The 144,179-nt window shown below is 42.6% G+C and overlaps 2 protein-coding genes across 10 annotated transcripts; both read left to right on the forward strand.

The window, feature by feature from the left end:
* Positions 1-9,298: 9,298 nt before the first annotated feature.
* madd (MAP-kinase activating death domain) lies at positions 9,299-98,091 on the forward strand. 9 transcript variants are annotated; one of them, XM_079497865.1, is made up of 36 exons: positions 9,299-9,649; positions 15,682-15,884; positions 20,367-21,032; positions 28,229-28,535; positions 30,986-31,117; positions 33,148-33,261; positions 34,462-34,542; positions 38,734-38,915; positions 41,189-41,424; positions 42,829-42,985; positions 44,909-45,012; positions 46,213-46,427; positions 47,245-47,504; positions 47,908-48,047; positions 51,058-51,159; positions 57,685-57,796; positions 58,018-58,077; positions 68,250-68,315; positions 68,600-68,786; positions 69,436-69,586; positions 70,853-71,071; positions 76,023-76,132; positions 76,224-76,307; positions 77,863-78,021; positions 78,341-78,461; positions 79,170-79,232; positions 80,067-80,187; positions 80,756-80,861; positions 81,327-81,437; positions 81,977-82,084; positions 83,151-83,315; positions 84,815-84,887; positions 85,565-85,671; positions 89,434-89,503; positions 94,567-94,613; positions 95,935-98,091. In XM_079497865.1, exons 2-36 carry the CDS (start codon positions 15,826-15,828, stop codon positions 96,049-96,051), a joined length of 5,112 nt encoding a protein of 1,703 aa, XP_079353991.1. In that variant the 5' UTR covers positions 9,299-9,649; positions 15,682-15,825; the 3' UTR covers positions 96,052-98,091. The 9 variants fall into 9 exon arrangements, with proteins under 9 accessions (XP_079353991.1, XP_079353992.1, XP_079353993.1 ...); XM_079497866.1 differs by having other exon boundaries at positions 76,224-76,304; XM_079497867.1 differs by lacking the exon at positions 79,170-79,232.
* Positions 98,092-109,270: 11,179 nt separating this feature from the next.
* LOC306919770 (vomeronasal type-2 receptor 26-like) lies at positions 109,271-118,411 on the forward strand (the record flags this gene model as incomplete). The annotated part of the gene is made up of 2 exons (XM_079496321.1): positions 109,271-109,380; positions 117,523-118,411. 2 exons carry the CDS (start codon positions 109,271-109,273, stop codon positions 118,409-118,411), a joined length of 999 nt encoding a protein of 332 aa, XP_079352447.1.
* Positions 118,412-144,179: the final 25,768 nt, after the last annotated feature.

Here is a 144,179-nt window from a genome sequence, read left to right on the forward strand (position 1 = left end):
TCTACCGAACTAGAAGTGTGAATGCGATCAAAGAATAACTAGAAAAGTGTGGATACACCAACAGTTTCAAGAGTCTTGCATAAGTACAGTATGATGATTTATTGACCCACATGATGTCGCAGGGACCCTAAAAAGTTTATACAGAATAAATATACAAAGTTTATACGGAATAAATATACAACGTTTATTCTTTATACAGGCTAAATAGTCTATATATGCCTCACAGGAATGAGTCGCAGCATTTATGAAGACTGCCATCATAGCGGTCCCCTTGTTGTTTTGAATTTGCCCTGCAGGTGTCCTTCAGCCAGTCCCCAAAGAGCAAATTTTTCTGGTCCTACTACTAGGACTACGGGTACTAGCTGGTTTCTATTCGCTGTTCTAGGACTCCGAAACCGGGATCAGCATCGCAACCCAAAGATCTGGCATCGGATGGGTTCTACATAAATCATGTCGAAATAGAATCAAATGGCACAATAGATTAAGAATTCAGATTAAGAATCGGCACGTTGTCCCTTAATTGTCACCAGAGCACTGAGTTCTAGGCAACGATGACAGCCATTGCTGTGACACGGCACTTAACGGTACTGTAAGTTGTATTTTTTCTGATGGAAACAGTTTTGTTAAGTTAATTCTGATGGGTGTCGTTGCTATAGTATTTATTCAGTAACGGGTGTCTCACCATCTCTCTAGCTCTTTAAGTAGTAAGCCTTGCCGAGCCATGAGGTCCATAGGGCAGGAGCCTATCTCCTGTTTCTTTTCTTTTTTGTGGCTTTCGCCTTTATTTTATATTTTTTATGGAGGGACAGACAGTAGGCTGACAGGAAATGGGGGGAGAGAGATGGGGGATGACATGCAGTAAAGGCCGTCGGGATCGGGAGTCGAACCCGCGGCACACTGTCATACTGGATTACCAGCCAAGGTGCCTGGACCGCTGAGCTATCTCCTGTTTTTATAGCGTGAGGCAGCTTGATGTACAAGTATACCCCCCGGACATGATGTACAATTATACCCCGGACGCTAGTACGTCGCAGGGACTTACCCCCAAACCAACCCTTGATGCTGAGTGAAATGCAGGGAGGCATTGGGTCCCGTTTTTCTTTGGTATATGACCCAGCCGGGGATCGAACCCCGACCTCCCATTCCTCAGGGTGGACACTCTTAACCACAAGGCCACTGAACTGGTGGCCTTGTGGTTTGAGTGTCCGCCATGAGGCCTCGTCGGTCTAACTCTTTAGTAAACAGAAAATACATTTTCAGGTGGCTTACACATTCATCCAATCAACAGAAGGAACCCCACAATGATCATTGATCAGCTTCTGTTTCAGTTACAGTTTTGTTCTCTCCTTTGTTTGATCACTGACAATTTCACTTGTTTATCCTGTATGGGCAATTCTCTGTCCTGATTGGATGGAATTTGTATCCCAACCTGGAAAGGTTAAATAAAGAGCTGGAGAGGGAAGGAGAGCCATTTTGCTGAACAAATAAATACTCTATCGCAATGATTACTATCAGAATATAGAGCACCTATTTTAATAATAAATAAATATAAATCACTTACAGCACCTTTAACTATGTCTAAGCAGACTTGGCGAGTTTTCTCTGTAAAGCAATGTCATATAGTGCACAGTGTAATGCCTAAATTATGCTCTGTCCATGCAATGGTGTCGCGGACCAAACATAGCCAATCTATAAGCTCACGTGTTGTGAGTTCATAGGTGAGCTATGTTCAGTCTGCCACACCATTGTATCAAGAAATATAAATCAGGCATTAACACTCGGTGGTTATTTTACTCATCTGATTAGAAGGTAGTGAAGTTATTTTCATATTGGACTTTCAGATTGTGTGTGTGTGTTGGGGGATATATAAAGGTTCTTTTTTGTACACAATGGAGGATTGTGAGAAGTCCTCAACCATTTCATCTCAGTTTAGATTTTTTTTGGATGATACTGTTGTGTGTGTATTAGGCCTATAGCCTCAATGCAATTGTAAAAGAAATCAAAAGGCTTAATTGCCAGTGTAAAACTAACTTTGTTATGGTCTCATCATGCAATCTGTCTGGACTGAGTATATTATAAGCATATACAAGGTGAAACCTTTTCGTAGAAGTTTTTGTTGGAAGAGATGTATAGTTTTCCACAGTTTCACCTGTGCAGTGTAAACATGAAACATAATGGCTGATAAAACTACATCATTGGGGATTTCTCTGGCATTCGCTGTAGTTGTGTTAACTACTTGAACCCTAGTGTACCTATTCTGGTCGTGTCATAACAGGCAAACATTCTGTGAAAATGGCCCAAACTCAGCTATTTTCCTCAAAGATATTTTTGAAAGGGCCCAAGCCTATAGGGCTTACTATTTTGAAAAACATTTAAAAAGTCAATGTAGATCGGCTATTTTCACTATTTTAAAATGTTTTCTCAAAATGGTAAAAATAATGCCTAAAAGGTTTAGGCATAAGGGGTAAGGCAGTGCACAAGATTGGGCCCTTTGTTGTATAGAGGTGACAGGAGGGGGCCAAGAATAGAGCCCTGGGGTTCTCCTGTACATGTTTATAAGTGGTTAATCTAATTAACAGAAACACTGAACAGACTACAGTATGGAAATGCTGATGTGTTGGCTCATTAGCTGTCTGAAGGCATTCCCACAGCAAGATTTGCATTCCTAATTATATAACTAATTATTCCAGGCATGGCTTCTCACCTGTGTCCCTTCAGTGTGAAGTTAGGTCAGATCAAATAATTTACATCATGTAAGTTATTGTGGTTAGTTTTATTTGTCCACTTAATTACCAGATGGTGAATGAATAATTCAGACATGTTAGCATAATTACATGCAAGATGGCATCACCTGATCAAATGATTTGAAAAAGCAGAGGGATCTAATTTTGATTTCATTTAAATTATGTAAAGTATGTAATCTTCCAAAAAAGCACTTGTTTTTTTATTCTCTGTGATCAAATGATTACAATAATATACATCAGTTTGAGATTGTCTAGGATGCCTCCATTTTGTGTATCAGTAGCTGTAGCAATACAACGCACCAGACTCATTTTTGAACTGTACTATTGTTGTGGTGACAAACTGGTGGCCACATAATGATGCCTGTGTAGGTGTCCAGTCCCATATGAAAATTATTCACTACCATTTATTAACCTCAGTATCTGAACACTTGCCAGGCGATCTTCATAATCTAAATTTGTCAAGTGAAACATTTGTAGTTATAACAAAGACTGTGACACACAAAGAGAAGGTTAAAAAAAGAACAAAAAAAACGTGTTCGTGCATGAAGCTAGCACACATGAACGTGCACTCCTCTGGTCCCGCCTGCATGAAGTTGAATTTTTCCCAAACAGGCCCATAATTCCGAGGCAACAGTGATGGGAAACGGTGTTACCAGATTTTGCGATTAAAAATAAGCAACCAGGTCTATGAAAACAAGCCCAAAAGAAGCGACTAGGCTACATGAACCATTTAAACTTTTCATACATCGGTTATTTAAAAATAACCAAAGCATAGCTATTTTCAAAACAAAAAAGTCAAGAAATGTAGTCAAAAAGGTTTTAACTATCAATACTTTACAAGCAACTACAGAAAAACAAGCCCAAAGCTAGACATAGCAACACTGATGTGGACATTCTCCTGCCCACAACATGGCAATGTAAATGGCAGTAAAATAGTTTGTTGACACTACAGGTTACAATTCTTTGGGGGCGCTTAACTCCCTTAAATTTGCTGAAATTTGCGATCTACAATCCTAATTGAATAACTATTCAAAGTAGATACTCACTGGCAGTTTGTTTTTCCCCTGGTGGGCAGCTATTAGATTACTCATTAGAGAAAGCAGGCCCAAGTTTAATTTAGTCTGTTCGATTGGCACATAGGTGAATAGGGGACTTGACATGAGTTTTATTGAGCATGTGACTGGCTTCAGGTTGTCTGCACAACATGGCTTTCCAAAGTCAATGTTGAGGTAGGAGAAGGCAAAAGTAGAGCATGGACATTATAATGAACATTTTTGCACCAGGGTTTTATGTGTTTCTTTACATAATAGTCAGTGTCCAGTGATGTCATATACTGTACACATTACCTTTAACCTCCCTAGTAGGGCTGGTTATTATACCCATATGAGTCTGGATATTGTAATATAAATATTCCAAGTGTTGTCTTTTCCGTGGGTTTTAATCACTTGAGTATGAAATACCATTACAAAAAATATTTTGATATGTTTGAAAAATGAAAGCATTTATAACAACAATATTGTCACACTATTGATTGTCACACACATTGTGATATTTTATTTTGTAGAAATGAATACCAGCACTCACGTTGTATCCTAAAGGATTCTTGTTTTAATATTTTATTTTGCCCATATCGCAGAGCCTTATACCCCCTAGTTTTGAAATCGGCCCTAACTTTTCAAAATCAGTCTCTGCCAGGTGGAAACCACCTATATCCAAAGCTGTTCAAATGACAAATGCAAAAACAATTCCAACAATTTTCAAAAGTATTTCAAAAAAATCAAATACATTTCCGTAAAAACAAAAAGTAGTGAAAAAGCAGATACAAGCTCACAACAAAGGTCTAATTTCTCTTTTGGGTCTTTCGCTAAAAGGTTTGGGTTACCACTAGCTGCTAACTCTTGAACCTTTTCATAGCAAACATCCCATGCTGAAATTAATTTCTGGTATAAGGTCCTGCTACAATCGACGGTAATGAAAAGTTATGTTAAGTTAAGTTATGTTGCCCCTCAATGTCTCATTGCTAATCTATTCATTTGCCTGCAAGTAATAAACTTGATACTAGCCACTAAATATTTGACATCACACAATATTTTCTGATGCAATATTTGGCTATAAAGCAGGTAGCTCATTTCTGTCTGTTTTATTGGAACATGCTTTGTTACAGTTTTTAATTAACATTTGTTTTTTCAGGTTCTAATCCTAAAGTGGAAGTGGAGGCTAAAGTAACTAAATTAATGATTTTATAGTTGGTGGATGTGCAAATATTGACTAGAATCTTAATAAGGGAGTGAAACGTTGAAACTTTACGAGGGGGAGGTTAAAGTTATGTGAAAGTTTTGTTTCTTTCTTTTTTAAACCTCTGTTCCAAAGTCTCCAGTTACATCAAAAGAAACCTGCGTTAAGGGTCATTCCTACAGTAACTTTTAATGGACTGGTGAACAATTGGGTTTTGTGCTTGTGGGGTTGAGGTCTCACATCACTACTTAAACACTGTTAGGGCCAATGTGTCTTTTTTCCGCCATACATTTCTAAAGACTGTCTGCCATGCATTTCTCTGGTAAAGACATGCTCCTGTTGCCAGTGCTGCACATTTCAGCGCTCTCACCATCCGTTGTTTTGTGGGTGGAGCGCCTTGGGCACCTCCAGTAGAAAATAGTTCACATTTTGGAGAGAGGAGTTGCTCCAAATCCATCAATGTCACTTTGTGAATGCAGATGGGTGGACAAGCGTTTAACTCTGGACGTCATATCCAAAGCTTAAGATATGGTTTATGTGGACACTGGACACGTCCCCCAAAATGCTCTGCCATAAGACAATGCCTTGTGCCGAAAACAACAGCTCTACAAGCACACAACGCATTGCATCTGTAAGGCGTTGTATCCTTGTAGATCAGATATTTTTAGCACTCGACACTGTCGTGTGTAAAGAAATCATGCTTATTGAGGCTTATATTTGGGTGAACACAACATAACCACAAAATGGCTCACTAGAGGCTGCTTATAACATCAGTCACACTTTCACTGAACACAAGAATTTGCCTCCCTCCCTTTGAGTAGCCTAACTTGTCGAAGGAATGTTTGGATTAATATATTATCACATGAATGACATTAAAGGTGGTTGCACACTGGACGCGTTTTTCGGGAAACCGATTGAAAAACGCAGCTAAAAATCCGAAAAACGCGCTCTGTGTGCAGGGACCTTTAGTGTCAGAACGAATCATCAGTAACTTCACAGCAAATAATAGTTAGATCTTAAGTCTATTTGTGTTTTTGTTTTTTTTGTAATACATACCGTATACAATGTTAACACTATAGACATCACAGTTGATTGTACCTGTATATAAAGTGACATCTTGGATTCCATTTAATTCCTGTCTGTCTTCAGGGTGATGCTGTAAACAATGTTGATATAGAAATGCAAACCTATTTTAATACTTGTAATGCCTTATGACCTGCTTTGTATGTATAAATTAAAACGGACACTGTTAGTCCAATGATTCATTTGAGATCAGAATCACTCATTTTCCCATCAACTTTTATTCAAGTGGTACGTTTGTTGAACGCCAAAGCATCGATAAAGTTAACTTGCTGTTATAGATTAATATTCCAGATGCAGGGACGTCTTAAAAGGCCCTATCCTGCTTTTGTTTATAGGTTATATAATATTGACATAACATTATTTAATCCCCCAGAGGTCAATATAGCCCTACTAGTTCTCCTCAGAGCTATTTCTTTGACCCTAGGGTTCATGTGGTTAAGAGCTTGAATTGTAGATATGGCATAATATGGCATTTGGAGTGCTCTGGTCACAGTGCCTGCCCACCACTGCAGAGTTTGGGTTTAAATCCACCGTGGTGCATCTGACTTTGTGGAGAGTCTATCCTCTAACTGTTTATATTAACATATATAGCCGGGGAGCCACAGGCCCAAAATTGGACAGGACCTGTGATGTCATGCCGTACTTTTTATTTGTGTTTTTTCTATTCATTTGGTCATTAAGGTCCACAGAATGAGAGGCCTGCTCTGCCGGAAACATCGCAAAAAAAAAAGTTACGGCCATTTTTGTATACCACACCATACTGTAGACAACCAATATAAGGCAACATTTCCCAAAGTGACAATTGTGACATGTCAAACTAGGGGGTTTTCATGATTCTGAATCCATTCCAAGCATTAGTTTTTGCATACCCTTAATGTGTTGACCTCATCACTTTTGTGCTGACCTCATCACATTTGTGATGGCGGCTATGGCCGTTTTTAGGCCACGGAGTGTTTTTCGTGCAAAACAAATGCTTGCAATGGATTCAGAATGTAGGATGTAATGTAGGATGGAAGGAGTGGGACGAAGGCTGTACGTCCTCCTGGTGGGGGCTCCTCACTGGCAGGTGAGTCAGTAGGATACAACAACAGTGACACTGACAGCACATAATCGTGTATGGGGAGGAATCTTTTGGCATAATAAAAACTACATTGTGGAGAAAGAAAATAAAATGTCTAATTTAGAAGTTTCCTACCCCATCGTAAATCAAAATATAGTTCTGTTTCATTCTATTGTTTAAAATATTACTAACGTAAACAAAGTATATCATTTGCCTATCCTGTTGTCCTATAAATACATAGATACAAAGCATCTTTAGATTTCTGTCCCTATGCAAGGCTGGGTTATTGTGCATGGGTAAAACGGGCTCTATTACCCTCCCCCTCCTTTTTTTGGTGCATTTTTTTGCCTCCCTCTCTCTCCCTGTTTCTCCCTCTCTCCATCTCTCTGTCTCCCTCCCTCTCTTTCTCTTCCTCTCTTTATCTCTCTTCCTGTCTCTATCTCTCTCTCTCCATCTTGCTCCCTGTCTTTATCTTTCTCTCCATCTCACTCCCCATTTCGCCCTTTGTCTCTCTATCTCCCTCCCTCTCTCCATCTCCCTTGTCCCCCCCTCTCTCTGATATATTTGTTGAGGCTCACAATTTGAGACACTTTCTCATGTCTATAGCATGGACATAATTGAAGCAGCAATCTGGAGCTTATTTTAATGAATAAAAATGTTGATGTCTGTATGGTATTATGTTACAAATTAATATTATTCCAATACCAGTAGGCCTATTGGAAAAGCTGCAGACACTGGCCAACATCCAAGTTGTATTGGTATCGGTAATTCGGTATCGGCGAGTATGCCAGTCTATGCCGCTCCGATACCACATAATTCATCACATGACAATTTAATTGACAGTAATATTTCAATGTTTCAGTTGATGTGCCACGACTGTTTTGTACGTTCCATTTGGCTCCAGCTACAGTCAGAGTTCCAGACCAGTAAGGCTCCATTTGTAACGCCCTCAAGGAAACATGATGATCCATGGACTATTATTTTTTGAGGGGCACTAGCCCTTCCTATGTCCAGCTTTGAGGGTTTGTGTAAACACAAACATTGTCCTAACACAAACATTGAATGCCATTCATAATGCATGGCCAGCTTTGAGTGTTCGCGTAAACACAAACATTGAAGACGAAGGTGAGGACGCAAATTCTGATCGGCCAGAATGAGATGATGTTGATGTATGATGATGTACGATCATAAGAGCGCCCCTCACTTCACACGGGTGTGATTTTTTTTAAAGTATACTCTGGTATAGGATCAGTACTCTGTATCGACAAATACGCAAGTTTTGCGTATTGGAATCAGTATCAGGAAGGAAAAAATGGTATCCCTACTTCTACTTGTAGCCTATAGGCCTACATCTACAGTGGTTGAGGTGGTCTCCCTACTCTGTCTTCCTTAGACCCGGGGGTCGCCAATCGCCATCTGTGTCCTGGAGCTACAGGGGGGAGGGTCAGCTCACAGATGGGGCTAGTGTCGGGTAGGACGCCTGCTGGTCAACATTCTGCCTGAAGCTCAATTGCCCTGGACAAATACTAGGCCTACATCTCTTATTGGTCCAGACCTGCAGGTTCATATCCCAGCTGGGATGGATTGCAATGGATTCATCGCCTAATATTTAGCTCTTATTATTAATGCTTTAATTATATACAAATAATATAGCAAGAAGGCCTTCAATACAATATTTGGTTTCTGATTAGGACATTTGCTAGAATGGATAGGATATTTAGTTGAGACTCAGAGATAGGATATTATTATTTAGTAAAGAGAAGGTTGTTAATAAGCCTAGTCCTAGATACATTTTTAGGCTTTTTTCTTCTTTTTTACTAAATACCATGCACTAAATACCATACACTAAATACCATGTAAACATTTTAGTCAAAACAAAACAACCACTTTACCATACCATTTAGTGTTAAAATCAATCCAGATTTTGTCACACTACATTCCCAAAATAGACTTTTTGTATTAACTGCAGCACTGCACTGTGCATGTGTTTCTCCAATCTATCACACAATAGGCCTACATGAATAATCAATAATAAAAAATAAAAAAAATACAAGTGAGAAATATATATATATATATATATTTCTAAGTGAGAAATATATATATATATATATATATATATATATATATATATATATATTTCTCACTTGTAGTGGTTCTTGACTGGTCATTCACGATGCGGAACTCCTTCTGAAACGCACGAGCACACACACACACGCACACACCCATCTGAGGAGGATGTTACTAGTGAGGAAGGGAGTGGGAGAGACACCCGTTCAATGACACACACGCACTCACAACCAGGACCAACATGAGCCCATGCTTGTGCTATATATATATATCTGTATGAATTATTACCATATTAATTAATTGATGTATCATCAGAGGATGTCATTTCCACACCACCACAGCAGTCAGCGGTAGAGAGAGACATAATCAGCCAGCAAGGGCAGCCATAGGCAGGCAGTCCGCCCGTCATCATCATCTGAGTCTTCTGTGAGCCGCCAGGCAGCAGCTAAACCACTGACAGGTTGGTACATTATAAATATAAACATCATCTGTTCTTCACTATGTGTTCTTTACAGTTCAACACGCCGCTGCACAGCAGCAGCGATATGTTGTGTGTTGAATGCACGCGGACAACTAGCAACGACAGGCGGATAAATGGTCGTTTTTTAACGTGGAATTGAAAGAAGGAACTGACTGTAATTGTCCTTCTATTAGCAGCTAGCTTACCATGCTAGCTAATCCACCCACCGTGACGTACCAGTAGTACTGTTGTAGGCAGGGATGCGTTTCATCTGCCCCGGCTTACATGACCTGTTTTCGGTCGGAACAACCGTGTCGACGACGGTGCTCATGTCGACACACTGTCCAGTTTAAGAAGAAGAATGTTTTTTGTTCGGAAATGCGTAGGCCTTTTTTGTACAGTCCTAAAAATGTTATTGTTTTTTTGCGGGGGACATAAATACGTTTACGTTATTTTTGTCGCTTGTTAAAGGGTCGTACGTGCTGACAGCTATATGTTTAGGTAGGTAGGGTAACCTCGATCGCGTCACCAGACTTGGGTTTAGGGTATCGGTTGTGAAGTCACTGGTTTGGTTATGATCACACATCATAAAATAAGATGATCATCATAAACCAGACCAGACTGCACACAGCCATCATCAGCTCCTCCTAGCAGCAGCAGAAATACATTGTACATTGTTTTGTTGCATGCTCATGCTGTTTACACTGTCACTTTATATCAATGGAACCCCATAGTTATACCCTATAGCAGCCAATGTAATGTAGCTAGCATCACATCTCTCCATAATATGGAGAGAGAACTGCTTATATTATAAGCAGTTATTGGTACAAACGAAACGATGCTTGTATAAATGAGCAGGATTCGTACTCTGTAATGCCCAGTAATGCTAATTTGATTGCATTTCATGGTGTCTCAACTTGGGTTACAGACCTATAGGTGTCATCATCCATTAGGCATTGCATCATGGTGTCACCTTGTAGTAGTAGGCCTAGAATGACTAGCCTTGTATCATGAAGACTGACACATAGGCTACACAAGGATAACACAGATAACACAGAGTCTGACATATATGCAAATAGGGGGAACAGATGCGCAGCGGAGAGCGCTTGTTTCACCTGGCAGTTAATGATACCATGCAGTCTTATGCAAAGGTTAAAATGTATGTTATTTAGACGGATGCTAGGTTAATTTGTTGACCTGGCATCCTATAGTTTCTATAGTTTCAATATACAGAATATTATTGTATTGATATATTGTTTAGACTGATGCTGCTAGTTTACCTATGGTCCTAGATTTTAATATTACTGAGGCGGCGCTACACTGTCTCCATGTGTTTACTGTTTACCTTGCTTACTGTATGTCACTCTGGATAAAGAGTGTCTGCTGAATACCTACCTACATTGTAGATTATTTCAGTAGATATTTGTCTGTAGTCTGTTGTTCTCTGCACATTGTGACTGGGAAGAAGGTGTTATGCAGTACTGTAGGGTAGGACTAGGAGACCTCAGTATGAATCATATCTCTCCCATCTGTGCTTGCATAACCAGCCTGTAGACCACCCTGACCACATTCAGCTGTTGTGTTAACCTGTCACTATTTAAACAGCCCTCCCCTTAACCCCTATTATAACATTGGGTTAATCTCAGCTAATCTCATTCACCCACAAACCATTTTGTGTATTCATTATTTATTTTCCTTCCTATTATTTTTTTACAGTAACAGAGTAGACCTTTATTTTTGATGGACTGGCCTGTGTTTGCCCTCTAGTTCTGTGTGGATTTGATTTGCCGCTTCAGAAAATGGCCTAATTGCTGCTTCCAGGAAGCTTTGATGTTGTCAGAGTTGTCTCTGAATTTCTGGTCGGTGGATCTCATGGTTTTGCACGTTAAGTGGTCTCCAGACCAGAGCTGTGTATATAACAGGCTTAAGATAAAGGAAGGCATAATTCTGTGTAGCTCTCCAAAACAAGGTTAAACACAACAGTGCAACACTGCCAAATTTATTTCGCCCCCTTTTCTCCCCTTGCCAGGCTTTTTTAGTTTATGTTACCCATTCACCGCTTTTTTCTTTTAGCGTTTTTTTATCGTTCCTCGGTCAATCGCCGATGTGGAGACGTGTGCTGTGTTCATGGAAAAAATATCCATTTGGACATGCCGTTCCCGAGTTGTTGTTTGACGCCTTGCTAAAAAATACAGCGGGGAGAAACACCTGAGATAAAGCTATTTCCGTGAAAACAATAGACAGGGAAAAAAAGCATCTAAAGTCGTCCTTGGCAGGGATGAGTTAAGCCCTATATTTATATACCTAAAGCAAAGCAAAGTTCTTTGTTTACCCAGGGAAGTGGACTAAGCTCGAGATGCTTGTTTACAGCCACACCCTGCTCATAGAACATTTCATGGTAGGGGTTCAATGCCTTGCTCAAGGGCACTTCAGCGGTGGTAATTTTAACATGCCGGTCCGGGGATTCGAACTGGCGACCTTCCGGTATCAAGACCGCTCCGCAAACCGTTCGGCCACCGCTGCCCCGTGTGCCCCTGCCCCTTACCTTGTCATGCAGTAAATAATGTACTGTGAGCTTGTAGATGGCAGCTAATTTAGGTAAAAAAAAAACAATACGTGAAATGTAACCAAAATGGGTTAATGTTGTTAAAACACTACAAGCTTTTCAACCTGGCTGTATAGGAACCATATATGTTGCTCTCAATGTTGAGTCACATTATCACAATCAGTGGTTTTGGGGTAAGAAGAACGTTAAATTACTCGAGCCTCTGGATGACCAGGGCCAATGTGGTCTTTGTCATTCTTTGTAATTTAGAAAACTAAGTGACGTTTGTCCTGTAGACTTGCATACCGTAGTTTCTTTAACCCATCCTGGGCGGGAACCCCTTTTGGTGTTTTAAACATTATGTTATAATTTAGCTATTGAAAAATAGCAGATCTACACGCTCATAGCGCGTCACCAAGTGGCGCGCTACGAGCTTGTAGGTCTGCTATTTTTGAAAAATCGTGAAAATATTTATTTCAGAAAACTGGATTTAGAAGATTTCTTTTTAATTTTGAGGTCAAGCCTAAATGGGTTAATTGTCATATGACTAGACTAGTGATGGGATATTAATCGACACATCGGTATCGGCCAATTCTAGTTGTTTTTAGATTAATCAGCATCAGTTCGATTAATCAATCAGACCAATGAATTAATCGGTCCGATTAATCGGTCTGTCTTTACTGATAAACAAGCCCAAAGTAACAGCTTGAACAGATCTACTGTACAAGCTCACAATATTAAATATAAAGGTATTCAAGTTAAATCTGACTTGCCTAAGCCTGCAGTGCAGATACGCTGTTACATGTATTTTTCAGAATGGACAAAATTATTATATTTTTTTAATACAGAATGAGATCATATCAACATCGGTAATATTGGTTATGGGCCATAACAGCAATTAATTATATCGGATATCGATATCGGCCAAAATGTCTCATCGGCACATCCCTAGACTAGACCTGTCCTGTTGGCTGAACCAGTGGTTATCAAGCTTTTCAGGCTACGCATTTGGAATTGTAGGAGTTTAGTTTGTTATGTTTAATTAGTTCGACTCCGTTCCACAGAAATATTGTGAAGATAGCTGTTCTACAAGCTTTTGTATCATCTTTTTTTTAATTTGGTCTTATTATTTATTTTATTTTAGGAGGTATTAAAAAAGTCTTTAAATTGTCACTTTAAAAATGTGCAGTGCAGATATTATAATGAGTGAGAAAACAGTGTTGCACATTAAGGTAATCATCTGGGGACCCAGATGGGGGTCCCGGCCCACAGGTTGAGAACCACTGGGCTAAACCATCAATGCAAATTAATGTCTTACACCATTCAGAAAACAAGCAACACACACACAGTGTATTTGTGAAGTTATTGATTCCAGCCACATGCTCCACTAAGTGAGACAATACACGCACAAAAAGGATGCCTTGATTGGTCCCATAGGGGATATTCAGGTCACTATTCAGGGGTTAGTCTAGGGACATGTACACACATACTGGGCGTGCTGGCGGGAAAAAGCTGTGGCCACGCTCTACCCATGCAGCTACGGCCGCCCACATTTTCTACAATACTTAATTGTTTGCCTATTGATTTTTAAAATTATTTTTTATCAGAGAGCCTCTATGTAAAAGTCTTTACTCCTATACAGAATAATTATGGGCTTTTGAGAAGCTATCCTGAAACGGAGTAGAAAACAAGAAATAATTTTGAATCAAATAGCCTCCTACTACAGTAATTAATTATGTGAAGGTGGGTGTATGACATAAGATGTACTTACATTGTTGTTATGGCCTGGTATTTATTAAATAATCAGTGGTATTTATTAAATAATCAGTAAACCTGTTTTGCCGCCGGCATTAATTAATCTATCTATCGCGCATTGCCACGGTTTTATCGCACGCAACCCTTATTTTGAAGAGCCAAATATCTGTAACCGGATGTTACAATGACAAAATTCTGTGTGTGATGTCTTGACCGGTTGTTGTTCTCTCTGTCGGTGGTGGGAAACCTGACCACGAGTATCGCAGCGCTTGCTGTCGGCCGTTGAAAAACCTTGGTTTCACCAGAAACGACATTCATTGCGCCGATTTGGAGATACAGGCCTTTGAAAGCAGCACATAGAGTGCAAGTGGATGCGCGCACATCTTCAACACTGTCCTTTGACTGTTATGCTAACGAGCGGCAGCTAACGATTCGATCGGATCCGTAGGCTACGGTTCTGGCAGGCTAGACGATTAATTTAATCCTACGGTTACTACGGTTCTGGCGGGCTGCGTGTTAAACAAATCACGGATAAACAGAGTCGTAGAAATCAGTGGTCATTAATAGTGTAAATAATGCGTGTATGCATGAGTGGATTGTGTAGTGTGGGTGAGTGTTGAATGAGGTGCAAAGGTCAAAATGAACTGCGAGAGGACTATGGGGACAGGCTTTTATAGCGGCATGAGCGACCTTGCCCAGGTGCTCACTAATCTCACTGATGGCCATCATCACACTGACTGCTCCCCGAGTCCTAGGAAGTTAGGAACCAATGAGAAAGGAGACATGAGAAAGGCAAAGCAAATGCACAACTCATAACCAAATAGCCTATAGGCATACTGTATTATACAGGGAACCGCCACAATCATGCTTAGAAAAGAAGAGTGTGTGGGGTGATCTAGTAGCCAGGTGGTTTCTGGTTAGGGTGCATAGCATATCACATGGGCTCAAATTCCTCACAGTCAGTCCCTGTTTAGATTTCTGGCCGGCCAGACCATTTTCTGTATGTCACTTTTGCTCTCTCTGCGTTTCCTGTCTCTCTCGCTTAAGTCTAAAAAAATAATGTGTTTTGATGCCAGTTTTGATTAGGGTTGTGCAATATATATATTAACATTAACATCGATATGGTCATGTCTCATGTGTTGTCATACGAGACTACTATTGTCAGAGATATTGTTGGACAAGTGTTGCCTTTCCTGATTTTTTTTTCAAGCCTAAAAAAATCACACCCGTGTGAACTGACTGAGTGGTGCAACTCCCCTCTCCCCCTGCTTCTCTCTCTCTCTCTCTCTCTCTCTCGGTTTCTGGCACAATAGCGCCACCTTTGCCCCTACTGGTACTCTAAACATTGGGACATAGTCCCATAGGGACATAGTCCCATAGTCCCATAGGGACATTGCTGTTCCTTGGAGTGGTTGCACCACTCAAAAAATGTCAAAAATGCTTGTAGATCTTATTTTTCTGTTCTAAATCCTAAGAGTTAACAAAATGTTTTTTATGTTGCTATATATATATATATAGCTCAAATCTGAAATTCCCTGTTTTAATGGGTTAACTGTGTGTGTGTGTGTGTGTGTGTGTGTGTGTGTGTGTGTGTGTGTGTGTGTGTGTGTGTGTGTGTGTGTGTGTGTGTGTGTGTGTGTGTGTGTGTGTGTGTGTGTGTGTGTGTGTGTGTGTGTGTGTGTGTGTGTGTGTGTGTGTGTGTGTGTGTGTGTGTGTGTGTGTGTGTTTTCAGGTACCTGCCAAGATGATTGACACAGGCCGGCATTTGTCGTGCACACCTACCCTTACCCTGTTGTCGTGATTGACAGTGAGGGACGCATGTACTGTATGTCCTAGATGCCCGCCGTGACATCAACACATACAGCATCGATCCAAGATGGAGAAAAAGAAACCGTGCCCTCGTCTTCTGGACTACCTTGTGGTAGTAGGAGCCAGGTAAGAGCTTCGGTTGGCCCTGGCCCATGGTGGGCTGACATTTAGCTTATTCTGAATCAGTGTTGATTTCATTGACTTAAAGGACCACTTCACCACTTTTCAACATCTCTTCATATAATTGGTCCTAACTAATGTTCATGATAAAACACCACAATTTTTTCCTACTCAGTCTGTGTCTCATAGGAGGGCTTTGGGCAGTTCGGACACCCGTCCACCAGTGACATCATCATTAGGCAGATTTTTTTTAAAACAAGATTTGTTTTAAAATATATTTAGATTTTTATTATCGTGAGAACGATGGCTTCAACTTTTGCATTGCAACTTTTCAGGAAAAGAAAGCCTGCCGTTTCCATTAGCTTGGATTCACCATCGATGATGTCACTGGTGGACGGGTTTCTGAACTGCCCACAGCCTTCCTATGAGACACAGACTGAGTAGGAAAAAATGGTGGTATTTTATCATGAACATTAGTTAGGACCAATTATAGGAAGAGAAGTTGAAAAGTGGTGAAGTGGTCCTTTAAGGTCGCATTCTCACCTCTACTTCGGTAGACTCGATGCGATTGTGTGTGTCTGTGTATACGCGTTAGGGCTGGGGCGGTATGGGATTTTTATTACCGCGGTTATTGTCGGCCCCCATACCGCCGGTATGGCGATAATTACCACCATTCAAAAACGTCCCCTCATCATGGAACCTAAAATCTTAAACATATTAAACAAATTCCAAGTTAACTGATAGATTTAATATATGATGAATTGAAAGGTTCAACTTCCAGCCGCTCCACACTAGCCTGGTTAATAAACCAGACCGAATCAGCCGTTGGCAAAAAAAAGTTGCCTACCAGCGGATTTCGGTCTGGCGAGGCTCAGTAGCACGCCTCTTTCCTACAATCGAGAACAGGTCGGACCAATCGGGACACGGTATGCAATATGGGCGGGCTTTGGTACAGTGACGTTCAATGCTTGAGACTTTTGACTGACAGTAGCTCTGACCAATTGCGTCAAAGAGAAAATGTTCCCCGGGAAATGAAATCCAAGTGGAGCCAGCCCAGACTGATATACCGCGACAGTGTTGTGTGATATTAGTCTGGCTTATTAGCCAGGCTAGCTCCACACCACGCAGCAACTGCGCGCCTCCCCAGTCCCCAAGCCATGAGTTAACATTATTGCTTGATTGATTGATTTAAGTTTGTATTAACAGTTTACAGTACATTTGCACAACTCAATACAAAAACTGTTAACTGTTACTCTGTGAGTGGACGACACCATAAAGCATTACACTTGTTTACAAGAGGGTCCACCTTGTTCAATTCATCATAACATTTTGTACACTATACACTTCTATAAAGCCAAAAACAGGAAATCATCATAAAGGAGGTAAAAAGGGGGAAAAACATATACAGTGAGGGGGAAAAGGGGTGGGTGGGGGTGGGTGGAGTCAAGGGATTTACATGTCTTAATGACAGTTGGTAGGGCGTTCCACATTTTTGTGGCATAGGAGTGAAATTAATTTAGGTGGACCCTCTTGTAAACAAGTGTAATGCTTTATTGGGTCGTCCACTCGCAGTTAACAGTCTTTGTATTGAGTTGTGCTTGAAATGTAGGCTACTGTAATTCTGCAAACTGTTAATAAATAGTCCAATCAATCAATCAATCAATCAATACTTGTTTGTGCCGAATCTGGGTTGCACATGGTTTGTTGTACTCCCTCTGGTGTTGCTGGCATATGATTAGACTGACTGAGCCTCACTGTTTATTATGATACACTTTATTTCATATCAACCATATGCACTTAGGCCTAGAACCTAGGGTTAGAACTAGGGTTAGGGTTAGGGTTAGAACCTAGGGCGCCAGAACAGCACGGACAAAAAAAAACCGCGGTAACGGGTTCGTTACCGCGGTATGCGTTGTATACCGGCGGTATGGCGATATTGCGGTTATTGCACCCAGCCCTAATACGCGTGTGTTTGTGCGTGCATGCGCGCGTGTAATGACACATGGTGTAGGGCAGGCACAGCGGAGTCAGCAGCTTTAAAAATATCGTTTAAAAATAGACGTTTAAAATATGTATAAAACGAGATGAAGAAAGTCCTCACTCCCCACACACAGTGACAGCGCTCCATGTTTATGCACAGACAGACAGAATATTCTGTTTTTATGTGTTTCCTTCTCATTCGACCACTTCTAACCACGGTAACGGGACATGTTCGCGCTGCGTAAAATATGCCTTTTCCGCCTCCAACTGTGTTTACTCCTCGTTCATCCGCCACATTGACATTGTTTGCTTCATTTATTTTATTTGATGCGGATTGCATTCACACTTCTAGTGAATCAAAGTCAGGAGCGCTTGGAAGCGAAGCGAAACCCCTGTTTTTTGGCAAACTAGAATGCGATTGTTTGATCCTCACCAGGATTCGAATGAGCCTTCACACCTGCCAAACGAAGCGCACCTTCTGACAATACGCAGCAGGATTCGTTTTAATCGCAGTTAAGCATTCTGGTGTGAAGGCGACCTAAAACTATGACAAAAAATGTTCGTGTGACTGATTTGTATCGGTAAAGGAAGTGTTCTTCAGGTACCTTTTAATCAGCACGGGTAAATCACCATCATGTTTCGGTCGAAGCCTCCCTCATCGTGATGATAATCATTATGATTATTATCTGAAGGATTATGCACCTGAAGGACACTTCCGTGAGAGCTGAAATTCTAGCCGTGACATGCACCCGGTAAATGAAATAGTTGATTACTTGTTGTGACTCACATTCATTCTATTTTGATGTGTAACCTGCCCAGACCACATACTTGTGGCCATTAAGTAAACCCACATGTGCTGCTGGGGATTATGTGCGTTGCCCAAGGGTAGTAATGTAATGGTAGTTGTTGTAGAGATTATGTCTTGTTAGCAAACATGTATTGACGTATGCAGAGAAATGTGTGGCCGGCCACTCCTACCGGCTTTCCCTGGTCGTTAAAAAGTCCGGGCCTTATTACGGCTTAAAAGGTATATATTTTTAGTTTTAGTTTTTGGGGGAAAGCATTTATTGATTACGCTAACAAAACACCAACATGATGGAACCAATAACCACTAGTAAGCTCAACCTAAATAGCCCAAATGTATTTACTTTGCGAAAAGATCCTGGACTGAGATTTTCCTTCATATCCTTCGTTCTTTTAGTATTGCCAGGATGGACGTGAAATAAGTCTTGTTTAAACAGGCTTAATTTTTCTTACTGCCTTTGTCCGTCCATCCATTTTCAACCACTCTTATTGGCGGATAGCCTTTGTGGTTACAGTAAATGCAGACTTATGTTTGACTTGCTGTGATTATATAAACTGCTTCTTGAAGCGGTTGTAGTGATCATACGCTGTTTATTGAAGCGGTTGTATGTACCCATCTAGGGCTGTCACGATTTCACATAAGTTGACCATTAATTGTCACACAAATAATTGTGTGTGTTTGCATTGACCATTGGTACGTTATGGCCAGACTGCGTAGATATTAGTCTGGAACTTCAGTGTGGAAGATTTCTTTCCAAGGGGCGGTTACAAACAGATTCCAACATCACAGCAAAAAAGTCTCACTTTGAATAGTGGGATCTGATTGGCCACCCACAACTCTAATTCAAACTGAGGAGTTCCAGACCAATATCTTCCCAGGGCAATTTCTTTCCTGTGGCAGATTCGTCTGGTTTCCAGGCAAAACATTTTATTTCTGTTTGCCTGTTAGGCTTCGTAATCACAAATTGCACAGGGCAGATATGACAAATAACTTAAATATCCAAAGAAATCACTGACACATTTTATCACTTTTTTAATAGTTTTTTCTTTCCAAAATATGTACAAAATAGTAGTTGATCTACAAGGTTGTAAGTTTGTAGATCTGCTATTTAATGCTATTTAAAAAAAAAAGAAAATAAAAACATGGAAACGATTATCAAAACAATTGTAACCGTGACAGGCCTATATCTAGTATCTACCTATGTCCCCATTGTAGCCGTGACAGGCCTATATCTACGGTACCTATGTCCCCATTGTAACCGTGACAGGCCTATATCTACGTACCTATGTCCCCATTGTAACCGTGACAGGCCTATATCTACGTACCTATGTCCCCATTGTAACCGTGACAGGCCTATATCTACGTACCTATGTCCCCATTGTAACCGTGACAGGCCTATATCTACCTATGTCACCATTGTAACCGTGACAGGCCTATATCTAGTACGTACCTATGTCCCCATTGTAACCGTGACAGGCCTATATCTACGTACCTATGTCCCCATTGTAACCGTGACAGGCCTATATCTACCTATGTCACCATTGTTACCGTGACAGGCCTACTGTATATCTACCTATGTCCCCATTGTAACCGTGACAGGCCTATATCTACCTATGTCCCCATTGTAACCGTGACAGGCCTATATCTACATACCTATGTCCCCATTGTAACCGTGACATGCCTATATCTACCTATGTTCCCAGGCAACCCAGCAGTGACACCGGGACCCAGACTCCCCAGCTGCTGCGCCGCTACCCTCTGGAGGACCACCCGGACTTCCCCCTCCCCCCGGACGTGGTGTTCTTCTGCCAGCCAGAGGGCTGCCTCAGCGTCCGCCAGCGGAAGGTCAGCCTCCGCGACGACGCTTCCTTCGTGTTCACACTGACCGACAAGGACTCGGGCATCACCCGCTATGGCATCTGCGTCAACTTCTACCGCTCCTTCCAGCGCGGCGGCAGCGGGCACCACCGCAGTCGGGATAAGAGCACCTCCGGTGACACGGCCGCCGCGCAGGCCGCGGAAACGGCCAGCGAGGGGTCGTCGGACGGCGGTTTGCCCGCTTCGGCGTTGCCCCCGCCCGCGGGTGGCGCCGACCCTGCGGCAGCACAACCGCCCGCCTCGGGAACAGAGACCGGAGGAGGAGGGCCGCAGAGTGGAGAGATGGGCGCTGGCAGGTCTCCGCGGCACAAACGGAACGCCGCCAAGCTGGCGAATAGGAACCGCAACAGCACGTTGACGTCGCTGTGCTTCCTCAGCCACTACCCGTTCTTCTCCACCTTCAGGGAGTGTCTGTACATCCTCAAACGGCTGGTGGACGCCTGCAGTCAGAGGCTGGTCCAGCGGGCGGGGCTCCCCCGTGCCGCCCAGAGGTAAGGACCCGTATTTCATCTTCAGTATATGATCTGTTCCAGTGGTTGTGAAAAGGGTGTGCCTGCCGAGGCACACTGACTGGTCTGTTGTGAGACAGGTCCAGCTGTGCTCTGTGCTGTGAGACAGGTCGAGCTGTGCTCTGTGCTGTGAGACAGGTCCAGCTGTGCTCTATGCTGTGAGACAGGTCCAGCTGTGCTCTATGCTGTGAGACAGGTCCAGCTGTGCTCTGTGCTGTGAGACAGGTGCACCGATATGCTCCGATATGAATTAATTCACGTATCAGAGATTGGCTATCATGTCACCGATCCACGTTCTGATCCAGGACAGAAAAAGTCTTTAGTGTTTACATCGTCAGGGCGCGAAATATTCTGTGGGTCTTGAGAGATTCGTTTTTAACTCAAAGATTTGAGTTAAAAACTTTCGCTCCGAAAAAATATATATTCAAAGATTTGCGCCACATTTTCATGATTTTTTTTATTCATTTAGTTATTTTTTCAATACCTAAAGTATAACATAATGCTTAAAACACCAAAAGGGGTTCCCGTCCTAAATGGGCTAATACACAATCTTTGTAATATAGTGTCCTGCCTCCTGGACTCATCGCTTTTAGGAATGATGTATAAGACGCAGGACGTGCTGCTAACAACATCAATGGAAATGGCTGAATGGTCACTGAGTAGCCTTTGTAAGGCAGCAGTCAATATACCAGCTACATTTCAATAATGGAAGATTGCTTTTATGTTGACATTGCGTTCCACAAATATTGAGCAGGTGGATAATAGGAAATGTTGCTACAGCTGGTTGGAATCTGTGAAATGCTTGAATGCCAAGAAAGTGGAGTCTAGTCCAATAATAACGATATAAAATGTGATTAATCATATATTATTATATTAACTAAATTAATCATAGACATATCATTGCTTTCGGGGGCAAACCTTGTATGTCCAAAACCGTTACTTTTCAGGAAATGGGGAAAATAACCTGTTAGTTATTTAGCCACACGCTTTTCATTTCTTGAATATTTTATTATATTTTGTCCAAAACAGTTACTTTTCAGGATTCAAATTCAAAAATAGCAAAAGAAGCAGATCTACAAGCTTAGCGCCGCATTTCTAGCTTGCAGATATGCTACTTTTGATACTTTTGTGTGACACTGTAGTACGATCAAGTATTGCGTTAATTTATGAAAAAACACCAAAAGTTTGAATATGAATAATATGAATTTGAATAATATATGTCGTTGCTGCCCCGATAGCAACGACTTATAAACCCCACAGACACACTTAACCACTTTCAACCTGGCGTGATTTGGCATCCCTGTTTTTTAGGCATGCCATTCCAGCCAAAAATAGATGATCTACAAGCTCAGCCTTGTGAGCTTGTCAGCTATTTTGGCAAAAAAAATGAAAAAACTATCACTGCTAAGCGTCTTGCCGCCTGCTGCTGTCATTATTGACTCTTTGAACCAGAGTCGACTCCCTGCAGAGCCTGCTGTTTGGTGTTCACAAAACCACTTTAATATCCTGCCCAGTGCTGATAATGATCTCGGACTGAACGTGTGCTTGACATTATACCGCCAACCTTTTCTCCCAAAAGCAGTTCTTAGCTTGCTTATGATTCTTGATGACTATTTTCTATGTATTTGATGTATTACCTTCATTGTATTGTTCTTGCTTACTGTAAATCACTCTGGATTAAATGCCTAAATTGTAACATTCCATATCACTTGGAGTGTGGCTAAAATGAACATTAATTTTATTTCGCCAGGCCAGCCTATGGCCTGTGAGCAGTCATCTATGACATATATGACTCCAAATTTGGGCAAGGTTTCAGCGATCAAGCCCCATTGAGTTACATTCTAAAAATAAAGTTAAATATTTCCAAAAGCATAAAACACACTGTACTGTATGTGAAAAATATCGTCTCTGTTGGGTGGAAACCTAACCTTGTATGTCCAAAACTGTTACTTCTCAGGATTCAAATTCGAAAAGGCAAAAGTTGCAGATCTACAAGCTCTACGAGCTTGTGGATCTGATGCTTTTGTGTGACGCTGTAGTATGATTAAGTATAGGGCATTCATTTACACTGGGAAAATGATGCCGTAAAACTAATTGTGAGGAATGACGATGACACAGACGGAGTGAAATCCTCGACAAACACGCTGGACACAGCAGAGCTGTCTGTGAATAAATAATAAAAGCTGATGTGCGACATTCATTCTAGTAGTGTAGTACAGTGTATTCTAGTAGTGCAAGGAGGACAGTCACTGCAGCATGTGATCGCTGTGTCATCCACACTGATGAGGCTGACAGAATCGTTCTACTTCTAATGCAACCGCTGCGTTTCAAAGTGAAGGGTGATGGTGTCCTGTGGCTCATCCACTATATTATAAACTGACTGCTGTGCCCCTGACATTTGTCCCACATTTGCGTGTGTGTGTGTTCATGGGGTTTGTGCCCCCCCCATGGGGTTTGTGTAAAAACAGAAATATATATAATAATAATTAAAAAAAATATATATATTCAGTATATATATATATATTTCCCCCCCAACCATTTCTAAAATAGCAGTTGCACAAGCGCAGCACAAAGTGATGCGCTCTGAGCTTGTAGATGTCTGTCTGTCTGTCTGTCTGTCTGTCTGTCTGTCTGTCTGTCTGTCTGTCTGTCTGTCTGTCTGTCACTACTAATACATAATAATAGAAAACCCGCTAGAGGGGTTTCTCCAAACCTTACCTAGTTCTCCTGTCCTTCCCCATAATTACACAAATTAAAAGCTTAAAGGGACACTAATAGACTTAACAGATCTAGGTTACATACAGTACAACACTAGTAACAGCTGCTACCCTGGGTAAATAATAAAGGGAAAAAAAGGGGAGTAAGCTGACTGGTTGATGGGTGGTGGAATGAGAGATGGAGACTGATACATAATACAACCCAAGTACCACATGTTAAATTAGCTATTGTTTCAAAAATGTAAAAAAATATAAATAAAGAAGTTGGGAAATGCAGTATTATAGTACTAGGGGATTAAGATAATTGCGTGCATAATATCTGCAGAAACGTTTAACCAGTATAGCCTAGTGCTGTGTAATAAAATGTCATCATTCTGACTCTGACTGTTTCTCCATTGAGAGAGAAAAAAAATCATTTTCAAGTAACGATGTGCTAATTATTCAACGTTGTATTGGTAAGTCTGGGCAGTCAGCCATTCATACTATGACCTTTTTTTCCTTTTTTTCATGTAAAGTGCACTTGCTTTCTCAACAGGCATCTATTTATAGCTTTGAGTGTGTGTGCTGCTTTGCACACTCTACAGATGATTGAAGGGAAGGATAATGCAGCCTTAACTCCCTATTGGCACAATATCATATACTGTTATTACTATATATATTCTCCATCTGTCTGTTCTAATATTATCCTACAATTTATTTTTGTTTGCCTGCCTTTTTGTTGAGTGGTGCAACCACTCCTATATAGACAGCTATGTGTGTCCCTGGGTTCCTGGGTCTGTCCCTGGCTGGGTGGCTGGGTCTGTCAGAGCACGAGCATAGCGTTATAGTGTTTGTTCACCACCAAGTGTCACTGTTACACACACACACACACACACACACACACACACACACACACACACACACACACACACACACACACACATAGGCCAGGGTTGAGGGCTTGTACAGTAAGTACAGCACAAGTACAGTACAGCACTTTCTAATTATGTGTTCGGCCCAAAATATTGTATACATGTTACGGGGGCACGCATCTCACACAGTGCTAAATCTCCAAATTACAGATTTAGTGCCTCTGATGCAAGATGGGGCCCACAGTGATGCCTGCCAGCATCGCTGCCTTTCACTCGAGACATCCTTGGGGGCGTATTTAGGTGCAAGGGGCACGCCTCTAGCCCCTTTTGCGGTGGGAAATGAAAGCAGGTGTCACTGGCTGCTCAGAGGCTGCTACAGTAATGGCGTAGATCAGTGTTCTTCAACAAGGGGTCCACGCTACCAGGGGGACCCCAGCGTTGCTACAAGGGGAGCCACCAAATCGTTGTGTGTTAGGATTCTTTACATTAACAGCCACTTGAACCCTAGCATCCCTATTCTGAGGAGAACTTTAGACAAAAATAGCAGATCTAAAAGCTGCGAGGCGTTGTGAGCTTGTGGCAGAAGGTCAAGTTTACTTAGTATTGACAATTTTAAGTGGTTAAATGACTCAAAATCCCCGTTAACACGAATCCAACATATCGTTGCTGTCAGGAGGAAACCAAAGGAGGTTTTTGATTATGTCTTGCATAAATCAGTGCTATTGAACAAGGGTGTTTCGTCTGTGTGTTGGTTTTAAAAAATATTGAACAAATGGAAAGTATTAAAATGTGCTTTGGACAAAACCTCTTAACTCCATTGGACCCTCAAACTGTCTGCTAAAACGGCTAACTCCACCACCTATCCCCCTCTCATGCAAGTAATTGGCAATATATAAAGTCACAACACCAACTTTGATGAGGCAGTATTGCTTTGTTTTCAAAATATAAAGTTTTCTTCATTTCCTGATTTTATTTTTATAAAAAAATATTTATTTTTTAAAATTAACATTTTGGAGTTGGTGGTTTCTTCCCGACAGCAGATATATAGTGCTTTCAAACTCTGAATCTATTCAATTTATGAAAATGATTTAATCTGCAACACAATTGTAGTGGGGGTCCCTGCTTCATCTCTCTCTCAGCTAAGGGGTCCTTGGGCTGAAACACATTGAAGGCTTAGCCTTAGAGGCCTGCCTGACGCAATTATTACATAACTCACAGCGTGATCACAATTATTCGAGGTAGGCCTAATCACAATTATCTTTGCACTATCACGAGACATGTTTATTTTCTTCATCATTCGTCCGTATAATACATTAATTTGTTGAGAAATGTTCATACATTTAAAAAACATAACATATAGACTTTGACCACTGCAGCATACACACACACACACACACAGACACAGACACAGACAGACACAGACACAGACACAGACACACACACACAGACACACACACACACACACACACACACACACACACACACACACACACACACACACACACACACACACACACACACAGACACACACACACACACACACACACACACAGCCTGCACCGTTCACTTCACACAGGTGTGATTTTGTCAAATAGAAATGACATTTTTAAATATTATGTTCCAAACTTCCAATGTTTAATGCTGAAAACACAATGAAATCAACAATGAGTTAATCATCATCAGTTAATCACTTCATGATGGTGACAGCTCTAGTAGTAATATAATGTTTAAAACCGTCATGATGGTGACAGTTCTAGTAGTAATATAATGTTTAAAACCGTCATGATGGTGACAGCTCTAGTAGTAATATAATGTTTAAAACCGTCATGATGGTGACAGCTCTAGTAGTAATATAATGTTTAAAACCGTCATGATGGTGACAGTAATATAATGTCTGCAGTGGGTTCATGCTGTGGTCGCTGACAGAATGAGGTCTGTGGCCAGTGTTGCCATGTCTGCTTATTATAAGCGACTTTGGACTTTTCTGTAAAGTTGCTTGTAAATATTGGTAGTTGCCCGTTGCATTTTGTCTCTAGTGTAATTGCTTATTTGGGTTTGCTTCCTGATGTTGTTAAAACCACCTTGACATTTCCATGTCAAGTACCCCCCCCCCCCCCCCACACACACACATTAATATGAATAGGCTATGTCCGTCCCGTCCCCCCATACAAGATTTGTGTTCTTAAACATTTGGACGACACAAATCTTGCATGTATCTTGTAATATTCCAAATATTACATATTTCTTTCAAACAGTTTTTGAAAATGGCAGATCTACCAGCTCACAATACATCACTATGCGACACATTCTGAGCTTGTATGTAGATCGTCTACTTTCAAATAGTCAACGTATAGTGGTAAAACTGGTCGCTTCTTTTGTGCTTGTTATTGTAGAGCTCACCGCTTGTTTCTCTCGCAGTCATGTGGCAACCCTGGTGTGTGGCTGGCTGCCCGTAGGCAGCATCTGCAGTCTGTACTGGGAGCCTAATGATTCATCAACTCCTCCTCTGCTACCAGACACCCAGCAGGGGGTGGGGGGTGGTGCTGTGTTCAGCTGTGTTCAGACCTGAATATATATATATTCGCCTCGGTTCGTCCCGTTTATACCACGCCAGGTCGTGCCGCGCCCGTTGGCGCAATTCTCGTCTTTGCATTGACTTTGTATGTAATCGCGCCACTCTAACCATCCAAGTCTGAACGCACCTTTAGAGTGGAGGGGTGCTTGTTGATGTACGGGCAATAACTCAAGATCCTTGTCCCATGTTTCTGCGGAAACAATCTGATCACAATCTGATCACATTAATGACCTTTTTTTCATACTGTGTAACTTCCATTTTACTGGTCTTTTCTGAGAAAAAGGTCAATTGATTAGAATAATCTTTGATTGGGTCAAGGTCAAAAATATAAAGTATAAGCAGATTTATTATTGATTTTATTTTTATTTTTTTATCCTGAAAACGTTTTTAGACATAAGGTTTCCACCCGACACAGACGACAGGGTACATGTTTCTGACACTAATAACACACGGCTAAATTACATGTTACGCGAGTGTGGTTGCCCATCTCTATAGGACAAGTAAGACGTGTAAACGTGGGAAGCGAACAAAGCTGTTGTGGCAGTCTGACACACACACACACACACACACACACACACACACACACACACACACACACAGAGACGTCCCAATTTCAGTTCGTATTGGTTTGCTCCCAATCTTTTGCCCTCTGGTGGCGGGCGGGTGGTGTTACAGCGTGACACACAGACAGTTTTGGCCAGCTTCTATAGTTAGTGCTCACTTCGTTCGCAAATATTGTTCAATTAAAAGAGTTGAGTTGGTTATGTCACTGTATACTGTCCAATCAGATGAGGGCAAAGTGCACAGATGCCCTGGGAAGAGTTCCAAATCGCTGGCCAATCGGAGGCGAGAATAGTTATTGCACGATTTCAATGTTTTCAACGATTTAAGCGCAATAGTCTGCTGCCTATAGCATCAACACTAATAATGGAGATGGGAGGTCTCTGCCCGGCTGATGGCGTACCCTCTGGACACGATGTGGAGGGTGTTCACCGGAGCTCTGTCTAAACCCTGTGTTTTTCTTGCTCTCATCAGGGACACTATGTGGCGGGTGTTCACCGGAGCTCTGTCGGTGGGGGAGGAGAAGGGCAGCCAGCTGCTGGCGGACCTGCGTGAGATCGAGTCGTGGGTGTACCGGCTGCTGCGCTCGCCCACGCCGGTGGCGGCGCAGCGGCGCGTCGACGTGGAGGTGCTTCCCCGCGAGCTGAAGCGACCCATGACCTTCGCCCTGCCCGACAACTCGCGCTTCTCCATGGTGGACTTCCCCTTGCACCTGCCCCTGGAGCTGCTGGGAGTGGACGCCTGTCTGCAGGTGCTGAGCTGTGTCCTCCTGGAGCACAAGGTATGCTGTGACGATGATGATGATGATAATACTTAGAAAACACAGTTCCTGAAGAAACGGTGTGGGGGCATGAGTAGCTCGCCAAGTACAGTATGATGATGATGATTGACCATAGACCCACATGATCTCACATAGGGGCCAAAAACCGGTGTGAAAAAAACGTAAAGTTAAAATTATGGAGATGAGAGGTTTCTAAAAACAAATACTTAAATACTTGAAGGTAAATAGCAGATCTACTGTGCAAGCTCACAACAATAGGGTCCAATTTGCACTCTAGGCACTCTGCTAGGGGGTTCACGTTTGTGGTTAATAACCCTTAGCAGCACTCATTGTAGCTGAGCATGCACAGCGAAGGAGGTAGCCAGAGGAAGCTCACCTGCGCCACATCCAAACAGAAGCATGTGTACATCATACTAACATGACACTGCTCTTTTCTGCCATCTTATCTGTATGTCTTCTATTAACAGAATGCAGAGTGAAGGAGCATTGTAGCAGCTCTTCTGTCAGTTAGACAGACACCAATTGAAGGGTTTAAACCAGTGGTTTTCAACCAGTGGTCCTTGAAGGGGTTCCAGGTGGTCCCCAGTTAAATGATGGAGAGTTGGTAACCAAATGGACCCTTATAGATCTTTAACTCTTGAGAGTGTCAAATTATCGACGTTTGCCTATTATCCCTCCTATGGTACCACATCAATACAGCATGGAATTGTGGACAAAATGTCCAAAGATGAACAACATATTCTAAGTCTTGTGTCTGAGAGGCTAAATCTCATCAAATGGTGGTCCGTGGCTTAAATGCAGAATATATAACTGTCCTTGATATGAAAAAGGTTGAATACCACTGGTTTTACACATCATGGGTAGAAGGAAACAAAGCAAGGCTGAGGACGGGGCATATATTCTGCTGTCATTGCTGACTCATGCCATATAGGCTACCCCAGATTTAATCTCACACACCGTACACCTAGTAACTAACAGTGTTGTTTACCAACGCTCGTCTTCCAAATTGAGATTTCTTTTAAAAACCACATCCCACTCTGCAAACACTGGCTCAAGCCGCAGCACGCCCCATGCAGAGTGTTAACTTACTGCTGAAAGTCGGCGTCACTTAAAGCAAATCAGTCATTCAGTCGGTCGGTCCCAAATAGCTACATGGAGTTAAGGCAAGGCAAGTCAAAGTTAATTTGTTTAGCACATATCAACCACAAGTGGCTTTACAAAAACAAGCGTTAACAGCAAAATAAACACGATGAACATCAATAAAACGTAATGCTGAAAGTTGGCATCACTTAAAGCAAATCAGTCAGTCATTCAGTCAGTAAGTCGGTCGGTCCCAAATAGCTGCATGGAGTTCAGGCAAGTCAAAGTTAATTTGTTTAGCGTACATCAACTACGAGTGGCTTAACAAACACAACAAGCATTAACAGCAAAATAAACACGATGAACATCAATAATAAAATCACACCCGTCAATGTCATTCAATCTGTCTGTGTTAACACAATGTTTGTGTTACACAAACCCTCAAAGCTGGACATAGGAGGGGCTTGCACCCCTAAACACACACCCACATACGCACGCATGCATGCACGCATGCATGCATGTGCACACTCGGCTATTGTATACAGTATACTTGAATGAAATCCTCAGAGAAAGCCTTCTTTTGAATTGTGCTGGTGTGGTGTGAAAGCAGCGCCATCTTGTGTCCATTCTTTGGTTGATTATGTAATCTGTGTAATATTTAAGGAGTCAGAAGATGAAGATCACATGATGTTTTCTGGAAGAAAGGGAAAGAGTCTCCGAGGCAGCCCAGGGGGTCTGGTGTAGACAAAGCTAACCACTTTAAAATTAGTTGACTGGGGTCTGCTCTGTACTTGGCCCTCTATTCCCCCCTCTACATCAAAACTATTCCCTGAAAATAGACGATCTGCAAGCTTGTGCGTTGTGAGCTTGTAGATAGGCTATTTTCACCAAATGTTCCTACCAGAGAGGGAAAAAGCCTTTATTTAACCAGTGTTGACACTTACAGTATGTGTTATAGCAGTCATGCTGCAGGGAATTCCACCCACTTTTCTTTTTAAACACATGTAATGCTGTAAACCTGTGATGATAAAGTTGAATCTGAATGTGATCTTTAAATAACTTGTGTTACAGCAGATCTCTGTGTCCCTTTTGACTATGGATTTGTTTTTCATCTACTGTATTTGCAGCAGCTGTTTTTCCAGCATCCACCAAATCTTTTCGTGCCAAAATGTTGATGAGATTATTATTGATTATTCAATGAACAAGATTAACAAAACAAGATTGTGTTATTGGTTCTATTTATCGATTATGGATATATTATTTTCGGTTATATGCCCAGCTCTACTTTGTTTTCTCGTTTAGCTAGCTTTTCTTTTTGCCGGTGCCAGCATGCTTATGATCGCATTTGTTTTGTTATGTGTGTTTTCCAGGTGGTGCTGCAGTCGAGGGATTACAACGCCCTCTCTATGAGTGTCATGGCGTTCGTAGCCATGATCTACCCCCTGGAGTACATGTTCCCCGTAATCCCCTTACTGCCCACCTGCATGGCCTCCGCTGAACAGGTGACCCTAATACACACTCAATCATAAGAAAAGCCTCACTGGTCGCGGTTACAAAATGCATGCCTCGGGTGGTCCACGATCCTCCTGCGGTTAAGACCCGGGGTAACTTTTACCCCTTCACTGAAAGGACCTTTGGCAGGGAAGGGACTACAGACAGAAACAATTCTGGCAGTAAACAAGTTAATTCGTGTTCATTCCCCATATTGCAAGATTTGTATTGATAATATATCATAATAAAATATATATATATATAATGTGAAAAAGGTGAAAGTGGGTTTTTAAAGAAAAAATACCACAGTGTTTAATGTTGTGGTATTTCTTCTTTAAAACATTGACAAAAATGTTGGCAACACTTAGTTTTTATTGTGATACCGACCGATAAATATGAACTTAAAGTATACTCACTGTGTTAGTTAGTTCCATTGATCCAAGCCGGAAGGCCATCGATTGATTGATCATTAAAATAAACAAGTTCTGAAAAAGAAATGCAGCTCACCCATCTGACCTGGGTCCGAGTTTCAATAGCATCGTTGCAAAACTTGCATATGAAACTGCCCGGTGATTTTACTCATGTGGATATGATGCGTCAACTGACGGTGAAAGCATCATATGACGCGATGTTAAGAAGGTATTTTCAATAGAACTACTTCCGTGACCCGGGGAATAACAGAGTTACTCTATTGATAATCAATGTTAAGATGGTATTTTCAATAGAACTACTTCCGTGACCCGGGGAATAACAGAGTTACTCTATTGATAATCAATGTTAAGAAGGTATTTTCAATAGAACTACTTCCGTGACCCGGGGGATAACAGAGTTACTCTATTGATAATCAATGTTAAGATGGTATTTTCAATAGAACTACTTCCGTGACCCGGGGAATAACAGAGTTACTCTATTGATAATCAATGTTAAGATGGTATTTTCAATAGAACTACTTCCGTGACCCGGGGGATAACAGAGTTACTCTATTGTTAATCAATGTTAAGATGGTATTTTCAATAGAACTACTTCCATGACCCAGGGGATAACAGAGTTACTCTATTGTTAATCAATGTTAAGATGGTATTTTCAATAGAACTACTTCCGTGACCCGGGGGATAACAGAGTTACTCTATTGTTAATCAATGTTAAGAAGGTATTTTCAATAGAACTACTTCCGTGACCCGGGGAATAACAGAGTTACTCTATTGATAATCAATGTTAAGAAGGTATTTTCAATAGAACTACTTCCGTGACCCGGGGAATAACAGAGTTACTCTATTGATAATCAATGTTAAGATGGTATTTTCAATAGAACTACTTCCATGACCCAGGGGAATAACAGAGTTACTCTATTGATAATCAATGTTAAGATGGTATTTTCAATAGAACTACTTCCGTGACCCGGGGAATAACAGAGTTACTCTATTGATAATCAATGTTAAGATGGTATTTTCAATAGAACTACTTCCGTGACCCGGGGGATAACAGAGTTACTCTATTGTTAATCAATGTTAAGATGGTATTTTCAATAGAACTACTTCCGTGACCCGGGGAATAACAGAGTTACTCTATTGATAATCAATGTTAAGATGGTATTTTCAATAGAACTACTTCCGTGACCCGGGGGAAAACAGAGTTACTCTATTGTTAATCAATGTTAAGATGGTATTTTCAATAGAACTACTTCCGTGACCCGGGGGATAACAGAGTTACTCTATTGTTAATCAATGTTAAGATGGTATTTTCAATAGAACTACTTCCGTGACCCGGGGAATAACAGAGTTACTCTATTGATAATCAATGTTAATATGGTATTTTCAATAGAACTACTTCCGTGACCCGGGGGATAACAGAGTTACTCTATTGTTAATCAATGTTAAGATGGTATTTTCAATAGAACTACTTCCATGACCCAGGGGATAACAGAGTTACTCTATTGTTAATCAATGTTAAGATGGTATTTTCAATAGAACTACTTCCGTGACCCGGGGGATAACAGAGTTACTCTATTGCTCATCCTCTCTCCTGTTGTTCCCTCCTCTAGCTGCTCCTGGCGCCCACACCTTACATCATAGGTGTGCCAGCTAGTTTCTTCCTCTACAAGCATGATTTCAAAATTCCAGATGACGTATGGCTTGTGGATCTGGACTGCAACAAGGTCAGTTATGTGCTGGTCATACATACAGGGCCTCTCGTCCAGAAAGAAGATTCTTTCCATTTCAGAATAGTAATAATAGCTTGAATTTATACAGCGCCTTTCCTAAACTTAAAGACGCTTTACATTAAAAGAAATAAACCAAAAACAGACCAAATAAAACACATTGGATTCCGTACAAATCGGCATGTCTTCTATGGATGGATTGGACGCTTGCCACACACTGAAAATAGGCTATCTACAACCTATTTTCCGATATTAGTTATTTTAAGATGAAAGCGTATTTGGAGTGGTCACACTAGCGACTGCAACCTCTCCCTCCACTACATAGCCCTGAGATGAGGTTCCGCTTCGTAGGGTGCCGGCAGAATGTGACACCGGCAAACAGTGGCCAACAGTACTGATCTTTACCTTTTTCCGCACATCGTATCCAAAAAGTAAAGGTTGTCCTCAACTCTGAGCTATCGTGGAGGCTGACGTTCCAAACGGGGCAAAGAAAACCCCTAAGAAAAAAAAGATGTAGGATATTTCATAGAGGAGGAATACCACCGTGCCTCAGCCACTACAAGGCAGGTCCGGAGCGTCACAGGAACGGGACTATGTCATGAAAGCAAAGGTTTAAGCCTCAATCTGCAATTTCCTCAACCGGTTGTAGTTGTTTGGCTACCACAACATCATAATTCAACATTATTGTCCACAATCCTATACAAAACCTTGTTATGTAGGATGATCGAATCTGACTGAACAGTCTGAACAGCATAACACATCATGGAAACTGATTGTTGTAGTGTTTTTTTTGGCACTGTATTAATGAATACACAAAGTTTGATCACGCAAATAACATTGACAGTCGGTCGGTCGGTCTGTCGGTCGGTCGTAAAGATCAGATCTGAGAAACATTCAGATTGTCCTGCTGTCTGAACCAGGCCTACCTGGTCATAAACGTCACCAGATGGCGGGTTAGATGACAGAGTGCAGGGCAGTAAGAAATGAGAACACAACGAACACACCACAATGGAAGGCCGTTAGAATACGTATTTTTCCCTACGTCTTTAATACTGTATATGTAATGTATGTAGTAGAGTAGAGGTGCTTGCTTCATCTATCTCTCCGCTAAGGGGTCCTTGGACTGAAAAACATTGAAGAGTCCTGGTGTATGCTCTACATTAAAATCCATGTACTGTGCACTTATTTCCTCTGCAGGTCACAGCGCCCACCAATGCGGAGATCGTACCACCTCTACCAGAGCCCGAGTCTTCCGAACTCAAGAAACACCTGAAGCAGGTTAGATGATCAATTATTTATTTATATTTGATGTTTGGCAATATGTTTTATTCTGTATTTCTTCTGCACCATGTCTGTCAGTTGTTTGTTTGAATGGAGTCCAAGTGATATGTTTTTGTTATAGTTATAATATATATGTATATATTTTCTTAAACTGTGTATTCCGTTAGTAATCATTGCTAAAGAGTGTGCGTTGAGTAATTGGGGTCTCCCTGTCTCTCCAAGTCCCAGAAATGATATGTTCAAGTGGGTTACAAATATTATTTGTGAAGTTAATACATAAATATAATTTATCAGCTTCAGTTTTATTGGTTTTTTGGTTTTTTTCATACTGTATTTTTCCAGTTTCACTTGTATATCCTGTACCCTGTATGAGTTCTCTCTCCTGATTGGAATGGATAAAAGTGGTATCCCGACCTTGTTTACTGTAGAGCTTGTAGATGTAGAGACAGGGAGACCCCTGTTACTGAACAAACACGCTATAGCAATAATTTAGCAGTGATCAGATTATAGAGCTATTTCACACACACCCCAAAATATCACTTACAACCATCTGAAGAATTAGGATACTGCTCATTTACCACTCACAATGACAATTCCTCTTTCAGCTATGTGAATGGCAGTAGGGCATGGGCACCGCTGTGTCCCTGCTCCAACAGAGTTGTATGTACTTTCCATAGAGTGTGGGAGCATCTTGATTTAGCTTTTTCATTATACTAATAGAATGTTTATTCCTTGTTTTCTTCTTTTCTTTGCATGCTCTAGCTGTTGGAGGTAAATTCTAATATCAAGTCCCTTACAACGTAGCAAAGGCTGTAGTAGGAATAGAAACTAATGGCAAATTTATGCTCTGCCCTACGATTTTGCTCACAACGTGTTGCATCCGCGACGCAGCGTACGCTTGTAAATAAGCTATTTTTGGCACGGAATACTGTTGTATGAGGAAGTATAAAACGGGCTTAACTGCCCTCTAAAATCAGATCGTAAAATAGCTTCAGAATTTGTCCCGCTTCTGGTTTACCTTCTCGTTGGGGGTCTAAGCAACAAAGCTGCTGGAAGCCCATTGTTTGTATCTGTTAGGATGCCTCTTCTCAGCTAAATGTATCTGGGTCTCTCGGTCCATAACTGCTACAGTTCCCAAACTAAGCAGGAATCTCACCCGCGAAAATATTTATACAGAGTGGCCAGATGTTGGTGACCAGGTGATGGTGCTATAAAAATAATGATATAGTAGGGTACTACTGTATGCTTAATGGTTCTACCGAGTGAAGACCCGCCCTGGCTGTCCTTCTAGATTCCGGGACCGGACGTTCCAAGATGGTGGATTTGAATTCGCGAAATTCACCAATCGGGCATATACAGTCTAGGGTTTTTTCCCTCTAACATTTGAACCATAAACCTCGCAAACGTATAGTAAACGTCATGAATTCTGCACAATCTGGACCAATCTATAAAAAATTGTGTTACGTATTTGTACAAAAACGCCATATATGATGACGCAACTTCCCTTTCCCTGGTAGCATTAGCCAGCTCTAACTGGGAGGGATCCCGAGGCATTCCCAATAGGCCAGTGTGGAGTTATAATCCCCCCCCACCTGGTCCTCGGTCTGCCCCGTGGACACCTCTCAGCTGGGCGTGCTTGGAAAACCTCCCTGTGGAGTCCACCTGCAGGCATCCATACTTTAGATGCCCAAACCACCTCTATTGGCTCCTTTCCACGTAAAGGAGCAGCGCCTCTTCACAGAGTCTTCACCCTATCCCCGAGGGAGATGCCAGGCAGCCACCCTCCTGAGAAAACCATTTCGGCCGCTTGTATCTGTGATCTTGTTCTTTTGGTCATGACCCACATTTAATGACCACGGCGGATTTGACCCAGAACTAGTGTCGGGTTGCATCACTCTGCAATCTCTCCAAATTGTCTAGTTAACCTATTTCGTTTTCTCAAGAGAGCTGCTTGTTTGTGTTTTATCATCCCCACTCCATCCTAACCACTGGTTTGTCCCGGTTGGTCATCATGGATGTCCTTTTAGTCCCTCCTTTTCTTTAGTTCTTTATGTTGTCGTCTGTGTGTGTGTTTTCTTGAATCACTGTTTTATGCATCAAACATCTCCGTTCTGTGTCCTCGTTCATCTTGTCTTTTCTACCTGATCTGCTGTCTTGCTAAATTGTCCCATCTTCAGTTTTCAAAACGAACGCACAATGATAAAAACAAAAAAACCTAATCTTATCTTTTTTGAATCTCCTTTCTTCAGCATGTCCTTGGGGTGAGACAGCAAGATGTTTCTTTCTGCCTACTTCTTCAAATCTAATTACTAATCCAATTACATGACTAAAGCATATGCTTTTGCATTGTTTTAGGAGGAAATTTGGTTAATTTCGCTGATTAGTTGACTTAAATGAAAAAATATATTGTTGCTGTCGGGCAGAAACCTTGTATGACAAACTGTTACTTTTCAGGAAAAAATAAATGACATGACATTGTCATTATGACAAATTATAAAATAGAACATTCATTTATGAAAAATACTGAGAGATAATATAAAGTTTCTGCCTGACAGCGACAAGGCTTTTCTGATGTGCTTTAATCTGTCTAGATTGTGATGGGGAAAGGAGAATAAGAAAAGAAGTGAGAGAGATCATGATGTTCTGTGTTGTTTCAGTCATGAAGTGATCATCCCAGCCCTTCCATCTGTTTTATCTCCGTTCCTAGTGTCTGTTTAGATTGACCGTGATCACCCAAAAGCAGATGTTCTCCTCTGACAACAAGGTTCTTCATTTCTCTTCCTGCCGAATGTGGAATGCCGCCTGCACGGATATATTTACCAGTTGTTGCTTGTCGATACTATTAATAATTCTCTTTTCTCAAACTCCATGCATAACCTGGGCAATACTGTACAATCAACCGGTTACTGTATAGATATATACGGCTTAGCTCTGGCTTGAGCATGACTGAATGTGCGTTGCATCTACCTTTTATGGCGTCGGTGAAGTTTTCTGGTGATCAGAGCAAAGATATGATGAAGCTAACAACTTTGTCAAAGTTACACCCCCCCCCCTCCCCCCCCCGTTCTGAAGACTAATAATGTTCCATCATGCTGAGCTAAACATTAACTGAACATCCGCAGCAGTCTGTTTCAGTGTAACTGCCCGTATGTCTGTTCCCCCCTTGTTGTCCTGCAAAATGTCAGTCCCACTTCAATGAAACGCCCAACTCGGGCATCAACATGGCATGCAATTTATAGTATAACGTCAGAGATTAACCACTTAAACTCCCAGCATCTGTACAGAAAACAGAAAAGATACCATTAGGGGGCACGGTGGCGCAGTTGCTAGCGCTGTTTGCCTAGGTGGGGTTGATGAAAGGGCCTTTCTGTGTGGAGTTTGCATGTTCTCCCCGTGTCCCACAAAAAACATGCAGTAATCCTGGTCTCTATACTGCCTCCCCCTGGTCAGCTGGGGCACCTGATGGAGGGGAAAGGAACAGGTTGGAATAACGTGTTCCTTCCACGCGTTACGACCTACCGGGGAAACTCCCCCCTGTCAGGTGATAAGAAGCGGCCTGCTCACTCCTCATGCATTGAAGGAAGCATGAGCTCAGTATGGGGCTCTCTTCAGCTTGGCAGAGGGAGAGTAGCGCCCATGATTACAGTTTAGGTATTGGCACCGGGTGAAAAAAAAGGGTTACAAAAATGATGGGATAAAAGGTAGGTAAAACAATAAAATAAAATAAAAGATACCAGTATCGAGCCCTGAGGTACACCGGGTTTAAGTGATTAAAGGGGAATTTAGCTTTTAGTTTATTTAACTGGTATCTTAACATTTTTAGATCATTTGGACCACAAGCGAAGGGTGGGTGTAATAATTATTGTTCTGTTCATTTCGCATCCGAAGGGAGGGGCAAGCTGGTACAGTACTTCAAATTATGACATTTTTTTACATCAACCCTGCGTTTGTGGTGCAAATGACTTAAATAGGATCTAAGTAAAAAACTAAACTAAAAAAACAAAAACAAAGAAAGAAATTCCCTCACATTTTAATTCATAGTGTAAAGGGGTGTTCGTGCGACAGAAACCCTGACTACAACAACCCCAGTTGCACAGCTGTTGATGCCAGCAGTTCGGAATGGTTGATGAAGTGTTGTTAAACTACTAAGCGTTGTGTTGATATGATATGTTGTACTGTTACCTGTAGGCCTTGGCCAGCATGAGCCTGAACACGCAGCCCATCCTGAACCTGGAGAAGCTCCAACAGGAGGGACACCCAGAGATTCCACTGCTTCCTCCTGGACGGGACAACAAAGGTTCTCCGTCCTCCACCGAGTTCAACCCTCTCATCTATGGAAACGACGTGGACTCTGTGGACGTGGCCACCAGGCAAGTACCTCACTTCCACTCACCAGTTTTAGCCATAGTCTTTTGAATAAGCGCCTGGACTACATTTGCACCCACCACTACTGACGACCGTAAAGATTACTTTAGTGGCGACTTTTTGTGAAGATCTAGTCATGATTGGCTGCATAGTAGGGCATTAACATAAAAATCGATTAGTCGATTAGTCTACTAGCAAAACGGTAGTCGACACTGTAAATCAAAAATCGAGTAATCGTTAATATTATTTTTAATATTTTTTATGATTTTTTATTTTTATTTTTTTACAGCAGACATGCAGCTGTGAGCTCTGTTGTTTTGTTGGTAGTTCTCCAACTTAAAGGGGCATTCCACTCATTTTCAACATTTTACTATGTCATTAATATACCTTAGAGCTGTTGTGTGGAAATAATAAAAAAGTCCCCCCATTCTGTGTTTCCTAGAACTGGAGGTCTGAAAAAAATCATTAACATGGTGAAACACATCTTGATGATGTCATCAAGATGTGTTTCACCATGTTAATGATTTTTTTCATAATTGCAAAATATTGAAAATGGGTGGTTTTCCCCTTTAAGTACTAATCCCTTCCTGGCTGATTGTTTTCATATCATATACAAGCCGACGTGGGTTTTGCCGTCACCGTCACTCGTGTAGGTGCGGTGTGCGGCGGTGGCTGGCTGCACTGGCAACATTTAAGACAGATTTTCAAAAAGCATATGCCTCATAGGCTCATACGCTCAATGGGGACAACTACAGTGTGTAAATACTTTTACTATTGGTGAGTTTATTACAATATTACTGTAGTTTGTTCAACAAGTTAGATTGGAGACGTGTCGTCGTTTCGTCCGGTACAGTTACAGTAGTATAGCAGCCTGTCCCTCCTCACTCTGCCCAATAATATCTAGTTTGGTGACAGTCAAACTACAGTAGCTCTTGCCGTGATTTCATGTTTCTTTTTCTTATTCATCTTTCTTCATGCTTATCCATGCGTGCGGCATTATTAAAAACAAACAGCTATGCCGCGCGATCATAGTTATAATAGTCGCGATGGAGTGAAGTAGTTGATCATCTGATTCATAGCCTGGTAAGCCTGCTAGCTACGGTAGCAAGCCTAGTATGTAATCATAACCTCCTCCTAGCTTGTAGCTCCTTCTAAAAACCAAAGGAACTGTGGTTGTAACTTGTTGTTGAACATTTAGGTTTGTATGAAAAACATCGCATCATTTATTCCTCCTCCTCCGTCTCAACAAACATTTTCAACAACGTAACATGCTATCCTGCGCCGTAGAAAGGTCTTGCGCATCAAAAATAGCAGATCTACAAGCTCACAGCGCGTCCATCCGTGAGTCATTGTGGACTTGCAACTTTGACTTGACTTTTAACAGCTGATGTGAATCTCGGCCAATCAGAGTGGCATTCAGCGTAATCTAGTAAGAGAGTGGCGACACTAGCATTGACTCCCATTGTAACAATGGAATGCGGAAGTGCTCATTCTATCTCAATGGGATAGTTCCAATGTTTGGAACTATAGCCCATAGCACCCCGCTTTGTGGTGAGATCAAAGCGTGTCGCCACTCTCTTACTATTCCACTCGGCCTGCATTCACCGGCTCTGTTTTGCAGTTAATCCTTCACTCGCGCTGGCCGTTTCAGAACACGATGTTTTAATGCTTGATTGGATGGAAAAAAATATCATATTTTACCGCCGACTATTCGATTATAAACCGATTTTGATGGTAGTCGTGTCGACTATCAAAAATCACGTTTGGACCTTACTAGCGACCTAGTCATGATTGGTTGCCTCCTATAGCCAATGATAGTCTGAATGGCATACTGCACATAACACAGTGAGTGAACCAATAAAAGTGCATCGGAAACGAACGAAAACAGGCTCTACAAGAGCTTGTTGCACCTGGCAGTTATGACTGAGAGTCATTCTTGTTTGTTTTTACTTTTAGTCTAGTTTTAGTTGACTAAATGTTATAAGATTTGTGTCGCCTAAATCGACAGTCGATTTAGTCAACTTAAAATTATGTTTGCCTTGGTGATGTAATGACTGATTGGCTTGGCTGCACGCCGAAAATAGCCGATCGACAAGTTGTCTTTTCTACTGAATCTCTTCTCCAATAGTCCCAGTTTCAGTCATCATAGCTTGTTAGTTATTTAGTTTTCATCAGGGTAGGCTATAAAAGTTGCAGTTTGCAGCTTTAAGTTACAATCTTTCACTTTATCTAAAGGAAATGACAGAGCATGTAAGTGAGCTTGTCCTTTGTCTCCCAGGGTGGCCATGGTACGGTTCTTCAACTCCCCGAACGTCCTCCAGGGGTTCCAGATGCACACTCGCACCCTGCGCCTCTTCCCCAGGCCTGTGGTGGCCTTCCAGGCAACGTCCTTCCTCGCATCTCGGCCCCGCCGCTCGTCCTTCGCCGAGAAACTCTCTCACACCCAGGCGGTGGAGTATTATGGGGAGTGGGCTCTCAATCCCTCCAATCTGGCCTTTCAGAGGATACATAACAGTAAGAATCCATCCGTTTGACAGTGACTAATATATCAGCCTTTAGTTGACTTGTTTTGACAACAGCAGGTATATAAACAATATGTCCCTAGTTTGAACCACTTTGTATCCCTATTTTGAGCATGTCGTTATAGGCGAACATCTTCAAAAGCAAAAATAACAGACAGACAAGTTCTTAACTCGTTGTGAGCTTATAGATTACATGAGTGTTCCGGGACTCTCCAAAATCATCACGTCAGTTTAAAAGAAGTTAAAACCAGCAGCATTTATCCCTCTTGAACTGGGAAAAGTGACAGTGAAATGAGAAGGCCTAGCCTATGACGGTCAAGTTAACATATATGAATATGGGAAAAATGTTAAAGGACCTATAACGTAAAATTCAACTTTTTCAATTTATTTTGTGAATTTGGGGCTCCCATATGTGTTTTCTATCCCCACAAATAACCAATTTTGAACAATCAGGCTTTCATAATCATATAGTGCTTTAATGGAAATTGCTCTCAGAAACTGATTTTGTCCTCATCGTGATGTCATCAATGTCACCCTACTTTGTATAATTCTCTTCTTCAGTCTTCAGTTCCAAATTTGCATTTCCACTTTGTTTACAATGTCCACCATTGTTGATTTTCCAAGCTGGCATGGAATGGAAACAAGCCTGGTTTTATCTAGCATCAGTATTATAATGACTGAAATATAAAATAATCTGCATATCAGGACCCCCACCACCTCAGGACATTGTGGTACTGCAGCTAAAACTGCTTTCAAAGTCCAGAAAGAAATGACAAGGACTGGTTATATCAGAGTGGTGATTGAGGCTCAAACCATTAGAAATAACTTTGAGGGACATATACAATATGATATTAAATATTAAAAGCAGTTTTAAAATGCATGTTATTTGCACTAAAGTAACTGACAGTAAAATGATTAGGCCTAGGCCTAGCCTATGACAGTCAACTTGAAATATGGGAAATGTAGTGTAGTGTAATGTAAGCTCACTGGCTCCTCAGTGTAGGCTGACTTAAACAACTTCAGTTGAAAATGGAAATCCCTGAAAAATGCTGACAGGCAGCAAAACAAATGGTAGTAAGTACCCTAGAACAGGGGTTCTCAACCCATGGGTCCTGACCCCTCGGGGGGTCGCCAAATTATTTTGGGGGGTCCCCAAATAATTTTCAACCCAGATGGGTTGAAGATTGCTCGTCAGAGGTAAATAAACATGTGAAAAAGGACATTCAATGAGTGCTGGCATTCCTCCTTTTAATTGAGTATCTTTGAGCCTTGCACCTACAAGAATTCACCCTTCTAAATTGGAGTATTGCGGGTTTTCTGCTTCGGCAGTCTTTGTTTCTCTCAGTTCTACTGATACATTGGCTCTAATGTTAGCGTGCTCTCTAACCCTTCTCAGACGTGTACGACCCGTCGCTGATCGGGGACAAGCCCAAGTGGTACGCCCACCAGCTGCAGCCCGTCTTCTACAGAGTGTACGACGGGAGCTCCCAGCTGGCTGAGGCTCTGAGTGGACCTCTGGAGGACGAGGCTAACGACTCTGATCCCACCGACAGGTAGGAAGACGAGGAAGACCCCCTGTTTGTGCATTAGCAAGATCCTACATTTATACCAAGATACGCCATCCCAAGCCTCACCGCAAGCATGACATACTCAGCACGGTGTAATCCACTTCTCCATTTCAGACTTGAGGCCAATTCTACAAATGCCTTCTAAATCAGTAGTTTGTGCTGTGGACCGCCAAATTGATTTGTTTGGCCACGGACCCCCATCTGAACATGTTTTGTGCCAGAAGAGAATATTTGTCTAAAAAAAAAAGAAAATAATTATTCAAAATATTTCAAGCACTCGCCATTTCAAAAGCTTGCAGCCTGTGAACTTGTAGATCTGTTTTTAGAACGTTTATTCAACTCGAACCAACACATCAGCGCAGTAACTTCATAACAGCTTCTGGCTGACTCACGCTATTGTATGTCCCCCTAACAACATTGGCAGAGGTAGGAAATAACATTATTAAAGGACCTATCAACTTTTTCAATTTCTTTTGTGTTTTTGGGGCTCCCATATGTGTTTTCTATCCCCACAAATAACCACATTTGAACAATCAGGCTTTCATATCGTATAGGTGCTTTAATGGAAATTGCTCTCAGGAAAAGCTCAACTGATTTTGTCCTCATCGTGATGTCATCAATGTCACCCTACTTTGTATAATTCCTCCTCTTCTTCAGTCTTCAGTTCCAAATTTGCATTTCCACTTTGTTTACATTGTCCACCATTGTTGATTTTCCAAGCTGGCATGGAATGGAAACAAGCCTGGTTTAATCTAGCATCAGTATTATAATGACTGAAATATTAAATAATCTGCATATCAGCACCCCCACCACCTCAGGACATTGAAAGCAGTTTTAGCTGCAGTACCACAAAGTCCAGAAAGAAATGACAAGGACTGGTTATATCAGAGTGGTGATTGAGGCTCAAACCATTAGAAATAACTTTGAGGGACATATACAATATGATATTAAATATTAAAAGCAGTTTTAAAATGCATGTTATTTGCACTTTAAGCAAGGAGACCTGGAATATAGCCTGATTGTTACTAGTATAAGAAATACCAAGACCAAGAGACTACAGTTTTTCAATTTTGTTACTGTACCTTTACTATGGTACCCTATTAGTCTACAGTCAGTCTACACACATATTAGTCTATACATGTTAAAATATTACTATAATTTTTAAATATAATTATTTTCTTTATAAAGAACCAGATTTTGTCTTCAATATTTTTTTCCCACAAATGAGTCTTGAGAAATGGGAGTCTTTCGGCACAGTGCGGTAAAATAACACGGATACTTTCCTAGTTTTAATGGTTGGTACAGGCTACGTCGCAGCGCAATGGCAGACACTCCATGTCAGTCAGGACAGTTTTTCGCGCGGCATCGCCGTCTGAACGCTCACTCCTTGTCTGTGCAGTCTGTGCAGATGAGGTGTAAGGGTTAATTTTGTTTTATACTTTCAACCATTTACTATTAGCTGGGGGAACCCCTCAAGGACCACCGGGGGTCACCGGACCCCATGTTGAGAAGGTCAGTTCTCTGACCTTTGAGTCTTAAAGGTCAGCAAAATGTTACAGAGCCCACATGAATAATTGAGTGGATTTTGACTAAACATCACCAAGCCATTAAGAAGACATTTACATCGGAATTGCTTACGTAAATCACTCTTTTCAAATCAATCCACACGTTAAACATGAATTAAAATTCAAGCACGTTTCATGTTTGTGCAAAGTTGATTTTCATACAGTACTGAAAATGTATGGAAAACAATGGCTAATTCCACAGTGGCCAAACAAACCATGCAATGCTCAATGTTCAAAGGAGCACAGTTGATTCTCATGAAGCCATCTTCCAGTTCTCAAATCTCACTCTTCGAGTGGCGGATGTCTAATTTCTCGTTTATTTTCTGTGTTTTGTGGGTGACAGTGGCAGTGACAGTGAGGCGTATGACGACTCCAGTTCCTCCTATTCGTCACTCGGGGACCTCGTGAGTGAGATGATCCAAGGAGACATCCAGGGAGACACTCCAAGTAAGGAACTCCTCTGTGCGACCGACCCATACGCAAAGAACAGCATCCATGGATTAAAGCAGTGCTTTTCAACGTTTTTTCATATCAAGGTCCACTATTTATTCAGCATTTGAGCCACAGATTTGGTGAGATTTAGCCTCTCAGACCCAAAACAAGGACCACTGGTTGAAACCCACTGCTCTGTGGGACCCATACCCATGTACAGCACCATCCATGGATTAAAGCTTTGTCAGAATAAGATAAAATAGCGCACATCCTCCGGTCTTGGTGCTGAGCCAAACTGTTAAACTAACCTATATCAAGAACAAAAGCAAGGGCTCGCAACTCACTTTGGTAAAACAATCAGGTAAATTTATTCACAATAACATTAGGCAGGACCCGTATTGGTCTTTCTCAAGTACAGTATAAGATGTATAGACTTGAGAAAGACCAATACGGGTCGCCTGCTGTGATTGTGAATACATTTACCTGGAGCATTACAAAGTGAGTTGCGAGCCCTTGTTAAAGCTCTCAGTCACCATGACTGATGTCAGTCATTTTGATTCTATAGTGTCAAACATGTTCTCTTGGTTAACTCTTTTAACTTTTTTTTTTTCATAGGACAATTTATACCTAGTTGCACGCTGTGGTTGAGCAACCAAATGATCTACCAACTCATCGCAGGTGGCACACTTGTAGATTGGCTATTTTCGGTGCTTGACACAGTGGTATTTAAGATTAGAGTTTTAGAGCAAAGGTTACATCCTCAGTCTTTATAGCAAATACAGACTGAGGGCAATAGCTCAGCATAATGGAAAGGGTATCTTTGAAAGACACAAGAGGTCTAGCTTAGACCTTCATCAGGACAGACAAGCTTGTCTGTTGTCTGTCCTGATGAAGGTCCAAGCGACCGAAACGTCAACCTAATAAAGAGCAACATATTTTTGTCTGACAGTGTGCAGGACCTTTTTGTCTTTCAAAGATACCCTTTTCATTACATCCTCAGTCTGCAATTTATTAGAATGATAATAATAAAGCATCAAACTTTTACATGTGTTACAAAAAGTAAAATATGGATATAAGAATATGATGTTTCTCCCTGCCAGGTGCCAGCAATGATATACATCATTTAAAAAAAAAGCTGTTTATAATGTGGTGATTTAGTCGAACGACGCATGTTCTCGTCACTGTTGAAACATGTTAACGTGTTAACATCTCTAGGCTTGGACCAGGACCCCCCTACCCACGCTGCACTGGGGGACGCTAGCGAGGTGGAGTTCCAGGACATCCAGGAGTTCAGGGACGGTCATGTCCCGGACGGACCAGCATCGGGAGTGGAGGGAGCCGCCGAGCCGTCGGACGCACAGCCTCTCCGCTCCAGCTCCAGCACAACGGCCAGCTCCAGTCCCAGCACCGTCATCCAGGGAGTCAACCACGTATGTCACCTACATGATGTCCACCGTCATGAGCTTGTACTTAACAAAATAATGTAACCCGTGTAGACCTGAGGCTGATTCTAAAACACCTTCTAAATCCTGACCTAAATTCTCTGAAAAAAACATTTTTTTTTGTGAACATTTGAACATCTCTAATGACCTGTGGTTGACAGTAGAGCACATTTACTGGACTACTGCACTTAATTTAAGGAGCACTTCACCCATTTCCAACCTTCATATACTTAGAGAGGAGTGATGTGGACAGTTCAGAAACCCACCTACCAGTGACACCATTTGTTTACACTTCTAGCAACCTACTGGTCTAGTAACCTTTACACAACCAACATCCCCACTCCTCAATTAATAATGAAAGAACCTAAATAATTAAAGAAGAAGTAATTGAAGAAATCCTTCCAGCCTTTGACATGGAATTAGTGGGAGGAAAGTAAGTGGGAAGAGCAAACTTAAAAAAAAACATTTTTCAATTGCCTAAACTGTAATCCTGGACGCTACACTCCCTCTGCCAACCTGGGGAGAGCCCCGAACTGAGCTCATGCTTCCTTCAACGCATGAAGAGTGAGCAGGCCGCTTCTTATCACCTGACCGGGGGGAGTTTCCCTAGTAGAACGTAGCACGTGGAAGGAACACGTTATTCCAACCAGTTCCTTTTCCCTCCGTCAGGTGCTCTGGTTCATGTGTCCCCCGGCTATATTGCCTCCCCCAGGGGGAGGCAGTATAGAGCGCCAACAGCGCCCCCGGCGGGAATCGAACAAAATACTAAAATACGATGCAATATGGAATGTTGTTTGTTTTTCAGGAGCAGGCGGTGGAGCCAGGTGAAATGGAGGCTTCACCCAGTGCCGCCTTACAGAACCCCGTCCCCCAGCCGTTCTGCCCCAGACCCGCTGCCGCCCCCACCATGCCGCCAGTTCCAACGGCGCCGGGAAGCAAGAAGCCGGAGTACGACAACCCTTACTTTGAGCCCCAGTACGGGTTCCCCTCCGAGGACGACCCAGACGCCGAGGAGCAAGTGGAGTCCTACACCCCTCGCTTCAACCAGAGCCTCAACGGCAACAAGTGGGTTGTTAAAGTTACTAAATACATTTACTCAAGTACTGTACTTAAGTAACATTTTGACATATAATTACTTTACTGGAGTATTTCCAATTTTCAATACTTTTACTTCTCTCAAAGGCAAATATTATACTTTTACTCTTTAAATATTATACTTTTTAATTATTTGAAGACTTCAGTTTGTACGATTGGATTATTATTACAAAACATACATTAACCACTTACTGTAAGCCATACATAATTCCATTTTTGCCATTTGAAAATAGCATTACATACTGTAGCAGTACTACATTGCAGTATTGATACTGATAACAAATGTAGTAGGCCTACTTTTTACACCATTGGTTACAACATATTTGTGAGTGGTAGAGGCATGACTGTTTTTTTTGTGCATGGGACGTTCCAGGACCCAGAGGCCTCTACGCCCCAGCAGCCTGAGGCTTCCTGGGGAGTCGGACGGAGAGGGCGACTCCCACAACAGCTCCCCCAACTCCACCATCTCCAACAACAGCGGGGATGGCCTGACAGGCCTGATGAACTTTGCCAGTGAGTACAATGAAATGCAATACGTTGTTGCGATACTGCGATACTATATATTATATTTGCCTCTTCAAAGAGGGAAACGTTTGATTTAATCAAAAACCCAATCAATACAATTGTAGTTGCATAACAGATTGCCACGTTGTTTTTAAAGATATAACCCAATAGAAAAACACTGCTAATCTACCTACTGTATTACCTATTCTCACAAACTCATGACATGATTCTTTAGGCGAGAGCCTTTTCTGTGATTTTTGTCTCCTGCAAAATAGGCCACAACTTTTAATGTATTTAATTATACCAGTGGTTCTCAAACGTTTTAATTTCAAGGACCCCCATAACGCTGACAGTGAGTGTACACATGGAACCAAATGGACCCATGTAAGGGTTGGATTTGGTTCCATACACACACCTGTGGTCTGGTTCAATATCTGGGAACAATATCTGGGAACCCCTTTTGGTGTTTTAAGCATTATGTTATACTTTAGCTATTGAAAAATAGCAGATTTAAAAGCTCATAGCGCGCCACTCGGTGGCGCGCTATGAGCTTGTAGGTCTGCTATTTTTGAAAAATTGTAAAAATGCGGCACAAATATTTGAATATATATATATATATATATATAATTTTCTTTTTGACGTCTGGTCAAAATGGGTTAAGGGTCCATTTGGAACCCCCCTAAATGAACCCTGAGGGTCCCTGGACCTCACTTTTGAGAACCACTGATGTCAACTCATCCAAACCTGCGACGTTATTGAAGAGTTTGTGCTGAATCATTCAGTGACGGTGGCTCCTGAACCTGTCCGGCCTAACAGAGCCTTAAGCTGTAAGCTCATAACGTGTCGCAGACGCATTGCAATTGACTATTTTCGGTGTGTGATCGTCGCGTGACTGAGCATACATTTGGCTTTACCCTGACCTTAACCAGACCAAACCTAACTACACTCAACCATCTCTAACTTAACCGTTTTAACATTAAACCCAAATGTAAAGGCCTCCAATGGAAATACGCTCTCTATTGTGGTTTATCCTATTATGTATGAAATTTGTTTATGCATAATCATGCATCTTGCCAGTAAAGACGTCAATGAATCAATCAAAATGTAGTTTGGCTCTGCAATGCATCGAGCGTGTGATAACTGCCGGTTCAGGAGCCACTTCAACAAGTCATTTTCATTTTCATTTAGCAGCTTGCATTAACCTTTGAAGTATGTTCATTGTTCTGCATCAGTAGGTGGGTTTCCATCAAAACATTTCGAAAATAGGAAGCGAATAAGTAATTCGAAAAAAGAAAAGCGTATTTTTCTTGTTTCCATCCACTGACAAAATGCGCTTCTTTGGAGATATTAAATAAGCAGTAGGCCTAGATGGCGCTATTTTGCCAGTCAAGTGAGACGCGCAGAGAGGCGCATATTATGACATTTATTTTACCGTTTGATGTCTGAAATCTGATAGCATCTGCATCACACTACAGGATAATCTTACACGATTATTTGATCATGTCACACACACACACACACACACAAACACACACACTTGCAATACACCACGGTGCATTTGACGTTCTTTTAGGCTATTCAAGTTGGTCTGCATGAAGTCCGCTGTCCAGATGGGCCACTGGGACAGGCTGTCTTTCAAACAGGCTGTCTGTTAAATAAATAGGCGTGTGTTTTTGTCTAGACAGGGGCTGGTATAGTTTCGTTTTCAAAGTACAGGGACGATCGGGACCCCTGCCCTGCGACTTGACAGTACATTTCCATTTTGACTAGTCTCCTCTCGTCCGTTTCGTTCCGAGCTGTTTAGGAGAAATATCACCGATCTAACTTCATGATCAACGGCGAACGCCCTCACCGGGGAGAGCAAAAGAGCCTCAGCCTGCAGGCAGAGGCTTCGAGACTCGAGTGTGTAAATTTAATAATTTATGTATCCACATCCCACCCACCCTCCCGTTCGATCACTCCACAAGTCCACTATACTCACCATCGCGTGTGTTTTTTTCTTTTCCAACTGTTAAAAGCGATATAATGTGAGTTCAATGCTTTCTAATTCGAAATATTTTCCGCAAGTGTTTCCATAACCCATTTGCGCATTTCACTTTTTCGATATAGCCCCAAAATCCGCCACCTTCTAGCGAAAAAGTGTTTTTGCGAAAAATGCAGACTTATGCGCATTTTGAGGTGTTTCCATCCAGGAGATTTTGCGAAAGAACCTTAATGCGCAAAAAAAAGGCTTTATGGAAACGCACCTTCAGAGATTCCCAAACCAGTTCTGTGGAGGGCGGGAGCACTCGTTGTGGTTCACACAGTATCGTGCGTGCGTGCGTGCGTGTGTGCGTGCGTGCGTGCGTGCGTGCGTGCGTGCGTGCGTGCGTGTGTGGGGTACAGCAAAAGGCATAGATTTTCAAATTAACTCCCCCCAAATTGATTTGTATTTGGCTGTGGACCCCCATTGGAAAATGATTGTGTTGCTATATTAAATGATTTGCCGGCCCCCCACTTTGAGAACCAATGGAATAGGCTCTATCATGTGAACCAAAGTGAGCCCTCCCTCTGCTTGTCTCAGGCAGCGTTTGGTGTCGGGTTTTGAGCTCGACTGGCTTGGGAATCGCTCACACGCAGTCATGTGTTTAATTAGCATATTGTCGCTTTCAGGTGGAAACCTTATATGTACAAAACTGTTACTTTTCAGGAAATGGGGAAAAAAAGAGCCTGTGTTCAACCCACAGACACTTATTTTGGGCATTCTCTCCCCCTCTCTCTCTCTCTCTCTCTCTCTCCCCCCCCCCCCAATAGAAGGTCTACAAGCTCTCAACACATCACATTATCACATATATGTTGTGAGCTTGTAGATCCGATGCTTTCGCAGCGACACTGTCACAAAACAAAATATAATATAGTAATAAACAACAGCAAGGTTTCTGCCCGACAGCGACGATATGTTTTATTTCTGATCACACATTTTGATTCTAATCATCCCTGATTTTTAATCATCTTTATGATTTCTGATAATCAAACACAGGTAATCTGTACAAGAACCATGGCACTAGTTTCAGTTTGTCCAACCTAGCTATTCCCAACAAAGCGGCGAGGGAGAAAGCCACGCCCTTCCCCAGTCTTAAAGGTACTAAGCATGCCCGATCTAACAACCTTTTGATCTGCCGTTTGTTATTGTTGTTATCATTATTATTGTCTCATATCATTCTGTCATCTGCTGCTTGTAGGCTGTATTTATTAATCCACTAAATTATTATTTTCATTAGAAAGTTATAACCACACAAGTTAACCCTAGCGCCCTGTTTCTGGGGTGAACTTTCGGTAATAAAATATCTTATCTACGTGTTGTAAGCTTGTAGAGCGGCTATTTTTGGCAAATATATTTAGCGTAGAGTGGAAATGAGAGTACCGCCCGGAGAGAGTCGGGTCAACTAAGTATATAGGGTTTAATTGGTTAGTTTAAGCAGGGGTTGGGGAAGCCGATCAAACCAAAGTTCAAGGTTGGAGAAAGTATTTTAGGATGTAGCTCTTTTCTCCCACACTTATAGTTCTAATGATTTCGTTTTTTTATAATCCTCACAATATTAATAATGCAGTACACTGTCAGGTATTGAAAGTAGTCAGCTATTGTTTGAGTTGTATAGTTATTAATGTGAGGTTTTAATATAAACAGAGTTTCGAAATGTATAATATAACCTTTCATGCCATGCTTGAGACCACTAAATTGAACGGTAATGTGTTTCCAGTTTGCTTTTTTTTTAATGTTGGTATATTTATTGGATGTTTTTCTTTCCTTTTATTTTATTAAATTTTTTCTTCTAAATTATTAAAGAACATTTAGATTTTGATGTAGAGGAGGAAATGGAGCAAGCAGGTTTGTAGAAGTGTTTTTATTAGTATTTTCTCGTCTTTTCTTTTCTTTTAAGCCTGACTTCCTCCCCTCTGGACTGAAGTGTTTTTTTATTAAGCCTGACTTCTTCCCCTCTGGGCTGTCAAACCAGATGATTATGGCACTATTATAAAGGAGGATATTGAGGATGTATGAAAGTTGTTTTTCTCTCTGAAGTTCTGAGTCTCCTCCAACAGACTTCACTGTGTCCTTTAGAGCCCGACCCATGACATCGTTTCACTTCTGATGCTAAGTCAGATTGCATGGATCAGCGGTTCTCAAAGTTTTTCATCATGAAAGTGTTTTTGCCCGGCGGTATCCCCAAATGAGAAGATTTGTGTTAAAGAATGATCAATTATCAACATTTTCGATATTGTAAAAATTGGCAAATGTACAAGCTTGCAGTGTGAGTATGTGTGTGTGTGCTTATAAGCATATGCATAAGCATAAATAATAATAGACATTTGCACATGAACTGAACATAATTTCATTTATACTTTGCCATACTTTGTATGTTAAAACATTCTGTTATTTAGGTGTTGTAATGTGAAGTCTGTTGGGGGCGGTATGTTTTTCCTCAGCTAACATGTTTACATGTGACAGTTGTTGGGTTCATCTTCAGAGAGAAAAAAGTCTCAGCAGATCATGGCATTGTTAACTCAATAGCGCACATGGAATAGCTGCCATAGAGACATTTCTGTTCCGTTGATTTGGATGTGTTGTTTTGTCTCTGTTGTTCAGAAGACCCAGACAGCCCGGGTATGTTACATCTGGTGTGGATAGTTTGTTTTGCTCTTGCTACTAGATCTATCTTATCTCCTAATCCGTAGCCTAGGGCTAAGATAGATAGATAGATATATACCTGTATAATTACTTCTGTAACCTTGCCATTACCAGTGTGCCCTTGCCATTTCCCATGTAGCCTTGCCATTACCTCTGTAGCCTTGCCATTAGCCCTGTGCCCTTGCCATTTCCCCTGTAGCCTTGCCACTACAGCTGTACCCTTGCCATTTCCTCTGTACCTTTGACATTCCTGTATGTGTGACTGCTGGAGTCTTTGATGAGCTGTGATGCATACATTTTTGTTTGCTGTGGTAATGACGTAACCGTAGACCTATGTGCATCGGTTGCTGTGGTAATGACGTAACCGTAGACCTATGTGCATTGGTTGCTGTGGTAATGACGTAACCGTAGACCTATGTGCATCGGTTGCTGTGGTAATGACGTAACCGTAGACCTATGTGCATTGGTTGCTGTGGTAATGACGTAACCGTAGACCTATGTGCATTGGTTGCTGTGGTAATGACGTAGCAACATAGGTGTAACGCTCAACGTATACTCTCGTCGTACGAAGGCCTTTTGCCTAAAATGGCCAATTTACAAGCTCACAACGTGTCACGATGCAACACGCCGTGAGCTTGTAGATTGCCTATTTTCTGTGAGCGACAATGTCATACGACAAAGTATAAACCGGGCTTCAGTGTCCGAGTGCCCAGATTGAAATGCATCTTTTAGAAATCGGACGTGAATCACATTTCAAACCACCAATACAAAAAACCCAACAACAATCAGATTCCAATTTGGATAGGCCAGAAATCTGCCACTCTGAACAAAGCCTTGATGATGACCTCATCAATCTCTTTATCCGTCTTTCGTTGCGTCTCTCTCTATATGTCATTTATTATTGTTTTACCGTGTCCTGTTTGCTTCCATGTTGAGTGTGCATGTCTCTTATGTTCTGGGCTGATGTTCAGACTGGTTGTGTCTGGGCCGGTGTCCCCTCTCTCTCTCTCTCTCTGTCCCTCTTGTTTTTCGCCGGCACTAATCCTGGGTTTTGTGTGCAGTATTTGGGCTAAATTCTCTAATGGAGATAATTTCTGAGGCCGGCCCGGGGAGTGGAGAAGGTGGGTTCTGCCTTTTTGAACTGCATGCTTCTCCAAGCCAGTCAAAAACCACATCTCCCAGCATCCTCGTTGTGTCCCGCATCGCCTCAGTCACCTGACGTGATGATGACACACGTATCATCACGTTTTCCAGTAGAGCACAGAGTCAGTCCTCTCACCATTTCACCAACCACACAGTAACTGTTGCCCTTATGACTAACTGTAATGTCACTGCACTGTTGGCTGTCTACTGTTTACAAATGGGGTTGGGCTCCTACTGTACCTCAGGCGGAGTTGAACCCGAGTTAAGCTGTAGAGTAACACCACCCTCTAGTGTCTGTCTAGCATAATGAATTCATAGCCCACCCATGTGGAAGACTGTTTGACAGGTGCTTGTCATTATTGGTTGAAATTGCATTGAACCTGCTGATGTCTTCATCATCACGCATTATATTTTAGCTTGACAGGAAAAGGGGTCTGTGGCACTACCTTCCCCTATGCACTTTCGACCACATTTCTCCCCTACTCATCAAAGATGTGAATTCCATAACCATGTTATGGCGTGTAACCTTTGTGCGGTTCACATACAGCTGTAGTTTGAGTATACATTGTGCGATTCACATACTACTGTAGTTTGGGTATATTACTTTGTGAGGTTCACATACTGTAGTTTGAGTGTATTACTTTGTGCGGTTCACATACTACTGTAGTTTGTGTATATATTACTTGGAGTAGCGACCTAATGTTACACATTACTGGTATGATGGCCACGGAAAGAAAGCAACGTTTAAAAACAATGTAGTCATCTCCTTGTCCTTGGAATCTGCTGGACAAAGTTTTGAGATATTTTACATTTCCAAGTTCCAACAGGTCGACTTGATTTATAAGACTGATCTTTGTTGAACTTTTGGCATTTTGTGGGGATTTTGTGTTGACAACTTTCATTCCAGATGTTGACTTCTGGTCAGAAATCCATTGGGCCCGCACCCACCTGTCGATGTCTTTCATAAACTCAAGTAGAGACCATACATTAATTTTATTTTTGTTTTACTAAATGAGATTAAATCCTAAAGTAAGCTTGTCTTGTCATAGCAACTGAAACCAGCTTGTAAATTCTACTGGTTTCATTCAAATAAGTAATTGAAATGATTGATTTATTATATATTGTATGTATATATATAAAATTATTTTTGGTGGTTGTCATTTGACAATGACCAAAATAATATTCCACTTTTCCACGAAAAAAAGCTTTCAAAAAGAGGTTCCTTCCACTGCTCTAAGGTCACAAGATCTGTCCCCTCTCTGCCCACAACAGGAGGCTCTGGAGACTTGATCTTCCAATGTGGAGAGTTAGTTTCCTGCAGGGGTGGAGACTGCACTAGAAATGCTAGAATCGCATTTCTAGAACCGACACCCAACCCTAACATTAACCTTAACCCCAAAGCTAACCCCAACTCATGCTGAAAGTGCAGTTCTCTGGCTCTGCAGGAAGCCAGCATTGAATGTGGAGGTACCTTGAGCCTGCATGTATTTATTTATGCATACCTATCGCATCCCACGGGGGACTTCAGTTTTCAGCTTCACTCAGCTGAGTGGTGCCCACAGAGGAGTGCGGGGGGGGGGGAACAGTTAGGGTTTAAGAGTCTTGCTCAGGAACACTTATTGTACATGCGTTCCTAGGACTGTGGAGTCCTAGGCAGGCTCACTAACCATTCGGCTATATGGCCGAATGAACAGGCGTCTGTTTAGCGTGTATTTCCTCCTCAGGCCGGAACTAAAGGATCTGCCCTCAAGGAACTTGGGTTTCATACTGTACATTGTTCAGTGTTTGTATACTGTACCTAAATAACATTTCATCAAGTTCATCTAATTTAAGAATAATTCAATATTATTTATAAAAATAAATGACGGTGCTATGCTTTTGTATATACAAACTATATATACATTATATAGTTGTGGGAAGATGGGGTGGGGTGGCCCTTGAGGATTGTTATTATATGCTTGTAATCCAGAGCCCAAACAAGAGTGAGAACCACTGATTTCGGGTGAATCAATGGTCCCAACCCCTACAGTTCTGGAACCCTGTTAGACCCAAACGATGGATTTGCTGCAGGGCTGTGCATCGTGCTCATTCAGCCTTATAGAACAGTGGTTCCCAAACCTTTTCATGTCAAGTTGGGGTCCATTTGGTTCCATTTGTACACTCTCAGTCTCAGAGTTACAGACCCATAAGGGTCCATTTGGTTCCAAACTATCATTTTGCTGGGGACCCTCTGGAAGTCCCTCAAGGACCCCTGGGGGTCCCCGGACCCCACTTTTGGAACCACTGTTATAGAAGACAAGACGCCTGTCGTTATTCATGTTGTGTTGTGTTGTTGTTTGTCCACTCATCTGTTTACCGTGCATGATATCATTGGTGGAGTTGCACTATCCCTTTAATCTGATCTCACTTCTGTTTGCTGCCAAAGTGTGATGCCCAATCTCGTTGCCGTGTGTGTGTGTGTGTGTGTGTGTGTGTGTGTGTGTGTGTGTGTGTGTGTGTGTGTGTGTGTGTGTGTGTGTGTGTGTGTGTGTGTGTGTGTGTGTGTGTGTGTGTGTGTGTGTGTGTGTGTGTGTGTGTGTGTGTGTGTGTGTGTGTGTGCGTGTGACGTCACTGCGTGTACACATTAATCATCCATGATCCAACTGCATTCATGATATTATCCTATTTATAGACCTGTAACTGCCCCACCCGCAGTTCAAATAATTGTTCTTAATCTAATTTTTATTTAGTTTCAGATCCTGACTGATACTGTCATGGAGATTTACATTATCAGTGAAATTACACTACTGGGAGACGCATTTTGTTCTCTCTGACTTAAGATGCCATTGCCTAGTCTATTAGGCGAATCATTTGTGCGTGATGAAAACTGACTTCACATTTTAGAGAACGTGTGTGGAAGCCTAATTAACCATCTGGTTGAGATGCCACCTGCTCTTCAGTCTTAGTGCTGTAGCAGTCCTGTAGAGCAGGGGTTCTCAACCCGTGGGTCGCGACCCCTCGGGGGGTCGCCAAATTATTTTAGGGGGTCCCCAAATTATTAAAAAAAAAGAAATCATTTTTTAATTTTTTTTCACGATTTTTCAAAAAATAGCAGACCTACAAGCCTACGAGCTTGTAGATCTGCTATTTTTCAATAGCTAAATTATAACATAATGCTTAAAACACAAAGGGGTTCCCGCCCAAAATGGGTTAAGGTTATTGTAGCAGTCAATTTATATTGGGGGTCGGGAGGGGGCGGGGCGGGGGTCCCGAGACATTGCCAAAGCATTTCCGGGGGTCCCCGGCCAAAAACGTTGAGAACCCCTGCTGTAGAGCAGTGGTTCCCAAAGTGGGTGCCTTGACGCAAGTCCAGGGGTGCCACAGAACACTTTGATAATTATTTGGAATTGATCAACATCACTTCAGTTTAATTTACTTTGTAAAACGGACCTGAGTTGCACTGTTCTTTTTCCATCTACGCCAACTTTCTTCACCAAAAATAGCAGGTTTATGTGGATTTGCCTGTTTACGTAGTGTAATATGACATACTATTCTAGAAATTAACAGTGTAATTCAGGGGTGCCTTGGATGAAAAAGTTATTTACAGGAGTGTCCCAAGTCCAAAACGTTTTGAGAACCACCGCTGTAGAGTAGACTTCCTGTGTGTGTGTGTGTTTGTGTATGTGTGGGTGCGTGCGTGCATGCGTGTGTGTGCACGTGCGTGCGTGTGCACTTACTGTAGTGTTGCTCTGCTATCTAGTTAAACCCAGTGTGCAGTCCATGTGTGTTTTGTGTCATCACTGGTGTCTGTTGTGTGTGAAACGTCCAATAAGCTCATTTTTTGTGGCGTCCCCCCAGGTGCGCGAGGAGCCCCCCGGGCCCTGGTGGACCAGAAGTCTTCAGTCATCAAGCACAGTCCCACAGTGAAGAGGGAGTCGCCCTCTCCCCAGGGCCGCATCAATAACACCAGGTAACAATATGCAGCAATGCACCCTATTAACCACTTTCAACCGGGCCGTCACTATTTTGGGCATTTTATTATAAGTAAAAATCTTAACTTTTTGAGAAATTGCAAGCTATTACAACCACCATTAGATCCGCAATTGTCGCTACTTGCAACACTCCAAAGTAGGGAATTCATTCTATGAAAATAAATAATTTAAAACATAAAATGTTTTTTTTTTTAAAAAGGAGATGCGTATCTGCCAGCCGACAGCAGCTATATGCCAGCTATAATTATTTTGGCTGGGGGTGATGTATAGACCAATTATTTGTTTACAAACATTGGGACTGGGCGCACGGGTGACTGTCATGTAATCAATTCCCAACAGATCTCCAAACCTGTTGTTTTGGGCAGCACTGGTTTCAGTCCATTCAACCTCCTCTTGTGAGTTGGCTAGTGAGATGCACCCTAGGAGACATGTATACTTCGAAGCGCAACAGTGTTGCGCACAGAGAACAGCTGATATACAAGCTCATATCGCATCACAGATGCGACTGTTGTGAGCGTAGAGGTCTGCGTGCGCGACACCATCGCGGGACGAAGCATAAATTATACTTGATGCGCTGCAGGTGCGCGTGCAGCTGTGGACAAACAGGCACTGCTGCCGTGATCATGAGCGCACCTCCCGTGACTGGAGTGTGGTTTTGAGGACTGTTTTGAATTGCTATTATTGTTCAAACACAACAGAAACCAAGGACTATATATTTCAAGGGCGAGAGATCACAATAAAAATCCTAATCATTCTTCCTCCACACTGGGAGAAAAACAGCATCTGAAAGTTTGATGGGGCATTTTTTACACGTGAGTGCAGTTAGAACTTTTCCATTGCATCTTATGAGAGGTGGTGTTCTTCTGCAGCCCTTATGCGCGCGCATGCTGTTTCTTATCAGTGTGACGTCGTCTCTTAAGGCGTCTATAGGCCTAAATGACTGTTGGTTTCTTGGATTCAGAATTCAGGGAAAGGAGGATGTTTGACATGCAGTGGTTCCAGTGTGAGCTGAAGCCAGTGTTGTGTTGCTCTCCAGTGTGAGCTGAAGTCAGTGTTGTGTTGCTCTCCAGTGTGAGCTGAAGCCAGTGTTGTGTTGCTCTCCAGTGTGAGCTGAAGTCAGTGTTGTGTTGCTCTCCAGTGTGAGCTGAAGTCAGTGTTGTGTTGCTCTCCAGTGTGAGCTGAAGCCAGTGTTGTGTTGCTCTCCAGTGTGAGCTGAAGTCAGTGTTGTGTTGCTCTCCAGTGTGAGCTGAAGTCAGTGTTGTGTTGCTCTCCAGTGTGAGCTGAAGTCAGTGTTGTGTTGCTCTCCAGTGTGAGCTGAAGTCAGTGTTGTGTTGCTCTCCAGTGTGAGCTGAAGTCAGTGTTGTGTTGCTCTCCAGTGTGAGCTGAAGTCAGTGTTGTGTTGCTCTTGTCCATGCAATCTGCCATAGGAACTCAGTCGGTAAAAGAAAAGAGACAATAAGTTGAGACAAACAGAGTTTCGAGGAATGAGTGATTATTATTGAGGTACCACAATGGTGAGCACAGACTTACATTTCAATGTATCAACAGTTGAAGTGTATATGGAAACATCCAGCAGCCATGTGTCACACAGACTTACACAATTCTCTCTTTACTTATAGAGACCTAAGTCCCACCCCACACAGGCGGAAAAGGACAGAGGACAATATAACGATTTACAACAGGGGGTAATTATCTCAAAATAGCATCACCCTCCCCAGGCTTGTAAAAACACCTCCCCAGGCTAGCTGGCCTACCATCATGAAAGCTGCCGTAGAGATAAGAAACACAGCTGCAAAGGGGCTTCTTGGAAGGTTCAACCAGGTCAACCTAAATTCCTTGACAATACCCCCCTTTTGAAACTTTAAAAGACCCTCATAAACACTCATCTCGTCACATCGTAAAGATAGGCGAAAAACCCCTTGTCACAGACATCACACCGTAACATCTTGGGAAAATTCCTACACCGGCCCATCCCATAAGGGAAGCGACCACCACTTGGGCTTACGACATGATAAAAGCACAAAACAACAACACAGTATACATAATAAAACAATAAAACACACCAGAACACAAAACAGGATCAAACAATATCACTGTCCTGGAAAGGAGGCACCCAAGCACACACCGGGACCTGCAACTGAACCATTACCACGGAAGTAGTACCCACAACCCTCGCCATCACTGCTCTAATACATGCTGAAATACAAATGAAAACCAAAAATATAACTAACGCAGTTATAACAACCAGAACCAGAGCACGCGTCAGAGTAGAACCGAACCCACCAAACATATTCGCAAATGGACCCCACAGCTCACCAGCATGGTCCTTATGCAACTCCTCAACACCAGCTCTGGTGTCTTCATGTAACTTAAACAGAGCCTGAGAGGGGTCAGAAACATACGAACAGCATTCAGTGCCTATAACTTGACAGGCACCACCCTTATCGGCAAGCATAATATCCAAAACCATCCTGTTTTGCAAAGAGACAGTTTTAATCTCGTTCACCTCAGAAGCCAGCGCCTGTATAGCACCATCAGACGCATTCATGTGATTCTCTAGAACAGTAGACAAAGCCGCAAGCTCTGCCTGAGAATTATACACTCCGTAAGCAGGGATGAGAACGCTCAACACACGTTGCCACCAGGCGAGCGTACGTTTAGCACGACCCGGCCTTTTCATATGGCGGGCATAGGCCTCCTTCACTTCAGAAATATTCACCCTTCTCATCATCGGAATGACACGTGCCAAGTAACAAACACCAAGGCTATTAGCCGGGAGCCGGGTGTAGGCAGTGCCTCCACACACCGCATAGACACCCTCAGGGAGAAAATCAGGCCGACTAAGATCAGTGGGCAGTATAGTCAAGTCATCACAGGAACTTTGACCTACAGGCACACTAACCCCAGTCTTGGACTGATCCCCAGAGAAACAGTAAGAAACATTCTCCAACTGTACAATAGGCATAGTATTATACACAGAAGAAGTCCGAAGGACCACCGCCGGCTGCTCATACTTCAGGCAGTCGTAAAACTCACATTTCAAACGCCTCAGTGTGAACTCCATTTTTACAGGATCACACACTATTTCCGAATAGCACCCGAGGAAACCACCAGACTTTAACTGCACACACACAGGCGGACAAGCAGGATCGCCTTGCGTTTGTGACACAGTACAATTAGTCTGTACATGAACCGTCTCAACATGTACCAGGAATTCTGCAGCCGTATCATTGTCAGGAAATATAGGCTCATGCAACATTCCCACATGGTTAAGCATAGTCTTATTGAACCCGAATGGCAGTTTGTCCTTATTCACCCCATCCGTAATGACATCAAACATCTTATCGTACTGTACCAAAAGCCCACGAAATCGAGTGAACAGGTTAGGGCGCCGACGATAGCTCGACACCTCGCGGCATCCAGCCTCCTTCAACACAACGGCCTCACCCAAGCCCTGCCAATTGTACTTCATCCAGTCCGCTCCTGTCAATGGAATTGGCAACCACATGGGTGCTGACGTGGAATGTGGGAGATGTGCACAAATCCAGCAGTTGGAATAATTCATCTGTATTGCAAAACTGGCAACCATACTCAATGCCAGATTAGGGTGATGAATGTCGCGTTGCTGCCTCCCAGTGATAGAGTCACCACTTTCATTTTCATGGACCTGTAGCACCAACAGGATTAGGAGCACTGAGGTCAGCAGTAGGACTAACTGCACAGCTCCTCGCTTCCACATCTTCCTGTGGTGCTGGAGCCTTCTTGCAATGTGATGCGTGAATCCACGTCACCCTCTCCTTCACTTTTACTGCAGTGGGAGTGGTCAACAGCACTTCAAATGGCCCTCGCCACCTCGGAGAATTCCAATGACGCCTCCTGAAGTCTTTCACGAATATCCAATCACCGGGCCAGAACGGATGCGTTCTCTCTCCTTTTGCTAAGGGCGTCGGGAGCGCCGCTTTCACCCACGTTATGTTGAGCACACACGAGACATCTCTTACAGTAGTTCTCCGCAGTAGTGGTGAATCCGATGCTGTCCCAGGTCTGAGCTATAAGATTAATCATACCTTGTTTTGAAGCATGATCCAATCCATGCGCCAGTTTCGCCATGTAGGAGAAGAGTCGTTTAGGCAAGAACGGTTTATGATGTGGCCCCCTCCAAACCCCATCTGGCCCACACCCATCATGTTTCCTCCAAGCCGACTTCTCCCCAGACAGAGCCAAAGATTGAATCTCCATCAAAGACATCCGTGGATCAAAAGACACATCCGGCTGTGACGCAGCCGCGTCCCCAGCTGAATCAAGAAACATCTGCAGCGTGCCTTCCTTAGACTCAGCTGCCTTTTTTGCCATAGAGTCTGCAAAAGAATTGCCCTCTGTCACAGCATCCACAACTCTCCCATGAGCTGGACACCTACAGACAGACACCTGAGACGGAAGCAGAACAGCTTCAAGAAGGTTGTTAACAAGGAGATGATGTTGAATTTTCGCCCCTTGGGAAGTGAGAAATCCCCTATTTCTCCACAAAGTTCCATAATCATGAACCACACCAAAAGCATACCGGGAATCTGTATAAATAGTAACAGACTTCCCGCTTGCTAAAATACAAGCTCTTGTGAGAGCAAATAGCTCCGCTGCTTGTGCAGACAGGTGAGAAGGTAGCCTTGCGTTTTCAACCAACTCATGATCGCTCACCACAGCATAGCCAACAGCCCCCCCACCCCCCCCCCCCCCCCGTTCACCCTTTTGGCTGAACCATCCACATAATAGATCAGCTCCGGGTTCAGAAGAGGCGTGCTACACAAATCAGGTCTGGGGGTCACTGCCTCAGATATCACTGCTAAACAATCATGAGGCTCTCCATCCTCCTCAGTAGGAAGAAACGTAGCAGGATTTAAAACATTGCACCTTTTCAGAATAACATTCGGTAGGCTCAGAATGTTATAGTAATGCAAAGTAGAAGCTGGAGTCAGATGAGCAGTCTTAGCTTGCAAAAGAATAGCTGCCACTGCATGTGGAACCATTACAGTTAGTTGTCTGTATGCCACCAAAGATGAAGACGCTTGTACGGCTGACGCCGTGCCCGCTACCGCCCTAGCACATAAAGGCAAACCCCTCACCACAGCTGAAAGCTGTTTAGAGTAATATGCAACCGGTTTCAATTTATCACCATGTCGCTGTAATAATACAGCACTATAGAATCCATCTTTCACATCAACTGCTAAGGTGAATTCCTTTGTCAAATCAGGAATTCCTAAAGCTGGAGCAGAGGCTAGAGCGCCCTTCAATTTCTCAAAAGAGTCCATAGCCTCGGGGGTCCAAGTCAAAAAGTCATTAGCAGCCAGTCCAGTCGCATGAACTATGTCAGACAAGGGCTGAGCGACCCTTGCATACTCACAAATCCATTGTCTACAAAATCCAGTACAGCCCAAAAAACTAATGAGCTGCCTCTTAGTTACAGGCTTAGGTATAGATAATACTGCCTGTATTCTATCTGTACTTATAGCACGGCTATTTGCAGAAATGTCATGACCCAAATAGTGCACTCTTTGCTGCACCAGTTGGGCTTTATCAAATGATGCCTTGTGTCCCTGTGCAGCCAAATATTTCAGCAGGGCATTCGTATCCAAAGTGCAAATTTCCTCAGACGGAGAACAGACTAAAATATCGTCAACAAAGGAAATTAGCATACTGCCTCCAGGGAACACAAATCCAGCTAAATTATCCTGCAGTGCAGCAGAGAAAACTGAGGGACTCTCTGTAAAACCCTGAGGGACTCTCGTCCATTTGTACTTTTTTCCCTTGAAAGTAAATGTGAACCAAAATTGAGATGCAGGCTCAACAGGCAATGAAAAAAAATGCATTACTCAAGTCCACCACACTAAACCAACATGAATCACTAGGAATAGCATTCAAAACAGTTACTGGATTCGGTACAAGAGGTGCACTGGCAAAAACAGCTTCATTAACCGAACGCAAATCATGTACAGGCCTCCATGTATGGCCATCTGCTTTTTTAACCGGTAAAAGAGGACAATTTACTGGCGAAGTTGGGGCTGGTACTATGATTTTATCCTTTAGGAGTTGCTCAATAATGGGTTGCATACCTTGTTCGGCATCGGGCCGGAGCGGATATTGTTTTTTATTGGGTCTGTAATCAGACTTAGGAATAACCACTAATGGAGTGGCATCTTTCATTAGACCCACATCATATTTGTGAGTAGCCCATAATTCCTTTGGAACCCCTATTAGAGCTGGGTGCATTTCCTTATCAACACACACAAAGTTGTGTGTCACAGCGGATGGCCCAAATGGGTCTGATTTAAATTGTACCACTCTCTGGACAGTCAACAAGCAATGAAATGGATGGCTGGTTGCCTCCCCCACACCCTCTGGTCTTTGTAACAACATGTCAATCTCCTGGTTGGAGAATGTAGGTGATTTTGCCAGAACAATGTGAGGGGCGCCTGCCCTTCCATACACTTCCTTCTGCTTTTCAGTCAACTCCACCAATAAAACAATAAAATCCTCTGCAACCATGACACTTTTACCATACAATTCCTCACTGTCAAGTTGTTCATTCCACAAATCCTCAAACTGGTCCCCCATAACATCCTGTGTCTCATAAGCCAAGCACTCGTAGGTGCGTGGATTATGTTTCACAAGGCTCTCAACACTGTGACTCTTTACAAAATCATGTAATCTCTGAGAAACTAGAGATGCATCAACTTTCCAACAGTATGTACAAACCGGCGTTTTCGGAGAGTGGGTTACCATACTTGTCGACAAATTATCAATCAATTCCGATTTTTTCAAGACCAATCCCTTTTCTGTACAGACAATGGTTAAGCCTAGTGCACACAGCAAATCTCTACCTGCCAAATTTACCGGGCATTCTGGAACAATGACAAATGAATGCTGTAAATCTGTAACCCCAAAATCTTCACATTTCACAGGACATGGCAGAGTCATTTTGCATGTGATCGGCGTGCCAGTGACACCTATACAAGTCTTTTTCTTCTCCGACATTTGAAAAACATCAGACATTGTCCTCAGTGATGAATCCGTGGCTCCTGTGTCGGCCAACATGTCATAAACAACACCATGGACAGTTATCTGGAAAAATGGCAGATCAGTAGACTTGTACTCCAAATAGCGAGGTGAAAGATAAAAAATATCACCTTTGTCAGGACAGCTTGTGCCAACATGCTCACTCTGCCCTTGTTTGTCATTGTCATCATGAAGGCTTAGTCAGTCTTGCTGTGCACGGACAAAAGGCTTTGTCACAGACACATGAGAGGCTGGGGGGCGTGACTGATTTCTCGTATTCTCATATTCTTCTTCGTGAGGTTCCATCTCACAATCTTTTGCCTGATGGCCTGGCTTATGGCAAGTCCAACACAAGCCATCATTATTATATCTATTGCCTCGGCCCCTACCACGTGCACGGCCACGCCCACGGCCAGTGAATCTGGCTGACCTGCCTCTGTTTCCTGGAGCATAATAGTCCAACTGTGCCATTTGAAGTTGGTCAGAGGTAACTTTAGATTTCTTTAATTGCAGGGTTTTTTCCTCCTGCACTACTGCATCAGCATGGACACAATATTTCTTCACCTCATCCAACCTTGCACTCTGCCAGGCAACACAATGTCTCACAAAAATTGTCTTTACTTCAGGCAAAAGGCCATCAACCAAAGTCTGGACAAACTGCCTCTCCCAGGGAGAATCAGCTGTGATGTCAGCGGGCTGTTCATTGCCACTGTGTGAATTGAAAACAGGCAACTTCCTAATAAAATAACAATCAAATGTGTCCCCTGCTTTTTGCACACATGAGTTAACCATTGTCATATTTATAACTGGTTTAAACTTAGTCTCAAACGCAGCTACTAGAGCACCCAGCTGTGTCTGATACGGAGACGCTGGGATTACAGACCATTCGGCCACTGAGTCCCAATTATCAGGCTTAACTTCAGCCCACAGCAACCCCATTTTGGTAATGCATACATGCTCTAGCTCCGCTGCTGTGGGGCTGCATTGCATCACCATTTTTCTTAAGGCATTCGCAAATGTCTTGCCATTGTTTTTGGGATCTGGTAATGAGCTAACTATAGCCTGTAACTCAGCCACCTTCCATGGCCTATAAACCCTCTGAATGCCTCCTGCACCATTTGGACACTCAATCATGGGTGCAGAAAAAGAGATCTTATCATCACCCAAAGGTGACAAAGTGGGCTGATATGAGAGGCCCGATCTGGTTTTACTTAAATCTGGACTAGGGGAATAGTAAGGTCTTGAAAAAACAGGACCTGCACGCATAGTACTAAACGGAGATGGCGGTTGTTCACCCTCCTGACTCTGAATCTGGTACATTATGTCTCCATACTGAGGAGGGAAACCTCCTGAGGCTTGGGGAGAGGAGACATGCTGAGGGGGAGGTAAATTACTCACAGCTGGAATTTGAGCTGGTGGCAAAGGGGCATGGAGTGCTAAAGCAATTGGTTGCATGGGAAGGGGGAGCCCAAAAACCACAGGCTGCTGCCTAGGTGGGCAGTCTAACAGGTCGTCTACTGTATGAACAGAGACCATGGTAGCTTTCGGACGGGACTTAAGAATCCCAGTCGTGTGATTAACCTTTCGACCAATAGTATCCCAAACTCCGAAACACTCTTGCATATATGAATAATCCCAATTAGACGGACCTGATGGTTGGGGTGGATTAATCAATTCTCTCAACAACACAATATGAGCCCTGTCGAACGATCCATTTTGCGGAAATGTTGGATCAAAATCCGTCACATAATCGCAAAATGGAGTTGTATAGTGTTTGGTCCCAGTTATTTCATCTACAAGGGCTTTTGGCCACTTCTGTTGAGTGCTGATGAGTGCCTCATCCGCACTCAAAGATACAAAAGCCTTCACATTGGTATTCATTATTTCAACACGTTTCCTTGAGTCTGCTTCATCTTCCCATTGCTTAAGACTGTTCAATTGCTTTGCCCATTTGGCATTCAGTGTAGCAGAAGCAGATATTTTCCCTTTTTCAATTTTTGCTTCAAATTTCTGTGCCATTTTCTTTCTCAGGAAACAGCAAGGCATGACTGAAACTCCCATTTTGAGGAAAATCCTAAATCTTTGTGCCACTTAGGCACAAATTGAATCGATTTAACCCCAAACTTCTCATACATAATTTTAGCAGGACCCTGTAGATCCTTCTTTCGTGAGTTTGAGGAACCCATATTAACACAAAAGGTAAAATAAAACACCTAATCCAGATACTCAACCGATCACATGAGGTATTTTTTTAGTTACTTTTTCATCAAGATTACTTTATTCCCACAGTATATAAAATGTATATAATGTAGTTAATAGACTTAACTATCTAGGCTACTATTTCATCAAAGATTACTTTAACTCCACATGTGACACAGAAAAATATCTATAATAGAGTATTTTATAATTCCAACACACCAAAACTAAATGCCAAGGTGAAAAGTGTAAATCACACCACTCTTTCTCACACTCTCTCTTCCTCTCTCCAATCACTCCTTTTTCTTTTTTTTCTTTTTTTTTTTCTTTCACACTGTCTGCCTCTCACACATACACACACACAGGCAGACCACACAATATCACACTCAAGACTCAAATCAGCTGTCACAGACAGACCATTCACTCATGTTACGTCTTTTCTTTAAAAAAAATACAGCGCTTTACAATTATTTTATGCTCTTGTTAGCAAAGGACCCATAAGGCGAGGATCAACCCCCCTTTTTCTGTTAGTAGCTACAAAAGGCAAGACTCTCGTCTCCCTTTTTAGGCCATCCACCTGAGGTCTGGCAAAACCATAAAAACAGTTCCCCAACCTATTTTGACCAGCAGCAGGTAAAAATACCCCTCTGTCACTATAAGAAGCAATACAAAGTATTCTCCTATTTTGTGGATGCCTAACAACACAAACTACACAAACAAACAAACAAAATCATCACCAATACCTCAAAACACCAAATCCCACATGAATTTCCGAAACAGATTGCACTTTTACAAGACAATACGTACTGCGGAAGTTGGCTACACAGCGAAAGCTGCCAGGTACCCCACAAGGAGCTGCTTACCTCAATTTCCTAAAAACTGCCTGGCCAAGGGACACCTTTCTCCGCGCAGCCAAACTCCGTCAGCAGCAACACAGCAACCCAGTCCGAAAATCGAGGTTGGACCTCCAAAATGTCCATGCAATCTGCTATAGGAACTCAGTCGGTAAAAGAAAAGAGACAATAAGTTGAGACAAACAGGGTTTCGAGGAATGAGTGATTATTATTGAGGTACCACAATGGTGAGCACAGACTTACATTTCAATGTATCAACAGTTGAATTGTATATGGAAGCTCCAGCAGCCATGTGTCACACAGACTTACACAATTCTCTCTTTACTTATAGAGACCTAAGTCCCACCCCACACAGGCGGAAAAGGACAGAGGACAATATAACGATTTACAACAGGGGGTAATTATCTCAAAATAGCATCACCCTCCCCAGGCTAGCTGGCCTACCATCATCAAAGCTGCCGTAGAGATAAGAAACACAGCTGCAAAGGGGCTTCTTGGAAGGTTCAACCAGGTCAACCTAAATTCCTTGACATGTTGCTCTCCAGTGTGAGCTGAAGCCAGTGTTGTGTTGCTCTCCAGTGTGAGCTGAAGTCAGTGTTGTGTTGCTCTCCAGTGTGAGCTGAAGTCAGTGTTGTGTTGCTCTCCAGTGTGAGCTAAAGTCAGTGTTGTGTTGCCCTCCAGTGAGAACCAGCAGTTCCTGAAGGAGGTGGTGCAGAGTGTTCTGGACGGACAGGGAGTGGGATGGCTCAACATGAAGAAAGTGCGCCGCCTGCTGGAGAACGAGCAGCTACGCGTCTTTGTGCTGAGCAAACTGAACAGAGCCATCCAATCAGAAGAGGACGCCAGGCAAGAGGTCATACGTGACGTGGTGAGCTGATGACATGATGTTCATAATAGCAACTGTTATGTTAACAATTATAGCAAAAATATGTTAGCAAAAATAGGCGTTCTGCAAGCTCACAATGTGACTGATACACAAGTAGTGGTTTTAAGTTCATTTTCTTTAATACAAAATGTTTTCTTTTTCTTTTTTTCAATGAAATATTTTATGTAATTAAACCGGCACTACAGTATGTAATGTTTTATTTATGACTAAAATGTAATTTTGTCCAATCCGTATGGTAGAGTATGTTAATACAATATAACTTATGTCTTATACAATTGGGGTGGTTGTATTTAGTCTCCCTGCTCTTCTATTGAGACATTTAGATCTCCTCCTGTGTGTAGGTCTCGCCTACACACAGGATCTGACATTTCAATTTGTCCCCTGAGCAAGCATGCAGGCAGGCTCTATTAGCCTCAATGGTAGGATTGTCAGCACTTGCAAAGGAAACTAGCGGTAGAAGAGGAATGTTACAAGTGCAGCTTTAAGTGTGTGTGTGTGTGTGTGTGTGTGTGTGTGTGTGTGTGTGTGTGTGTGTGTGTGTGTGTGTGTGTGTGTGTGTGTGTGTGTGTGTGTGTGTGTGTGTGTGTGTGTGTGTGTGTGTGTGTGTGTGTGTGTGTGTGGTGTCCGCTAGGAGGTGAGCAGGAAGGTGTACAAGGGCATGTTGGACATCCTGAAGTGCACAGTGTCCAGCCTGGAACACTCCTACACCAACGCAGGGCTGGGAGGCATGGCCAGTGTCTTCAGCGTACTGGAAATAGCGCACACCCATTATCAAACCAAAGGTAAAAATATGCTCCCATACTGTACACCAGTGGTTCTCAAAGTGGGTGCCAGGGGAGCCCGCAGAATATTTGGAATTTATCTATATCACTTCAGTTTAACCACTTTAATTTGTAAGATGGACCACCAAACCTTGACCAAAATAGCCGCTATTTTTGGTGAATGTTCACCCCAGAATAGGGATTCTGGGGTTCAAATGGTTAAATATCATTAAGTTAAGTAACATTAAGTATTAATTAAGTTATTTTAAATCTGTAATAATGGACACTACTATGAACTTTTCCTTGTGACACATAATGTATCTTAGGAGGAAAGATTTACAAAGTAACAATGAAATTCAGGGGTGCCTTGGATGAAAAGGTTATTTCCAGGAGTGCTCTGATACAAAAAGGTTTGAGAACCACTGCTATAAACACACACAAGACACGTTTTGACTAATTTGAAAATGGAAAATGAGCATTCCGTGCTCTCTAGGGATGTGTGCAGGGACTAATTTCCCTGACATTTTAAAGGTATATTCAGTGATTTGACTTAATCTAAATATCACTTATTTTGTATTTTTTTCTGGATAATCCTCCCTACTATAGAGTGTGCTGACCATATAAGGAGTTCCTCCCTGTCCCCAGTGAGCCCCTGGGGTCAAAAAACCCTAGTAGTTAGTTTTGGTGGCGGGTGGCAAAGCCTTCATCCAATCAGGATGAGAGAGGCCTTCCTCCAATCATGATCGAGTGGGGGCGGGCCTTGGTTCACATGCTGTTGGCCTGTTGCACTTCCCCCCACTGTAGAGCGTGCATGTGCACATTTTGTTACCGGGGCGGACTGGGTGGTTTTCCAAATCACTGAATGCTCCTTTAATTAAAAAAAAATCCTTTCTTTTTTTATTTCTAGAAAAATGTTTTAGGGGGAAAAACGCCTGATTTATACATAGTTGAACGCTGAAGTCACGCACCAATACTAGCATACAAGCTTACAAAGCGTGGTAGAGCTGCCGTTTTTGGTGCGTAACACCAGTGTGCAACCAAATATAAATTAGGCAGAAGGCTAGGTGAAGTGATGTTGATGAAATGACTGTATTATGTTTATGTTCTAAATTATTACTTGTCTTATGCAGCTGAGCACTTTTGGTGCAAGAAGCTATAACCAATCAATCAATCAAAATCGACCAACTTCTCCCGCTTCGGCTGTCCTATCTGCTGCTGTTGTGTCTTCCTCTAACTGTGTGGGCCTCTCTTTGACTCCTTCCTCCGTCCTGCCTCGGTGTACGGCAGACCCGATAAAAAACAAGCGAAGCCCCTCGGATGGCGGCGGAAGCCCGGGCAGTAAAGAGAGCCCGTCGTCCGGTCGCATGGAGGGCGGGAGACCCCCGGGCCTCCTAAACGTCCCCCACCTGCAGCTGCCGGCCCACCACCACCACACGCCCGCCAGAGGGTCCCACCACCACTTTGACACGCGGAGTCTGAACGAGGAGAACTTTATTGCCTCGATCGGTGTGTACCATCGCCTCGGCTCCCTTGGTTGCATGTGCGCTGTCTGACCACCCACCCCCCGATCCCCCCTCTGACAACCCGCCCCCTAACAAGCTCATCATCCTGAACCGCTGGTCCTCAAAGTGGGCTCCGGGGACCCCCAGCTGTCCTTGAGGGGGTTCCAGGAGTCCCCCGGCTAAATTAGGAACAGTGCAAAGTCCTATTTTATCTTTCGGCTATTCGAAAACAGCTGTTCTGCAAGTAGCAGATCGGCTATTTTCGACATCCTTTCCAATGGGGGGCTCCACGGCCAAATACATATGAGATTGGTGGTCCTTGACATGGAAATGTTTGAGAACCACAGATCTAAACGCCCATCAGGTTCTCACACCACATAGAGGAAAGTTACCTCCCATCTTCCTATAAAGCGTTCTTGCAGGCGTCCTAATATTCCATCCACTTTGATATGAATACCGCTGATGTCCTGTTGGCACTGGTAGTATGGTGAAATGTACGCTTTCACGCTACATGACACTTCTGTGCTATATCCAGCTGATGTTGATCAAAGGTTTTCCAGTCAGAAGAATGTCACAAATTATCTTACGTTGTGTATTATTTGAGCCGGTAGACACAGTGTAAAAGTGTGTGGAATATTTGCCCTGACCTGCAGCCCTGGGTTGTGAGTTTGTGTTCCCTGAATGTTCTGCACCAGTATCCCTGTTTGCCTCTGGCGTTTGCCTGTCAGCACCTTGAATATGCATGCGTTAGTTTTGTTTTGTATGTCTTTCAATAATCTAAATCTGCAGTATTGGACGAGGGAGCCAGGAGGTTTGTGCATCGATGACAAAAATCGATAACGGTCTGGGCTCTCGTACTGCAGTTTTGTTTTGTTTTTTTAGAAATGGCAGTTCCCTTAGCTCTCAGCATGGAGGGTGGAGGCATCACTCCCTGGTAAACAGTCCCAATACTGAAGAAGAGACAAATTTCTCCTATACCTCACATTGGCTGTCAAAGACCCCATTGACTTGGGGAGGGTAAAATATGTTTTATCCACTCCTCTTTTTCAACTATGTAGTTTGGGTCTGTATACCAGGGGAAAGGCTCGGTCAAACACCCTCAAAGATATGCCTTGCCTACCTACCTACCTACCTACCCCCAAACCCAGCACCCCCACCCCTCCCCGTTTTTTAGAAGATGCACCTTCAATTCTACTGAATGTGTTACATGAGAATTGCACCCCCCTGCTTTTGCAACCGCTTCATTCCACCCCCCGCTGGCTCGTAAGTCAGTCGCTCACCATCCATCTCACGCTCCTTTTTCTCTTAGAAGATACCATAGACACCTCTCACAGGCACCCTGGTTCTGGAGAGCAGCCAGCTCCATGCAACCAAACCATGGAGCCTGGTTCTCCACGAGCACGGTCGTCTCAAAGAGCTTTGGATTGTGAACTACTTGAAGCAACTTTACTAAACGTTTGAATTTAGTCAAACAGACTTAATTTTGTTTTCTGTTTTCTGTTTTAATGCTCATCCAACCATACATGCCTACTCAACCAGCTCTCTGACTCTCTCTCTGTCTTTCTCTCCTTTGCTTGCAATGCATCTTGGGTAGAATTGTGGAGCAGGCACCAGGATAAGCAAAAAGCTTTGGAAAAACAGAGTAAGATACTTTTTCACACACCAAAAAAGATTGGGGTTCTGCTTAAATGCCACCTTTTAACGTTTCCGCCCCCTTCTCTCTTCCTTTTCAAAACGCAGCACTATTTTTTTATATAACCACTTAAGCCCTATATTTTATATCGGACGAAAGCGTCTGATCTAACATGCTCACAATGCATCACGTTGTGTCCTTGTAGATTGACCATTTTCACTAATATGCATTGTTCGATCACTAGGTCAATAAGTTGTCCCTTTTGTGCTGCTTGAATAAATAGAGTATACTCTATCAAGCAGTCGGGACAGAAATGCTGAGCTATTTAGTTGTACGTCCGGATAACTGAAACAATTCTTCTGTAGCTTTTTGTCATCTTAAACATGAGATGACAACCACTCTTGTTGGGGCATATATTTTTGTCTCCATTTGCCAGGAAAGTGGAGACTCTTTAGGCTGAGCAGGCGTAGGTACTTAACCCATTTTGACCTGAGATCAGATTCTAAAAACGTCTTCTACATCCTGACAGTTTTCTGAAAAAGCCATGTTTCTATGTCAGTCGTTCTTCGATTTTTCAAAAATAGCAGACCTACAAGCTCGTAGCGCGCCACTCGGTGGCGCGCTATGAGCTTGAAGTTCAGAAGTTATGACCTTAACTTCTGCACCGTACTCCTTGTGTTTTTGCTCTCCGTGGTTTTGACCAAAGGGACAATGTTCTGACTTCTTCATTTCTAGGTGTACCAGCGTGAGGTAAGAACGGAAGATTATGCCTCCCGTTTTTGGGGGTAACGGAAGGTGGAGCTTTTCAGGTGGTAGATGTAGCCCTCCACTTCAGCAATCCATCTCACATGGGTCTAGCGCATTGTAACGGGTACAGACTCCCACGTGTTACCAGCTGATACCAAGCCTCTCCCGAGTCCCGACCTACTTAAATGCTTGCAATCCGTAACGTTTGGTGCATTAAGATGAACAGCAAGGAATATAATATAGCCTGTCTCACTCTGTAACAGCATATGGAGTTGTGTGTTTGCAGCAAACGTTGCCCCAGAGTGGCTGGCACTCGCAGTGTCAGTAGAATCGCGTGTGACATAAGGTGAAACTTTATTTTAACATCAGCTGGCTAAATGTCAGTTAAGCACCATTGTGCGATATCATGCAGTCTAACAAACCGTTCTTTTTTTGCGACTACAGCAACCAAAATGAGAGATAACTGGTCATCTTTGCACTGGTTGATTTTTTTTATTTATTTTTTTGATCTGAGAGCAGCTCACAGACTGTTGTCTGAAGTCTTATCAGGTGGACACGCAGTGCCCCCCCCCCCCCCCCCTTCTCTCTCTCTCTCTCTCTCTCTCTCTCTCTCTCTCTCTCTCTCTCTCACAAAAAGGGGAATAGACAATACAATGCGCATGGCATCATCATCATAACCGGAAGTTATGCAGGAATGCCTGAGTGGCTAAAAACTACTTTCTGGCCTTGACAGCCCATACTGTACATCCAAACAGAAAAGTGGACTGTCTGGTTACATTAAACAATGTTAAACTCACTTTGCCACTCACTTTATTCATGCGCAATACCCTCTATAGTGTGACACTGTAGTATGATCAAGTAGGGCATTAATTTATGAAAAAACACATATGGACCATTATTTGACGTGATTGACTACGCCAGTACTGTATGTGTCCCTATTTTGGGCATGTCATTTATAGGTGAGATTTTTTTTTAAAGGGCATAAGTGGTTAGATAAAATTACATTTAGTTTGTGGTTATTTTTTTACCTATCAAAGAATTGTATTCATTTATTTATTTGCTCATAAGTCAAAAATATCGGTCTAAACGTCAACAATCTAGGAATCTCCAATTTCAACATGGGACATGGTTTGGGCTCTATGCCTGTGTAAGTACCAGTCAGTAGCGTAATGGCTCAACAACCTTGCAACCTTGCCAAGCCAAAAAGATTGCACAATGCAGCTTACAATAAAGGTGTCATGACGTAAAAATGCTAGATGGTCTCCTATAATTTTGTTTACTGTTCATGAGTTTGTTTGCATGCCTAACTGCCTGTGTCTGTCTTTCTGTGTAACTTGAGCCACATGTTGCAATGTTGAATCTGATGTCTTTGTTTTGATCGCTCTCTTGCAGCTTTGTTTACTGTATATGTGTAATTCTTTCCCCTGATTGTGTTGCACTCTATGCTTGCCCCTCTGTCACCCTGCAGTCTGGTGGTTAGTTAAAGATATTGTATCGGATCCATTACGTACAGTATGCATAATGCAGTTTTATAAATGTAGTCCATGTAGACTTTTCATTTTATTTATTTATATTTATGTATAGAGGTACGTCAGGAATCCTCTCAAGGCACTTTTTTTTTTTTTTTTTTTTTTTTTTTTTATTATAAAACGTTTCAGAATATTTACGACCATTATTAATGAGCTATTCACCCATTTTCAAACTTATTTTTATATCCTCCATAATCCTCACTACTGCTTAATATGAAATGGGACCATTTCTGTCTACTCACTCATTGGTGAGCTGTGGACAGTTCAATAACTTAACCAATTACATCATTGATGGGGATTCCAAGCTAATAGAAACTACAGTTTATTCTCTTCCTGTAAAGTTGCAGCTAAACCTTGAAATAGAAACCATTGTTCATGCATTCCTAAAAATAAAATAAATGTTTGAAGTGATCAAACCTGCCTACCCATGATGTCATTGGTAAGCAAGTTTGTGAGTGAGTAGACAAATGGTGATGTCTTAAGGCCAATGCAACTACTTGCAACCATTATCCTCATCCCCAAATGGCACTGGTCTGCAACTGTTCAGTCCACACCGCTGCAACTAAAACAGTTTTGTTGCAAGACGTTGCATTGGTGTGGAGTCTGTGGACTGACCTTTTATAATGAATATTAGTGAGGACCAATTGCCATTATAGATAATGTTGAAAATAGGTGAAGTGGTCCTAGAGAGATGCCTCATACCTAATAATTTATGTTCTGTCGCATGACGGCCATGTGTGCCGAAAATAGCCGACCTACAGTAAAAGCTCCTGAAGCTCGCAACACAAAATAATATGAAATAGTGTTGTGAGCTTGTAGCTTGGCTATCTTCAGCGCGACGTTGTTGTGCGACAAAGCATGAATGGGGTTGTAATTGACTTGGCTCACTACAGTATTTTGACAGGACCTCTGGTATTTAAGATGAAGAGCGTGGCAGTCGCAGCGCCGTGGCTTCCCAAAGTCACGTGACTGAAACGGGAAGGTAAGAGGTAAGAGGCGACTACGCTTGTGACAGCTGTACTGACGAGGTCATGTGTTCCCAACAGGGTCCGACGGGGCCAAGCAGCAGCAACGTCCTCCGGAGGTCACCGACACAGAGGAGAAGAAGTCTCAGATGAGTGCAGACAGTGGCCTCAGCGTCACCTCGGGATCTCAGGTGTGTGCCTGGATGAAAATAAGCCGCCACCGGTCTTTTAATTTCATACATTTGGTAGTTAACGTTGTCTTCCTCCGTTTGGTTTGTGCAGAAGAGTGACACAGAGTCGGTGACGGGCTCTGAACCACCCATCTTGACCAGGAGTACCAGCCAAGACTCGGAGGCCAGCACAGTGGTAGGGCACGGCCAACACAGACTATATTGTACACATAGTTAATAACAATAATACATAATCTTTATTGTCCCTGAAGGGATATTTATCTAAAAACAAAAAAAATCACACCTGTGTGAACTGAGCTGCTCAACAACACCGCTGGCTGGCTGCAGTTATAGTTATAGTACTCTGTGTGAAATTTGTGAACGGCCCTTTAGGCTGCTCAACAGTGCCACTTTAGGTCCCCCAGTGGTGTTGCAGCTGTTCGTACTCCAAACAGTCCTTGGAGCGGTTAGGCACCGCTCAAAAACACACAAAACAAGTAACAACATATCACATGACACAACATCAAGACAGAACATATGGTCCCCACTGTACAGAAAACAACAAAAACATCCTACACATAGTTATCCTGCATGTTGCTTGTGATAATGTCCAGATGTCGGGTGCGACCAGACCATTATTGGCGTTATAACCTAATGAAGCAGGCAATAGATATTGTGGTATGATGACACTAGATTCTCTGGCTACGCAAAACTACTTTTCCATGTGAATCTTGGGGAAGAAAAAATAGCTGCTTTCCAGTGGATAGATTGTAGTTATTAGTCGCAATCTCTTTGGTTAAATATTCATAAAACCCACAGACAGACTTAACTATAGTGGATCTACAAGCTCTCAATGCATATGAGCTTGTAGACTGACTATTTTTGCTACTTTTGTGCGACACTGGCATACAATCAAGTATAAATTATGGCATTTAAAAATGTTTGAATAATTAACAAGTAAAAATATTAAATATGGATATGTTTCTGTGACAATACACATGACTATAAGGGACATGAGGTCGATTTTTAAATAGTGTACCCCTGGTGAAAATGTATGTACCCTGGTGATAATGCCTTGAACCTCCATCTGACGGGGGAAACAAATCAATGACCTTCCCCAAGTGATAAAATAAAAAGATGAGCCCTCCCTAGGGGTGTCAAACACCATCGTTGAGACGCTGAATAAACTGTCTCTCTGTGGGAGATTTGACTGGATCGTTCACACTTGCAGTGTGTTGATGGCTTGTTAATGAACTTCATTGTCTCATTGACAAATTTTTTTCTTCTTTTTTTTTATCCCACGACTTTTGTAACCCTTTTTTCACCCCTGTGTCAATTATCTAATCATGTGATCCTGGGCTCTACACATCCTCCGCCAACCTAGTCCCCATATATGGGGGACATGGGGAGAGCAACGGACTTGAACTCATGCTTCCTTCATGCCTGAGTGTCCAAGTTGCTCCTTTACATCTGACAGGGGGGAGTTTCCCTGGTTGGATGTAGCGCGTGGAAGGAACACGTTATTCCAACCAGTTCCTTTCCCCTCCATCAGGCGCCCTGGCTGGCCAGGGGGAGGCAGTTTAGAGACCAGGACCCTCCATTGGACTCAAAGTAAAATTAGCTGACCTTCCCTTGGACTGAGATTAGAAAGGCATAACCCTCCCCGATTTTCCTCCAGGGGTACACTTTTAAGCAAGCAGTAAGATAACCACCCATTCGGCCAGTGAGCAGTTTTGAAAATGAATTTTCAGATAAGCAATAGTTCTGGAGAGACGCTGGGCGCGGACAGCGACCTGAGCAGCGTGGCAGGAGAAGGCCGCGGGGGAAGAGTTGCACCACATCTGACTCAATCCAGGGGGGCGCTCTCCGACAGCGAGATCGAGACCAACCCTGCCACCAGCGCCGTGTTTGTAAGTGCAGCGTCGATGTGAAATGAAATGTTAAAACAAATAAATATTAAAGGCTGGAGCGGGGAACAAAGTGTGTGTGTGACTGTGAGTGTGTGTGTGCTTGTGCGCACGCTAATGATCCCATCAGTATTATTTCCGGTGGTGTACAAACTGGCCTTTAGAGGGAGCTGTAAAGACATTGTGGCTTTCATGTTTTCTTGAAACTGACCAGAGTAATAAATAACACCGCAGCACAGTTTTTTTTCCCAATGAGTATTTCAACTGCAAGCTGCTTCTCTCTCTCTCTCTCTCTCTCTCTCTCTTTCTCTCTCTTTTTCAGGGAAAGACCCAAAAGCTGAAGCCAGGCCCAAAGGAACCAGCGCCAGCTGTAGTCAAGCCTCCACCAGCCCAGCCCATGGAGGACCACAGCACCAGGATATACCTGTGTGAAGGACTGCTGGGTATGGCCTACAACCTTTTGCTCTGCCTGCTACCTGGGACAGCCATGTCTTAGGTCACCTTTACATGGCAACGTCTCTAGAGAAAACTGCCAAATCAAGGCATACACTGTGCGGGATCAAGGCATACACAGTGCTGCCTTGATCCCGCCTCTAGCTGCCGCGTTTGAATAATGTTTTATCATTGAACAACAGAAATCTTCTCTTGTGAGCGACCTTTCACAAGGGCACCCCTGTGGCCAAATACTTTGTCTCTACTTTTTTTGTTTGTTTTATTTCCTAAGGGTGCTACTCTCCCTCTGTCAACCTGGGGAGAGCCCAGAACTGAGCTCATGCTTCCTTGAATGCATGAGGAGTGAGCAGGCTGCTTCTTATCACCTGACAGGGGGAGTTTCCCCGGTAGGATGTAGTGCATGGAAGGAACGGGTTATTCCAGCCAGTTCCTTCCCCCTGGCTGACCAGGGGGAGGCAGTTTTTTTAAGGGGTACCCTTAAAAAACCCTAGGGCACACAGGGAAAACGTGCAAACTCCACACCCTTTCGCCAACTTTTGGCTGTCCTTGACATCAAAATGTTTGAGAACCAAATTTGCATTATTAACCCTTTCAGCTCTAACCTAACCCCGCTTGTTCAAAGATTAATAGTCCTACGCGCCTACTAACTGTCGCTGCTTCTCTGCTTCTCTGCCGCGCTTCCCGGGACGTCCTCTCAGGGCGAGATAAGAGCTCCATGTGGGACCAGCTGGAGGACGCGGCCATGGAGACCTTCTCTTTAAGTAGGGCTGCTCTTCCTTTCGCCTACTTCTTCTTCGTGGTGCTCCATTTGTGTTATTTTTCTTTGCCTTGTGTGTGTTTTTTTTGTCCTGTTCTTGGATTCATCCTGGTGCTTCTGTTCTGTGTGGGTTCATGTGCTGCTCCACATTGGTACATTGTGTTTTGCATGACACATTCATGCATATGTATGGTCTTTTAAAGTGTGTGTGTGTGTGTGTGTGTGTGTGTGTGTGTGTGTGTGTGTGTGTGTGGTGTGTGGTGTGTGTGTGTGTGTGTGTGTGTGCGTGTGCGGTACATTATATGATTGTATGTCAATGAGTTTTTACAATATTGACAATTTAGACATTTAAGCAGATCTGAAGTTGACCAAATGGACCAATTCCAATAATTTTACACATTCATTCCTTCATTTGTCGTCCAAATTATCTCAAAATGTTGCCTGCATAAAAAGAAATATATAACGTGATTTAAGGAGAATTCCGGACCAGCCCATTTCTTACCGTAATCTGATTTTATTATATCCAACAACAAGTGGTAGAGGAGAAAGATAAAGAAAACCAACATCCAGAGCGTACCACAACTCAGAGCATGCATGCTGGGTCTTAGGCTTGTTCGCTTTATACAGAAGCCCCTTTTGGTTAAAATAACTGCAACGGTCTTTATGAAAGACAGATATGAAGAATTTTGTTTTATTTTCGCTCGATCAAAATAAGCGATTTAACCTCAGACCCGTCGCGCACGGTCGGAGCTGTGCTGCAGGTAAGAAAACGGTTCAGCCGGAATTCTCTCTTTAAATGTAGTAGAGTATCCAGTGATTATTGATGTGATGTTCTCAGGTAAGGAGCGCTCCACTCTGTGGGACCAGGTCCAGTTTTGGGAGGATGCCTACCTGGATGCTGTCATGCTGGAGAGGGAGGGCATGGGCATGGACCAGGGCCCTCAGGAGATGATTGACAGGTGAGAGGGATGTTTTGGATTACTTTATTTGAGAAGAGTGCACAAACCATTGGAAAGTTGTTGATATATATATACTTAGGCTGAACAGTAGTGTACAGTAGGCAACTACATAACTGTGATGTGACAATACAGCTGATTCTCATTTAATGACTAATATCGATGTTATATAATATCAATATTGTCATTATTATTATTTTTAAGATATTTTTGCAGCTTTTCTGTCTTTAGTGATTGTACACAGTAGAGAGACACAGGAAACGGGTAGAGAGAAGGGGAGTGACACGCAGCAACCTGTCGCAGGTCTGATTCCCGAGCCCGACGACCATTAGAGCCTACTGCATAATGTAGTAAGCTCTTTGACCGCTAGGCCACAGGTTATTATTACTGTGTACCCCAAAATAGGTGCAGTAGCTCCCTCCTGGTTTCCACGTCTGATTCCACGTTGGAACACTCCAGTTGTCCGCAGTAATCTGTGTACAATATCATTTGCCTGTGATCCTAGATTACCGAGGTCCTACAACATTCTGTACATTGTACATTGTAATGGATGTGCTGTGCTCGGCTGCAGGTACCTGTCTCTGGGAGAACACGACCGCAAGCGTCTGGAGGACGACGAGGACCGCCTCCTGGCCACCCTGTTGCACAACATGATCGTCTACATGCTGATGATGAAAGTACGTGTCTCTCGCAACTATTTACAATTTAGGCATTTAGCAGACGCTCTTAATCCAGAGCGATTTACAGTAAGCAAGAACAACACATGGTAATACATTGAATACATAGAAATAGTCATCAAGGACCATAAGCAAGCTAAGAACCTAACATCCATCTAACAGTAGAATATCTGTGCAATGAAACTATGAGTATACACTATAGACTAGAGTGCCATCTAAATTACAAAGTTATAGTTTAGCCTTCTCTCCTCCTTATCGTCATGCAGTTTGACCAGTGCTTCTTCAAAGACCCCCCCCCCCCCATAACTATTGAGTGTGTTCAAGAGTTATATTTACAAGGGTCCATTTTGAACCCCCGGGGGTCCCTCCTACTCGAAGAACCACTGAGTTAGCTGATCCGAGATTGTGTCACTCGTGATATTTTGATCATGACACGTTTTGTTTTGTTCTTCTGTTGTCGACCAGGTGGCCAAAGCTGACATCCGTAAGAAAGTGAGGCGCTTGATGGGGAAGTCCCACATTGGGCTGTCACACAGCCAAGAGGTCAATGAGATGCTGGACAAACTGGCTGACATGGTACGACACAGTCACTCTAGCAGCAAATACATTAACCGCTTAAAGGGTGGAACCTTAGGCTGATTTAGGATTTTGTTTTCCAGTTCAGAAGCGTTTGTGACACATTTTCAGATTGTACATCTGACTTTTACTGAATGTTCACTTATTATGACTTCCCAACAATAGGGATGCTAAGCTTCCTTTGATTAATGTTTAATCCGCATACGTATATATCTCTGCTGTTGGGGATAAACCACCCAACTCCAAAACATTTCAGGAAACGAAAAATATACATTTATCAGGAAATTAAGAAATCTTATATTTTTAAAACAATGCAATACTGCCACATCAGTTGGTATTGTGACTTATATATGGTTAATTACTTGCATGAGAGGGCGAGATGTGGTGGAGTTACCTTAATACTTTTCATTGGTTCAATATATTTTTAACCAACACACAGACGTAAAGGGTGTTCAATAGCATTGATTTATGAAAAAAAAAAACTAACAGTAATTAATCACTAAGTGAAAATGTTTTCTCATCCTGGATGACGTTTTCAGAGCGGCCGTGAGCTATCCGTAAGGCCGAGTGGAAGCCGTCACATCAAGAAGCAAACCTTTGTTGTGCACGCTGGTACCGACACCACCGGAGACATCTTCTTTATGGAGGTAACACTTTGACCAGTACTGTTTGTTTCTCAACTTGTCTTCATCAAAACTCCAGCCAGACCTGCTGTATTGGGAGCAACTTCTGTTGCAAGTAACCTGTCTGTGTAACATCCATTCTTGTAGTAAACGCATCATGGATTAAAATAAATAAATATATTTCTGGTACATTTCCCATGCCTTATTGTGAGAAATGTATACCAGTGAAAGATAATTGTTCAAAAATAACCTTTTGTTTAATTTGAATTATAATTAAGTTGATAGTATGACTTTAAATCATAACAAAACATTGGTTAACACCCTCCACGCCATTGCCGACGATTAAAGTCAATTGCCTGTATCTCCTATTCCTTGTCCCAGATGGCATTTTTGGTCAAAACAGCGTTTCTTTAACGGCACAGAGCTGACGATCTAGAGCTCTCCGGAGCTCCGGCCTGGATTCACATTGTAAACAAGGCCTGTCCAGCAGTGTGAAAACTCCTAACTTAGGACTACTGTTTGTGGAGCGGAAATGGCGGCTTTTCAAAATAAGAGCTCAAATTAAAAAAATGCTGGCGTGAATTAGATCCAAATTTTTCAATAAATGCTAGCGGTCTAAGTGTTAAGTTGCAGTCCTATGTCTCTTAATCATTGTTCATCAGCCTTTGTTTTCTTTTCTTTGCTATATTCTCTATACAGTACATCTGTATGAAATAGTAAGTAGCCTTGCCGAGCCATGAGGCCAATATGGCAGGAGCCTATCTCCTGTTTCTGTAGTGTGAGGCAGCTTGATGTACATTGTACAAGTACTACACCCCCTGGACATGACGCTAGTATGTTGCATGGACTTACCCTTACTCAAACCACAAGGTCACTGAGCTGGTATACATCTGTATGACATGTCTATTAATGTTTTCTTTGTAATAGATGTCTATCTTCCACATTGATTTAATTTTATCCTACAATTTTCACTTCGCAAAGCCCCTGGGGATTTTTACGCATTCTCCTTCACATGTTCACACTGAATCTTTGTGTATCATTTAGAATTTTATTTTGTGCGTGAAAATAAACAAACAAACTCCTTGGTCAGGTGTGTGACGACTGCATCGTGCTGCGCAGCAACATCGGCACGGTGTACGAGCGCTGGTGGTACGAGAAGCTGATCAACATGACTTACTGCCCCAAGACCAAGGTGCTGTGTCTGTGGAGACGCAACGGCCAGGAGACGCAGCTCAACAAGTTCTACACCAAGAAGGTTCATTCTTTCTTTCTAGCACGTTTTCTCCCCAATTTAGTTATTATTATGCCAATTAATTCCTCCCCACACACATTTGTGTGTTGTCCCTGCTGTTGTAGGGCTGAACGATTAATCAAATTTAAATCGAAATTGGATTTTTTTTGGTTTGAACGATGATAGAAAAATGAAACTCGGAAAATCGACTTTCACTTTAATTAGGGTAATTAAGTTATGGATCTCGCTCATTAAAGCACTGCACTGGGCCAAAAGTCCATCCCGGTCCTAAAGCATAATAAACACGAGTCCAACACCAAATTAATGTAATCCGTCTCGGTCGTGCACTTAATCTGGTGCACGCACCTCACAACTGATTTGTGTGTGCTCACTCGCACTGATGACTGATCCACACAGACACAGAACATGTCCCAAACACTGAGGTAAACTTGTTGTTGTTGGATTAAACATAACGTGCCAACAAAAAAAGCTCTCATCAATACTATGTCCCGAGTCGACCTACTGTCCCTTTTGATTCAGTGGACAGAGCCAAAATGTTTGAAATTCTTAAATCCCCGACAAAATGATCGATGCCATAAAAGTTCTATATACAAATACATCAGCGTCCATCCTTACTCCTGACGGAGAAACACCATCATTCCCCATCCTTGCTGGCATACTCCAAGGCGACACAATTGGCCTGTTTCTATTTATTTTTTGTTGTTGATTATGTTCTTCGTATGTCAGTTGATACTACCCAGTGGAGCTATAGGGCTATCAGGACTGCAGCCCTCCCTGGTGGCCAAAGGCCAGAAGGCAGCCCCCCTGACAAGAACGCGGGCAAACTGACATGTAACAATAGGATTGTTTGTTTGGCTATGTGTTTACGCACTGACGGAATTGAGTGTGACACCAGAGCAGCCGAGTGGAATAGTGACAGAGCAAGAATTGTTATGATACATTCTATGTAATAAAGTGTAAGCAGCTTCATTAATGCTTTAATCGTCCATTCTTGGAATAAGACACAGAGTGGTCAGATACTGTTATTACTCGGGAGGAGGATGAAAATAACACGGCAACAGCAACGACTGTCACAGGTGTGTGTGTTGGAGCTTTATTTTTCTTGTAAAGTTGCCACTGTGCAGCTTGCCTCGGTACCCAGTCTTTTATTTTCATTTGCGGTGGCCTCCGTCCTACCTCCCGTCCCCGAACACGGCCCAATTGTGTTATTATAGAACTATAGATAGATGCTGAACAATGCTGGATGCACCACAGTGGATTCAAGCCCACAACCTCTGTGGTGGTGGGCAGGCACTTTACCACTGTGCCACCCGAACACCCTAGCTGTCCATTCTAAACCACTGTTCTAAATCCTAAGAAAAACCTGTTGCTATATATATATATATATATATATATATATATATATCGGAAACCCCGGTTTTAATGACTTAAACTAAAGTATCATTCTGTATTTTACTGTGCAGTAATAATATAAAAAAGAAACTCTACTCTCTGCATTCCAGTGTCGTGAACTGTACTACTGTGTGAAAGACAGCATGGAAAGGGCTGCTGCCAGGCAACAGAGCATCAAACCAGGTATGTTCAACTCACGGCATTGTCTAAAAGAAGTGTGTGAAATTGCAGTATAAATTATCGTTGCTGGAAAACGTATACGTCCAAAACCGTTCCTGTTTTTAATTAGTATTGTATGTGTGTTCTACTATGTCTACTATGTCCTACCTACTCATGAGGATGAGTGGTTGAGATGGTTCTGAGGGTTCTTCCTTCTGTCATAATGTTGTCGTGGTCTGTGGGGTCAGGACACGTGCGGCGTGACCACAGGCTTGTTCACAGTGGGGGAAGAGTACTCGAATAACAAAAATACTTAAGTAAGAGTATCCGTGAAAATTGGAATCAAAACCAGCCACTGAATCACTACAGAAGCCTACTTTGTCTACAAAACCTGTGCTCATAAGTATAACAAGACTTAAAATCACCACGTTTTTTTTGTTTGTTTTGTTTGTTTGTTTTTAAAGATATTTTACAATATGGCATTGGGAGCACAGATGCTATGTAATTTTTGGGCACCCACACAAAGTTACTGGCAATTCTTCTGGCAGCTACCACTTTGAAAACCAGTGTGCTAAAGGCACGCGTACAGTTGGGATCCACAGACAGCTAGCATACAAGCTATGGAGCAAGAAAACATGCTACTTGTGTGTGTGCGTGTGCGTGTGTGTGTGTGTGTGTGTGTGTGTGCGCGCGTCCCCCAGGTCCAGAGCTGGGTGGAGAGTTTCCCGTCCAGGACATGAAGACGGGTGAGGGAGGTCTCCTGCAGGTCACCCTGGAAGGAATCAACCTCAAGTTCATGCACAGCCAGGTAGGAGAGGCCGCAGCAGCACCACAGTGCCACGCACACAGACCCACCCCCCTGTCACCTCAGCAGCCTGGAACTCTTCCATTCACCCTTCCCCAAGCCTGTCTGTCACATGTGTTCCTTCACGTGATTCTCTTCCTCTAACGTTCATTATTATTTCATGATTTGGCATCAACTGGCATGATTTGACTGATACGATACAAAAAAAGAATGGAGAAATAGCCCAGTGGTTTGTTAAGGGTCCATTTGGAACCCCCTCAAGGAACAACGAGGGTCCCATGGAGCCTGGAGCTGAAATGGCCGATCTACAAGCTCAAAGCACGGTGCGTTGTGTGAAGCGCATAGAGATTGTAGAACGGCTATTTTTGCCATTTGTCATACAACTTAATTTAACATAATCCAAACCTCAAATGTTGTTTTTTTTCCTATAACTTGGAGGAAGAATTCAGTTTGTGCTCTTGCCTTTTATTTATTTGATTTTGTTTAGCTTTGATTTGTTCCATTGTGTGTACATGCATGTGTACTTGTGTGTGTTTTATGACATATGAACACACAGTTCCTTCCTCCCATGTTTTTTATTTCCGTCATGGTGCCTAAATCTTCTGTTCCCGTGTTTAGGAACGTGTCTAGGACGTAAGGCAGATGACACTGAGCAAAGACTTTTCATTAATAATTGCCTTTTTATTTTTTATTCATTCATTTTTTAGTTCGGACCCTTTGGACATGTATTCTTCACATTTAGTGGGGGCAATTTCATTGACTGATTTATGAATCGTCAAGAGGCCATTTCACTCGACAAAAATGACGTACCAGGATTCAAATGTTTCAGTTGGAAATACAGCACTTTTTGTCGAACAATAGAGTCACGCTATGAAGTATAGTTGAGTTGTTAACCCTCTTCTTCAGCTCTGACTGAACATTTTATTGAACAGTGTAAGAAGTGTCCATGCTCAAAAGGTGACTGGTCCATCACTGCAGACAAACACTTTGTACACTTGGAAGAACAAGGTGCTGAATTGTTCCTTTTTAGAAGTTTAGCTACTGATGTAGAATTTCATGAACATACAATGTTTATGAAAGCCTACTGTACATGTTACATAGTGTATTTGTGAAATTATTTTTTAACTGCTAAAGATTATACTGTAAGTCGCATATGGTTGAACCCAGTAATGGTTGTTGCCTGCTTGTTTCTGCTGTCTCTGGTCCACTTTTCATCTGAATGTTCTGTAGAGTTCTTTGCATTGAAGTTGGTAAAGTTCTTTACACAACAGTAGGTAGAGTTCTTTACACAACAGTAGGTAGAGTTCTTTACACAGCAGTAGACAGAGTTCTTTACACAGCAGTAGACAGAGTTCTTTACACAGCAGTAGACAGAGTTCTTTACACAGCAGTAGGTAGAGTTCTTTACATTGAAGTAGGTAAAGTTCTTTACACAGCAGTAGACAGAGTTCTTTACACAGCAGTAGGTAGAGTTCTTTACATTGAAGTAGGTAAAGTTCTTTACACAACAGTAGACAGAGTTCTTTACACAGCAGTAGACAGTTCTTTACACAGCAGTAGACAGAGTTCTTTACACAGCAGTAGACAGTTCTTTACACAGCAGTAGACACTAGACAGAGTTCTTTACACAGCAGTAGACAGAGTTCTTTACACAGCAGTAGACAGAGTTCTTTACACAGCAGTAGACAGAGTTCTTTACATTGAAGTAGGTAAAGTTCTTTACACAACAGTAGGTAGAGTTATTTGCATTGAAGTTGGTAAAGTTCTTTACCCAACAGTAGGTAGAGTTCTTTCATTGATGTCGGTAGAGTTCTTTACAGTACAGTAGGTAGAGTTCTTTCATTGATGTCGGTAGAGTTCTTTACACAACAGTAGGTAGAGTTCTTTGCATTGATGTTGGTACTAGTTCTGTATGGATGTTGTCGGTCCAGTCCTCATATATCATTACTAGAACGCTTGACGCTAAGTACTAAGGCCGCTCTTCGTGAAATGGTTGAATAATGTTGAGGCGTGAGAGGTGAGATGGTGTTATGAAAACGTGGTGTTGGTGCCAGCCGTTGTTGCTGGAGGAGGAGGCATGGAGGGCACTGGAGGTTGGTGTTTTTTAAAGGAACAATCCCAGTCAAACCTCTAGTCCTGGTTTTGCGAGCTTCCTGCTAACTTAGTCGACAACTACATTGTACTTTGTTGACCCCAGGGGTCTATACCTGATCCCTTCCTTTCCCCCCCCACTCTACACCAAATCACCGGAAAGAGCCAATCTACGAGATCGCCATGCGTTGCATTGTGGAATGTTGAGCTTGTGGCTATTTCCGGCGAATGATCACCTATTTTCGCCTATATACAGTATGTTCTTCTGTTATGACAGGCCCAGAACAGGAATGCTAGGGGATGTGGTTCACACTCTCTGTGATGGGTCCTTCCTGCTGAACACACATACATTATCTCGATTGTCACTCATAGATTATTGATATTGACACATTATCTGTAGAGACATTGATACAGTATGTTATGTGTAGACATTGATACACTAGTACTTGTAGACATTGATATAATAGGTATTTATAGACATGGATATAGTAGGTATTGAGGAGGTTGGGGTGGGATAGCGCAGTGCCCTCTCCCCTCTCGTAGTGCGGGTGCGTGTTTGTGCTCTTCTGTCCGATAATAATCCAAACCATTTCTCTCCCATGCTCTCTCCCCCTGCAAGGAGCGGAAGGTACACGCACCTCTGCTGTGTTTGCTTTATTAGCGGCTCCATTTTTAATTGGGTTACTTTTCTTATTTATTTTTCCTTTCACCGTTTTTAGCTGTATGGCAAACTTTTCAATTGTGTGTCCTTGTCCTTGTGTTGTTATTATATGGAAATTCCATGTATGCATTACATGGGCCATGTTAAATATAATTTAGCCTATAAACGTATGCAAAAGCATTGGCAACCTTTTTATGTTGACATCCAAACGTATATATTCATTAAAAAACAGTTTTTAATTATATTTATTAGGTTAATACTTTAATACTTTGGTTACTAATAATTCATGAAACAAGCCATCCAGAGTTAATCAGAATGTACAGCTCACTATGAGCTGACTTCTATTCATCTAGCCCAGTGGTTCTCAAAGTGGGGTCCCCACATTATTTTTTGGGGTACCCAGATAATTACGGTAAACAAACGGTAAACAAACCAACATACAGTATAGGTGTCTACAGGGTATCTGCACATTTCTAAAATGACAATTTAATTAATGACTCGTAAGACCCTTTTAATACCAAATTGTCAAATATTACACGTAAGAAAGGGCAAACATTGTGAAAATAGTCGTTCTACAAGCTTGTACTTCTGCTATTTTCACAATGTTTATCTGTGGAGCCAAGTCGAACTAAATGCAATGCCTACAATTCCGAGTGCTTGTCGGGGGGGGGGGGGGGTGGGGGGGGGGGGGGTCCCCTGTTAAAATACAATTAGGATTATTTTGGAATCACTTGGCCAAAACTATTTGGGAACCACTGATCTATCCCCTCCCATGTACATGTTTAATCATGGAAGCTTCTCCTTGTGTTTGCTTGGTTCCTTCTGTTAGCTGTTAAAAAAGCTTGCATTCCATGTACTGTACAGTTGTTGTTTTATTTTACTTTACCTTATCATATAGAACAGATTTAACATGGTTTAATTTCAATATGAAATGTTTTAATTTCAGCCAGTGTGGTGGTTGAGTTAATAATGTTTTGTCTTGTTTTTTGTTTGTTTTTTTGTTTGTTTTTTAGGTTTTCATAGAGCTGAGGCACATTAAAAAGTGCAATACAGTGAAGGGAGTCTTTGTCCTGGAGGAATTTGGTAATTACCCCTCTATTGATTCTAAGCCTGTACTCGCCACGGCAGTAACTCAGCTTCATAGCACGCAGACTGGTTTATACCTGGCGGCGCGCCGGTGTCATAACACCCAAATTGTCGTTGTCGGGCAGAAACCTCGTATCTCCATATTCTAACTTTTTGTGTATTTTTCGTAAATTTAAGCCCTACTTGATCATACGTCACCCAAAAGCATTAAAAGTAGCAGATCCACAAACAGCGCGGAGCAACGTGTTTTGATCTGCTACTATTGCTACTTTTGAATGTGAATCATTGAAAAGGGAATGTTTTGGACATATGAGGTTTCCCTCCGACAGAGACGATGTACAAAGCTCACGACGCAATGCATTTTGAGCTTGTGGGTCGGCTATTTTCGGTACGAGACACGCTGTGCAGCCAGGTATAAATGAGACATAACTAACGAGGGCTTAGGGAATTGGGTTACAGCAATGCTTGCCTTTCTCTGGGAAGAAAACAAGGTGTAGGCTATACCTAGTAGAAGTTACGTGTACCGTAGAAGATGGGTGTTTCTTGTTCTTTTTTTGTTTCTTCTTCTTGATAGACGGTATGCGCATCTTAGAGTTACCTTGTGTTTGCTAGCTCGTAGAGGAGAAACTATTTGAATTTGAAAACCTAAAAAAAGTCAAAATGTATGACGACAGTCAGCAGAGAGTGTTTCCTCCGTTAATGTCAAATAAAACATAAACATGATGTTTGAGGCAAATGCAGGAGAATAGCAGTAACGTTGATTCATATTGATGTTTGGAGCAGTATTTATTGAATGGGTATTTTCATTATATTTCGTTAAATGTGGTGTTCTGTGAGGGTTTGATTCTACGGTTGTCACGTCAGGTTTGCAATCGTTTTGAGGAGTCCACTAATATTAGCTTGCTAAGAATAGTGTCTTAAGTGGTTATAGGAAACGGTAGGTAAATAAAGATTCAAGGAGTTGTATCTGCTCGACATGTGCAGTGTCTGTACTGCGTCTGCCGTGGACAGTATGTCAGTACAGTATGGAAGGGTCACTGGCTCTGCCTGAAGCCTCAGTCAAAAACGGTTTGGATTAGGACGTTTAGATGATTGAAGGGGAAGCTCTACGAGGCTCGCTCCCATCATGTGGTTGCTGGACTGGGTTACTGCCGTGTCTATGTGCTGCTTTTTTAATGTTAACCCTCATCTTTGCCGCTATGAAAACCTTCATTCTCCAGCAGGTAAAGTGTTGTCACCTTTCTCCTTTTCTTATTCAACTGACTCTGTGTATAAAACATCCTGCAAGTCATCGTTACAACATGCCCTTAAAGCCTCGTTTATATACTTGGTTACACGCCGCCGTTGTGTGCCGCGCTGTGCTGAGCACGCCGACCGTCTTTTCTCTCGGCGCAAAACGCCGGGGCGCGACTAAGTATAAATCAGGCTTTAACTGCACCATGAGGCTTGAGTGTTCCACATTTGCTTTTTTATTTGAAATTCACCCAGACTCCCATCTCTCTCTTGCCTCTTTCTCATTGCTTTGATAGTTGGTATTCACAGTCTTAACTTTGGGACTGTTGGGAGCAGAGGGCCTTAACCTTTCTTATACCTCTCGACCTGGCCTGGTCTCGCGTTGTATGGGTTGACGGTTACTAATGAAAAGTCAGTCTGCGCTGTGTGGACAGTGGCTTTGATCTCTGTGCTCAGAGGACCAGCTTCTTCTTGAGGTCGTTCAGATGTCTCGGTTGTTCTCGGGGTGGTGGTGGTGGTGTTGGTGGGGGTGATATGGGGGGTTTGTCCTCACGTTTTCTTTAAACATGACTTTGTGTCGATTTACATTTGTAAACCTGAGTTATACTCGGTTGTGTGTCTTGCACCAACAATAGCCGATCTACAAGCTCTTGCAGATCAGATAATTCCGGTGCATGTTCAAGATGCACAAGCAAGTATAAATGAGGCTTAACTCTACAACATGTGGTCACTTAGTCACATATTTTTCAAGCCATATTGTCGTGTTACATTTCTCTTTCTGTGGGCCACGGATGTCCTTCCTCACTAACCGTCACTTGTTCACAACAAAATTTCACTTATATCAAGTCTGGTCTATTGCCAACTCTGTTACAGCTGATCGGACAACTATGTATGTTTGTTTATTGTAATTGGGCATCATAAAGATATTTTCATTCTCAGTCTTAACTGTAACATTACAGCTTAGACTTAGAGGGTATGTACACACAGAAAAGGAGATAATGCAATGCATGCACATCCTATCTCTCATCCAGGTGCTGGATAAGCAATGATGAACATTAGAAAATATATAAATCCACACACTGGCATCTCGGATCCACTTAATTGTTTATTGCAGTTCTCAGTGTTTCCGTCTTACACGATCTTCATCAGATTTATTCTGATGTAATCTCTCAAGACAGAATAACAGAATGTGTCTGCACCACTGCCCTAAACATGTAATGTTGTTGTTAGTATGAATAAACACAGAATCACCCTGAAGGAAGTGGACTAGTAACAAAGGGGAGGAGCAGCACCGAGTTCCTGTTTTACACAACAAAGGAGGTGGTGCTTCCAGATGCAAAAAAATAAAAAACGTTTTTCCCTTTTTTTTTACTGAATGGGTTCCCAAATTGATCCTGATGAAGATTGCGTAAGGTTGAAGCATTGAGAACCGTAATAAATCATTAAGTAGATGTCAGCGTGCAGATATTATTTGTATATGTCTACACACTACACACAGCACCAATGCATGTTTTAACAATTTACATTCAACAGACCAATCAGAAGGTGCCACCCTTTAGAACTAGGATCAGTACCGGACCAGTACCTTGCCTTTCCCATCGTAGTAACTCCTGTGTTACGTCCCTTCTGTGACGCACGCGGAACTGCTTCATAGTGATTGGTGCTGACACTTGACGCTGCAAGGATCATTTAGGATTCTGTCCCCATCGGTACATAACTCCAACGACGTGTTCTCACCAAGCCTCAGTACCCTTTTATTTAATTTTTTATTTTTGAGAAAAGCCTGGTGAAACTCATTGGAGAATTTGGCATAGGAAGCCCACTTCTTTGTATTTCACTAACCAAATTCCGCTCTAAATTTAGTGACGTCAGTGTTCTCCGCTGTTTTCTACCGAGCGGGTGCTCAGATCGGTGAACCAATAGGATCCACCGCCTGTTTTTGACTGGCACACGCCCCTCTAGACCAGAAACCACTCAGGCTGGGCCACACGCCCCTCTAGACCAGAAACCACTCAGGCTGGGCCACACGCCCCTCTAGACCAGAAACCACTCAGGCTGGGCCACACGCCCCTCTAGACCAGAAACCACTCAGGCTGGGCCACATGCCCCTCTAGACCAGAAACCACTCAGGCTGGGCCACACGCCCCTTTAGACCAGAAACCACTCAGGCTGGGCCACACGCCCCTCTAGACCAGAAACCACTCAGGCTGGGCCACACGCCCCTCTAGACCAGAAACCACTCAGGCTGGGACACACGCCCCTCTAGACCAGAAACCACTCAGGCTGGGCCACACGCCCCTCTAGACCAGAAACCACTCAGGCTGGGCCACACGCCCCTCTAGACCAGAAACCACTCAGGCTGGGCCACACGCCCCTCTAGACGAGAAACCACACAGGCTGGGCCACACGCCCCTCTAGACCAGAAACCACTCAGGCTGGGCCACACGCCCCTCTAGACCAGAAACCACTCAGGCTGGGCCACACGCCCCTCTAGACCAGAAACCACTCAGGCTGGGCCACACGCCCCTCTAGACCAGAAACCACACAGGCTGGGCCACACGCCCCTCTAGACCAGAAACCACACAGGCTGGGCCACACGCCCCTCTAGACCAGAAACCACTCAGGCTGGGCCACACGCCCCTCTAGACCAGAAACCACTCAGGCTGGGCCACACACCCCTCTAGACCAGAAACCACTCAGGCTGGGCCACACGCCCCTCTAGACCAGAAACCACACAGGCTGGGCCACACGCCCCTCTAGACCAGAAACCACTCAGGCTGGGCCACACGCCCCTCTAGACCAGGAACCACACAGGCTGGGCCAGACTAGTTCTCACCAAACGGGCCTAGTGGTCCGCCTTGCCGGGGATGACAAAAACTATGCTTAAACCTAACCTTAATCCTAATGAAATAATTTGCGACGCGTATTGGATAAGATAAGGATGAGGCTGGCAGGGCACTGTGTCAGGCACCCAGAACTTGAGGCAAGTAAATTGACCCTATGGGAGCCAACCCAGGGCAAAGCCAGGAGGGGAAAGAAGCGTACCACCTATGTAGACGTGCTGCGGCGCGACAGCTTGGCTGACAACACTGCAGAGCTCAAGAACCTGATGTTGGATAGGAATTTGTGGAGGGCAGCGATCCAGGAATCCCGAGTTGGTGTTGGCTAGACCTCACTCTCGCAGCAACTAGATAAGATAAATAAACGGCGCCATGAGAGCGATTCAATCCCGAAGCGCTGGGATTGAAAGGCTAATGCTTAACGGTTCGCGCCACGGTGCCATCTGCTACTGCAGCGGTTTTAGGAGTTATTTAAGGCGCTCATGTTAGAGGCAGTTCTGCGTGCATCACAGAAGCGGGCGTCGCCCGCCAAGTCACTACGATCCAGTGTGAAAGGCTAATTTATGTACCAGACTGAAAAGCGAAGTGAGAAAAATTAAAAATACAGCAGAACGGAGCAAAATCAGTCTGGATCGCAGGCTACGATTATGATACTTTGTCTTGTTTATGGACAAAACAAAACGTGTAGCACACAATGTGCTATAAATGTTGTGTGTACATACCCCAACTCTTGTATTCACCCCTGAATAACATTCTTTAAACCTAAAAGCCCAGTGTTGTGGAACTTCTTGGCCCACGGCTCCATTTGTATCTGGTTGTAGCCTGACATCACACACACACACACACACACACACACACACACACACACACACACACACACACACACTCCCTCCCTCCCCACAACCCCTATTAGTCCTATAACCTTTAACAGTACAGAGGTTCCTGCCCCCCTTTGAATTGTTTGTTTTGTTTCTTGCACCGGCATAGTTCCTGAAACTAAAGAAGTGGTGATCCACAAGTACAAGACACCCATGGTGAGTGGTCCGTTCCTCTGCACAGAGTCAATGCTTTGCCAGGGCATGTAGTCGCCAGCAGAAAATCCTTTGACCTTTATGTCCATTTGAAATGCATGGAAGACACCTGCTTTGGAGGTATGCTCTTGTTAACCCATTACTGTATAAGACCTGAGGTATGCTCTGGTTAACCCATTATAAGACCTGAGGCCGATTCTACAAAATACCTTGTATTTTGTTCAGAAATAGCAGATGTACAAGCTCCAGCTTGTATATCTGCTATTTATGTAATGGCCATGAATTCAAAAATCTAAAATGACACCAATGCTTTCCCAGTTTTGGGTAATATGCAGGTGATATTCAGATTGAAAGTTACTAATTGAAAATTTTGATACAAATTGGTTATTTTTCCCTATATTTGACTGCATCTGTGCTTTAAATTGTAGGCAAATGGCTAACAGAATATAGACTTGGCTTTTAGTATTGAGATGCTAATGGCATGATTTGTGGCTCTGTGTTGAGATGGATGAGAATGTCCTAAAAAAAGAAAACTGTTCTTTTTGAGATTGTGCCAAATATAAAAAGGCAGAAAGGGAATATATTCTCACGTGAACTGAGAGCAAGCTTGTCTTAAAGGACGACTTCACCCATTTTCAACGAATCTTTATATAATTGATCCTCACTAATGCTCAAGATAAAATAATTAATAACATTTCTTTCTACTCGGTCTGTGTCTCATCACTATCAGACCTCCAGCTATTCCTGGAAAGTTAGCATACTATAATGGAAGCCATTGTTCTTCCATTAGTAAAAATCTAGCCCAGCCAGCGTGATTTCTGGTATAAAGGGGCGGGTGCCATGGTACCATTGTATCATGAACATTAGCAAGAACAGATGATATGAAGATAGGTTGAAAATGGGTGAAGTCGTCCTTTAATGTTTTAAAATGTGTACTACAGCATCTACCAGGGCTGGGTGATATGACTTCAAATCAGTTTTACCATTCTTTCAAGCTTTTGCCTTGATTACGATTAATGAATGATTATTAAAAACTGGGAAAATAGCATCGACCATTTTCACTATTTGTGCATGCCAAGTATAATACAGGGTAAAGCGGTTAATCAGACTTGCCAATTGTAGGCAAAATATTGATTTGTTGATAAATAGCTAATTTAAAAGGATTTTATAAAAAGCTTCTGGATTACCCGATTAACATACGCGAGGAAGATAAGTTGTCTGTCGGTTCTGTGATCTTTCGGTTAATTTGCCCAGCCCTAGTAACGGTGCAGATATGGAACGGTAGAGACGTAGAACCTCACGTGGTCTTCTCTTCCTCCTCCAGGCGCATCAGATCTGTTACTCGGTCCTCTGCCTGTTCTCCTACGTGGCTGCTGTGAAGGGGAAGGAGGGAGACGCCGGCAAACCCAAGCCCCTGTCCCCGAGACCCCTCCCCAGCTAGTCTCCTGTCCCCGAGACCCCTCCCCAGCTAGTTTCTGTGTGCCTCTCTGTCTGCGACGGCCTGCATACAAACCTCTGACAATCCCTCTCTGTATTCTAAGCACACACCTCTCTCCCCTTTGACCTTGTATGTAAAGTGTAAGAAAATTGTTCCTTCTTAAAATGCCTGCTTTTGTCCCGTTTGGTCTCGTCTATATGGCATCGTGTAACGCTTTGGCAACCCCGTCCCGTCGCCGTAAACCGTCTGACGCGGCTTTGTGATCCCACCCTTGGAGGAGCGTTAATGAACAGGCACAAACGTGCACGACTTCCTTGACAGTTGTCCCCCAGGGGTCCTTACGTGGATCCCCCTCTATCTCAAATCTCTTTGCAGAAGATGGCCGATCATCCTCACGAAGCTTGTTGTGAGCTTGTAAGATACGGCTCTTTTGGCAGAATGTTCACTTGTTATGGCAAAGAGGTCATGTGGTTAACAGAGCCAACCTTTGACCTCTGCCCCCTACCAGTGTTGATTTTCATCGACAAGCAACAAAAATAGGAATAAATACATAAATATGGAGACTAAAACTATGACTAAATATATTGACAATTTCATCAACAAAATAAAACCTAGACTAAAATGTTAGGGTGCCTAGTATAAATCAACTGTAGATTTAGTTGACTAAAACTAAACATTTCAGATTACTAAATGTGACTAAAACTAAATGGAATTGTATTCAAACGACTGACTAAAACTACATTAAAAGTTGCTGCCAAAATTAACACTGGCCCTCACCCCCCCTCTCCGTATGAGTGTGTGGGTTTGTGTGTGTGTGTGTGTGTGTGTGTGTGTGTGTGTGTGTGTGTGTGTGTGTGTGTGTGCGTGTGCGTGTGCGCGCGTGTGCGCGCGCGTGCGTGCGCGCGTGCGTGTGCACATTTTCAGTCTGTCCACCACTGGGGAAACATTTAGAAAGGCGTTCTTCTCTAAGGCAGGATATCAACATTGTGAAATGCTACTGTATAATAAATGCAACCAGAACAGCCGCATGTAAACGCTTTGTAGAGGTTTCTTTGTTCTGAACCCTGAGATACTGTGAGTGGTCTTATATGATGTGTGTGTTCTCTCTAGCTTGCCTTGTGAAGCCACGATACTGTACTAGTTCCACTGTAAAGTGTGTCATCCGCTGTACTCAACTGCATGTTGTTATTAAGATAGAACATATATATATAAATACAAAAATGCTGTACATTTCTCTAAAAAACAAAATCACTAGATAGATGTGCAATACATATATTCATTAAACATAGCCAGATCCATGTTTTAATGAGTTTTTAACTCTGTGTTTTCACAGAGTGAAGATTGTAAGAAAGGACCCTCTTTGTTTTTCTATCTTGACTGAAGTAAATATACTTACTGTATGTGTGATGATAAGACTGTGTTTGGAGTTTGTGTAAACCTGTGTCGAGCTCTGCTGTAGTGGTTTGTGTCCACGAGGCGATGCATTGAGTCTTAATGTTGTTTCTGTACTGTAATGATTGCAACTGTTCAATTTGACCCATTGCTGTTTCATTCTGAGTTTCAAGGTGTGAGTGTGTGTGCATGGGTTCACGTTTGTCTGCATTGTCTCCAGATCAGCAATATATCAGTACAGCTCTATCACTGGAAGTATGTTTTTTATTTTAATGTTCAAAATGGGGCTCTTGTTTTTAGTGATTTAAAATGTTCAAAAGGAGCTTAATATATAGGATGTCCACAAGATGTTATTTTAGCAGAACACCATTGTCATTCATGGGAATAAGTAGAAACTATTAAGAAACAAGGCATCTTCAAATGCCGTGGGAATTAATCTAGACTTACAACTCTTGCAATCGGAGTTAAATAACTTCTTGTGAAAGTGGATTATTATTAAAGGCCCATCCTGTTAATGTACCCGTCTGCTGCTGTAAAGAGAGGGAAGACACGAGATGTCAGGTTGTAAATATTTCAGTATTTGAAAAAAGAAAAGTATTTATAGAATATGTACAGCTTTGGCAATATCCTAATAAAGTTGTCCCAGCTGAAGCCTCAACTTGTTCATTACTCGTTTTTGAAGAAATCCTTCGACTTTCTGAGTGGAGGAAAAGTCACCACTGAGCACAATGTATGTAGGACTTATGAATACTGATTGTCATATGGTGTGCTTAACCCAGAAAAAAAAATGTTTTTCTCCTTCCTACAGAGAAAGAAAATATTCTTCTCTTTTGTATAGAGTTCTGACAGTTTCCCAGTACCGTGTGCAGACTGTCGTGAATCAAATTAACACCAGCAAACACTGTTGATATAGATGTGTAGTGCAATAATGACTGTAGTAAACCTTTAAGAGTTTTTGTTTGTAATTCTATCTTGAATATCCACAAGTCGCTGGCGGGCAAAAAACAATACTTTGTTTATATTTTATGTGCTTTTTTAGTTAATAAAGCTCAATGCGCTGTGAGATTGGAGATTGGCTTTTCTCCACTTTTGGGGGGAAAAGGCAAAAATATAAAGTGAATGCGGTCTAGTCTGTCTGTGGGTTTGTTTTATATCAATGAAAAGTACTAGGATCCTTTGGAATACAGGTTAATTTTCCCATTTCCTGAAAAGGAACTATTTTGGACATAGCTGTAGTGTACAACAATATTCATATTTTCATGCAGGTTCTGTCTCTCGCCCATAGTCTGAGGTAATTACGCCATCTATTGGTGAGCCTGACACACTGCAGACATAAGTACCAACATTCTCCTTTAATAGCAGTGAATCTTTGTAAACACTGTCAAAGCTCTGTACAACTCAATGAACAAATATGAATGAAGCTGCTAGATGTTAATTCAAACATTGTTTTTAATACAGCTTTTGCAATGAAGGTTACAGTATTCTGACTTATATTAGACTTAGATTAGCATGCACTAGACCTCTCAGACACTAGCATGTCTGAGAGGTCATTTTGACTGTTTTTATATATATTTTGAAGTTGATTATCTTTGCCATTAAGCTTTCAGAAGGTTTCCCTTCCATGACCATCATCATCCATCACCGTTCCATCATCTCAGACATTTTTGACATCTGAAAAAAACTTAAGCACATATGCTACTTCTGTCTGATTTTACTTCAGACATGGTAGTGTAGGAAAAACCTTCAATTGTGGCATACAGGAGCACTAATGCTTCTCTCTCTGCTGATGCTCTGCAGCTGTATTCAATTGACACACACTCCTCTCTCTCTAGGTGTAAGCACACTTGGGCGTCAAGGCGCGGCAAAAAGCCGCCCGTGGCAGGCGCCTCTTCCTGGTTAATTAAGGGACCAAGAAGTCCCGAAGAGATTTTGGTCCCTTATTGTTTTTGTTCTTCTTCTCCTTTTCCTCCTCCTCCTCCCCTTTTGACCTCTGACCTATAGATCACCTGCCATTTTGAATTATATGAAAAACAGTTCAAATCTATCTCCTCCCACCCAGGATCTTTGATCAAAATGCACAAAAACTTCTACACTTGAACTTTGGACCTATACGGAAAAAAAATCGTAGTACATTTTTTTAAGTGAAATGATCGTTTTATGATCCAATGAAAATTGCTGTTTTGTGAAAATTCTTCTTCTGCCCCTAATACATACATGCAGTGTCATATGCTTATGCAACTACAGTATGGTAGAGGGTCATGCCAAATATCACTGAAACCAGTCTTACTCCAATTGGTCAAACGGGGAGCTATGGCAATTTTTTGTAAATGAAACCTTTAAACAGGCATAACTCAGGCCCCGTTTGGCCAAAAGCTGTGGCAGTTGTTTCCACATGTTACTTGACTCATGAGGAACACATCTGTCACTTTGACAGCTCCGTCCTCAGATTTAAGCAGTTTAAAAAATGCTTATACCTGACTCTCTGCCTGTTTTTTTGAGCAATTTGCGTTAAACTAAACGTTCTACACACAATGTATGGACCATTATCTGAAATCCCAGTTGAAGAGAAGTTTATACGTGAAAGAATTTACAGCAAAACACGCTGTAGTATAATGGACAATGATCCCATAAACCAGGACACACTTAATTGTTATCAAAAGCTGAATGATTTTGCTGTTTACAATGAAGTAACTGATTGTCTCCGTGTAGATCTCTTGCCCTTGGACCACAAGGTTGTGTGTTCTAATCCGGGTACCGACACCTAGCCTGTGAGTCTTATTTGTGCATATTGTTCTCATTGCGTATTGCAGGGTTCCCCAATAGGCGGCCCGCGGGCCATTTGCGGCCCGCGGAGCGCCCCCTTGTGGCCCCTGGAAGAATTTCCAAAAAAAATAAAGTTTTTTGTTTTGTTTTCGGGGGTGTCCCAGATATAAATGGCATTAAATGGGGGTCAGTAGCCTATGCATGTCAAACTGGGCACCCCCTCAAGGACCACTGGTGGTCCCCGGACCACTGGTTGAGAACAATTTTTAATTAATGAAAAAATAAAAAACCCAATTTTTCGCTCGTGCGAACTCGGCCCCCAGCCTGGTTCCCTAGTCAAAATATGGCCCTTGAGGAAAATTAATTGGGGAACCCTGCCGTATTGTCTTCTTTCTTGGTCCCACCTTATCGCTGCTTGCAGTTATTTTTTCCACAGGAAGGGGGAGCTGTCATCGTAGCTGGATTCCAAGGTAGGTTTTAATTCAACTTAAATCTTCATAGGTAAGTAAGAGTCACTGCAAGGGATTCCAACAGGCGGGTAAAGGGTTAATTCATATTTCCATCCAACAGGGAGAAAAGGACCACCCAGCCAGCACGCCCAGTTGGGGCCCATGTGGTTTCAATGTGGGATACATGGGTACCAAGTGGGAATGGGCTTGAACTGGGCATGGGTTGGACTTGGGCAAGCCCATGTAGTTCCAACATGGTCTACACGTGGGCTAACTGGGCATGGGTTGGAAGTGGGCAAGCCAATGTAGGTCCCACATGGTCTACATGTGGGCTAACTGAGCATGGGTTGGAAGTGGGCAAGCCAATGTAGGTCCCACGTGGTATACACAAGGGCTAACTGGCATGGGTTGGAAGTGGGCAAGCCCATATTGGTCCAACATGGTCTACATGTGGGCTAACTTGCATGGGTTGGAAGTGGGCAAACAAACCCATGTAGGTCCCACATGGTCTACATGCAGGCTAACTTGCATGGGTTGGAAGAGGGCAAGCCCATGTAGTTCCAACATGGTCTGCATGCGGGCTAACTTGCATGGGTTGGCAAGCCAATGTAGGTCCAACATGGTCTACATGTCGGCTAACTTGCATGGGTTGGAAGTGGGCAAGCCAATGTAGGTCCAACATGGTCTACATGTGGGCTAACTTGCATGGGTTGGAAGTGGGCAAGCCCATATAGGTCAACATGCCCTCTTCTGATTGGCCAGGCACAAAAACATGCCCTCCTCTGATTGGCCAGGCCCTAAACCTGCCCACTTCGGATTGGACATTCCCAAAAACCTTCCCTTTTCTGATTGGCCGGGCCATAAACCTGCCCTCTTCTGATTGGCCGGACCCTAAACCTTCCCTGTTCTGATTGGCCAGGCCCAAAAACCTGCCCTCTTCTGATTGGCCGGGCCCTAAACCCTGCCCTCTGCTGATTGTCCCTGGCCCAAAAACCTGCCCTCTTCTGATTGGCCGAGCCCAAAAAACAAAGTATCCTGCCCTCTTAAGCATGTGCTATGTATGTATATTATATTTTTGTTGGATTGGATGAAACAGTCATCCACATGCTGTTAGGGTTAGGGTTATATTTTGACTTCATATTGCATATGTATGATTCATACTGTACATCCAATGATCATAGTTGTTGCCATAGAGATGGCACACATGCTTTGTTAACGTTCACGATGGTGATTATGAATATGCACTGTCCGTCCAGCATGTTAGAATGTATAGGTGAAATTATTCACTGCGGTTTCAGATGCTCTACAGTTTATTTCTAATCATTTACCACTTTTTGCACATTTATCATGCTCATATTTGAGCCACTTGATGTGTTTATTACCGTACTTAACAATGGGAATTGTATGTATGTGCAGCCTGCGACAACCTACCTCAAACCCTAACCTAACCCTAACCACAACCACGGAGCAGTGCATCTTCCACCGCATGTCCGACCATTGTTTCCGCAAGTCCGTTGGTGTGTCTGTCTGCGTGTGCATCCCGTTCAAATCACGTAAGTACGTTTTTGATAAATGTTCAACTAAGGTAGATTTCTTAATCATCAATACAACTCAGATTACAGGAGAAGGGTAAGGTATCTGCACGGTAAGTATTTCTACTCAGCCTGTAGAGTATTTGTACTCCTCCGAAGCTAGGACAGGTATGCTTTTCCATATACTCGTGTACTCGGGTAGGATTTCCTCCTTTTCCATTTCCTTGTGCTTTACTCCATGACAGGTTTAGCATGCACTATAGGTTGCCAGCCTCGCCGCGTGCCCCGACGATGTCTGGGTTTGGAAAACAGAGACATACATAACGATCAGTTCAAACTTCAATTCACAGATATCACATAGAATGGGATTGTGAATAACAGTGGTTAATCTCGCTCACCGCCCAACTTGTATTCCACTTGATCAAGCAGGTAGGTTGGAACATACTTCCCGTCAATCACCTAGCCCAGGCTGTGACGCTGGATGCCTCTGTGTGTCATGTCTCTGACGTACAGTACAGTACAGTACAGTACAGTACAGTACAGTACAGTACAGTACAGTACAGTACAGTACAGTACAGTACAGTACAGTACAGTACAGTACAGTACCACTCAGTTCAGACAGGTCTGATGACTTGTTGGCAATGAAGGACGCCTGGCTGGGTGTTTGAACTTGGGCTAGTTGGCAACCCTAGTGGAAGACACGCATGCACGCACGCACGCACGCACGCACGCACGCACGCACGCACGCACGCACGCACGCACGCACACACACACACACACACACACACACATACTACTAAGTTTGGTGTTTGTTATTTGGTTTAGTGCATCACAGATAATCATATTTTGATTAATTGTCCCAATGACTAATGCTTCATGACCTAATCCTACACGAAACCCACTGGTCTTTACCAGTGGAAATCTACATTTGGGTTATTTTGTTTTTTGTATCAAGAACATTGTTATGTTAGCATGTTTTGAAACCATCTCCAGCGACTCATCTTATTGGAAATTAATTACTTTCCAACGTTGCACCTGTTGATCCACTATTTCATCACCCCTGGGCCAGGTGTCATCACTGGAGCTATAATGTTTAATTTGTACCCACCTGGGTATAGTCTGGACGATCAGAGATGTCTGCCTAGTGTCTACCGATACGTCTGGACTCTACTGAATGCAAGAAGGTTGCAACAACACCGGCGAGAACACAAAGCTACGCCCACTGCTTTAGACACCAATACTGTCACCACCCCAGTATGAAGCCGAGACATTACATCATTCTCTAGTTGAATGAAGTGTCACTGGTAATTTTCCAGGTTCTAGAGCTGACAAACACCCTGTTCCTCTAGGGCAGCGGTTCCCAAACCTCTGGCCATGCACCCCCTGTTACCTCCCGACCTAACTGGTGCACCCCCTGTTACCTCCCGACCTAACTGGTGCACCCCCTGTTACCTCCCGACCTAACTGGTGCACCCCCTGTTACCTCCCGACCTAGCTGATGCACCCCCTGTTACCTCCCGACCTAACTGGTGCACCCCCTGTTACCTCCCGACCTAACTGGTGCACCCCCTGTTACCTCCCGACCTAACTGGTGCACCCCCTGTTACCTCCCGACCTAGCTGATGCACCCCCTGTTACCTCCCGACCTAACTGGTGCACCCCCTGTTACCTCCCGACCTAACTGGTGCACCCCCTGTTACCTCCCGACCTAACTGGTGCACCCCCTGTTACCTCCCGACCTAACTGGTGCACCCCCTGTTACCTCCCGACCTAACTGGTGCACCCCCTGTTACCTCCCGACCTAACTGGTGCACCCCCTGTTACCTCCCGACCTAACTGGTGCACCCCCTGTTACCTCCCGACCTAACTGGTGCACCCCCTGTTACCTCCCGACCTAACTGGTGCACCCCCTGTTACCTCCCGACCTAACTGGTGCACCCCCTGTTACCTCCCGACTTAACTGGTGCACCCCCTGTTACCTCCCGACCTAGCTGATGCACCCCCCACATGGAAATATAAATTGCGTAAGCTATATAGAGACATATATTTCCTTTTTATCCACATATATGAACCTGAATATGGCATAATATATGCAGCATAGGCCATATATTGGCATAATATGTTAATATATTTAAAATAAAACCATAGCACCACCATTAGACTTTTCATGTCGCGCACCCCCTAGAAGGTGCTCGCGCACCACAAGGGGTGCACGCACCACAGTTTGGGAACCACTGCTCTAGGGGACACAAGGGATGACTTATTCTGGCTATGTACCACTAACAAAATCACACCCGTGTGAAGTGAGGGGCGCTCTTATAATCATAAATTCCGGCCAATCACAATATTTGTGTTTACACAAACCCTCAAAGCTGAAGAGACATTTGTTCACTCTGGCTTTTGGCAACTAGTTTGTTTGTTTTGTTTTTTGTTTTGTAAAGCGTCCTTGGGTTTCTTGAAAGGCGCTATATAAATCCAAGTTATTATTATTATTATTATTATTATTAGATGAGGGCAAAGTGCATAACCGGAGGGGAGAATAGAGTGTTAATTATTGCACGATTTAAACATTTTTAAACAATTTGCACTCGCTGGAGTTCAATAACAATAGTCTGCTTGCCTATAGAGCACCGAAGTCCTGACGTCACTGCCCTCTACTATCAGTAGAGGGCGCCAGTCCCATGGTTCGTGTATTTTTTTACAAGTATTGTACTCTCCATAGGGGGATTTTAGATCGCCTCATATAAGAACTGTGTTTGAAAAATAAACCGATCACCCCGGCCTTTTCACTCATATGGATATGAAGCATCGACTGAAGGTGGAAATGTACAAATATACCCAAAGAGTAATAAAATAAGCGTTAGAAACGAGCCAAACAACCCAGAGACTACATTTCCGGGTAGGCTGCTTCTGCCCGCAGCCCGTCGCACAACAGAAACTGAACGTTAATTACGTTTATTTTTATTTTATTGATATATAATGTATCGTGGTTAGTACGAGTCGAGTCACCACCAGCTGAGCTTACGTCAACGAGGAATCTCAGGAACGCAATATGTTGACAGCTGGGCGTGACGTATATGCTCAGCGACATTGCATTCATATGTAGTTTCAAGGCTTTTGCGGTCACATTAATTCCATTTTCTCTAGAAACTGGCTGTATCAAATATGAATGGACATCATTAACGACGCACAGCCACTCCCCTGACAGAAACGCCGGGGTGGTCGGTTTATTTTTCAAACACAGTTCTTATATGAAACGACATAAAATCGCCCTATGGAGATTTCAATACAAATAAAAAAATACACGAACCTGTGTGTTGGTGCCCTCTACTGAAAGTGACGTCAGACTTCGGTGCTCTATAGGCAACCACACTAATTAGATAAACATGGTGAAGTACCTTACAAGCCAGGTACCGTGTCACAAGTTGGTTTTCCAGTAAAATGCATCACAAATATTAAAGGGATATTTGTATATCCTTTGGCCATTTTATCGTCTACGTTCAGACTTATGTGAACAAACGAGACATTTTACGTTGCTCAATTCAGTATTATATTTTGATAAATATATATTAAAAGTCCTGAACTGGTTGAAACCTACATGAAATACTACATGGCATTAAGTTACAGACATGCTTGAACTGGGATCTGCTTTGGCCTACCTGAGAACTCAATAGCTAATGTGGGGAGGCCATGCGCACCATCGGTGTGAATTATTTTATGCTGCCCAGTCACCTTGACTGAGGAAAAGAAATCCTGCAAAAGTATGGATTTAATTTCAAGCTAACGGTCACCCGAGTTTCAAAGTTGATACAGTATGAGGACAAAAGGCATCACTACAGTATTAGTGAGATTAATAAATGAGTATCAAGGCACATAGTGCACCTTCAAACTCATTCAAGAAACATTTAGCTATTATATAGATATTGTAAAATTATCTTAGTAAAGTCTTATCTTAAAGACGTCACACACACAAATATGTGCATGCACATGCATGCCCAGACCACGTGAACCACATGGGCTCGATTGCCATGTTTCTCTAGAAGACTGCACTAATCACCTGGCCCCCACCACCCCAGCCACGGTCGGAAGACGCTGTCACGACGTGTCACTCCGGGACCACACCCAAGTGTGTCCTCCAACTACGTCAGATTTTGTACGTTTGTAATGGACCACAGCATGCCAGCGTTTCCTCCGACAAGATTGGATTTAATGCAAGCAGATCAGCTGCTGTGCTTCCTAGTCTGTGCGTAGTAACACGCAGCGATCCAGAGAGGAGCCTCGTAAGACCAGCTCTCATTCTTACTAATGTTTGTAAGTGGACAACGCTAAGTAGCCTGCTATTTCTGCATATATACAGGTATTTTTTTGTTTTTTCAAATGACAAGATAACACACGTCTGCTTCTTCTCTCGTGGAGATCAAGTAATCAAAGTGGCCACGTATGTGTGGGGGTTATATCAAAGAATCCACGGAGTGGTGACTTGTAGACAAATTAAGCGCAACTTGACTGCCATTGCCTTCTCAATCCAAGGTGCAGACCGCCATTGATGTATCGATTGTCAGGTGTTTTCAGTTTTTTACGATAGAGGACGCTCTTCCCCAACCTGTGAGTGACTCTAGGACTTCAAAAGAAGAGTACACCTGGAAATAACGATCTAAATAAATCCAACCTGATCTGATCTAATGTAGATCAGATGATTGGAGGAAGGCCCCTCTCATCCTGATTGGATGAAGGCTTTGCCACCCAAAGCCCAAACCGAAACTAGGTTTTTTTGACCCCAGGTCAGCACACTCTATAGTAGGGAGGATTATCCAAAAAAAAAGAAAAAAAAAGTGATATCTGAATTAAGTGAAATCACTGAATATACCTTTAAGTAGAGACACGTCTTTGTTTTGGGATGTTTATTAGGTCATGGTCGGGAGCGAAATGTTCTGTGGGTCTTAAACGCTGGCGGTGTGGGCAGACTAATCTAGAGAAACTCTGGCAGTTAATGAGTTAAGCCATACCCTGACAAAGACATCTTTGACGTCCTTTTTTCCCAACGGCACTCCCTGCCGAAAGCGTCTTTGTTTTTTGTCAGGTGAAAACCTGACATATGTGAAATGTAGACGACCTTTCACGACCTAGTCGACTCCAGGGTTGCCAAGTCCGCTTATTTCCAGCAAAACTTGGATTGTTTTTTTCCCACAGTTGCTTGCCTGGTGAGGTTGGTTAGCTTATTCCTGTCACGACAGTTGCCAACACTGGCAACAACCTCATGATTGGCTGCTTCTAGCCAATGTGACGGCAAAGCGGCTTCTGGGCAATGGGAAGGGGAGAGGCATATATCCCAGGCAGCCACGCAGACTGCAGACTAACACATTGTCTGAGACAGTGCAGAGCAACGCAGCAGACAAGCATGATCACTCACAGTCACACTCACGGGTTGACGGGGAAGACACGTTTGCAATGTTCGAACATCACTCGATATAACTTCAAACCAAACGCGGCTGCATACACGTTACTACACTAATAATCATACTAATATGGGGGGAGAACACAACGAAGAACAAGCGCACGCAAACGGCCGCGAAGCACGAGATTGTGACACACAAACATACACGTTACTACAATAATAATCAATAATCATATACTAATATGGGGGGCAGATCACAACGGAGACAGCACTTCTTTCACATGACAAATCACTATGTGATAATTTCTTGTTTTTTATTCATTCAGAATGGTCTCCCTGATATCCACCGTCTAGCAGCATCCCCGTTGCTAGGCAACACTCGCTTCCGCTATATCCGACGGCAGGGTCTTCGGCAGCAAGTGAGCAGTCAAATTTACTCCACTACAACTAAAAGTAGCTCAGTCAAAATGTTACTGAATAAAAAAGGACTTGCTTTTAAAATCCACTTAATGATGCGAAGCCTGCAGAGCTAGTTCAGGCAGGTAACTCGATCGTGAGCGCGCCTACCTGATCAAGTGACTAGTCTCATACACTCTTTACCTGATCAGAGCGGCTATTTAAATCTGCCTACCTGCTCATTCCTGGCTTCTCTCCTGCTGCTGCTGTCTCCCTGCCTCGCTTGCTGCTAACCTGCTGCTCATGAAGTTTTTGCAAATCCCACCGCCTCCCCAGCATCCACCTGTATACAGGCTCTGTTTCTAGATCACCCTACACGGGGGTCTTATTCATTCCCTGTAATTCTACTTGGCTTATAATTTAACTAAAATGTTAATGTTACAGGGAATGAATAGGGACAGAGCCCTGACGCCAATCTACGCTTCATATATCTATGCTCAATTATGCTCAACTAGACCTGTACATGCCCGTTGGCCACCGGCCTACTTGGGAACGATGTAACTTGGGAACCTAATAATACCCATTGTCATAGCGCCCATTTTAACTGTCTGTCTGTGTCCCATATGGATCTGTCTGTCTGCCTGTGTCTGAAGAGTGCAAACTGACTGTGAAAAGTGGACTGGTTAAGTAATCAATTGGCAAACGGTTCTCGAGTGCATTACAACCGTACACACATGCACGCACACAGAGACGTGGCGCATTTATAGTAGGATAAATATATATTCTAAATTCACTGTAAGAGTTGTCTGACTGAACTGTAAGTATTAGTAATATAAGTATTATTTTTCATATCAAGGAATTGCTGTAATGTTTTCACAATTAATTTATAAGACCTTGTAACTCTTAAAATATACATTTCCAAATATTTGTCTTGGAAATGTACTCGAGTAAGTATAAAAAAGTACTCAAGTACATTTACTAAGTTACTGTCCACCTCTGCGACTGCAAGTGAGTTAAGCATAAGTGAGTTAAGCCCTGCCTCTGAAAGAGATGGGTGTTGTGAAGCATTACGTAGTGCCCTATGTCCACACAGGGCATGGCATAGCACTGTGTATAAAACCTAACAACTGGACAAAGGAGCAGTCAGACAGAGGAGGGCAGTCATGATGGCTTCTCTAGACATACACCTGCTTTCATACCTGTACTTGACCATGATATTGTTCTGTTCATTCTCTGCTTTGTCTTCCTCGCCTTCCTCTTCTTGTGAGTTACAGGCACAGTTTAGTCTGAGCCAAATGTACAAGGCCGGCGACGTTGTTCTGGGTGGCATGTTTCCCTTCTACTACCAGCCCGACTACCATGAGTCGTCTTTCACCTCCAAGCCACAGTACCCCACTTGCAAAGGGTGAGTATCACAACTACAATAGCAAACATGAGAACAGGGAACTTGTTTTGATAGATGGTACCATAAACTCAGTCGATGTATTTCTTACGAAGATAAATACGTTACAGTGCATGCATTTTGTGTAGTTATCTCATTCAAGCGTACAGGTGGTGCCAGACCATGGCTTTTGCCATTGCAGAGATCAACAGAAACCCCAGCCTTCTGCCCAATGTGACTCTGGGATATAGTATCTATGATAGCTGTTTACCATTTGGAGGTCTCCCTGCAGCAATGAAATTGGTCAGCGGGGACGATAAAGTGTATCAAATGAATGAGAGCTGCGTTAGGTCCACCATTCCAATTCTGGCAATTGTGGGTGCAGCTTCCTCAGACAGTTGTGTTGAGATACAAAGAATATTAAGTTTGTACAGAGTGCCTACGGTAAGTTATGCACTTGAAACGTCCTTTACCATCACCGATTGCATATACAGTATGTTTAATTTAGGCTATTTGATTACAGTATCACCACACCACTGTCAGACAGAACCCTTGCATCTATTTATTTTCCACTTTGTGAGCTTGTAGATTGTCTGTTCGCTATTAAAATTGTATTTTATTTTTACGTTTGAGAATCTTCACCTGTTAAAAATACGGAGGCCAAGTTGAAATTGGTAAGTATTTATGTCAGTGAGTTGTATGCATAATTATTTATTGAATGTATTAACAATGTTGTTAATACATTATTAACAATACCCTGTGGCTAAATTATATGACTACATTGAACACCGACTATTTTCATTCCCATTTCCTGAAAAGTGATAGTTTTGGACATACAAGGTTTCCATGCGACACCGATATGCCTGGTGAATTGTCTTTGCAGCAAACGCTGCAAGGTGAATTGTGTTTTTGTTCTTCTCCCCGCTCCACTCTCCCCGCTCAGCATGCTCTGCTTGTAGGGGAAACTGCAGACTCACTCCCAATTGTCTGCCCTAATCTGAAGACTCACATCTTCAGACTACACCTCACACCCTGGCACTAAACTCTCTCTGTACCCCTTCTTGTCATCTTCTCTTTCACTTGAATCTAGTGACCGATATATGGTTACTATATGCATACATATCTTGGTCACTCATTCTCCTGTTTTGTTTCTTAGGTTTGTTTTTCTGGACTACAAATGTTAAGAATGCAATTTAGATTAGCATATTATTTAGATAGATGCTAGGTTCATGGTTTACCTGATATCCTTCAGATTGAAATTTAGAAAGCATATTGTTTATACATATTCTAGGTTCCTAGTGGTTCTATACTGTCTCTCTGCATTCTATGTGTAATTATTTACCTTACTTATTGTCCAAAATAGGGAGACCAGGTTGAAAGGTCTGGCTGTGGGTTTTATACATATTTAACTAATAATATTAACCAGAACTTGTGACTAATTAATACAGAAATAACCCATTGAACACAGATAAGAATTCCTGAAGATTAATGGTTTGTGAAATCAAAAACTTGATGAGCAATGTTTTTTTTTACATTAGTATTATAATTATTTTTCAACAGGTCTGTGTTGATTCCTAGCCTAAACCTATGAGTTAGAAATAGAATACTATGGCCCGAGTCGGGCCAGACCTGTGGTCAGATGTAATGTCTTAGTTTTTTTGTTTTGTTTTATTGAATTCCCTCACAACTATAAGCTATGTGTGTGTGATCTATAGAATGCTGTATGTAGTATAACATTGTACCATTGAAAGAGAGAAAGGGGGGACTAGGTTAATTGTAATTGTCAACGTGTGTTTGCTTTGCAGCAAAACACAACACAGATTTTTATTTCCTCTCTCCCCCCTCTTTGTCCTGCTCTCTCTTCTCTCTCAATCGCTGCGAACGACTGACCATGATATGCAATGCATACATATACCTATCTACACTATGCAGACACACTCGTTCTCATGTTTTGTTTTTCTTGACCACAAATGCTAAGAATATAATTTAGAATAGATAGCATGTTATTTAGATAGGTTCATGGTGTGCCACATGTATAGATAGTTTCAATGTTCAGATTGTTATTTAGAATATTGTTATTAAGAATATTGTTTAGACATGTTAGGTTCAGGTTTAGCTGGGATCCTAGTTGCTTGAGGCACTACCACGTCTCTGTATGTGATTGTCATACCCTGCTCTGGATAAGAGCGTCCGCTAAATGACTAAACTGTAACTTGTATAGGGGGACATTTCTCATAACAATGTGGTATATTATATTATATTATATTATATTATATTATATTATATTATATTATATTATATTATATTATATTATATTATATTATATTATAACAGATATGTTGTGTCTTTGGCAGATCAGTTATACTGCCACCTGCTCCTGTCTGAGTGAGAGGAACCAGTTCCCGTCCTTCTTTAGAACAATCCCAAATGACTCCTTCATGGTGAACTGCCTCACAAATTATGTTGTTATCAAGTAGTTCTTGTTCGCACACTTGACAAATACCTCCACCTAGTGAGAGTAATCACCAGATGTGGGTAGTTACATTGTACTTGTAAGATAGGTTTCGCAATGTTCATTTTATTTACACATGACACCTTTTTTGTTTATTTCCAACACTTGTTAGACACATAGGGCAGTATTATGCGTGTCTTAAGTACCATGTCTTATGACTTAACTTAAGACCTGGAGGCGTGGTCAATGCTGTTTGGCCACTCAGAATAGCCAAATGGCATTGATCATGCCTCCAGGTCTTAAGTTAAGTAATAATACCTGGTACTTAAGACACGCATAATACTGCCCATAATGTATCTATGTTTTGATTATTTAAGCAATACATCAGATTGTATGAAGTGAGATACTTCCTTACTCGTACTCAAGCAATCATTTTGATGAATAATAATTGTACTTGCGTAATTATTGTTTTAAAGTAACAACACCTTTCATGAGCACAGGTTTTGTTTACTCTACGAAGCAAATGTTATCCACTAAAATTATTTGACAACTTTAGTTATTAGTTACTTTGGCAGATTTAGTTTATTGTCATACAACATTCATTAAGTGATATTCATCGTTCATAGATCCTATGATTAATCGATCATAGATGAATCATTCAAGGTTGACACATTTTGATGAATGTTACTTTTACCGTATAATTTCTGAACACAGGCCTTTACTTATATATAATTGTTTTATACTGTGGTATTGCTGTCTACTTTTACTTAAAATCTTGAGTACGTCAACCATTGCTTATCCCATACATTCTGTATCCCAATCAGGTGAGAGCTGTGCTCCAGGTTCTGAAGAGGTTTGGATGGACCTGGGTAGGAGTGGTGTATATCGATCATGACGGTTCCAAAAATCCTGCCCAGGAATTCATGTCTGAGCTGACCCGGTCTGGTCTGGGTTGTCTGGCCTATGTGGAGGTTCTGTCGTATAACCTGTGGGGGGGTGACCCGGCTGACCTCCAGAGGACTGTCACTGTGATGAAGACTTCCACAGCTCGGGTGGTCGTTCCATTTGTATACGGGACCCATATGATCAAAGTCTTGGAAGAGGTTGGCCTTATAATGATTCATGTTCATTTAGGTACTCATATTTAAATTACCTACGGTTTGTAGGGTTGTCACGATTACGAATTTGACGATTGGAAAATCATCAAATTGACGATTAATTAAACAATTTAATTGTGTTTTTTGCATGGAACTTTGGAACGTTTAATTTGTATTTGCCTTTTAGGCTTCGTAAATCACAAATTGCACAGGGCAGATGTGACTAATTCAAAGAAATCATTGACACATTTGATATTTTTTATTATTTTTTTATTATTTTCTTTCCAAAATAGCGGAAATAGTTGATCTACAAGCATACAACACGTCATGAAGTGACGTGTTGTAAGCTTTTATGCTATTTCTGCCCTTTTTGATTATTTTTTTACAACATGGAAACAATTGACAATTATGCAAAAATAATAGTGAATATCTCCAAATCTCAAATAATCTCAAAATTGCGATTAGGCGATTATGTAATAATTGTGACAGGCCTAAGCATTTGTATATTGAAGTGAAGAATAAAAATAGATTACAATGTAATTGTAATTTAAATTGCAATGCAATTTGATTACTTTCTAAGGGTCATCAAGCTCAGCAAAATATTTTTTTTCCTTTACTTTACTTTCTCTTTTTCTTTTTCCTTTAATCGCTAGTACTATAAGCATTCACACGTCTCACTGCTATATGACTGATTGTTGAATGCAATCTCTTTTTTCCTATGCATATATTTGATAGGTGGTAAAGCAGAATGTGACAGGTCTGCAGTGGATAGCCACTTGGTACTGGGCACACTTTAGGGTACTCCAGTCTCCTAAGTACATGCCATACGTGAGAGGGACTCTAGGTTTTGCCATCCGTCGTGGAGAGATACCAGGTCTCAAGAAGTTCTTCTTAAGAACACATCCTGACAACGACCCAGACCTCATACATGGACATAGCATGGTATGTACTGTGGTATTTGTAACCTCTTAAACTATTGGCTTTTGGCTATTCAAAAATAGCAGAGCTTGTAGATCTGCTATTTTTGAAAATGTGTGCAAATCTTTTAATATATAATGTTACAGTACAAGTGAGAAAAACGGAGCGGGTAGCGCCCATTTTTCCAGCTCCGGAGGCCATGGCCGAGTCGGGGTCCCTTTTCTTTTCCCCCCCAAACAAGGGAGAAAAAGTGCCTCCCCCCAGCCCCTGGCTACTGGGGCAAAACGCGTCATTGGAGGATGGGGTGGCGATTGCCAGCCCTCCGTGGGCCCCGGTTGGCCCGTCGGCCTCCCGTTCGCCGTAAAGTAAAGCTTTAAATTTAAATTACATTTTAAGTAAATAAACTCTGATTGTTTGGTAAAAAAGGAGTAAGCTCCTTTGCCATGGAGCTCACGTTCACTTCCTGACACTTCAGACAGTATGAATGCTCAAAACTCTATGCAACGTATAATAAATTGACATTCAGTCTTGATGGTGCTTCCTCAGGTGAGGCAGTTTTGGGAGCACACATTTGAGTGTAAATTTCCACCCCTTCCATCAGAGTGGGTGGATGGCGGTGGACGGGCGTGCACTGGACAAGAGGACCTAGGAACAGTACATAACTTTTACGATGTGTCTGACCTCAGAAACGTGTATAATGTGTACAAGGCTGTGTATGCCCTGGCCCATGCCCTCCATGACATGTTGCTGTGTGTGCCAGGAAGAGGACCATTCACTGGGCACAGCTGTGCCACTTTACAGACAATACAGCCATGGCAGGTGTGATATTAATTCACAGTTTACCTTTTGTATTTATAGTTTGATTACAATTTTGAATAATAAAGCATGAGAAAAGAAAAGGACATGCTGTTATCGGATGAAAAAGGTATTGTCTTATAGTTATAGTGATGTATAGTAATGTCCTGACAGTAAATGCTTATTAGCGTTATATTAGGAGCAGTAAGGCAAGTTACACAGAAGCTTTCAGTCTGCCCTGCCTTGCACACAGAGCCCCACGATGTGATATATATATTTTTTGGTCAATCCGTTTTTAACACATACGAAAAAACAGCAAAAAGAAAGCAAAAGAAATGGACTATTCCACTCGTCGGACAGCAATTCCAGAGTAGGTATGCAAGAGGTCAGAGAAATGTGTGTTCCTTTAAATTTCCATCCATTCTCTTTTCTTCTTAAAAATCTGATTGTGTGGAAGGGCCTTATAACTATTATGTATATCATATACTGTATGCAGTATCTTGCGCTTCATAACTTTGCTCATCACAATTTCTAGCTTATGTATTACCTGGAAAAGGTCAACTTCACCACATCATTTGGTGATGATGTATCATTTGATGAGAATGGTGACGCCTTACCAATCTATGATGTCGTAAACTGGGCGTGGCTCCCTGACGGAAGCACAAACTTTCAGAATGTCGGTGTGTTCAAGAAGTCGGTCTCCGCAGGTGAACAACTCATCCTTGATGAAGACAAAATCTTCTGGAACCGTGAATCCACAAAGGTCACTTTCACTTTCTACAATAGCTAATTTAGAGCTAATAATGTGACTGAGAGGCAGGGATAATTCTTTCGTCCCTGTCCAGTCTGTGAGTAGCTAATCTTGGACAACGCTGGACCAGTAGGCCAAGGAAAACACTGCAACTACTTTTTTACACTTTTTCCACTCAGCCTCAAGGTGGCGCTTCATTTTGGCCTGTAACTATTGAACTGTAGGTTGTACAATCAAAAGAATGTCCCCCTGGATTCCTTAGATCCTGCCGAAAACATGTCTGCCTAACTAGATTTTCCAAATTTGTATTCTCTTTAAATCACACTTTTTGCCTACTACTACCTTTTTAATCACACATATCGGTTCACATTTCTCTGGGTTCATGCAATAAACATGCATCATTCAGATTTTTCATATTACATGCCGATTGGCTATGACTGCCTTATGAAAAATCTACCCCAAATTTGAATGAGGGGCCACAAATTACAATTGCATAAAGTTGCACCATATGTTGTTACCCAAATCGTCCTTGTGCCCTGATGGCCGCAACCCATGACCCAACCCACAGCCTGATTACTCTATATGTGCTCCAAGGAGCACACTTTTCTAGGTTTAGACTGAAATTGATCACTGTTGCTTTCCTCTGTAGCCTGTTCGGTCAGTGTGCAGTGAGAGTTGTCTCCCTGGAACCCGTTTGGCCAGAAGGAAAGGGGAACCTATCTGCTGCTTTGACTGCATTGCTTGTTCTGAGGGAAAGATCAGCAATGAGACTGGTAGGTTTAAATTATGTATAGCTGGGTCCCAATTCGTCCGAAATCAACAAGATCGTGCACTTGGTGACAAGTTTTAGATTTTTGGCATGGTGGTAGGTATGGTTATAAGGTTTTCAAAAACCATCGCAAACGAGTTGGGCTCGCCCCCTAGTGGTCTGTTTGCAATGAATCTAAATTTAAAGTATGGTTAAAAACCAAAATAATTGATAAAAGAGATTTTCCAATGGATTCTATTAGTATTGGGTATGCTAAATAACATACTAAAACATTGGGGGGAAATACATTCTGGAAAGGCATCATTTTCAAGATGGCGTCCACGATGGCTGCCGCAAGCTTAAAATGCCTATAAACTGGGATTTAATACATAAAAAAATCATAACAATTATGCACTTGGTGACAAGTTTTTCATTTTTGGCATGGTGTTGGGTATGGGCATAAGGTTTTCAAAACCCATCGCAAACGAGTTGGGCTCTCCCCCTAGTTTGCAATGAATCCTATGTTAAATAGGCCAGCATTGGATTAATTGAAAACAGACCACTAGGGGGCGAGCCCAACTTGTTTGCGATGGTTTTTTAAAACATTATGCCCATACCTAACATCATGCCAAATATCTAAAACTTGTCACCAAGTGCATGATTGATATGATTTTTTACATATTAAATCCCATCTTTATAGGCATTTTGGAGCTATCGTGGACGCAATCTTGAAAATGATGCCTTTCCAGAAGTTATTATTTCCTACATTTATAGTATGTTATTTAGCATACCCAATACTAATAGAATCCATTGAAATCTTCCTTTTATCAATTATTATGGTTCTTAACCATATACTGGCCCATTTAATATTAGATTCATTGCAAACGGGCCACTAGGGGGCGAGCCCGACTCGTTTGCGAAGGTTTTTGAAAACCTTATGCTCATACCTAACACCATTCCAAAAATCTAAAACTTGTCACCAAGTGCATAATTGTTGATTTTGTATGTATTAAATCCCAGTTTATAGGCATTTTAAGCTCACTGCAGCCACCGTGGACGCCTTTCCAGTAATTTTTCCCCAATTTTTTTGTATGTCATTTAGCATACCCAATACTAATCCATTGGAAAATCTATTTTATAAATTATTTTGATTTGTAACCATATACTGACCCATTTAAAATTGGATTCATTACAACTGGACCACTAGGGGGCGAGCCCAACTCGTTTGCGATGGTTTTTGAAAACCTTATAACCATACCTACCACCATGCCAAAAATCTAAAACTTGTCACCAAGTGCACGATTTGAATGAATGAAAGCTAGTAGCAATGTACTGTAGTTTATCTTTGGGGCGATGCTGTCCATTTAACCTTGCACTCCTTGTTAGACTCGACTACGTGCACCAGTTGTCCAGATGAATCCTGGCCCAATCCCCAGCGTGACCACTGTGTCCCTAAGGTCGTGGAGTTCCTCTCCTACCATGAGGCCCTGGGTATCTCCTTGACAACCGTCTCATTGGTAGGCACACTTATGTGTGCCATTGTCCTGGGAATCTTCGTCCATCATCGAGACACGCCCATGGTACGTGCCAACAACTCAGAACTCAGCTTCCAACTTTTGATGTCACTCAAACTATGTTTCTTGTGCTCACTCCTGTTCATTGGCCGTCCCAGACTCTGGACTTGTCAGCTGAGACATGCAATATTTGGGATCAGCTTTGTGCTGTGTGTCTCGTGTATCCTGGTAAAGACTATGGTGGTGTTGGCTGTGTTCAAGGCCTCCAAGCCTGGGGGTCTGAACATTATGAAGTTTTTCGGTGCTATGCAGCAGCGAGGAACAGTTCTGGTTCTTACTTTCATCCAGGCAATAATCTGCACAGCCTGGCTTGTGTCTGCCTCACCAACTCCTCATAAAAATACTGAATATCAAAGTGATAAGATAATCTATGAATGTGCTGTGGGATCAACAGTTGGTTTTGCAGTGTTACTGGGTTATATTGGTTTACTGGCAATCCTCAGCTTCGTCCTAGCATTCATGGCAAGAAATCTTCCAGACAACTTCAATGAAGCTAAGTTCATCACTTTCAGCATGTTGATATTCTGTGCCGTGTGGATAGGCTTCATCCCAGCATATATCAGCTCTCCAGGCAAATATGCAGATGTAGTGGAGGTATTTGCTATTTTAGCATCTAGTTTTGGTTTATTGTTGGCATTGTTTGGCCCAAAGTGCTATACCATGCTGCTGAGACCTGAACTAAACACTAAGAAGTCCATCATGGGCCGAGCCAAGCCATAGCAGCAGTATAGTAACATCAGTAAAAATGAGCATGGTACGTCAGACATTACGTCAGACCACAGCTGATCAGGCTATATAAGACCTTACACCACTCAGTTCACACAGGTGTGATTTTTTATTTTTAAACAACAAAGAATCAAACTTGCACAAGTAAAGAGAATTTAAAGTTGACTCCTCAGTTAGTCATGTATTATATAGCTGGTGTCCTTAATTGTGTCTAGCCTTTTCAGGTTGCTGAGGTTACACTTAACATTTGAATGTTCATTTTACTATAGACAGTGGTTTTCTAATCAATGATGGACAAAACAATCTCCACAAGTTGGAGTTAGGTGGTTTGAGTGGTTTCGTCAGAAGCGCTTTTAAATACTTTTCATTGGTTCATTATTTGTATAAAAAAAAACTACGTGAACATAATGGGTTGATAGCACTGATTTATTTAAAAAAATATGGAGATGGCTGGTTTCTGACCGACAGCGACAATATGTTTATATACAAATGCAATTCATTATTCTTCTAGCCAGTACTGTATTGTTATAAATGGACTTTACAGGTTATATTTATTTAGTAGAGTTAATTCAGCAGTGTGTCAATGTTCTGGTCATGAGTCACGTACAGCTTTTCTGCTGTTTAGCAGGCCAACAACACCTGCCGGCACAATTTACATGAACCATCCATCACAGCCCCGTTGCGTGCCCCAAATACCCGATCTACGAGCCACACGTTCTGAGCTTGTAGATCAGTTATTTGGATGAGCGACACCACCATAATCCATCACAGCCCCGTTCTGAGCTTGTAGATCAGGTATTTATAGAATTCACATTTTATGTACAAAAAGCATGTAATAATATTACATGTAATAAGCAAATATATAAATAATAATAAAATGCTGTTATTGGGGAGGATGTTTTAAAATAAACCATTAAAGCAAAAATGATGCACAGCCTGTGTAGCTAAGTTCAGGCAGACAACTCGTGAGCGTGCCTACCTGATCAGGTGACTAGTCTCATGCACTCTTTACCTGATCAGAGGCTATTTAAACTTCTCTGCCTACCTGCTCATTCCTTGCTTCCCTCCTGCTGTGCGTGAAATGCTGCAAATCATGAACGCAGGGCCTGAGTGCAGTGAAACTGTGCACGCATATTGCAACCCTGTCTCCACTTGACATTTTTCAAATCAGCCTCATGGTGGCGCTATAACAGACCAAGGCACGTCTTTACATGCACCGATCTGCATAAAACGTTGTAGGCACAAAACGTTGTGTGCACACTCCCTACGGCCCAAGGAAAAACATCTGGCCTGCATCTTTCAATTCTGCCTTTTCGAGCGCCACCAGGAGGCCCATTTATGTGCAACACTCTTTTTTATATTAGTCCTTCAGATTTTATCCAAATATCAATCCTGGTGGAGAACTGTGCCCCGAGGGGCACTTCTTCTAGTTGTCTGCTGTGTTGCTTTTCGATGTGTCTTGTGTACACTGTGTAATTTTATAGAGGTATCTAAAAGAGCACAAGCTTGAACGTGCCACGTATCGCGAGACTGTCCACCGTTTCCTGTCTGGCAACCAAATCTCGCGATACCTCCGAGACAGAAATGAATGATACCTTGCCGCTGTTTAGATGCCTCAATGAAATTATGTACTTTGCACATCTGTGATTATGTCTTATTTATTTTATTTTCCTGAACCGAGTATATGACAAAGGTCTAGCAGCACCCTGACTCTTTTTTGAGTGGTGCAGCCACTCCATTGCCCAGCAATGTGTGTCCCTGGCTGGCTGGCTGGCTGGGTCCCTGGCTGGGTCCGTCCGAGCACGGAAATGGTGTTTTTTCACCACCAAGTGTCACTGTTGCGCAGCCTAACACACACACACACACACACACACACACACACACACACACACACACACACACACACACACACACACACACACACACACACACACACACAAGCACAGTACAGAACCACTTCACCAGTTCAGACAGGTCTGATTTTATTTTTTACCAGAATGGAACAGAGCCTTCATTAGTATCATTGGTAACATCTGTGAAGGAAGTAGGGAAGGGGCCCAAGTTCTTTCCAAAATGTTGTGTATGCATGTTGGGTTCAATGAGATCAGTGCAGGGGGCTCCTTCTGGTGTAGCGCCTGTGTGTCTTTTATGCTATTAAAGTAGTCTGACAGGCACATGGGTATCCCTGTTTTCTCGCATATCTTGAAGACCAGGCCTATAGCAAGTTTCTTTACTCTGGCATCTCCCCTGATATAATGAACAGGGGTTAGGTGAGTTCTTGGTGTAAGGCCTAGTAGCCTAATGAGGATTTTCTCTTTTAAAACACATATAGAAAATCTAACAAATCTATTCCTCTATCGTAATAGATTATGCTTCTCTAAAGAGAATAGAAAGAGGATAATCCAAGCAACAATCATGCCAATTTTTGATTATGGCGATATCCTGTATATGCATGCCACTGACAGCATTCTAAAACCCTTGGACGCAATCTATCACAGTGCACTCCGCTTTATCACAGGAGCAGGTTTCAGAACACATCACTGTGCACTATATACCTCAGTACGAGTCAGTAGAATGGTCTTCTCTGGCTCTTAGAAGGAAACACCATGCTACCCTGTTCACGTATAAAGCACTAATTGGTAAACTACCTCTGTATTTAACAAAACTGCTAGATCTCAATACATCAGTTTATGGTACAAGATAAGCTTTTGTTGAAGGTACCAAAAACTACTACTAAATTGGGAGATACTGCCTTCAGGGTGTATGCTCCACATTTATGGAATAATTGTCAAAACAAATTGAAGTTGAATGTCCTTGTTTAATTTACTACTTTTAAAAGACTCTTAACTGACCTCACACTAGACTCTAGTGTGAGGTCAGTTAAGAGTCTTTTAAAAGTAGTAAATTAAACAGAGGAAGGCATATTTTTTTGCTTTTTGTAATATTTGGTTATAAGGTTTTGTTTCTGTGTGTATGTGCTTGTGTATTATATTTGTTGTACTGTGTGTCCATGTCATGTATGTCAAATCATTGCTGTAAATCGCTGATCCAGGATATATTAAGCCAGGATATCTGTTAAATCCCGGCTTAATCTCTAATCCAAGTTTTGTGGAATGGGCCCCTGGAGTGCAGAGAGTCTTCCACGAACAAGAACAGATTGAGGTCACGCATGCTGATGGCATGTCTTTTACGAGGTCAGATTGGAATTTGTACATACATGTCAATAGTAACTGTTACTAGAATAAGTGCAGTGGAGTACAACATTTGCCTCTGAGATGTAGTGGAGAAGAAGTGTAAAAATGAATAAATACTTAAGTAAAGTAAAAGCAAAAAAACACAATATAATGCAAGGTTTTCACATGGCTTGTTGCTCAGATCTTTGCAATACTCAGTTGTTCCAGAGGGTGGAGACAAAGCACTAGTAACTATTCAATCACCTCTTCTTTCCATTCCCAGATGATCCTGCTAGGACACAAGAAGGGTGTCATGGTGCATGTACTGTCTAACTATAGACTTAAATACCTGGGTGATTTGTTTTTTGTACATTGAACTTCTGAAATGGTACATTCCACTTTCAGGTTTGGTACTTTAAGTATATTTCCATGCCCTGGCTGGTATTTGACCTTTGTGCCCTCAAAAGGGGTCTCGCCCCTATTTTAGAGCGTAAACCGTTTAAATTCCAGGCCTGGTGTACTGTGTACATACGTTCGTTCTTCAACATACATTAACATGCATGCTAAATCATGTTGTTTTTTCTTTCTTTTTTGTAAAATGTTAACATTTTAATAAGCCTATATGCACTGATATTAAAAAGAAACATGATAGACTAAAACAAAGTAAAGTCTTCGCCCAGTAACTGAGAAAACAATTAGTCTTAAAAATGGCTCCATTGGTTCTTAATAGTTTCAAATGTACCATTTTCTCATTTGTCAGCATGGGATCAGTGTTACATTAACGGTGTGTTAATTGCATACTGGCAATAATTGATTGACATTGCATTGTTCTTGTTTTCTATTGGTCAGGTGAGCCATGTGAGCGTGTACAGTAGACTACATAAACGCAATTGCGAGGAAAATAAGGACAATTTGGTAGTGAATGTTGAAAACCAGGACATTTTCATTTATTTAACCATATTAAAGATATTTTGTCAGGACTCTGGAGTCTGGACACACAGCTGGGACAATCCCAGCCAAACCAGGACATCTGGTCTCCCTATCTTTGCATATTTTGGGGGAGATTTTCTCTCCCAGATCTTCCTACCTCCTCCTGGCAGAGGGAAGAACATCCTGCCGTAGATCCCATCTCATTACAATGGACTCACTCTCATGGATGGGGGACGGCCGGGGTCTTTTGCATGATTCAGCTAAATCCCCCCACCCTCCAGAGTCCCATGGCTAAAGACCCCCCTCCCACACCCTGTGGTTGGGGGTCTTTCGCCTGATTCAGCTAAACTATTGATTCTCAACCTTTCTAATTTCAAGGACACTGTTTCCCAAACGCTGGGTCGGGGCCCATATGTGGGTCGCGGACCAATTTTTATGGGTTGTGAGTCAATACCCCTTTATATTTTGTTTTTACAATAAATATATATATATATTTTGTATTTAGTATATTTTTTCCCCCAAAATAATTCAATTACTAATACAAAATCCACTAATTAGAGGGGGCGGGGAAATGCTTTTAAGAAGTAGTTAAAATAGCAGATGTACGAGCTTGTAGATCGCCTATTTTCACTAGTTTGAATCCTGGGGAGGCATCAAATTTCTCTTTTGGGTCTCGAGCTAAAAGATTACTGAGTTACTCAGGAAGAGTTATGGTTACTTGTTTCTCCTCTAAAAAGTGATGATATTACATTAGATTACTTTGGTATCAAGAGTAGTTATACTATAAGTTATATTACTGTATTTCAATTTGCAATTTAGGCATTTAGCAAAGGCTCTTTATCCAGAGTGACTTATTTAGGCGTTAATAGGCCTACAGTAAGGGTAGCCTAAATTCAAATGCAGAGAGACAGCCTAATCATTACATTGTGCGCATTAATTCAATTTTGTGAGAGGGCGCATGTTTAAAAAGAACAGATCTAGCCCAACTATGCATCACATCGCCGTGATGTGACCACCTTTTTATGTGACAACTCCTACAATGGAATTGGAGTATATAAAGGCATGATATAGTCTCAGTCAAAACAAAATCACAGTAGCTTAGTAACTAAAAGTCAGTATTAATAACTTTAATATTGTTATTGTTGAGAGTAATAAGTCTGCACTACTAGTTACTGGGTAAAGTAAATAGTTACTGCCCAACACTGCAGTGCCCTATAGACCCCCATGTTGAGAACTATAGTGAGCTAAACAACCACACTACCAACCCCCCACAATCCTGGCTAAAGGACCCCCCCCCCCTACAGGGGTCAGTGAATAGGTCCCACAGGACCTGGTTTCTGGTCCCATAGGACCACACGCCCCTCTAGACCAGAAACCACTCAGGCTGGGCCACACGCCCCTCTAGACCAGGAACCACACAGGCTGGGCCACACGCCCCTCTAGACCAGAAACCACTCAGGCTGGGCCACACGTCCCTCTAGACCAGAAACCACTCAGGCTGGGCCACACGCCCCTCTAGACCAGAAACCACTCAGGCTGGGCCATACGCCCCTCTAGACCAGGAACCACACAGACTGGGCCACACGCCCCTCTAGACCAGAAACCACTCAGGCTGGGCCACACGCCCCTCTAGACCAGGAACCACTCAGGCTGGGCCACACGCCCCTCTAGACCAGAAACCACACAGGCTGGGCCACACGCCCCTCTAGACCAGAAACCACACAGGCTGGGCCACACGCCCCTCTAGACCAGAAACCACACAGGCTGGGCCACACGCCCCTCTAGACCAGAAACCACACAGGCTGGGCCAGACTAGTTCTCACCAAACGGGCCTAGTGGTCCGCCTTGCCGGGGATGACAAAAACTATGCTTAAACCTAACCTTAATCCTAATGAAATAATTTGCGACGTGTATTGGATAAGATAAGGATGAGGCTGGCAGGGCACTGCGTCAGGCACCCAGAACTTGAGGCAAGTAAATTGACCCTATGGGAGCCAACCCAGGGCAAAGCCAGGAGGGGAAAGAAGCGTACCACCTATGTAGACGTGCTGCGGCGCGACAGCTTGGCTGACAACACTGCAGAGCTCAAGAACCTGATGTTGGATAGGAATTTGTGGAGGGCAGCGATCCAGGAATCCCGAGTTGGTGTTGGCTAGACCTCACTCTCGCAGCAACTAGATAAGATAAATAAACGGCGCCATGAGAGCGATTCAATCCCGAAGCGCTGGGATTGAAAGGCTAATGCTTAACGGTTCGCGCCACGGTGCCATCTGCTATGCAGCGGTTTTAGGAGTTATTTAAGGCGCTCATGTTAGAGGCAGTTCTGCGTGCATCACAGAAGCGGGGGTCGCCCGCCAAGTCACTACGATCCAGTGTGAAAGGCTAATTTATGTACCAGACTGAAAAGCGAAGTGAGAAAAATTAAAAATACAGCAGAACGGAGCAAAATCAGTCTGGATCGCAGGCTACGATTATGATACTTTGTCTTGTTTATGGACGAAACAAAACGTGTAGCACACAATGTGCTATAAATGTTGTGTGTACATACCCCAACTCTTGTATTCACCCCTGAATAACATTATTTAAACCTAAAAGCCCAGTGTTGTGGAACTTCTTGGCCCGCGGCTCCATTTGTATCTGGTTGTAGCCTGACATCACACACGCACACACACACACACACACACACACACTCCCTCCCTCCCCACAACCCCTATTAGTCCTATAACCTTTAACAGTACCGAGGTTCCTGGCCTCCTTTGAATTGTTTGTTTTGTTTCTTGCACCGGCATAGTTCCTGAAACTAAAGAAGTGGTGATCCACAAGTACAAGACACCCATGGTGAGTGGTCCGTTCCTCTGCACAGAGTCAATGCTTTGCCAGGGCATGTAGTCGCCAGCAGAAAATCCTTTGACCTTTATGTCCATTTGAAATGCATGGAAGACACCTGCTTTGGAGGTATGCTCTTGTTAACCCATTACTGTATAAGACCTGAGGTATGCTCTGGTTAACCCATTATAAGACCTGAGGCCGATTCTACAAAATACCTTGTATTTTGTTCAAAAATAGCAGATGTACAAGCTCCAGCTTGTACATCTGCTATTTATTTAATGGCCATGAACTCAAAAATCTAAAATGACACCGATGCTTTCCCAGTTTTGGGTAATATTCAGGTGATATTCAGATTGAAAGTTACTAATTGCAAATTTTTCATACAAATTGGTTATTTTTCCCTATATTTGACTGCATCTGTGATTTAAATTGTAGGCAAATGGCTAACAGAATATAGACTTGGCTTTTAGTATTGAGATGCTAATGGCATGATTTGTGGCTCTGTGTTGAGATGGATGAGAATGTCCTAAAAAAGGAAAACTGTTCTTTTTGAGACTGTGCCAAATATAAAAAGGCAGAAAGGGAATATATTCTCACGTGAACTGAGAGCAAGCTTGTCTTAAAGGACGACTTCACCCATTTTCAACGAATCTTTATATAATTGATCCTCACTAATGCTCAAGATAAAATAATTAATAACATTTCTTTCTACTCGGTCTGTGTCTCATCACTATCAGACCTCCAGCTATTCCTGGAAAGTTAGCATACTATAATGGAAGCCATTGTTCTTCCATTAGTAAAAATCTAGCCCAGCCAGCATGATTTCTGCATGGTATAAAAGGGCGGGTGCCATGGTACCATTTTATCATGAACATTAGCAAGAACAGATGATATGAAGATAGGTTGAAAATGGGTGAAGTCGTCCTTTAATGTTTTAAAATGTGTACTACAGCATCTACCAGGGCTGGGTGATATGACTTCAAATCAGTTTTACCATTCTTTCAAGCTTTTGCCTTGATTACGATTAATGAATGATTATTAAAAACTGGGAAAATAGCATCGACTATTTGTGCATGCCAAGTATAATACAGGGTAAAGCGGTTAATCAGACTTGCCAATTGTAGGCAAAATATTGATTTGTTGATAAATAGCTAATTTAAAAGGATTTTATAAAAAGCTTCTGGATTATCCGATTAACATACGCGAGGAAGATAAGTTGTCTGTCGGTTCTAGAAATTTGTGATCTTCCGGTTAATTTGCCCAGCCCTAGTAACGGTACAGATATGGAACGGTAGAGACGTTAGAACCTCACGTGGTCTTCTCTTCCTCCTCCAGGCGCATCAGATCTGTTACTCGGTCCTCTGCCTGTTCTCCTACGTGGCTGCCGTGAAGGGGAAGGAGGGAGACGCCGGCAAACCCAAGCCCCTGTCCCCGAGACCCCTCCCCAGCTAGTCTCCTGTCCCCGAGACCCCTCCCCAGCTCCCTGCCATCCTTTGGTCAGTTCAAAGGAATGCTCCAGAATATCTTTCACCGTGATTGCTCCTGCTTCAATTGATTTATTTTACTGATGGTTGTTCTGTATAAAGTTCCTTTGTAATTTACCCTGATTTATGATGTTTTGTGTATTGTAACCTCGGCTACGTTGAAAATGAGGGCTTGCCCTCAACTGTATTTCCGAGTATAAATAAAGGTTAGAAAGAAAGAAAGATAAAAAGAACAGGGCAGGTTTAGGGCCCGGCCAATCAGAAGAGGGCTGTTTTTTGGGCCCGGCCAATCAGAAGAGAGCAGGTTTAGGGCCCGGCCAATCAGAAGAGGGCAGGTTTTTGGGCCTGGACAATCAGAACAGGGCAGGTTTAGGGCCCGGCCAATCAGAAGAGGGCAGGTTTTGTGCCCGGCGAATCAGAAGAGGGCAGGTTTTTGGGCCCGGACAATCAGAAGAGGTCAGGTTCAAGACCCGGCTAATCAGAAGAGGGCAGGTTTAGGGCCCGGCCAATCAGAAGAGGGCAGGTTTAGGGCACGGCCAATCAGAAGAGGGCAGGTTTAGGGCCCGGCCAATCAGAAAAGGGCAGGTTTTTGGGAATGTCCAATCCGAAGAGGGCATGTTTAGGGCCTGGCCAATCAGAGGAGGGCAGGTTTAGGGCCCGGTCAATCAGAAGAGGGCATGTTTTTGTGCCTGGCCAATCAGAAGAGGGCATGTTGACCTATATGGGCTTGCCCACTTCCAACCCATGCAAGTTAGCCCACATGTAGACCATGTTGGACCTACATTGGCTTGCCAACCCATGCAAGTTAGCCCGCATGCAGACCATGTTGGAACTACATGGGCTTGCCCTCTTCCAACCCATGCAAGTTAGCCTGCATGTAGACCATGTGGGACCTACATGGGTTTGCCCACTTCCAACCCATGCAAGTTAGCCCACATGTAGACCATGTTGGACCAATATGGGCTTGCCCACTTCCAACCCATGCCAGTTAGCCCTTGTGTATACCACATGGGACCTACATTGGCTTGCCCACTTCCAACCCATGCTCAGTTAGCCCACGTGTAGACCATGTGGGACCTACATTGGCTTGCCCACTTCCAACCCATGCCCAGTTAGCCCACGTGTAGACCATGTCGGAACTACATGGGCTTGCCCAAGTCCAACCCATGGCCAGTTCAAGCCCATTCCCACTTGGTACCCATGTATCCCACATTGAAACCACATGGGCCCCAAGTGGGCGTGCTGGCTGGGTGGTCCTTTTCTCCCTGTTGGATGGAAATATGATTTAACCCTTTACCCGCCTGTTGGAATCCCTTGCAGTGACTCTTACTTACCTACGAAGATTTAAGTTGAATTAAAACCTACCTTGGAATCCAGCTACGATGACAGCTCCCCCTTCCTGTGGAAAAAAATAACTTTAAAATATAGCTGCAAGCAGCGATAAGGTGGGGCCAAGAAAGAAGACAATACGCGATGAGAACAATATGCACAAATAAGACTCACAACCTTGTGGTCCAAGGGCAAGAGCTCTACACGGAGACAATCAGTTACTTCATTGTAAACAGCAAAATCATTCAGTGTTAAGTGTGTCCTGGTTTATGGGATCATTGTCCATTATACTACAATGTGTTTTGCTGTCAATTTTTTCACATATAAACTTCTCTTCAACTGGGATTTCAGATAATGGCCCATACATTGTGTGTAGAACGTTTAGTTTCACACAAATTGCTCAAAAAACCAGGCAGAAAGTCAGGTATAAGCATTTTTTAAACTGCTTAAAAAATCTGAGGGCGGAGCTACTACGGGTCAAAGTGACAGATGTGTTCCTCATGAGTCAAGTAACATGTGGAAACAAGTGCCACGGCTTTTGGCCAAACGGGGCCTGAGTTATGCCTGTTTAAAGGTTTCATTTTCAAAAAATTCATAGCTCCCCCTTTGACCAATTGGAGTAAGACTGGTTTCAGTGCTATTTGGCATGACCCTCTACCATACTGTACAGTTGCATAAGCATATGACGCTGCATGTATGTATTAGGGGCAGAAGAAGAATTTTCACAAAACAGCAATTTTCATTGGCTCATAAAAACGTATTTTTTTCACTTAAAAACATTTACTACGAGTTTTTGTCCGTATAGGTCCAAAGTTCACGTGTAGAAGTTTTCGTGCATTTTGATCAAAGATCCTGGGTGGGAGGAGATAGATTTTAACTGTTTTTCATATAATTCAAAATGGCGGGTGATCTACAGGTCAGAGGTCAAAAGGGGAGGAGGAGGAGGAAAAGGAGAAGAAGAAGAACAAAAACAATAAGGGACCAAAATCCCTTCGGGACTTCTTGGTCCCTTAATTAACCAGGAAGAGGCGCCTGCCACGAGCGGCTTTTTGCCGCGCCTTGACGCCCAAGTGTGCTTACACCTAGAGAGAGAGGAGTGTGTGTCAATTGAATACAGCTGCAGAGCATCAGCAGAGAGAGAAGCATTAGTGCTCCTGTATGCCACAATTTAAGGTTTTTCCTACACTACCATGTCTAAAGTAAAATCAGACAGAAGTAGCATATGTGCTTAAATTCATATTTAGAAGTTTTTTCAGATGTCAAAAATGTCTGAGATGATGGAATGGTATGGTCATGGAAGGGAAACCTTCTGAAAGCTTAATGGGCAAAGATAATCAACTTCAATAAAAAAAAAGAGTCAAAATGACCTCTCAGACATGCTAGTGTCTGAGAGGTCTAGTGCATGCTAATCTACTGGGTAGATTATTATGCTTTAGTAAATCAGAATACTGTAACCTTCATTGCAAAAGCTGTATTAAAAACAATGTTTGAATTAACATCTAGCAGCTTCATTCATATTTGTTCATTGAATTGTACAGAGCTTTGACAGTGTTTACAAAGATTCACTGCTATTAAAGGAGAATGTTGGTACTTATGTCTGCAGTGTGTCAGGCTCACCAATAGATGGCATCATTACCTCAGACTATGGGCGAGAGACAGAACCTGCATGAAAATATTCATCAGTTCAATAATTTATATTGTTGTACACTACAGCTATGTCCAAAACAGTTCCTTTTCAGGAAATGGGAAAATTAACCTGTATTCCAAAGGATCCTAGTACTTTTCATTGATATAAAACAAACCCACAGACAGACCGCATTCACTTTATATGTTTGCCTTTTTCCCCCCAAAAGTGGAGAAAATAGCCAATCTCCAATCTCACAGCGTTTTGAGCTTTATTAACTAAAAAAGCACATAAAATATAAACAAAGTATTGGTTTTTGCCCGCCAGCGACTTGTGGATATGCGAGATAGAATTACAAACAAAAACTCGTAAAGGTTTACTACAGTCATTATTGCACTACACATCTATATCAACAGTGTTTGCTGGTGTTAATTTGATTCATGACAGTCTGCACACGGTACTGGGAAACTGTCAGAACTATTTTTCTGGGTTAAGCACACCATGACAATCAGTATTCATAAGTCCTACATCCATTGTGCTCAGTGGTGTCTTTTCCTCCACTCAGAAAGTTGAATGCACACCAAGGATTTCTTCAAAAACGAGTAATGAACAAGTTGAGGCTTCAGCTGGGACAACTTTATTAGGATATTGCCAAAGCTGTACATATTCTATAAATACTTTTTTCTTTTTTCAAATACTGAAATATTTACAACCTGACATCTCGTGTCTTCCCTCTCTTTACAGCAGCAGACGGGTACATTAACAGGATGGGCCTTTAATAATAATCCACTTTCACAAGAAGTTATTTAACTCCGATTGCAAGAGTTGTAAGTCTAGATTAATTCCCATGGCATTTGAAGATGCCTCGTTTCTTAATAGTTTCTACTTATTCCCATGAATGACAATGGTGTTCTGCTAAAATAACATCTTGTGGACATCCTATATATTAAGCTCCTTTTGAACATTTTAAATCACTAAAAACAAGAGCCCCATTTTGAACATTAAAATAAAAAACATACTTCCAGTGATAGAGCTGTACTGATATATTGCTGATCTGGAGACAATGCAGACAAACGTGAACCCATGCACACACACTCACACCTTGAAACTCAGAATGAAACAGCAATGGGTCAAATTGAACAGTTGCAATCATTACAGTACAGAAACAACATTAAGACTCAATGCATCGCCTCGTGGACACAAACCACTACAGCAGAGCTCGACACAAGTTTACACAAACTCCAAACACAGTCTTATCATCACACATACAGTAAGTATATTTACTTCAGTCAAGATAGAAAAACAAAGAGGGTCCTTTCTTACAATCTTCACTCTGTGAAAACACAGAGTTAAAAACTCATTAAAACATGGATCTGGCTATGTTTAATGAATATATGTATTGCACATCTATCTAGTGATTTTGTTTTTTAGAGAAATGTACAGCATTTTTGTATTTATATATATATGTTCTATCTTAATAACAACATGCAGTTGAGTACAGCGGATGACACACTTTACAGTGGAACTAGTACAGTATCGTGGCTTCACAAGGCAAGCTAGAGAGAACACACACATTATATAAGACCACTCACAGTATCTCAGGGTTCAGAACAAAGAAACCTCTACAAAGCGTTTACATGCGGCTGTTCTGGTTGCATTTATTATACAGTAGCATTTCACAATGTTGATATCCTGCCTTAGAGAAGAACGCTTTTCTAAATGTTTCCCCAGTGGTGGACAGACTGAAAATGTGCGCGTGCACACACACGCACACACACACACACACACACACACGCACACACACACACACAGAACAACCCACACACTCATACGGAGAGGGGGGGTGAGGGCCAGTGTTAATTTTGGCAGCAACTTTTAATGTAGTTTAATGTAGTCGTTTGAATACAATTCCATTTAGTTTTAGTCACATTTAGTAATCTGAAATGTTTAGTTTTAGTCAACTAAATCTACAGTTGATTTATACTAGGCACCCTAACATTTTAGTCTAGGTTTTATTTTTTGTTGATGAAATTGTCAATATATTTAGTCATAGTCTCCATATTTATGTATTTATTCCTATTTTTGTCAGTGGAAAAAGCTTGTAGATGAAAATCAACACTGTTAGGGGGCAGAGGTCAAAGGTTGGCTCTGTTAACCACATGAACTCTTTTGCCATAACAAGTGAACATTCTGCCAAAAGAGCCGTATCTTACAAGCTCACAACAAGCTTCGTGAGGATGATCGGCCATCTTCTGCAAAGAGATTTGAGATAGAGGGGGATCCACGTAAGGAACCCCTGGGGGACAACTGTCAAGGAAGTCGTGCACGTTTGTGCCTGTTAATTAACGCTCCTCCAAGGGTGGGATCACAAAGCCGCGTCAGGCGGTTTACGGCGACGGGACGGGGTTGCCAAAGCGTTACACGATGCCATATAGACGAGACCAAACGGGACAAAAGCAGGCATTTTAAGAAGGAACAATTTTCTTACACTTTACATACAAGGTCAAAGGGGAGAGAGGTGTGTGCTTAGAATACAGAGAGGGATTGTCAGAGGTTTGTATGCAGGCCGTCGCAGACAGAGAGGCACTCAGTTTTAAAGAGTTTTGGAGTTCATTCCATGAAGTTGGGCCATTGACAGAAAAAGCTGTCTTGCCCAACTCTGTCTGGGTCTGAGGAACCTTGAGCCTTAAGAAATCACTAGAGTGGGTCTGATAGGTGCTATTGTTCAGTTCCATCATGGAACAAATATAGTCCGGGAGCATCCCAGCAATGGCTTTATATAAAAATAGGTGCCAATGCTTATCTCGCCTCTCAGTCAGAGAGGATAAACCTGAGTTCTCATAAAGTGCACAGTGGTGGGTACCATAACTATCACCAGTAGTCCACCGCAAGGCAGAGTGGTAGACAGTGTTGTTATGTACCTGGCCTAGGGGGTGCCAAGATACACAACCAAAAACAGGGGAGACGCAGTTTCATATATTACTTCTTCACATATTGCATATGTATGATTCATACTGTACATCCAATGATCATAGTTGTTGCCATAGAGATGGCACACATGCTTTGTTAACGTTCACGATGGTGATTATGAATATGCACTGTCCGTCCAGCATGTTAGAATGTATAGGTGAAATTATTCACTGCTGTTTCAGATGCTCTACAGTTTATTTCTAATCATTTACCACTTTTGCACATTTATCATGCTCATATTTGAGCCACTTGATTTGTTTATTACCGTACTTAACAATGGGAATTGTATGTATGTGCAGCCTGCAACTGTCATTAGACCGACAACCTACCTCAAACCCTAACCTAACCCTAACCACAACCACGGAGCAGTGCATCTTCGACTACAGGATTACAGGAGAAGGGTAAGGTATCTGCACAGTAAGTATTTCTACTCAGCCTGTAGAGTATTTGTACTCCTCCTCCGAAGCTATAGGTATTTCAATGCTTTTCCATACTCGTGTACTCGGGTAGGCTTTCCTCCTTTTCCATTTCCTTGTGCTTTACTCCACGACAGGTTTAGCATGCACTATAGGTTGCCAGCCTTGCCGCGTGCCCCGACAATGTCTGGGTTTGGAAAACAGAGACATACATAACGATCAGTTCAAACTTCAATTCACAGATATCACATAGAATGGGATTGTGAATAACAGTGGTTAATCTCGCTCACTGCCCAACTTGTATTCCACTTGATCAAGCAGGTAGGTTGGAACATACTTCCTGTCAATCACCTAGCCCAGGCTGTGACGCTGGATGCCTCTGTGTGTCATGTCTCTGACACAGAGGCCAGGGAGGACAGTACAGTGCAGTGCAGTGCAGTGCAGTGCAGTGCAGTGCAGTGCAGTACAGTACAGTACAGTACAGTACAGTACAGTACAGTACCACTCAGTTCAGACAGGTCTGATTTCTGAAAACTAGCTGATCTACATGACTTGTTGGCAATGAAGGACGCCTGGCTGGGTGTTTGAGCTTGGGCTAGTTGGCAACCCTAGTGGAAGACACGCACGCACGCACACACACACGCACAGTCGCACACACGCGCGCACACACACACACACACACACACACACACACACACACACACACACACACACACACACACACATACTACTAAGTTTGGTGTTTGTTATTTGATAATCATATTTTGATTAATTGTCCCAATGACTAATATAATAAGCATATAATGCTTCATGACCTAATCCTACATGAAACCCACTGGTCTTTACCAGTGGAAATCTACATTTGGGTTATTTTGTTTTTTGTATCAAGAACGTTGTTATGTTAGCATGTTTTGAAACCATCTCCAGCGACTCATCTTATTGGAAATTAATTACTTTCCAACGTTGCACCTGTTGATCCACTATTTCATCACCCCTGGGCCAGGTGTCATCACTGGAGCTATAATGTTTAATTTGTACCCACCTGGGTATAGTCTGGACGATCAGAGATGTCTGCCTAGTGCCTACCGATACGTCTGGACTCTACTGAATGCAAGGAGGTTGCAACAACACCGGCGAGAACACAAAGCTACGCCCACTGCTTTAGACACCAATACTGTCACCACCCCAGTATGAAGCCGAGACATTACATCATTCTCTAGTTGAATGAAGTGTCACTGGTAATTTTCCAGGTTCTAGAGCTGACAAACATCCTGTTCCTCTAGGGCAGCGGTTCCCAAACCTCTTTGGCCATGCACCCCCTGTTACCTCCCGACCTAACTGGTGCACCCCCTGTTACCTCCCGACCTAACTGGTGCACCCCCTGTTACCTCCCGACCTAACTGGTGCACCCCCTGTTACCTCCCGACCTAACTGGTGTACCCCCTGTTACCTCCCGACCTAACTGGTGCACCCCCTGTTACCTCCCGACCTAACTGGTGCACCCCCTGTTACCTCCCGACCTAACTGGTGCACCCCCTGTTACCTCCCGACCTAACTGGTGCACCCCCTGTTACCTCCCGACCTAACTGGTGCACCCCCTGTTACCTCCCGACCTAACTGGTGCACCCCCTGTTACCTCCCGACCTAACTGGTGCACCCCCTGTTACCTCCCGACCTAGCTGATGCACCCCCCACATGGAAATATAAATTGCGTAAGCTATATAGAGACATATATTTCCTTTTTATCCACATATATGAACCTGAATATGGCATAATATATGCAGCATAGGCTATATTCTGCATTATTTGCCATATATTGGCATAATATGTTAATATATTTAAAATAAAACCATAGCACCACCATTAGACTTTTCATGTCGCGCACCCCCTAGAAGGCGCTCGCGCACCACAAGGGGTGCACGCACCACAGTTTGGGAACCACTGCTCTAGGAGTCTAGGGGACACAAGGGATGACTTATTCTTTCTATGTACCACTAACAAAATCACACCCGTGTGAAGTGAGGGGCGCTCTTATAATCATAAATTCCGGCCAATCACAATATTTGTGTTTACACAAACCCTCAAAGCTGAAGAGACATTTGTTCACTCTGGCTTTTGGCAACTAGTTTGTTTGTTTTGTTTTTTGTTTTGTAAAGCGTCCTTGGGTTTCTTGAAAGGCGCTATATAAATCCAAGTTATTATTATTATTATTATTAGATGAGGGCAAAGTGCATAACCGGAGGGGAGAATAGAGTGTTAATTATTGCACGATTTAAACATTTTTAAACAATTTGCACTCGCTGGAGTGCAATAACAATAGTCTGCTTGCCTATAGAGCACCGAAGTCCTGACGTCACTGCCCTCTACTATCAGTAGAGGGCGCCAGTCCCATGGTTTGTGTATTTTTTTTATAAGCATTGTACTCTCCATAGGGGGATTTTAGATCGCCTCATATAAGAACTGTGTTTGAAAAATAAACCGATCACCCCGGCCTTTTCACTCATATGGATATGAAGCATCGACTGAAGGTAGAAATGTATAAATATACCCAAAGAGTAATAAAATAAGCGTTAGAAACGAGCCAAACAACCCAGAGACTACATTTCCGGGTAGGCTGCTTCTGCCCGCAGCCCGTCGCACAACAGAAACTGAACGTTAATTACGTTTATTTTAATTTTAATTTTATTGATATATAATGTATCGTGGTTAGTACGAGTCGAGTCACCACCAGCTGAGCTTACGTCAACACAGTTCTTATATGAAGCGACATAAAATCGCCCTATGGAGATTTCAATACAAATAAAAAAATACACGAACCTGTGTGTTGGTGCCCTCTACTGAAAGTGACGTCAGACTTCGGTGCTCTATAGGCAACCACACTAATTAGATAAACATGGAGAAGTACCTTACAAGCCAGGTACCGTGTCACAAGTTGGTTTTCCAGTAAAATGCATCACAAATATTAAAGGGATATTTGTATATCCTTTGGCCATTTTATCGTCTACGTTCAGACTTATGTGAACAAACGAGACATTTTACGTTGCTCAATTCAGTATTATATTTTGATAAATATATATTAAAAGTCCTGAACTGGTTGAAACCTACATGAAATACTACATGGCATTAAGTTACAGACATGCTTGAACTGGGATCTGCTTTGGCCTACCTGAGAACTCAATAGCTAATGTGGGGAGGCCATGTGCACCATCGGTGTGAATTATTTTATGCTGCCCAGTCACCTTGACTGAGGAAAAGAAATCCTGCAAAAGTATGGATTTCATTTTAAGCTAACGGTCACCCGAGTTTCAAAGTTGATACAGTATGAGGACAAAAGGCATCACTACAGTATTAGTGAGATACGTTAATAAATGAGTATCAAGGCACATAGTGCACCTTCAAACTCATTCAAGAAACATTTAGCTATTATATAGATATTGTAAAATTATCTTAGTAAAGTCTTATCTTAACTCATTAACTGCCAGAGTTTCTCTAGATTAGTCTGCCCACACCGCCAGCGTTTAAGACCCACAGAACATTTCGCTCCCGACCATGACCTAATAAACATCCCAAAACAAAGACGTGTCTCTACTTAAAGGTATATTCAGTGATTTCACTTAATTCAGATATCACTTTTTTTTTCTTTTTTTTGGGATAATCCTCCCTACTATAGAGTGTGCTGACCTGGGGTCAAAAAACCCTAGTTTCGGTTTGGGCTTTGGGTGGCAAAGCCTTCATCCAATCAGGATGAGAGGGCCTTCCTCCAATCATCTGATCTACATTAGATCAGATCAGGTTGGATTTATTTAGATCGTTATTTCCAGGTGTACTCTTCTTTTGAAGTCCTAGAGTCACTCACAGGTTGGGGAAGAGCGCCCTCTATCGTAAAACACTGAAAACACCTGACAATCGATACATCAATGGCGGTCTGCACCTTGGATTGAGAAGGCAATGGCAGTCAAGTTGCGCTTAATTTGTCTACAAGTCACCACTCCGTGGATTCTTTGATATAACCCCCACACATACGTGGCCACTTTGATTACTTGATCTCCACGAGAGAAGAAGCAGACGTGTGTTATCTTGTCATTTGAAAAAACAAAAAAATACCTGTATATATGCAGAAATAGCAGGCTACTTAGCGTTGTCCACTTACAAACATTAGTAAGAATGAGAGCTGGTCTTACGAGGCTCCTCTCTGGATCGCTGCGTGTTACTACGCACAGACTAGGAAGCACAGCAGCTGATCTGCTTGCATTAAATCCAATCTTGTCGGAGGAAACGCTGGCATGCTGTGGTCCATTACAAACGTACAAAATCTGACGTAGTTGGAGGACACACTTGGGTGTGGTCCCGGAGTGACAGCGTCTTCCGACCGTGGCTGGGGTGGTGGGGGCCAGGTGATTAGTGCAGTCTTCTAGAGAAACATGGCAATCGAGCCCATGTGGTTCACGTGGTCTGGGCATGCATGTGCACGCGTGTGCGTGCACATATTTGTGTGTGTGACGTCTTTAAGCCATACCCTGACAAAGACATCTTTGACGTCCTTTTTTCCCAACGGCACTCCCTGCCGAAAGCGTCTTTGTTTTTTGTCAGGTGAAAACCTGACATATGTGAAATGTAGACGACCTTTCACGACCTAGTCGACTCCAGGGTTGCCAAGTCCGCTTATTTCCAGCAAAACTTGGATTGTTTTTTTCCCACAGTTGCTTGCCTGGTGAGGTTGGTTAGCTTATTCCTGTCACGACAGTTGCCAACACTGGCAACAACCTCATGATTGGCTGCTTCTAGCCAATGTGACGGCAAAGCGGCTTCTGGGCAATGGGAAGGGGAGAGGCATATATCCCAGGCAGCCACGCAGACTGCAGACTAACACATTGTCTGAGACAGTGCAGAGCAACGCAGCAGACAAGCATGATCACTCACAGTCACACTCACGGGTTGACGGGGAAGACACGTTTGCAATGTTCGAACATCACTCGATATAACTTCAAACCAAACGCGGCTGCATACACGTTACTACACTAATAATCATACTAATATGGGGGGAGAACACAACGAAGAACAAGCGCACGCAAACGGCCGCGAAGCACGAGATTGTGACACACAAACATACACGTTACTACAATAATAATCAATAATCATATACTAATATGAGGGGCAGATCACAACGGAGACAGCACTTCTTTCACATGACAAATCACTATGTGATAATTTCTTGTTTTTTATTCATTCAGAATGGTCTCCCTGATATCCACCGTCTAGCAGCATCCCCGTTGCTAGGCAACACTCGCTTCCGCTATATCCGACGGCAGGGTCTTCGGCAGCAAGTGTGCAGTCAAATTTACTCCACTACAACTAAAAGTAGCTCAGTCAAAATGTTACTGAATAAAAAAGGACTTGCTTTTAAATCCACTTAATGATGCGAAGCCTGCAGAGCTAGTTCAGGCAGGTAACTCGATCGTGAGCGCGCCTACCTGATCAAGTGACTCATACACTCTTTACCTGATCAGAGCGGCTATTTAAATCTGCCTACCTGCTCATTCCTGGCTTCTCTCCTGCTGCTGCTGTCTCCCTGCCTCGCTTGCTGCTAACCTGCTGCTCATGAAGTTTTTGCAAATCCCACCGCCTCCCCAGCATCCACCTGTATACAGGCTCTGTTTCTAGATCACCCTACACGGGGGTCTTATTCATTCCCTGTAATTCTACTTGGCTTATAATTTAACTAAAATGTTAATGTTACAGGGAATGAATAGGGACAGAGCCCTGACGCCAATCTACGCTTCATATATCTATGCTCAATTATGCTCAACTAGACCTGTACATGCCCGTTGGCCACCGGCCTACTTGGGAACGATGTAACTTGGGAACCTAATAATACCCATTGTCATAGCGCCCATTTTAACTGTCTGTCTGTGTCCCATATGGAGATCTCTGTATCTGTCTGTCTGCCTGTGTCTGAAGAGTGCAAACTGACTGTGAAAAGTGGACTGGTTAAGTAATCAATTGGCAAACGGTTCTCGAGTGCATTACAACCGTACACACATGCACGCACACAGAGACGTGGCGCATTTATAGTAGGATAAATATATATTCTAAATTCACTGTAAGAGTTGTCTGACTGAACTGTAAGTATTAGTAATATAAGTATTATTTTTCGTATCAAGGAATTGCTGTAATGTTTTCACAATTAATTTATAAGACCTTGTAACTCTTAAAATATACATTTCCAAATATTTGTCTTGGAAATGTACTCGAGTAAGTATAAAAAAGTACTCAAGTACATTTACTAAGTTACTGTCCACCTCTGCGACTGCAAGTGAGTTAAGCATAAGTGAGTTAAGCCCTGCCTCTGAAAGAGATGGGTGTTGTGAAGCATTACGTAGTGCCCTATGTCCACACAGGGCATGGCATAGCACTGTGTATAAAACCTAACAACAGTCAGACAGAGGAGGGCAGTCATGATGGCTTCTCTAGACATACACCTGCTTTCATACCTGTACTTGACCATGATATTGTTCTGTTCATTCTCTGCTTTGTCTTCCTCGCCTTCCTCTTCTTGTGAGTTACAGGCACAGTTTAGTCTGAGCCAAATGTACAAGGCCGGCGACGTTGTTCTGGGTGGCATGTTTCCCTTCTACTACCAGCCCGACTACCATGAGTCGTCTTTCACCTCCAAGCCACAGTACCCCACTTGCAAAGGGTGAGTATCACAACTACAATAGCAAACATGAGAACAGGGAACTTGTTTTGATATATGGTACCATAAACTCAGTCGATGTATTTCTTACGAAGATAAATACGTTACAGTGCATGCATTTTGTGTAGTTATCTCATTCAAGCGTACAGGTGGTGCCAGACCATGGCTTTTGCCATTGCAGAGATCAACAGAAACCCCAGCCTTCTGCCCAATGTGACTCTGGGATATAGTATCTATGATAGCTGTTTACCATTTGGAGGTCTCCCTGCAGCAATGAAATTGGTCAGCGGGGACGATAAAGTGTATCAAATGAATGAGATCTTGTCATTTGAAAAAACAAAAAAATACCTGTATATATGCAGAAATAGCAGGCTACTTAGCGTTGTCCACTTACAAACATTAGTAAGAATGAGAGCTGGTCTTACGAGGCTCCTCTCTGGATCGCTGCGTGTTACTACGCACAGACTAGGAAGCACAGCAGCTGATCTGCTTGCATTAAATCCAATCTTGTCGGAGGAAACGCTGGCATGCTGTGGTCCATTACAAACGTACAAAATCTGACGTAGTTGGAGGACACACTTGGGTGTGGTCCCGGAGTGACAGCGTCTTCCGACCGTGGCTGGGGTGGTGGGGGCCAGGTGATTAGTGCAGTCTTCTAGAGAAACATGGCAATCGAGCCCATGTGGTTCACGTGGTCTGGGCATGCATGTGCACGCGTGTGCGTGCACATATTTGTGTGTGTGACGTCTTTAAGCCATACCCTGACAAAGACATCTTTGACGTCCTTTTTTCCCAACGGCACTCCCTGCCGAAAGCGTCTTTGTTTTTTGTCAGGTGAAAACCTGACATATGTGAAATGTAGACGACCTTTCACGACCTAGTCGACTCCAGGGTTGCCAAGTCCGCTTATTTCCAGCAAAACTTGGATTGTTTTTTTCCCACAGTTGCTTGCCTGGTGAGGTTGGTTAGCTTATTCCTGTCACGACAGTTGCCAACACTGGCAACAACCTCATGATTGGCTGCTTCTAGCCAATGTGACGGCAAAGCGGCTTCTGGGCAATGGGAAGGGGAGAGGCATATATCCCAGGCAGCCACGCAGACTGCAGACTAACACATTGTCTGAGACAGTGCAGAGCAACGCAGCAGACAAGCATGATCACTCACAGTCACACTCACGGGTTGACGGGGAAGACACGTTTGCAATGTTCGAACATCACTCGATATAACTTCAAACCAAACGCGGCTGCATACACGTTACTACACTAATAATCATACTAATATGGGGGGAGAACACAACGAAGAACAAGCGCACGCAAACGGCCGCGAAGCACGAGATTGTGACACACAAACATACACGTTACTACAATAATAATCAATAATCATATACTAATATGAGGGGCAGATCACAACGGAGACAGCACTTCTTTCACATGACAAATCACTATGTGATAATTTCTTGTTTTTTATTCATTCAGAATGGTCTCCCTGATATCCACCGTCTAGCAGCATCCCCGTTGCTAGGCAACACTCGCTTCCGCTATATCCGACGGCAGGGTCTTCGGCAGCAAGTGTGCAGTCAAATTTACTCCACTACAACTAAAAGTAGCTCAGTCAAAATGTTACTGAATAAAAAAGGACTTGCTTTTAAATCCACTTAATGATGCGAAGCCTGCAGAGCTAGTTCAGGCAGGTAACTCGATCGTGAGCGCGCCTACCTGATCAAGTGACTCATACACTCTTTACCTGATCAGAGCGGCTATTTAAATCTGCCTACCTGCTCATTCCTGGCTTCTCTCCTGCTGCTGCTGTCTCCCTGCCTCGCTTGCTGCTAACCTGCTGCTCATGAAGTTTTTGCAAATCCCACCGCCTCCCCAGCATCCACCTGTATACAGGCTCTGTTTCTAGATCACCCTACACGGGGGTCTTATTCATTCCCTGTAATTCTACTTGGCTTATAATTTAACTAAAATGTTAATGTTACAGGGAATGAATAGGGACAGAGCCCTGACGCCAATCTACGCTTCATATATCTATGCTCAATTATGCTCAACTAGACCTGTACATGCCCGTTGGCCACCGGCCTACTTGGGAACGATGTAACTTGGGAACCTAATAATACCCATTGTCATAGCGCCCATTTTAACTGTCTGTCTGTGTCCCATATGGAGATCTCTGTATCTGTCTGTCTGCCTGTGTCTGAAGAGTGCAAACTGACTGTGAAAAGTGGACTGGTTAAGTAATCAATTGGCAAACGGTTCTCGAGTGCATTACAACCGTACACACATGCACGCACACAGAGACGTGGCGCATTTATAGTAGGATAAATATATATTCTAAATTCACTGTAAGAGTTGTCTGACTGAACTGTAAGTATTAGTAATATAAGTATTATTTTTCGTATCAAGGAATTGCTGTAATGTTTTCACAATTAATTTATAAGACCTTGTAACTCTTAAAATATACATTTCCAAATATTTGTCTTGGAAATGTACTCGAGTAAGTATAAAAAAGTACTCAAGTACATTTACTAAGTTACTGTCCACCTCTGCGACTGCAAGTGAGTTAAGCATAAGTGAGTTAAGCCCTGCCTCTGAAAGAGATGGGTGTTGTGAAGCATTACGTAGTGCCCTATGTCCACACAGGGCATGGCATAGCACTGTGTATAAAACCTAACAACAGTCAGACAGAGGAGGGCAGTCATGATGGCTTCTCTAGACATACACCTGCTTTCATACCTGTACTTGACCATGATATTGTTCTGTTCATTCTCTGCTTTGTCTTCCTCGCCTTCCTCTTCTTGTGAGTTACAGGCACAGTTTAGTCTGAGCCAAATGTACAAGGCCGGCGACGTTGTTCTGGGTGGCATGTTTCCCTTCTACTACCAGCCCGACTACCATGAGTCGTCTTTCACCTCCAAGCCACAGTACCCCACTTGCAAAGGGTGAGTATCACAACTACAATAGCAAACATGAGAACAGGGAACTTGTTTTGATAGATGGTACCATAAACTCAGTCGATGTATTTCTTACGAAGATAAATACGTTACAGTGCATGCATTTTGTGTAGTTATCTCATTCAAGCGTACAGGTGGTGCCAGACCATGGCTTTTGCCATTGCAGAGATCAACAGAAACCCCAGCCTTCTGCCCAATGTGACTCTGGGATATAGTATCTATGATAGCTGTTTACCATTTGGAGGTCTCCCTGCAGCAATGAAATTGGTCAGCGGGGACGATAAAGTGTATCAAATGAATGAGAGCTGCGTTAGGTCCACCATTCCAATTCTGGCAATTGTGGGTGCAGCTTCCTCAGACAGTTGTGTTGAGATACAAAGAATATTAAGTTTGTACAGAGTGCCTACGGTAAGTTATGCACTTGAAACGTCCTTTACCATCACCGATTGCATATACAGTATGTTTAATTTAGGCTATTTGATTACAGTATCACCACACCACTGTCAGACAGAACCCTTGCATCTATTTATTTTCCACTTTGTGAGCTTGTAGATTGTCTGTTCGCTATTAAAATTTTATTTTATTTTTACGTTTGAGAATCTTCACCTGTTAAAAATACGGAGGCCAAGTTGAAATTGGTAAGTATTTATGTCAGTGAGTTGTATGCATAATTATTTTTTGAATGTATTAACAATGTTGTTAATACATTATTAACAATACCCTGTGGCTAAATTATATGACATTGAACACCGACTATTTTCATTCCCATTTCCTGAAAAGTGATAGTTTTGGACATACAAGGTTTCCATGCGACACCGATATGCCTGGTGAATTGTCTTTGCAGCAAACGCTGCAAGGTGAATTGTGTTTTTGTTCTTCTCCCCGCTCCACTCTCCCCGCTCAGCATGCTCTGCTTGTAGGGGAAACTGCAGACTCACTCCCAATTGTCTGCCCTAATCTGAAGACTCACATCTTCAGACTACACCTCACACCCTGGCACTAAACTCTCTCTGTACCCCTTCTTGTCATCTTCTCTTTCACTTGAATCTAGTGACCGATATATGGTTACTATATGCATACATATCTTGGTCACTCATTCTCCTGTTTTGTTTCTTAGGTTTGTTTTTCTGGACTACAAATGTTAAGAATGCAATTTAGATTAGCATATTATTTAGATAGATGCTAGGTTCATGGTTTACCTGATATCCTTCAGATTGAAATTTAGAAAGCATATTGTTTATACATATTCTAGGTTCCTAGTGGTTCTATACTGTCTCTCTGCATTCTATGTGTAATTATTTACCTTACTTATTGTCCAAAATAGGGAGACCAGGTTGAAAGGTCTGGCTGTGGGTTTTAT

This window comes from Electrona antarctica (genome assembly GCF_951216825.1).
Source record: "Electrona antarctica genome assembly, chromosome: 3".
Taxonomy (NCBI): domain Eukaryota; kingdom Metazoa; phylum Chordata; class Actinopteri; order Myctophiformes; family Myctophidae; genus Electrona; species Electrona antarctica.

Excerpts from the sequence above, each read along its gene's own strand:
- madd (XM_079497865.1), top strand. The coding sequence starts at position 15,826 with ATGGAGAAAAAGAAACCGTGCCCTCGTCTTCTGGACTACCTTGTGGTA. Across the intron at positions 76,308-77,862 it reads ACTCGGAGGCCAGCACAGTG|ATAAGCAATAGTTCTGGAGA; the intron begins GTAGGGCACGGC and ends ATGAATTTTCAG. Across the intron at positions 79,233-80,066 it reads CATGGAGACCTTCTCTTTAA|GTAAGGAGCGCTCCACTCTG; the intron begins GTAGGGCTGCTC and ends TGATGTTCTCAG.